General features: G+C 37.0%; 1 non-coding gene across 1 annotated transcript; it reads right to left on the reverse strand.

Annotated features, from left to right (window-relative positions):
* Window positions 1–60,876: 60,876 nt before the first annotated feature.
* Window positions 60,877–60,999, reverse strand: LOC136332429 (small nucleolar RNA SNORA26). The gene has a single exon (XR_010730693.1). It is a non-coding gene; the product is annotated as a small nucleolar RNA SNORA26 (small nucleolar RNA).
* Between the last annotated feature and the right edge of the window lie 83,180 nt (window positions 61,000–144,179).

The raw sequence follows: 144,179 nt of genomic DNA on the forward strand, positions 1-144,179 counted from the left end.
CACTTACCAAACAAACAACAGATGTTTTTAGTGCCTTTTAGTTAGCCTAAATAAATATGAGACGTCAAAGAAAAAAAAGAAAGAAAATTTGAACTCTGGGTATAGGCTACTCACTGATTTCATACTCTTCCAAATATATAGATATTCTGGTGAAAATATTTATTTTTAAAATAGTGAATACAAACAAAGGAAGAAACATACAAGGCTGAGGAAAGTCTAAACTGGCAGGCTCATGGGGTGAGACCAGGACCTGGTATTTTCACCCAGGGCTGAAGCTGACTGAGTCCATAGCACATAGCTCTGGCCAGGCATCCTCAATAGGATCCTGCCTGTGGCTAAGATTTGGGAATACTAAAATTTTCTTGCAAATTTTCCCTGTCACTTCTGTTTCTTGACAGAGCCAGCACCTTGCTCCAGGTTACTGGTCACAGCTGACTTGCCAATGGATATTTAGAATTTGTAGCCAACATTGAAGATAAATTCACTCTGACTATTCTGTAAGAAAACACCAAACTAAGGCACTTACATAGAAACAGGCTCAGACATGGATTGACATAGACACAGAACAGCTTCTCCAAGAAGGCCTATACACCACAGGAAATGTGTCAAATAAAAATCCCAGGAAATCTGAATCCCATGTGAAATTAGCATGTGGATGAGATGACAGAACATCTGAGAAAAATTCTTCAAATTCAAGGAGGTCATTTTACAGAACTCCAAAAGCTGCAATCCATAGCAAAGGAATTAAATTTACTGATAAAATCTGAAATTCATTTTAATGTAAAATCACTTAAAATGGTCAAAGAGATTAAAAAATAATAGACTGCATTAAATCAAGAACAACATTACATGCACATGCATACGAGTATATTGCAGGCTAATTTTGTTCACAGATCTCTGAGTAGCCTAATCCTTCTCATCTGTTGTCTACATATGTTAAATGTATACTTTTTAAGTTATATATAGTTCATTTTTTTCATCTTATAGCATCACCTAAAAATTCTAGAACATAATTTGATGAATATGGATTACTAATTATTGTCTTTTTTTCATTTTAATGAGAATGCTTCCAAGGTTGTATTTGTGATTGTATGAGTGTAATATTGGGCCTTACATTTATTTATCAGAACAATGTTCTTTCTTTAAAAAATATTCTTAGGTTAAAATACATATGTCTATTCCTGATTTAAAAGGATAATTTTAAATAATATTAAAGCTCTTTTTAGCAATAAATTAAATCTTAATTTTAATTGATATTAATTGAGAAATTCTGAATATTAAAGTGTTCTTGTATACATATATACAAGCCAGGATTATGTATATATTCCTTATTAGTGATATATATATATTCTTTATGGTATCTAACATATTTGCAGCTCTAGAAACTTTTTTATTATTAATAATTGATCTGTTATCTTTTTTTTATTTGATGCCTTCTTTAAAGTTGCCAAATGTTTATGTATAAGTTTGTGTTCTTATAAAATCTTTTCGTTTTTGGCCCTGGCCAGTTGGCTCAGCGGTGGAGCGTCGGCCTGGTGTGCGGGGGACCCGGGTTCGATTCCCGGCCAGGGCACATAGGAGAAGCGCCCATTTGCTTCTCCACCCCCTCCCCCTCCTTCCTCTCTGTCTCTCTCTTCCCCTCCTGCAGCCAAGGCTCCATTGGAGCAAGGATGGCCTGGGCGCTGGGGATGGCTCCTTGGCCTCTGCCCCAGGCGCTAGAGTGGCTCTGGTCTCGGCAGAGCGACGCCCCGGAGGGGCAGAGCATCGCCCCCTGGTGGGCAGAGCGTTGCCCCTGGTGGGCGTGCCGGGTGGTTCCCGGTCAGGCGCATGCGGGAGTCTGTCTGACTATCTCTCCCCGTTTCCAGCTTCAGAAAAATACAAAAAAAAAAAAAAAAATTTAAAATCTTTTAGTTTTTAATATTTATTCCATTATCTGTTTCTACTGCATTCTGAAATTACTAAATTTTCTCTAGATATCATGATTCCATGTACCACAGTTTTAACTTTATTTTTTAATTTTCCATATTTGGATTAGAATTTTACTATTGGCTTTTCATTTTTTTGCAATAGTCTTGTCTCATCGTCTTCCACTTTATCTTCAGCTGTCTTGTCTCAAACCATTGCAATTTTATCTCAGATGATTTCTGTTTTAGAATGTGCTTCTTTCTTGCATTTTATTGACCTTTTCCAACAATGTCTGGTAATTTTTTTTCTGACCCTATAATTGGTATTTCTCAAAAGTGTGTTATTCCTCTGAGGCCTACACCTATTATTCCCTTTTCATTTCTTGTTTACATTTTTTAAAAGTCCATAGATTTTATTCTTCATGTTTTTAAATCATTACTCATGACCAATAAGGCAAGATCAAATATTTATTAACAAATAAGAATTAGGACTTAGGGTATCTCAGGTCAATCTCCTCAGATTTTTACTAGATAGGTTCGTTTCTTTTCCATTTTTAAATATTATCAATATTTAACATACTTATATCTGGAGAGATGTGTTAGGTCCTTCTCCTATCCTCACTGCCTGGTTGAGAAATTCTCTGAACCAGTAAATCACTAAAAACTAATCATAATCATAATAATAATACAATTTCAGATTATCTTTCATTCAAAGCTCACCAGCTCATCATTTCAACTCTAGAGCTTTCCACATCAGTAATTTAACTTGTATTAAAAATAATTAAATAAACTTTCAGATGACAAGCTGGCAAATAACCTCAGGGAAACTAAAAACAGATTATTCTATTATGGGACAAGTAGGTTTCAGAAAAGCATATGATATATCAAATGCTAAAAATTAAAAGCTTAGGAAAATAAATATTTGGGAGAAACAGAAATGACAAAGAACATCTGGAATCTTGCATTACTACTAAGATAATGGGTTCAAGAAGGAATTTTTTGTGATAGTATTTGATCAAAAAGCTTTGAGGTTTTTTTTTTTATTTTGAGAATTATGAAAAAAAAAAGGAAAAATCATTCTGTGAGAAATACTAGACCATGAATATTTTCTGTTTCAAATTTACTGTATAATTCCTTTAAAATGGAAAATATGGTTTTTATTAGATAGTAACTTGACTTATCATTAGTGGGGCTAATTAAATCATTGATAAGGAGATATCAAGGATGGATAGATAGATGATAGATAGATAGATAGATAATAGATAGTTATGAATTAACAATAAAGGATAAACAATGTTTCAAGTTCTCTCTCTGGGGACTAGATGCCCTCAAAATTTTCTGATATTTTTTCAGAAAAATTATTTTACATGGCAAATTTCTCTGACAAAATATTTTTTCCATACAAAATAAACAGTGTAGACCCACAATATCCTCCCATAGCCTACACAGCCATGTGATTACCCTTCCCCCAATCTGGCAGAACATAAATTTGCTCTCTGGAGAAAGAAATGGAAGGAGAACTTGAGTCATTTAAGGGCACAGAGTAAGCATTGTCCAAAAGAAAGGGGAATTAAGAAATGTATACTACATACCAAAGACTGAGGACTCTTAGTCATTCCTTTGCTCAACTCACAAATGCTGGCAACCAGGGCCATGACCCTCCATATAATTCTCTCGAGAATTCTTCCATGGGAATCTGGCTAGCACAAGAGAAGACACTTATCTACACTGGCATTGAAGAATACTATATTTCAGCACCCTGCCTTATAGACACAGCAGTATTAAGTTCACCAGTCAGTAATTCACATAGAGAATCTAATCAGTTTTTTAGTGTCTCATCTTAAATATGAAATGAAATTGAAGGATCATCAGATGTTGAGGAAAGCAATGCAATGAAATTAAAAAGTCTAATCAAACCAGAAATAAAACAATCTCAGAGAAAAAAAAAGTACTTAGATGGGAAGAAACTATGCTCTGAAACATAAACACATCCCCAACACACACAGTCTATGATTTGAACAATAATTCTTTACTAGTTCAAATAATTTATTTTGTGTGTGACAGATACAGAGAGAGAGACAGAGAGAAGGACAGATAGGGATAGATAGACAGGAAGGGAGAGAGATGAACAGCATCAATCCTTTGTTGCAGCTCCTTAGTTGTTCATTGATTGCTTTCTCATGTGCCTTGACTGGGGGCTACAGCAGAGTGAGTGACCCCTTATTCAAGCCAGTGACCTTAGGCTCAAGCTAATGACCATGGGGTCATGTAAATGACCCCACGTTCAAGCCAGCGACTCCGTACTTGAGCTGGTGAGCCTGCACTCAAGCTTGCGACCTTGGGGTTTCGAACCTGGGTCCTTCGCATCCCAGTCCGATGCTCTATTTACTGCGCCACCACCTGTTGAGGTTGCTTCATATAATTATTTACTAGAGAGTTAGACAGTTCAAGAGTTAACTTCAAAATCAGATGACCTAGGGGCAAATTTAACGGAGATGAAGCTTTGTACCTTAGTCTATCTCAGTGTTTCAAAAATTTGAACCAGTACCAAAATTTCTTGGAGGCCTTTTTAAAACAGATATTTAGGTACCACTCCAGTTTCTGATCCAAAGTAAATCTGGGGTAGGCCAAAGAATTTGCATTTCTAATATATCCTTAGGTAAGAACCAATTGTATAGTTCCAGTTCCAGCATCCTGATTGTTTTCAGAAAACTATCTTAAAGCAATAACTAGACAAATGCATATGAAGGATTTACCCAAACAATGGTTTTTTTCTAAAAAGCACTTTGAAAATACTATGTGTAACTGAAAGCCACATTTGCTTAGGAAGAAGCTACGTACCCAAATGTTAATTGTGTTTTCTGTCAGTTGTAGAATCGAGGTGGTGTTTTGTGTGTGTGTGTGTGTGTGTGTGTGTGTGAGAGAGAGAGAGAGAGAGAGAGAGAGAGAGAGAATGTATATGTGTGTGTATGTGTGTTATTCTTTTTGTTTTTTGGTGGCTTCAAATGTTCACAATATTGAACCTGTATTACTTATATAAAAAGTATGTGACATTTTTAGGAAATGTTATCCAACTTTTATATATCTTCTACACATATCTGACAATCAAATGTCTTAACTGAGTCCACTATATCCACATACCATCTACCCAGTAAGTGAGTGCACATACATGTATTAATGTACACTCTCTACTTCCTATACATGTTAAAAATGTGGACTTGGATAAAAGTTAAAATAAAATATCCATGGGTTGGGAAGAAAGGATAAAAACCATGTGCCAAAAACGTTTTTTAAAAATTTGGCATTAATTTTTAACATTGTGATTGTCCCATTTTAATCGAATGATACTAGATGGCTAAGAACTGGATCTTGCCTGCTTTATGCCTCACAATTTCATTCTATCTAATCACCTTCTTCTCCACCAAGCTTTGTAAAATAACTCTTTTTCCCTTATACCCTTGTGAAATAGGTTTCTAAATCTAATACATGTAGCTTTCTTACAATCTTTTAAAAAAAAAAAGTATCAAATACTTCAATGCATTGCTTCTCTTATCGTAAAAAGAAGAGATCTGTCAATTAAAAATAAAATTTGACCTATGGAAATCTGTTTGACTACCTACACAAAAAAATAAGTAAGACTTAAAAAGAAATATTAGATCATGCCCTTGGTTTCTTTATTCTTTTAGGACTGAGACAGGAATTATTGCACACATCTGATCACATCTTGAACAGTTAGGAAACATAAACCAAGATAAGGGTGATGTTAGATATCAAATGTTTCTGCTGCAATATAATTTGGATCTAGATCAGTGGTAGTCAACCTGGTCCCTACCGTCACTAGTGGGCATTCCAGCTTTCATGGTGGGCAGTAGCAGAGCAACCGAAGTATAAATAAAAAGGTAGATTTAACTCTAGTAAGTTGTTTTATAAAGATTTATTCTGCCAAACCTAGCAAAAATCTGACATAAAGTACTTGGTAAGTAATTATTATTATATGCTTTAACTTGCTGTAACTCTACTTTTTAAATTTTATAAAGTAATGTTACTTTCCTACTTTATAAATCACAATTACTGTGGAACCGATGGGTGGTTAGAAAATTTTACTACTAACAGAGATACGAAACTGGGTGGTAGTTATAAAAAGATTGACTACCCCTGATCTAGATATTAGTTTCTTATTTCTATTTATAAACTGGTATAAACTAGTAAGAGATAAACAGAATAGTATTTCAGTTTTGTAGAATAATTGTCACAAACTCTCAATCAGACACCTGGGAAGGTTCAAAAATCCAAATGGACTTAAAGCTTTGTCTACAGAATGAATCATGTCTTGTAAGCTCACACACACACACACACACACACATACATGTATACTACTTTTCTTTCAAATTATTAAAGATACCATGTATGAATAAAGTACAAATTATTCTAAAAGCAGTAGTTGCTTTTCATTTATATTGTACTTCTTCACTCACTAAATATTGAAAGTTAAACTTTTGGTAAGTAGTATTTGATTTTTTTTTTTTAGTTGGATGAAGCTATTCTTTTTTTCTTTTAAAACTTAGAGTACTATCAATCTAATTTTTTTACTTTATTCAGTGAGAGATATGGTAAAGGGACTAGAATATGATGTATATAAATATATATCAATATATAAGAAATAAATAACATGGAAAAATGAGACAAGCTTGCCTGAGTTTATATGATCATTTAATCATTTACAAGCTCTCTGATGCTGGGAAAGTTACTGAAATGCTCTGCTCTTTGACTTGCTCTTTTTTGTCAAGTAGGAAAAAGTAATGTACTTCTTAGGATTTTTGTCACAGTAAAATGAGTGCTTATGGGTAACAGCTTAGAATAAGACCCAACACCCAAAATGGAGATTAGATAATAATTAATAGGAAGATTAGATAATAATTGAGCAAAGGTCCTCTCTTCCCCTCACAACATGTAAAGAGTATATGTCTGCCTCATTGATGCTGATCTTGACCATGAGACTTATTTTGTGTTACAATGTCACAAAGTCAGCATGAAACGTGGGTGGAATTGGCATGCTCCTGTGTGGGCTGAGACCTTGAAGCACTGGCTGTTTCTATTTGATATTCTTGTGCCTCTGGTTCTCCCTGTGAAAAAGGTGTGCCCTAGAGTATGGCTGGCCTTTATTCTGGCCTCAGAATGTTTAGCAGAGTCACTTCCATCAACCCACAGACACAGGAGCAAGAAAAAAACATTATTGTAGGACACTGTGTTTTGAGGTATTTGCTACACAGTAATAGCTATCCAACACACACTAAAAATTAGGTGTAACTACAAAACCAATAAAAAAATCTATGATCTTTTTCTGCAAAATTAGAGGTAGTTATTAAGGCTGTCCACAAATGTTTTCCTTTATCTGTTTCAAAGGACATGGTAGATTTATACTTTCTTACCTAAGAATTTATGCATATCCAAGTAATCTGACTATGGTCAACATGAGCAAAATCAATGTGTGTCCAGGTAGAAGCTTCAGGAACCAGTATGTTTTGTCATGATCTTTTTCCCCCATAGTAACCCACAATATTCCATATAGTGTTTATGAATCAATCTGGGTCCAAGAATGAAGATAACAATGAAACAGATCAGAATCCTATGGCAATTCTAAGACCAACATATAGCACAAGTTAGAGCTGCACTGCTGTTATAAGCCTAGGAGAAGCTGCAGTTGACACTACAGTGTAATATCTTCTCATAAACAGTGATACAAAAGTGAGGTTCTACCAAAATATTTTTTAAAACAATAGCCTTATATTTATTTATTTATTTATTTATTTATGTATTTATTTATTTTTACAGACACAGAGAGAGAGAGAGTCAGACAGGAATGGAGAGAGATGAGAAGCATCAATCATTAGTTTTTTGTTGCGACACCTTACTTGTTTATTAATTGCTTTCTCATATGTGCCTTGACCATGGGGCTACAGCAGACTGAGTAACCCCTTGCTCAAGCCAGCAACCGTGGGTCCAAGCTGGTGAGCTTTGCTCAAACCAGATGAGCCCGCGCTCAAGTTGGCGACCTCGGGGTCTTGAATTTGGGTCCTGCATCCCAGTCTGACACTCTATTCACTGCTCTATGCACTGCACCACCCCCTGGTCAGACAACAACAATAACCTTATTGAGGTATACTTCTCAACACATTTTAAAGTGTAACTTTCAGTGGTTTTTGGTATATTCACAGAATTGTGCAACTATCAACACTATCTAATTTTAGAACATTTTCATCATCTCCAAAAAACAATCCCATACCCTTTAGCAGTCACTTTCCATTTCCCTCTTCACTGCCAATCACCATTAATCTACTTTCTGTCTCCATATAGAGATTTAACCATTCTGGACATTTCATATGTAGAGAATCATAAAATGTAATTATTTTTATGCTACATCAATGTTGTAGCATGTATCAGTTTTATTTCTTTTAATTGTTAAATAATATTTTACTTTATTATATACCATATCTTGCTTAATGAACATTTTTTGGTTGTTTTCATTTTATAGTTGTTAAAAATACCTCTACAAACACTACTGTACAGGTTTTTGTGTAAACATCTTTTTAATTCTCTTGCATATAAATAAATCTAGTGGAATTGTTAGGGTTCGTGGTAACTCTATGTTTGTATTTTTGAAGAACTGCCAAACTGTTTACAAGGTGGCTGAATTGATTATTCTGATCATCGGTGTGAGGGTTTAAATATCTCCACATCATTGTCAACACACATAATTATATGCTTTTTAGATTCTAGTTAGCATAGTGGATGGAAGTGGCATCTCATTGAGATTTTGATTAACATTTTTCTAATGACGAATGATAATATCTTTTTTAAATTTTTTTTATTTTTTATTTATTCATTTTTAGAGAGGAGAGAGAGAGAGGTAGAGAGAAGGGGGGAGGAGCTGGAAGCATCGACTCCCATATGTGCCTTGACCAGGCAAGCCCAGGGTTTCGAACTGGCGACCTCAGCATTTCCAGGTTGATGCTTTATCCACTGCACCACCACAGGTCAGGCGATAATATCTTTTGATGTGCTTATTGGTTATTATTTATATTCTTTGGGGAACTATCTATTTAAATTCAATACCCATTTTGAATAGTATTATTTGTCTTTTCATTGTTAAGTATTAAGATGTCTTTATATATTTAGATTTTATTTATTCACTTTAGAGAGAAGAGAGAGAGAGAGAAGGAGGGAGGAGCAGAAAGCATCAACTCCCATATGTGCCTTGACCAGGCAAGCCCAGGGTTTCAAACCAGCAATCTCAGCATTCCAGGTTGATGCTTTAATCAACTGCGCCACCACAGGTCAGGCAAGATGTCTTTATATATTCTGTTATAACTCCCTTATCAGAGATAAAGGATAATAATTCACAAATATTTTCTCCCATGCTGTAAGTTACCTTTCACTTTCTTGATGGTTCTCTTTGAATCGCTAACTTTCAAAGTCAAATTGTTTATTTTTTCCCTTTTCCATTCATACTTTTAGTGTCATATCTAAGAAACTATTGCCTAATTCAAGGTAATAAAGATGCACACCTGTGTTTTATTCTAAAAGTTTTATACTTTGCATTTTTACATTTATGTCTATAATTTATTTTAAGTTAACTTTTATTTGTAATGTAAAGTAGAGGTCCAGTCTCATTCTTTTGCATGTGGATATCCAGTTGTTCCAGCACCATTTGTTAAAAAGACTATTTTTTATCACTGAAATATTTATTTTGGTACCCTACTATAACATTTTTACTAAAATATGAGGCTTTGAATGAGGAATTGGACAGTGAGTAACTAAGAAATTGTTATTGGACTTTGGGTTAGTGGTAATTTTCTTGTGCTATAGTCAAACTGCTAAAATAGCCCTTTTTATAGCTTACAAAGCAGTAATGCACTGAATAAGCTTTTGGCTATTGGTGAAAAAAATTAAAAATCAGAATCCTAGTATAATATATTGGGTACAGTAAACTGCATTTGATAAAATACTGAAAGAAAGATATATATGAGAAGAATTGACCTATACATATGTAGAATTAAAAGGGAACACAGTATAAAAGTATGAAAACTGAAATCAATGAATTTTTACCCTCACTACCAATTCATATGTTGAAACCTTAATTTCCAATATGCCTATATCTGAAGATGGGGACTTTGGGGGTTAGTTGGAGTTAAAAAAGTTTATAAGAGTGGGGCCCTCATGTTGGGATTAGTGTTTTTACAAGAAGAAATACCAGAAAGTTTGTTCACTGCCTCTCTTTCAGCCCTGTGAGGACATAGTGAGAAAGCAGACATCTACAAGCCAGGAAGAGTCCACACCAAGAACCACATTGGCTGGCACCTTGATCTTGAACTTCCAGACTCCAGAACTGTAAGCTAAGTCAAGGACAAACAGAGTTGACAAGGCACATGCTTTTCAGCAGCAAGTAGTGCAAAAAATAAAAAATAAAAATAAAAATTTGTAGTGACAATGAATGATTATAACTTATTAATCAAAAGATACAACTGTCACAATCATTAAAATCTCTAGATGGATTAACAAAGAATACAATAATACAAAAACTCTTCTACGAGTCAAGAAACCAATAATAATGTTAAGATAGAAAAAAAGTCTTGAAAAGAACTGTAAATATGAATTTAGGCCCTTGAAGTTGCTTTAATCTTTAACATTTGTACTAGTTTGAATAATGTCCCCAGCTCTGAAGAGTTACCTATAACATGCAAATATTCACATTTACCTAGAACATGCAAATATAATTTATTTTGATATAAAGTTTTTGCAGATGTTGTGAAGTTAAGATGAAGTCATACTCAATGTATAGAATGGGAGAAAATATTTTTAAATCATACATTCGGAAGGAACTGGTATTTAGAATATGCAAACACACACATACACACAGATAAAAAAAAGATGAAGTCATACTGATTTAGGACACCTGATCCAATTCTTGTAATAGCACCTAATCTAATGACTGCTATCCTTATCCAAAGGAGGCATGGAGACCTAGATATAGACACAAAGAGAACTCTGTGTGAAGACAGAGGCAGAGATTGGAGTGATGCACCAACGAGCCAAGGAATGCCAGCAATAACGAAAAGCTAGAAGGTGTGAAATAGATCTTCTCTCAAAGCCTCCAAAAAGTACCACCCCTGCTAACACCTGATTTCAGACTTCTTACCTGTGAGAGAGTAAGTTTCCAGTCAGTCTGTGGTAATTTGTTATGGCAACTCCAAAAAACTAATCTAATAGTTAGATTGTCCTTTTCATTATTTATTTATTTTTATTTAATTAATTGTATTTACATAGATTCTAGGGTCACCCCAAATGCATCCCCCCTCCCCTGGACTGTCCTCTTTAAATACAGCAAAAAGGATACTGAAATAAGGAGGAACTACTAAAGGATAAAGCCCAAAGCTACCAAAACAAGCTTTAAAAGAAGGAGTCAGAGCCCCATCAGGGCACATTACCTAAGGTCAGAGCTGGCTTCAGGGTTGTATGATCCCTGCAGTTGTTCCAACTTTAGAAGGATCCCATGCTTGGTTTAATGCTTTTGTCAAAAATTTTTGGGAGATGACGTCAGAGTAATGGCGGGGTAGGAAACGATACCGATAAATCTCCCCCAAAACTCAACAAGATCTTCAACCAGAAACAGAAAAACCTATACTTGGAGCCTCCAGATGCTTCGCAATACACCAAAAGGTATGGATGAGTGAAAAATTGGCTAAATATATAACCAAACCCCGAAGGAAATAGGGAGTAAGAAATGCTCCGCCTTTCTCACTAACCGAAACAGGGCGGCTTTCTCTGGTAACTGTGAATATAGAAACTGAGGTGGGCAAAGGGGGTGAATAGATCCAGGCCGCGGCACAAACGGCCAAACCAGGTTGTGGCACGGAGATCCAAGCCGAGGAAAAACAGATCCTATGGCAACCCAGGCAATACAAGTTAACACTCACGCCAAACCCAAACAAAGAAAGACAAGCGGAGTGGCCATTTTACCCAGTCTCCTGGTCGGCGTGCACGCAGTTAGTGGGCGAGAGATTTCTTCCTAGGCCCCGGGAGTGGGTGCCCGTGTTGCCCCACAAAGAGGCAGGGTCAGAGGCCTTTCTGTGGGCTGACGGCAGAGTCTCTGGGCAGCCCCAGCGCCCTGGGAAAGCCACGCACGGGAGGGAGTAAGAACTAATTCCAACGGTGGAGATTTTCCGTGCTGGAGGGTGTTTCACTCAGAGGGAAACACGACCGGCCTCATATCCTGGTGTGCGCGCGCCAATAGTGAATGAGAGATTACTACGAGTGCCTCGGCAGTGCAAGCCCGTGTTATCGCACAGAGGGGCAGAGTCAGGGGCCTTTGTGTGGGCCAAAGCGAATCTCGGGCCGCCCCAGCGCCTTGCAAAAGCCGCACACGGGGACGGAGCGAGACTCAATTCCAACGCTGCAACTTTTCCCTACGGTTGGGGGTTTCACTCAGAGCGTGAGACTGCTGGCCAGATATCCTGGTCACAGACAGTGAGTGAGAGTTTCCTCCAAGCGCCCCGCAAGTGGGCGCCTGCCTGTGTTACCGGACAGAGTGGCAGAGCCAGAGGTCTTTGAGTGGGCGGAAAGCCTGCCTGATTATGCTAGCAGCTCTGACTGACTGAGCCTTACCCAGAGCCCTGTGCTGAGTGGAAATAGAGTGGGGAGTTGCCAGCTCTTTGAGCCTCTTACTATCCAGGCAGAGGCAGCAGCAACCCCATAGCTGGATTATCAGGCTACTAATTGAGGAAGGGAAGACTAGGAGAAAGGCTCCAGGAACACGGACTCTCTCACTGTCGGAGCCTATAAATGCTAATGAGCTTCGACTGCCAACGAGACTAAAGCACAATACATGACATTGCCATAGAGACTTATCAACTGCAAACCTCTACCTGAGCGTGCCAAAGGGGCAGAACCCAGGGTACAGAGTCACCGACCAGGAACAGGGAGAGAAAAGAAAAAGCAAGAAGATAACCTCTCTCCCCTGACCAGGTGGTGGCGCAGTGGATAGAGCGTCGGACTGGGATGCGGAAGGACCCAGGTTCGAGACCCCGAGGTCACCAGCTTGAGCGCGGGCTCATCTGGCTTGAGCAAAGAGCTCACCAGCTTGGACCCAGGGTCGCTGGCTCCAGCAGGGGGTTACTCGGTCTGCTGAAGGCCCACGGTCAGGGCACGTATGAGAGAGCAATCAATGAACAACTAAGAAGTCACAACGCGCACAAAGAGAAACTGATGATTGATGCTTCTCATCTCTCTCCGTTCCTGTCTGTCTGTCCCTGTCTATCTCTGCCTCTGTAAAAAATAAAAATAAAAAAAAAATAAAAATAAAAAAAAAAAAAGAAGATAACCTCTCAAAATCAAGAATAATCTGCAGACTTTATAACCTATCCCATTTGATTATATTTGTTTGTTTGTTTCTCTTATCTTCATTCTTGATATTTCTTTTCCTCCTCCAATTTGGCCGATTAACTCTCTACCGGTCTTACTCTCTCCTCTCCTTGAACTACACTACCCATAAGTGTTACATCTCCCATTATCTTTTCTCTTCTCTTCCTTTCTCTCTATGAGGGTTGCACTCCAAAACCCTTAACTCTCTCTCTCTCTCTCTCCTTTCTTTTTTCTTCTTTTAGTGGTTCCCTCTTTTTTTCTCTCTCTCTCTCTTTCTTTTCTCCCTTTCTCCTTTACATCTCCTCTCATTCAAACCTCAATAACAAACAAATTATCTTATCTGGGACTCAAACTTATGTTTGTGGCATTTTGGGGGGTTTTTACTTCACCTTTTTAACTCACTAGCAGTGCTCCCATCCCTGGCTCTCCATATTATCTAGTTCTTGTTCCACTAAATACAATAGTAATTTTTTAATTTGTCCCCCCATTTTTCCGTTTTCCTCTTATTCCTCTCATCATAACTCTTAGACAACCAACACCTAAAAGCAAATTATTTTATTCTTGACCCAAATTTTTTCCTTATTTGCTTTTTGTGGGTCCATACGCTCTTTTTTATCTTTTTTCTATTTTTTATTTTTTCTTTTTTTTTTCTTTTTTTTTTTTTTGCGCCTTTATTAATTTTCCCCAATTCAGGCCCTCCATCACAGGCATTGTTTGTTATAATTCACAGTTCCCTACAAGATTTTCTCAAGAAAGAGGGGAGAGGAGAGGAGAGGAAAAAAGGAGGGGGGAAATAATTTCCTTTTTTTAAAATTTTTATTTTATTATATTTTTCTTTATTTCATTATTAATTTTTTTAAAAAAAAACAACTCTTTTTGATTTTTTATTTTTTTATTTTTTTAACTTTTTATTCTTTATTAAATCTCATTAATACTATCAAAAAAACCACCCTCAGATGCCATTAAGGAAGAGAAAATCGAATATCATAGATACAAAAGAAAGAGAAGAAACACAGCTAGATGAGGAAAAATCTATGGAGAAAAAAATTTAATATATTGGAAACCTTGGAGCTAAATGACAGAGAATTCAAGATAGAAATCCTAAAAATCCTCCGAGATATACAAGAAAACACAGAAAGGCAATTTAGGGAGCTCAGAAAACAACTCAATGAACACAAAGAATATATGTCCAAGGAAATTGAAACTATAAAAACAAATCAAACAGAGATGAAAACTCAATTCAAGAGCTGAAAAATGAAGTAACAAGCTTAGCTAATAGAACAGGTCAGATAGAAGACAGGATTAGTGAAATAAAGACAAGCAACTTGAGGCACAACAGAGAGAAGAAGAAAGAGACTGAAAAATTAAAAAAAATGAGATAGCACTACAAGAATTATCTGACTCCATCAAAAAGAATAACATAAGAATAATAGGTATACCAGAGGGAGAAGAGAGAGAAAATCGAATGGAGAACATACTCAAACAAATAATAGATGAGAACTTCCCAAGCCTGTGGAAAGAACTAAAGCCTCAAGTTCAAGAAGCAAACAGAACTCCGAGTTTTCTTAACCCCAACAAACCTACTCCAAGGCATATCATAATGAAATTGGCAAAAACCAACAGCAAAGAAAAAATTCTCAAGGCAGCCAGGGAAAAGAAGAATACAACATATAAAGCAAGGTCCATTAGATTATCATCAGATTTCTCAGCAGAAACTCTACAAGCTAGAAAAGAGTGGACCCCAATATTTAAAGTCCTGAAAGAGAGGAACTTTCAGCCATGAATACTATACCCATCAAAGCTATCCTTCAAATATGAGGAGAAATAAAAACATTCACAGATACAGAAAAGATGAGGGAATTTATCACCAGAAAACCCCCACTCCAGGAATTACTAGAGGGGGTTCTCCAATCAGATACAAAGAACAAAAAAAAAACAGAGCCACAAGTAAAAGCTCCAAGAAGAACACAATAAAACCAAATTTAAACTGTGACAACAACAAAAAGAAAGAGGGGGAGAAGATGGAGATTAACAGTAGTAAAGGACGATGGAGTGCAAAAGTACTCACAAAATAGTTCGCTACAATGAACAGGGTAGGGACTTTTCATTACTCAAAGGTAACCACCATTGAAAAAAACACCACAGAAGCACATGAGATAAAAAAGATAGCAACAGAGGAAAGATGTATGGAATACAACCAAATAAAAACAAAAGATAGAAAAACGAAAGAGAAGGATCAAACAAGACACAAAACTAACAGAAAGCAAGATATAAAATGGCAATAGGGAACTCACAAGTATCAATAATTACACTAAATGTAAACAAATTAAACTCACCAATAAAAAGGCACAGAGTAGCAGAATGGATTAAAAAAGAAAATCCAACTGTATGCTGCCTACAGGAAACTCATCTAAGTAACAAGGATAAAAACAAATTCAAAGTGAAAGGCTGGAAAACAATACTCCAAGCAAATAACATCCAGAAAAAAGCAGGTGTAGCAATACTGATATCGGATAATGCTGACTACAAGACAGGAAAAGTACTCAGAGACAAAAATGGCCATTTCATAATGGCTAAGGGGACACTGAATCAAGAAGACATAACAATTCTTAATATATATGCACCAAACCAAGGAGCACCAAAATATATAAGACAGCTACTTATTGATCTTAAAACAAAAACTGACAAAAATACAATCATACTTGGAGACCTCAATACACCGCTGACGGCTCTAGATTGGTCATCCAAACAGAGAATCAACAAAGACATAGTGGCCTTAAACAAAACACTAGAGCACCTGGATATGATAGACATCTACAGGACATTTCATCCCAAAGTGACTGAGTATACATTTTTCTCCAGTGTACATGGATCATTCTCAAGAATTGACCATATGTTGGGCCACAAAAACAACATCAGCAAATTCAGAAAAATCAAAGTTGTACCAAGCATATTTTCTGATCATAAAGCCTTGAAACTAGAATTCAACTTCAAAAAAGAGGAAAAAAATCCCACAAAAATGTGGAAACTAAACAACATACTTTTAAAAAATGAATGGGTCAAAGAAGAAATAAGTGCAGAGATCAAAAGATATATACAGACTAATGAAAATGACAATACGACATATCAGAATCTATGGGATGCAGCAAAAGCAGTGATAAGAGGGAAGTTCATATCACTTCAGGCATATATGAACAAACAAGAGAGAGCCCAAGTGAACCACTTAACTTCCCACCTTAAGGAACTAGAAAAAGAAGAACAAAGACAACCCAAAACCAGCCGAAGAAAGGAGATAATAAAAATCAGAGCAGAAATAAATGAATTAGAGAACAGAAAAACTATAGGAAAAATTAATAGAACAGGGAGCTGGTTCTTTGAAAAGATATACAAAATTGACAAACCCTTGGCAAGACTTACCAAGGAAAAAAGAGAAAAAACTCATAAAAACAAAATCCAACATGAAAGAGGAGAAATCACCACGGACACCGTAGATATACAAAGAATTATTGTAGAATACTATGAAAAACTTTATGCCACTAAATTCAACAACCTAGAAGAAATGGATGAATTTCTTGAAAAATACAACCTTCCTAGACTGAGTCAAGAAGCAGAAAGCCTAAACAGACCTATCAGTAGAGAAGAAATAGAAAAAACCATGAAAAACCTCCCCAAAAATAAAAGTCCAGGCGCTGACAGCTATACCAGCGAATTTTATCAAACATTCAAAGAAGACTTGGTTCCTATTCTACTCAAAGTCTTCCAAAAAATTGAAGAAGAAGCAATACTTCCAAACACATTTTATGAGGCCAACATAACCCTCATACCAAAACCAGGCAAGGATGGCACAAAAAAAGAAAACTACAGACCAATATCTCTAATGAATACAGATGCTAAAATACTAAACAAAATACTAGCAAATCGAATACAACAACATATTAAAAAAATAATACATCATGATCAAGTAGGATTCATCCCAGAATCTCAAGGATGGTTCAACATATGTAAAACAGTTAACGTAATACACCATATTAACAAAACAAAGAACAAAAACCACATGATCTTATCAATAGACGCAGAAAAGGCTTTCGATAAAATACAACACAATTTTATGTTTAAGACTCTCAACAAAATGGGTATAGAAGGAAAATATCTCAACATGATAAAGGCCATATATGATAAACCATCAGCTAACATCATATTAAATGGCACTAAACTGAAGGCTTTCCCCCTTAAATCAGGAACAAAACAGGGTTGTCCACTCTCTCCACTCTTATTTAATGTGGTACTAGAGGTTCTCGCCACAGCAATCAGACAAGACAAAGAAATAAAAGGCATCCATATCGAAAAAGAAGAAGTAAAGGTATCACTTTTTGCAGATGATATGATCCTATACATCGAAAACCCCAAAGAATCCACAAAAAGACTACTAGAAACAATAAGCCAATACAGTAAGGTCGCAGGATACAAAATTAACATACAGAAGTCAATAGCCTTTCTATATGCCAACAATGAAACAACTGAGAAGGAACTCAAAAGAATAATCCCCTTCACGATTGCAACAAAAAAAATAAAATACTTAGGAATAAACATAACAAAGAATGTAAAGGACTTATATAATGAAAACTATAAACCATTGTTAAGGGAAATCGAAAAAGATATAATGAGATGGAAGAATATACCTTGTTCTTGGCTAGGAAGAATAAATATAATCAAAATGGCTATATTACCCAAAGCAATATACAAATTTAATGCAATTCCCATCAAACTTCCAATGATATTTTTTAAAGAAATAGAGCAAAAAATCATCAGATTTATATGGAACTATAAGAAACCCCGAATAGCCAAAGCAATCCTAAAGAAAAAGAATGAAGCTGGGGGCATTACAATACCTGACTTCAAACTATATTATAGGGCCACGACAATCAAAACAGCATGGTATTGGCAGAAAAATAGACACTCAGACCAATGGAACAGAATAGAAAGTCCAGAAATAAAACCACATATATATAGTCAAATAATTTTTGATAAAGGGGCCAACAACACACAATGGAAATAAGAAAGCCTCTTCAATAAATGGTGCTGGGAAAACTGGAAAGCCACATGCAAAAGAATGAAACTGGACTACAATTTCTCCCCCTGTACAAAAATTAACTCAAAATGGATCAAAGATCTAAACATAAGACCTGAAACAATTAAGTACATAGAAGAAGACATAGGTACTCAACTCATAGACCTGGGTTTTAAAGAGCATTTTATGAATTTGACTCCACAGGCAAGAGAAGTGAAGGCAAAAATTAATGAATGGGACTACATCAGACTAAGAAGTTTTTGCTCAGCAAGAGAAACTGATAACAAAATAAACAGAAAGCCAACTAAATGGGAAATGATATTTTCAAACAACAGCTCAGATAAGGGCCTAATATCCAAAATATACAAAGAACTCATAAAACTCAACAACAAACAAACAATCTAATAAAAAAATGGGAAGAGGATATGAATAGACACTTCTCCCAGGAAGAAATACAAATGGCCAACAGATATATGAAAAGATGCTCATCTTCTTTAGCTATTAGAGAAATGTAAATCAAAACTGCAATGAGATACCACCTCACACCTGTTCGATTAGCTGTTATTAGCAAGACAGGTAATAGCAAATGTTGGAGAGGCTGTGGAGAAAAAGGAACCCTCATACACTGTTGGTGGGAATGTAAAGTAGTACAACCATTATGGAAGAAAGTATGGTGGTTCCTCAAAAAACTGAAAATAGAACTACCTTATGACCCAGCAATCCCTCTACTGGGTATATATCCCCAAAACTCAGAAACATTGATACGTAAAAACACATGCAGCCCCATGTTTATTGCAGCATTGTTCACAGTGGCCAGGACATGGAAACAACCAAAAATCCCATCAATAGATAACTGGATAAAGAAGATGTGGCACATATACACTATGGAATACTACTCAGCCATAAGAAATGATGACATCGGAACATTTATAGCAAAATGTTGGGATCTTGATAACATGATACGAAGCGAAATAAGTAAATCAGAAAAAACCAGGAACTGTATTATTCCATACGTAGGTGGGACATAATAATGAAACTAAGAGACATTGATAAGAGTGTGGTGGTTACGGGGGGGGGAGGGGGGAATGGGAGATGGATTGGGGGTGGGAAGGGGCATAAAGAAAACAAGATAGAAGGTGACAGAGGACAATCTGACTTTGGGTGGTGGGTATGCAACATAATTGAATGACAAGATAACCTGGACTTGTTATCTTTGAATATATGTATCCTGATTTATTAATGTCACCCCATTAAAAAAAATAAAATTATTAAAAAAAAATTTTGAACGAGAGATCCTTCATTTTTGTTTTGCACTGGGCCTTGCAAATTATGTATCCAGTGCTAGGTAGAGTCACCTCACAGTGTCTTCACAGTGAGAATTCAGAATTTGTTAACCTTTGAGTGTTTTGTCTCTTGCACTCATTTAACTAGAATATTTATAGGTCTGTTTTGTGTCCATTCCCCCACTGAATATTGAGTCTGTGAAGGGAAGAAAACTTATTTAATGCATGGGTACCTTGAACAAAAGAAACTACCTTTAGAAGATGAAAAGAATACCAGGCTTCACACAGAGAACCTGGACTTGGAGCTTGTTTCTGTGGCTAAAGCCTGGGAGGAGGGACTCTGTTTCCTGTGAAAAGAATAATGTATTTTTTTGTACACAAAGAAGACTGAACAAAATTTTCAGTGATACAAGACATGGGTTGGAGCAGGTGTTTGAGCTTCCCTACCCCTGTTTTGTTCTGGAGGTTTATGCTTCGCGCCGGCATGTGAGTTTCTTTGGTTAAAAAAATTTGACCACAAGTTAAGTGTTTCATTTTTGATCATGAGGTTTTGTGTGAACTTCTCCATGTTGCTTCTTCATTCTGCCATAGTTCCAGATGGCGGTTGCTATAACAGCCAGGACCAGATGTGTAGACAACTGTGATGCGGACCAGAGTGTCAGCTGATTCTCAATGAGATGGTGTTACTGAGAAAAACCATGAGAGTTCAAAGCTACTGCCTTTAAGCTTGCTTCTTATCACTGCACAATTAGTCTATCTTGCTTAATTAGGGACAAACATGCCTAAACCTTCAGTCACCTCAAAGGTAAATGTTGATAATCTTTTTGGAGAATACTCACCAAACTTTATTAGGTACCAAGTCACACGGCTGTACATGCAGATGTGCATCTGGCTGTATAAACCCTTTGTCTGAAGGATTGTAAAAAGATGATTACTCGCATCTGAATGGGATGATATGACTGTGCTTCAACTCTGCCTGAAATTCTGGGATAAGGTTTTGTAAACAGAAGTGTTAGGATATGTTTATACCTTTCTACAATAAAACCATACAGATTGGGCACACACACACACACACACACACACACACACACACACACAAAGAAGAAATTTTGGCAAAGGAAAATCTTGAAATTTAAATGAGCAGTTCTGACATTAGGAATGTTAACCATTTTCTAGTTGGGAATACTACAACCAACAACCCGTTAGTTATATATACAAAAATTAGACAAAGAGCTGTTTTTCAACATTAAGCAGCCTATTTACTATACATTTCTAAGATTATCCAAATGGTAGCCATGGTTATCACTCCATATTCTAACAGCACAGCTGGGAAGGAGTGGTCCAGGATAGTGTGAAATAGAAGCCATCTGCTCCCAGCTGGAAAACTGATTGTTCAGAAAATGCAGTGCTTTCACATTATTTATAGACCCACATTGTGTTTAGCTGCATAGGGACATGAATAAATGGGGCATTCTTTAGGGAACAGGTGTCACCCAGAAGGGTTTGAAAGAGCATAAAATTGATCCAAAACTTCACACTTCTGGAAGATAAGGATGTGCCATTTTTCCCCCTGTGGGAGTTGGTCAATCAGTGGAAGTATGCAAAATAAAATATTATCTGAGAAAGGCTTAAGAGTGACTCCAAAAATTAAGATACTCAATTAAAATGAGTGTGGACCAGAATAACAAGAACTAAACGTCATCATTCTATTCACTTATTTCCTGTAAAGTTCTGGACAAATGATTTAATTTTTCTGGTCTTCGGTTTCCTCTTAAGCCTAACTCGATTATGATATCTTTCCTACCAGACTCATGTTTTAATAGAATTCAAATGGAATAATATAAAAACATTTCCAAGAGATGAGACATAAAATGTCAGGTGTAGTTATTGTGATGAACTCTGATCACCTGCTCAAACACCTTCACTTACCTGAATTGAGTTCATTTCTGGAATTAAGTATTGCCTTATGAAGAGAAAAACATGACAGAGACTGCTGGTAGTCTTTTCTCCTTCCCTAATAAAAAAAGTATCCACTATTTTTTTCTACTTTCCTATTTAAAAAAAGAAGGCTCTGGCAGGTTGGCTCAGTGGATAGAGCATTGGCCTGATATATGGACGTCTCAGGTTTGATTCCTGGTCAGGGCACACAAGAGAAGTGAATATATTTTTCTTTCCTTCCTTTCTCCAACCTCTCCTTTCTCTTCCTTTCTCACAGCCAATTGGTTCGAGCATTGGCCTAGTTACTGAGGATGGCTCCGTTGGTTTGAGTGCATCAGCCTCAGGCACTAAAAATAGCTCTGTTGATTCAAGAATTGGCCCCAGAAGGGGGCTGCTGGATGAATCCCAGTCAGGGTGCATGCAGGAGTCTGTCTATCTCCTTTAAAAAATTAGTCACAATTTTGGTGGTAGTGAAAAAGTATCAAGCTAAAATCCCTATGTCTCAGACTTCTCTGCACATGTGTCTAATGGCACAGTCCTTGCCATTGAGAGATTCAGAGGATATTGACTAGTTAACAGACAAGCCTTTGAAACACAGGCAGACTTAGCTGGCCTTTCCTTTTTGTCCTTGCCCTGAACTCTTCCTTTCATCCTCCTGAAACATGTACAGATTTCATCTTGTGACAAAGGATCAAGATCACAGACTAAGATGGCAGAGTAGAAGGTCAGGTGGTACCTGGGTCCCTGGTCACTGTGGAGTGGCTGCACCAGGCCTGGCCTGACTAACTCTGGACTTCCTGTAAGTGAGAGAAAAATAATACCAGCCAAATTCAATCCCCAAGTGATATAAGAGCTTTGTGCTTAGACAACAGACATTGCATGTTTTTGCTAAGTTTTGCTAAGTTGTCATATATATTGATTTTTATATAAAATTCACTGAGAAAGCTTGCTATTAAACAATGTGTTTTAATGTACAAGAAAGACACTGTGGTGTGTTTAAAATTCTACATACTGAACAACACTCTGAACTGATTTTCCAGGAAGCATAAATAGAAAGTGCCCTTTTCTAATCTAATATAAAATACAATGAATGATCTTTATCTTTGGTAATAATACTAGAATGACTTTGAATTTTGATAACAAGTTTATGTCCTTGGCACAGGAAATAGCTAGAGTTTTAGTAAGATGAAGTTATGAGTTCTGATAACAAGTAGAATCCATACTTACATCCATGAAATTCCTCATACTGGTTTCTCTATTACCCTGTGGAATGGCAGCCTAGGGTGACTGAATCTGTATAACTGGTACAAGGTTATTGAAAGGGATTTGGAGTTAAAAATTAGGAGGCTATCCCAGCAATGCAAAACTATGCACCAGTCAGTGTTGGCTTGGTTGAGAGATACTGATACCATTCATCCAGACTGGATCACTTTACTAGATTACGTGTATCAGTATGATTTAGTCACCAATAAGGACCACTTGGATGCTGGTAACTCTTTGATAATCAACAGGAGAACAACTTCTAAACACACCTGGTCAAGTACGAGGCAAGACAGGTTTAGCATGTAGTTTTCTCTTTAAGACAGAGAAATGACTAAAACTGACAGGTCAAAGAAAAGTGTTTTCATGAAAGCTCTTTAAAATGCTTTATTTTTTTAAAAAAATACATAACCTAAAAGTAATATAAGTGCATCAAAATTCAAATACTTCCCAGTATTACAGAAAAAAAAAAAGGAAAAACTGTCCATTTCAACTGATCTCATTCCACTTTCTAAGAAGAGCCATATACTAATTTTTGGTGGGTATACACTCATCATTCCAAAGAATATATGCTTTTATGCCCATATAAACACACACACACACACACACACACACACACACACACACACACAATTTACTATACATATTTTTAGAGAGTATTTTATTTCTATACTGCCAAAAAATGTTTATAATATGCCTGTTGCTTTGGAACTCAAATTGTTTTAACTTAACATAATATTATAGACATCCTTCATGTCAATATATACAGATCAATATGTTTCAATATTTTTTCTGCTCCAAGCAATAGCAGACAAGCTTGTTCTAGGCTAATCTTTTACTGAGAAAAACTAGAAAACCGAGTTCAGCAATCAATCATTTGATTGATTGATAGATAGATATCAATAGATCATATATACCTACATCTAGAGCTAGGTCTAGGTAGAAAGATGATGGGTGGCATCAGAAAGATTCTGAGTCACTAAAGACTTCCAGGAGTCAAGTATTTGAGGTAAAGCAAGACCAGCAAGATTAGCCTGACATTTGGTATTTACTCTTCACTTCAAAATAATTGATTCAAAATCAAGAGTAATTAAGATACTGCAAAGCTGAGCAGAAAACAGGAGATGAGAGGCTGGGAAGTTAAACAGTGGTTTTGAAAGCTCACAGGACAGACAGAAGCAAAACATTGAGTCCCATTCTAACAAAGAGTAGAGAATTTGCCAAGCTTCAGAGGATTTTATTAGGGATTTCTGAAGAAATAAACTTTAAGAGTTATAAGAACATCTTTCAGATCTCTCTCTCTCTCTCTCTCTCACACACACACACACACACACACTCACTCACAATTAAAGTTCCAGAAGGAAAGATGAGAAAGAATGCAGCAGAAATAATACCTTAAGATACAATAATTCAGAAAAAAATTTAAAACATTAAAGAACACAATGCCATAGATTCAAAAATAACTACAAAACCTAACCAGAATATGAAGAAAACCACCATGAATGCATTATTATAAAGCTGATGAAAAAAGAAAAAAAATTATAAAATCAGCCAGAAACAAAATGATATATTTTCTTCAAGGGAGTAAAAATAATAATAGCAGCAGACTTTCTAACATACCTAATGGAAGCTGAAACAATAGAGTGACAACTTTACAGTGCTGGAAAAAAAACAGATAAAGATTTCTATATTCAGGAAATTAAATATATATTATATTTGTTCAATAGTAAAGAAAAATAAAAACAAGTTTTAGGGTCAAGATGGCAGCATAAGTGAATGCCATACATAGAACCTCCCACAAACACATCAAAACTGCAACTAAACTACAGAACAAAAATCATTCAGAACCACTTCAAATCTAGCTGAACAGCAGTCCTACAATTAAAAATAAAACCAAGAAGGGACATTGTAATGCTGGTGGGTGAGACCAGGCAGGTTCACATTGGATTCAGGCAGATGGTAGAGAAACTGTGAAGCCAGAATGTGTTGGGCCATTCCATTTAATAAAGTCTCACAACAGTGACAAGCACACAGGCAGGGGAAACTGCTTCTCAGTCAAACAAACAGCAAGAATGACCAGTGAGCAGTGGCAGGCAGGCAGGCAATCCACGCATCTGCAATCCCCCTGAGTGAAAGCACCCACAGCCTTACACAGGTCATACACACGTGGCTCTGCCATGTGCTCATGCACTAATCAGGCAAAGGGATTGCAGCTGGTACACCAGCAAGCAAGCCTAACACAGCTGCCCCACATTCCACCCCTTTAGGGTTGTTTGCCTCACAATCTACATGACAAAAAAGAGACTACAGCAACAGCAAAAATTACACAATAATTATAAAGGTGCCCTTTACAATGTCCCCTTGAGAACTTTTCCCAGGGTGTCAACTGGAGGCCCACCTCCAACTCCCTACCCATGGTAGGTGAGAGGGCCTGTATAGTCTAGGGCTGTGTCCATGGAAACTGTAAAGTATCCTTGGTGCCCCTCTCCAACTGGATGAGAACCAGTGCAGGAGGACCTCCACAGGTGCCACAGATGCCCCCATCAGGATCTCGCATAGTACTGTCCATGAGCCATGTGTCCATCCATTGAGGGAGCTGGTGACCCCTCTGGTCACAGTCCAAGAGTCAGTCTCTGAGAGACAGCCCAGCTGTCTGTGCAAATCACCAAGGTAAAGGTCCATTTCAGGCAACTAGCCACACAGCTCTTTATTAATGGACCTCAGCACTTTTCCATAGTGTGCTGTCTGTTGCCACAAGCCCCATTCAAACACCTTAACAAGCTCACAGGGCCTGGCGGGGTCAAACATATTCAAGGTCTGTGTCACCTTAACAGTTCTCTTAACTGCAGCTGCTATAAAAAAACAAAAACAAAAAACCCCCAGCACCTATTACCTTCTAATGCCAGTACAGCTGCACATTAGAAGGGGACCAGTGGATTGCCAATTTCACACGGGGCCTCTCTATCCCTGTCAGACAGGTCCTTTGCCCTTCCCCCCATTCAAACTGGGACAGTGGGTCTTGGTGATCCTGTAACCTGAACACCAGCTATTTTCCTGGCAGATGCCAAGGCCACCTGCTTCCCTCACTTTTTCAGAGACTGGAACCTCTGTTCTGACTCAAGCTGCCGCCAAAGCTTCAAGATTTTATTAATTAGGCTTGCCATCTCATTTCTGTCTATCCACCCTGGCTGCAATCAAATCCACCCACATCTGTGTTCGAGTAACTTTCACAGGCCTGTTTCTCTTGTTAGTCAGTGGGGAGTGGGGAAGCACGAGCAGCAGCCCTCACAGCCTTACGGTCTATCTCTGTTCCAGAGAGAATGATGCCAGCCACTCCTATGTCCCACAGCCACACAAAGCAGGCTGCCAGGGGCTCAGTGAGTTCTCTTTGCTGCTGGATTTTTTCTTTCTTGGAAATCACCTGCCAGGCTCTGAGCCTGTGGATGGCAGTTGTTGCATCCTGAGCCTCCCCCTCAGAAGAGTGGGAAATACCTGCTTCCACCGACTCAGGGCTACTGCACTGGCAGGAATGCAGCTCCATTTTCCATATCTGCCTTGGCTCCTGAGGCTGCTGACTCTCAGCCTGAAGCTGACTCTCGAGCTCCTGAACTCACAATTGTTTCTCCAACAACTGTCACTGCCAATGTTCAGCTCCAGGGAAAACTGCAATTCACAGACCCATTCAGACTCCTTCTCCAGTGTTTGCTCCAGTTCAAGGCATTGCTGCCGCTTGGTCTGCAGCTCACCCTGGAGCTTTCAACCTTGCTCAGCTTCTCACACAGGGCTCTTCTTTTCTTCTCACAAGATTTAAAAAAACATCCAGGTCATGGTCCCCAACTGGAGAGCCACTAGGAGCAGCCACTCCTCCATTCCACCCCTCAAGGGTGTCGGCTGTTCCATACTAATACACTGAATCCTGCCCACTATGGCAGATGAAATACTGGTGGCCAAGGCCAGGCAGGTTCACACTGGATTCAGGCAAATGGTAGAAAAACTGCAGGATTGGAAAACATTGGGCCATTCCATTTAATAAAGTCTCACAACAGCGGACAAGCACACAGGCAGATGAAAACCACTCCTCAGGCAAACAAACAGCAAGAATAGCTCCTCACAGTGGCAGGCAGGCAATCTGGCATCCACACTCTCCTGAGTGCAAGCACCCATAGACTTATATAGGCCATACACATGTGTCACTGCCAGGTGTTCACACATTAATCAGGCAAAGGGATTACAGCCAGTATACCAGTGAGCAGGTCTAACACAGCTGCCCCATAGACATCAAGAATGGTAGGAAGGGGCCCTGGTAGAGTGTTGGCCTGGCGTGCAGGGGACCCGGGTTCGATTCCCAGCCAGGGCACATAGGAGAAGTGCCCATTTGCTTCTCCACTCCTCACCCCCTCCTTCCTCTCTGTCTCTCTCTTCCCCTCCCGCAGCCGAGGCTCCATTGGAGCAAAGATGGCCTGGGTGCTGGGGATGGCTCCTTGGCCTCTGCCCCAGGCGCTAGAGTGGCTCTGGTCACGGCAAAGCGATGCCCTGGAGGGGCAGAGCATTGCCCCCTGGTGGGCAGAGCATCGCCCCTGGTGGGCGTGCCGGGTGGATCCCGGTTGGGCGCATGTGGGAGTCTGTCTGACTGTCTCTCCCCGTTTCCAGCTTCAGAAAAACATAAATAAATAAATAAATAAATAAATAAATAAATAAATAAATAAGAATGGTAGTAAGGGAGTGACATAGAAGGCTGGTCCCATCCCAAAATTGTGGCAGACAAAAAACAAGAGGGATATCTCAGCTGTGGAGGTCTCCCCTGAGAAACAGGGTTCTTCACCCCACACCAGTCCCCTCAGGCCAGAGTTCCCATGCCAGGAAGAGAAGTCCCTATAATTTCTGGCTATAACAACCAGTAGCACCATGACTGAGTAGTTCAGTTGGTTAAAGTGTCATCCTGATGTGCCAGGTTGCAGGTTTGATCTCCAGTCAGGTCGCATAAAAGAATCAACCAATGAATGCATAAATAAGTGGAATAATAAATTGATGTTTCCCTCTCTAAAAACAAAAGAAAAATCAAAAAGGACTGTGGATTGTGGCTGATTTAGAAGGAGGCTACTGGAGTCTCAGGTGTTCCCCATAAAGGGCTCATGCATGGACTGACTCAAACTCACTCTTTCTGAGCTCCAGTACCAGGGCAGCAGCTGAAAATCACCAGGGGTATACAAGGAGAATCTAAATTGTCTGGCAGCAGAGTGAGACCTGGAAGGAGCAATCTTCCAGAAAGAAGTGCTGGCATAGGCCTTTGTGCCTTGCTGAGCCTCACCCCACAAAAATGGCAGACAAATACATAGAAGTGTCCATCAACCTAATTATCATTGTTTCCCTGCCCTGATGATTCCCTGAGACTTTACCCCACCCAAATTGGGGGCCTATGCAAACCCTTTCCACTGGCTTTTTCGTACAAATGGCCTGTCTTGGCTCATGCTCAAACTTAAAAATTATCTAACAAGTAGCATCTGTCCTTGGTGAACCCTGTACTTCTCACTAGTGGCTCCAGGCCCAGCATTAGTGGCAGCCAGCTTGGCCTCTCCAATAAACTTTATTTTTAATTTTTTATTTAATTTGTTGTGTTTACATAGATTCTAGTGTTGCCCTCATTGCATCCCCCCTCCCCCGTATTCCCCTCAACATCTCCCTTACCCCCCTCCCGAAAGCTTCCTACCCCCTTCCCTTCAGGTTTAATTCTGTTCCTCAGTTCACATTGTTTACTGGATTCCTCATATGGGTCATATGATATTTTTCTTTCTCTGCCTGGCTTATTTCACTTAACATAGTAGTTTCCAGGTCCTTCCATGTTGCTGCAAAAGGTAAGATTTTCTTCTTTTTCATGGCCCCATAGTATTCCATAGTATATATGTACCATTGCTTTTTAATCCACTTGTTCACTGACGGACACTTGGGCTGTTTCCAGATCTTCGCTATTGTGAACAATGCTGCCATAAACATGGGGGTGCATTTCTTTTTTTGAGTCAGTGATATGGTGTTCTTGGGATATATTCCTAAAAGTGGGATGGCTGGGTCAAAAGGCAGTTCCATTTCTAATTTTTTGAGGAATCTTCTTACTGTTTTCCACAGTGGCTGTACCAGTCTTCTTTCCCACCAGCAGTGCAGGAGGGTTCCCCTTTCTCCACATCCTCACCAGCACCTATCATGTGTTGCTTTGTTAATGAGCACCATTCTGACTGGTGTGAGGTGGTGTCTCATTGTGGTTTTAATTTGCATTTCTCTAATGATTAGTAATATTGAACATTTTTTCATCTGTCTATTGGCCATCTGTCTGTATGTCCTCTTTGGAGAAGTGTCTATTCATTTCTTTTTCCCATTTTTTATCTTATTTTTATTAATTTTAATGCAGTGACGTTAATAAATCAGGGTACATATGTTCTGAGAAAACATCTCCAGATTATTTTGACATTTAATTATGTTGCATACCCCTCACCCAAAGTCAAATTGTCCTCTGTCACCTTCTATCTGGTTTTCTTTGTGCCCCTCACCTACCCCTACCCCTCCCTCTCCTTCCTCATCCCCACCCCACCCCTCCAACCCACCCCCTGTTACCATCACATTCTTGTCCATGTCTCTGAGTCAAATTTTTAAGTCCCATTTATGTATGGGTTCATATAATTCTTAGTTTTTTCTGATTTACTTATTTCATTCCGTATAATGTTATCAAGGCCCATCCATGTTGTTGTAAATGATCTGATGTCATCATTTCTATGGCTGAGTAGTATTCCATAGTATATATGTACCAAAGCTTTTTAATCCACTCATCCTCTGATGGACACTTGGGCTGTTTCCAGATCTTCGCTATTGTGAACAATGCTGCTATAAACATGGGGATGCATTTCTCCTTCTGGAACCGTTCTATGGTGTCCTTGGGGTATATTCCTAAAAGTGGGATGGCTGGGTCAAAAGGCAGTTTGATTTTCAATTTTTTGAGAAATCTCTATACTGTTTTCCACAGAGGCTGCACCAGTCTGCATTCCCACCAGTAGTGTAGGAGGGTTCCCTTTTCTCCACATCCTCGCCAGCACTTATTCTGTGTTGTTTTGTTGATGAGCGCCATTTTGACCAGTGTGAGGTGATATCTCATTGTGCTAATTTATCTCCTCGCGCAAGTGAAATAAGTACATCCTGAGACTTGCTTACCTTAGAATCTCACCAGCTGGATTTGACCAATCCTTTCTGAGTTAGTCATGATGTCATGAGAGACAGCCAATGCTGAGTTGTGTAGCTAAAACTAATATAATATTGTATGTCAATTGTAATTAAAAAACAAATTATTAAAATAAAAAAAGAAAAACATTTTATTCAAACAAAAATTTGGAGAATTAATCATTAGCAGTTGTTTTCTAAAAAAGAAACATTAAAAACAAGAGGCTGTTTTTAGGAAAAGGAAAAATTACACAGAATAGATTAAAGTAAAGAAGGAATATTTTGTCAACATCTAAATAAATTGTGACAATAAATTTTTTTTTCTCCAGATGGGGCTGGTAGATACTCTGCACAAGAGGGAGTAGATGAAAAGAATGCCGCACAAATTTTATTAAAAATGTTTTGTATGGCTTAAATCCTATGAAAGTTAAACTACAAGACAAAAGTAGCACAATAGACAAGAAGTTGGTGAATGGAATTGAAGTGTCCTAAGTTTTTAAACTCTGTAAGAGAAGTATACTTTATTTTAGATGACAATAAGGCAATTTTGTAATTTTTGTAATCTACTCTGAAATACCTCAAAACAGCAAGAGATTGTGTATAAAAGCACTTTTTTACTCTTTAAGTTTATCATAAATATAAGAAAAAACACATAGAACATGGGACGAAACTGAAAACAAATTGGAAACAGCAGAAATAGACTCAAAGTATATCAGATGTTTCATTAAATACAAATTAAATAATACAGAAAAAACAAAGAATAGTCCAGGAATTATATGAGTAAATAAATCTATTGTAATAATCATAACCTGTATGTCTCTTTCCAAACAACCATATAAACTATAAACCTACTTTTGCCCACTTCACTATATGTATATAAGCCTCTCTCTCTCTCTCTCTCTCAAACTTTGTGGCTTGAAATAAGACTTACATATTAGCTTATAGCCCTCCATGACAGAAATCCATGCATTTTAGACAAGACTCTTTAAAATCTTACAAGGCCGAAATCAGGATGTGAAACAACCTGAATTCTTATCTGTGGGATATATGAAAGACTCTGCCTTCAAGCTCATTTATATTGTTGGTAGGAACACATGTCCTGCCACTGAAGAACTAAAGTCCCTATTTCTTGCTGGATGTCACCTGAGTGTTGTTTTAAGCTAGTGGATGGTCTCAAATCCCTTCCAAGGAGTCCCTTATGTCTTCAGAGCCGCTAAAAAAATACCTCTTTTGTGCTGATGCTTCTCATGTTTTTAGTTTTCCTGTCATCCCATCTGCTACTTACCTGTAAACTCTTTGTTTTTAAAGAAGTCGTGTCATATATTAGACCCACATGACTTTTAGTTAACCCATAGTCAACCAATAGGCAACTCTAATTAAACTTGCAAAATCCCTTTTGCAATATAACATAACACCTCGGAAATTAATATATTATTATACTCAAGCTTTCACTCTCTCTCAAGGGAAGGAGTTTGTACAAAGCAAATGTCAGGTCATTGAAGATCACCTTAGAGTTCTGCTTACCACACCGCTTAAAAGATAGAAACTATTTTATTTTATTTTATTTTATTTTATTTAGAAAATTAAATTTAACAGGGTGACATTGATCAACAAGCATACATAGATTTTATCACTACATCATCTGAATAGTTGATTATGTTGTATATCTATCATACAAAGCCAAATCATTTTCCGTCACCTTATATTTGTCCCTCCTTACACCCTGTCCCCAAGCCCACCCCTTCCCTTCCTTAACATCTCCCTCCCTTTGGTAACCACTGCACTCTTATCTATGTCCATGAGTCTCAGTTTTGTAGCCCACTTATGTGTGAAATCATACAGTTTTTAGCTTTTTCTTATTTACTTATTTCACTCAGTATAATGTTCTCAAGATAGAAACTTTAAATATATAAAAGAAAAAGGGAGGGGAAATAAACCATGCAAATATCACCAAAATAAAACTTGCATATCTATACAAATTTCAAAAAAAATGCTTAATTAATAAATCTTAATAAAAATAAAAATGGCACATCACAAGAACAAAACAATTGATCTACCAAGAAGATACAACAATGAAAAATTGGTGGGCACTAAAAATATAACTATAAAATAAAAATAGAACTAAAAGAGGAATTTATAACTCCACAATCATAGTGAGAGATTTTAATACTTTTCTCAAAAACTATTTAAAAAATGGAAGAAAATTCAGTAAATGTATTGAAAATTTGAGCAATATCATTAACAAAATTGAACACAATCTCAAAACACACCTTTTCAAGTATATGTAAAACATTGATCAAAAATTATCATATGCTGAGTCTTAAAGCAAGTCTCAACAATTTTAAAGGACTAAAATAACAACAAAAAATGATAATGATGTTGATATTAAATATAGAACTTTCACACATATTCATTCATAGTGCAGGTAACTTCTATTCCAATTCATTGTCAAACAAAACTAAAAGACACCTACATAAGTAAAAGAATTTAATAAAAAAATATGGATCAGAAGACTATATATTGTAAGGATATCTATTACTCTACACTGACCTGTAGATATCATGTGATACTAAGTAAAAAAAAATCATAATCATAATTTTTTGTGTGGAAATTGACAAGTTCATTTAAAGTTTTCCTGGAGATACAAAGGACCTAGTATTGCCAAAACAATCCTTCAAGAACAGAGTTAAAGGACTTAAATACCCATATATCAAGAAATATCATAAAGTTATTTATTCTGGTAATAAACTCAATGGCTCTAGATTTTTTATACTTTAAATGCCTGATTTTTGTCAACCTAATGCCTGTTTGAATTAACCTAGAAAAAAAATTGTTTTTCCAGTTAAACTAGGCAATATTTTAGCTGACATTTACTCATTCAACACACACACACACACACACCACATATATATATATATATATATATATATATATATATATATATATGAATATTCATATATTCAATCCAATATATATGCTGGAGGTCAGGCACTATGAAGTTAAATAGTAGACAGACAAATAGACCAAAGATAGACAAATAGACCAAAATTGCAGAATAGTGTGAGTTGTAAGGTACATTGTCCATACATGGTCACTTGGTTTGTGATACTGAAGACAGTAAATATAGAATAATCTCCTTATTAAATAAGTAAATCAGAAAAAACTAAGAACTATATGAATCCATACATTGTTGGGACATAAAAATGAGACTCAGAGACATGGACAAGAATGTGATAGTAACGGTGAGGGGGAGGGGGCGAGGAAGAAGAGAGAGGAGGTGGGGGAGGGGAGGGGCACAAAGAAAACCAGATCCAAGGTAATGGAAGACAATTTGACTTTGGGTGAGGGGTATGCAACATAATCAAATGTCAAAATAATCTGAAGATGTTTTCTCTGAACATATGTACCCTGATTATCAATGTCACTGCATTAAAATTAATTAAAAATGTAAAAAAAATTGTGCTGCATCTACTGGCTATTTGAGTACTGAGAAAAAAGAAAAAGAAAAAAGCTTGACCTCTGTCTCAGATGATAAACATACAACTCAATCTTAGGTGAGATAAACTTTTAAAAGAAAACAAGTTTGAGTTTCTGGAAGACAACAAGAAAATGTATTCATAAATTTTGGATAAGCAAAGAAGTGTCAAGTGGCACTGACCAGTAAAGAAAAGACTGGCCAACAGTAAGACATTACAAACTAAGAACACACTAAGAGTCAGGGGGCAAGGCATCAAGGAGAAGAAAATCTTTGCAGTAAACATAGTTGACAAAGGCCTCAAACCAGAATTTATAAAGAACTCTTAAAATCAGCAATAAAAATAAAAATATAAGGGAGTGACGTCACAGAAATGGCGCCGTGAGAAGCGCGTCCGACAGCTCTCCCCTAAATCACAACAAATTTATCAACTAGAAACAGAAAAATTTATCCTCGGAGCATTCTGGAGTTCCACACAAACTGAAAGCAAAAGGACTGTTATCACTTGAATCTGAGAGACGAGGGTGTGGAGGAAGCTACCGCAGCAGCGACGCTCATTCAAGCCGCGAGGGAGTGCGCCTGCGTGCTATCAATAAGACCACCCTCAGATGCCGATAAGAAAGAGGAAATCAAATATTATGGATACAAAAGAAAGAGAGGTAACACAAATAGATGTGGAAAAATCTATGGAGAAAAGACTTAACATATTGGAAGCCTTGGAGCTAAATGACAGAGAATTTAAAATAGAAATCTTAAAAATACTCAGAGATATACAAGAAAACACAGAAAGGCAATATAGGGAGATCAGAAAACAACTCAATGAACACAAAGAATATATTACCAAGGAAATTGAAATTATAAAAACAAATCAAACAGAAATGAAAAACTCAATTCACGAGCTGAAAAACGAGGTAACAAGCTTAGCTAACAGAACAGCCCAGATTGAAGATAGGATTAGTGAAATAGAAGACAAACAACTTGAGGCACAACAGAGAGAAGAAGAAAGAGACTCAAAAATAATAAAAAATGAGAAAGCCCTACAGGAATTGTCTGACTCCATCAGAAAGAATAACATAAGAATAATAGGTATATCAGAGGGAGAAGAGAAAGAAAATGGAATGGAGAATATACTCAAACAAATAATAGACGAGAACTTCCCAAGCCTGTGGAAGGAACTAAAGCCTCAAATTCAAGAAGCACCAGAACACCAAGTTTTCTTAACCCCAACAAACCCACTCCAAGGCACATCATAATAAAGATGACACAAACCAATGACAAAGAAAAAATTCTCAAGGCAGCCAGGGAAAAGAAGAGTACAACATATAAAGGAAGGCCTATTAGATTATCATCAGATTTCTCAGCAGAAACTCTACAAGCTAGAAGAGAGTGGACCCCAATATTTAAAGCCCTGAAACAGAGGAACTTTCAGCCAAGAATACTATACCCATCAAAGCTATCCTTCAAGTATGAAGGAGATATAAAAACATTCACAAATACAGAAAAGATGAGAGAATTTATCAATAGAAAACCCCCACTCCAGGAAATACTAAAGGGGGTTTTCCAACCAGATTCAAAGAACAAAAGAAAACAACACCACAAGTAACAGCTCCACCAAGAACACAATAAAACCAAACTTAAACTGTGACAACAAAGGAAAAAAAGGGGGGAGAGGATGGAGATTAACAGTAGCAAAGGACGATGAAGTGCAGAAATACTTATAAGATAGGGTACGACAATGAATATGGTAGGTACCCTTTTCATTACTTAATGGTAACCACCCTTGAAAAAACCACCACAAAAACACTTGACTTAAAAAAGGTAGCAACAGAGGAAAGAAGTATGGAACACAAACAAACAAAAACAAATGATAGAAAAACAAAAGAGAAGAATCAAACAAGATACAAAACTAACAGAAAGCAATTTATAAAATGGCAGTAGGGAACCCACAAGTGTCAATAATTACACTAAATGTAAATGGATTAAACTTACCAATAAAAAGACACAGAGTAGCAGAATGGATTAAAACAGAAAATCCAACTATATGCTGCCTACAAGAAACACATCTAAGCAACAAGGATAAAAACAAATTCAAAGTGAAAGGCTGGAAAACAATACTCCAAGCAAACAACACCCAAAAAAAAGCAGGTGTAGCAATACTCATATCTAATAATGCTGACTACAAGACAGAAAAAGTACTCAGAGACAAAAATGGTCATTTCATAATGATTAAGTGGAAGTTGAATCAAGAAGACATAACAATCCTTAATATATATGCACCAAACCAAGGAGCACCAAAATATATAAGACAGCTACTTATTGACCTTAAAACAAAAACTAACAAAAATACAATCATACTTGGAGACCTCAATACACCGCTGACGGCTCTAGATCGGTCATCCAAACAGAGAATCAATAAAGATATAGTGGCCTTAAACGAAATACTAGAACACCTGGATATGATAGACATCTACAGGACACTTCATCCCAAAGCGACAGAGTATACATTTTTCTCTAGTGTACATGGAACATTCTCAAGAATTGACCATATGTTGGGCCACAAAGACAATATCAGCAAATTTAGAAAAATTGAAATTGTACCAAGCATATTTTCTGATCATAAAGCCTTGAAACTAGAATTCAACTGCAAAAAAGGGGAAAAAACCCACAAAAATGTGGAAACTAAACAACATACTTCTAAAAAATGAATGGGTCAAAGAAGAAATAAGCGCAGAGATCAAAAGATATATACAGACAAATGAAAATGAAAATACGACATATCAGAATCTCTGGGATGCAGCAAAAGCAGTAATAAGAGGAAAGTTCATATCACTTCAGGCCTATATGAACAAACAAGAGAGAGCCGAAGTAAACCACTTAACTTCACACCTTAAGGAACTAGAAAAAGAAGAACAAAGACAACCCAAAACCAGCCGAAGAAAGGAGATAATAAAAATCAGAGCAGAAATAAATGAAATAGAGAACAGAAAAACTATAGAAAAAATCAATAAAACAAGGAGCTGGTTCTTTGAAAAGATCAACAAAATTGACAAACCCTTGGCAAGACTCATCAAGGAAAAAAGACACAGGACTCAAATAAATAAAATCCAAAATGAAAGAGGAGAGATCACCACAGACATCATAGATATACAAAGAATTATTGTAGAATACTATGAAAAATTATATGCCACCAAATACAACAATCTAGAAGAAATGGATAAATTCCTAGAACAATACAACCTTCCTAGACTGAGTCATGAAGAAGCAGAAAGCCTAAACAGACCAATCAGCAGGGAGGAAATAGAAAAAATTATTAAAAATCTCCCCAAAAATAAAAGTCCAGGCCCAGACGGTTATACTAGTGAATTCTATCAAACATTCAAAGAAGACTTGGTTCCTATTCTACTGAAAGTCTTCCAAAAAATTGAAGAAGAAGCAATACTTCCAAACACATTTTATGAGGCCAACATAACCCTCATACCAAAACCTGGCAAGGATGGCACAAAGAAAGAAAACTACAGACCAATATCTCTAATGAATACAGATGCTAAAATACTAAACAAAATACTGGCAAACCGAATACAACAACATATTAAAAAAATAATACATCATGATCAAGTGGGATTCATCCCAGAATCTCAAGGATGGTTCAACATACGCAAAACGGTTAACGTAATACACCATATCAACAAAACAAAGAACAAAAACCACATGATCTCATCAATAGATGCAGAAAAGGCTTTTGATAAAATACAACACAATTTTATGTTTAAGACTCTCAAAAAAATGGGTATAGAAGGAAAATATCTCAACATGATAAAGGCCATATATGATAAACCATCAGCCAACATCCTATTAAACGGCATCAAACTGAGGACTTTCTACCTTAAATCAGGAACAAGACAGGGTTGTCCACTCTCTCCACTCTTATTCAACGTGGTGCTAGAAGTTCTGGCCAGAGCAATCAGACATGACAAAGAAATAAAAGGCATCCATATCGGAAAAGAAGAAGTAAAGCTATCACTTTTTGCTGATGATAAGATCCTATACATCGAAAACCCGAAGGACTCCACAAAAAGATTATTAGAAATAAACCAATACAGTAAGGTCGCAGGATACAAAATTAACATACAAAAGTCCATAGCCTTTCTATATGCCAACAATGAAATATTAGAAAACGAACTCAAAAAAATAATCCCCTTCACGATTGCAACAAAAAAAATAAAATACCTAGGAATAAACATAACAAAGAACGTAAAGGACCTATATAATGAAAATTACAAAGCATTGTTAAGGGAAATCGAAAAAGATACAATGAGATGGAAAAATATTCCTTGTTCTTGGATAGGAAGAATAAATATAATCAAAATGGCCATATTACCCAAAGCAATATACAAATTTAATGCAATTCCCATCAAAATCCCTATGAGATTTTTTAAAGAAATGAAACAAAAAATCATCAGATTTATATGGAACTATAAAAAACCCCGAATAGCCAAAACAATCCTAAGGAAAAAGAATGAAGCTGGGGGCATTACAATACCTGACTTCAAACTATATTATAGGGCCACGATAATCAAAAACAGCATGGTATTGGCAGAAAAATAGACACTCAGACCAATGGAACAGAATAGAAAGCCCAGAAATAAAACCACATATATATGGTCAAATAATCTTTGATAAAGGGGCCAGCAACACACAATGGAGAAAAGAAAGCCTCTTCAACAAATGGTGTTGGGAAAACTGGAAAGCCACATGCAAAAGAATGAAACTCGACTACAGCCTGTCCCCGTGTACTAAAATTAATTCAAAATGGATCAAAGACCTAAATATAAGACCTGAAACAATAAAGTACATAGAAGAAGACATAGGTACTAAAATCATGGACCTGGGTTATAAAGAACATTTTATGAACTTGACTCCAATGGCAAGAGAAGTGAAGGCAAAGATAAATGAATGGGACTACATCAGAATTAAAAGTTTTCGCTCAGCAAGAGAAATTGATATCAAAATAAACAGACAGCCAACTATATGGGAACTGATATTTTCAAACAACAGCTCAGATAAGGGCCTAATATCCAAAATTTACAAAGAACTCATAAAACTCAACAACAAACAAACAAACAATCCAATAAAAAAATGGGAAGAGGACATGAACAGACACTTCTCCCAGGAAGAGATACAAATGGCCAACAGATATATGAAAAGATGCTCAGCTTCATTAGTTATTAGAGAAATGCAAATCAAAACTACAATGAGATACCACCTCACTCCTGTTAGATTAGCTATTATCAACAAGACGGGTAATAGCAAATGTTGGAGAGGCTGTGGAGAAAAAGGAACCCTCATTCACTGTTGGTGGGACTGTAAAGTAGTACAACCATTATGGAGGAAAGTATGGTGGTTCCTCAAAAAACTGCAAATAGAACTACCTTATGACCCAGCAATCCCTCTACTGGGTATATACCCCAAAACCTCAGAAACATTGATACGTGAAGACACATGTAGCCCCATGTTCATTGCAGCACTGTTCACAGTGGCCAAGACATGGAAACAACCAAAAAGCCCTTCAATAGAAGACTGGATAAAGAAGATGTGGCACATATACACTATGGAATACTACTCAGCCATAAGAAATGATGACATCAGATCATTTACAGCAAAATGGTGGGATCTTGATAACATTATAAGGAGTGAAATAAGCAAATCAGAAAAAAACAAGAACTACATGATTCCATACATTGGTGGAACATAAAAATGAGACTAAGAGACATGGACAAGAGTGTGGTGGTTACCAAGGGTGGGGGGGGAGGGAGGACATGGGAGGGAGGGAGGGAGAGAGTTAGGGGGAGGGGGAGGGGCACAGAGAACTAGATAGAGGGTGACGGAGGACAATCTGACTTTGGGCGAGGGGTTTGCAACATAATTTGATGACAAAATAACCTAGACATGTTTTCTTTGAATATATGTACCCTGATTTATTAATGTCATCCCATTACCATTAATAAAAATTTATTAAAAAAAAAAAAGATATAATATAACCCTGGAGCTCTCATAATTGCTAATGGGAATGTTTAATGATAACTGGCAGTCATCACTGTGACAAACGGATATTGCCCACTTAAATAGAACATGTACATGACTCAACCATGAAGTTCCACTTGCATGTGTTTTTTAAAAAATGCATATTATACAAAAGACATGCACAATGACAGCCTTAACAGCATTATTTATTACTCATAGTAGCCAAAAACCTGAAAAAAATGTCAGTAGTATATTCAATAAATAATTTCTTATCCACTCCTGCAATGGACTACTCTACAACTAGAAATTAAATACACTATCACTAAATACAACACAGCAGCATTTCACAACGCACAACACGTAGCATGTGAATCTAAAACCCAGTGCTAGTGGAAGAAGCTGGATACACAAGAATGCAGATTGTATGATTCCCATGTAAAGTTCAGAAGCAAAAGTAATCTGTGTGGTGATTAAACATGTGTGTGTACTTTGTAATAATTCCACTAGCTAAACCTTAATTAGTTGTGCTCTCTTGTGTGCCTAGTATATTTTATTAAAATGTTTCATACCACAGAAAAGGAATTAAAAATAATGCTTGGAGTAATATTTCTACATATATATTGAATACGTTTATTAGTATTTTGGTACAACTCCTGGATGAAGAATTGCTGGCCCAAGGGAATAGTATACACTTGAAAGCTCAACTATTTTTTCCACTTTGTTTAAAATAAATATCATCTTCAAAGAAAGAAAGTATATTTTATTCAATTTGTGTTGTTATACAATCCGTGTAATCATCACCCAGTTTTGTGCTTTTATTACATTTTACTGATGAGAAAACTGAGCTGCTAAAAAAGGTTGAATACTGTCTGACCAGGTGGTGGCATAGTGGATAGAGCATCAACTGGGATGCGGAGGACCCAGGTTTGAGACCCCAAGGTCGCCAGCTTGAGTGCAGGCTCATCTGGTTTGAGCAAAGCTCACCAGCTTGGACCCAAAGTCACTGGCTTGAGCAAGGGGTTACTCAGTCTGCTGTAGCCCCACAGTCAAGGCACATATGAGAAAGCAATCAATGAACAAGTAAGGTGTCGCAACGAAAAACTAATGATTGATGTTTCTCATCTCTCTTCGTTCCTGTCTGTCTGTCCCTATCTGTCCCTCTCTCTGACTCTCTCTCTGTCTCTGTAAAAATAAATAAATAAATAAATAAATAAATAAATAAATAAATAAATAAGTTGGATACTTCGCTAAAGGTCTCATACGCTAGAGCAGGAGGTCAAAATCAGCTTGGGCTGAGTCTAAATCCCATTTCTTTCTCTTTGATCAAAACATACAATATGCTGTAGTTAAAACAATGAAATTAGCATGAAACTTTATTGTTTTATGAGTGCTGAATTAAACACACAAATCCCAAGGCTCAGGTCCAGGATTTAGATCATTTCTATACTTTATCTCGGTAACTTCACTAAGAACAAAATATTCTGATATAAACTGAAAAGACATATAGAACTGTTGGAAGAATGGAAAAATTTTTAACTTATTTCCTAAGCTGACAGAGAAGATCAGCAAGCAACCTGAAATATTTTATTGAATCTGGCTTCTAAAGATTTCTAGAGTTTATAAGTTTCCAATAATATAGGCACTTCATTGGCTTTGACTTTTATTTCCATCCTAAATGCCTGACATTTGCACCTAATATTTAATTAAAATAATTCAGCAATTAATTTAGAATAATAAAATAACCCAGCAGACAGCAGAAACATTCCATTTCTTTCCAGGCAGCAATGCTCTGTTGCAGCTGACATGTATATATTACTTCATTCAACACATATAGTTTGAGTGTCCACTATGTGCCAGGTACTGTGATAAGCAACACATATCATATAAAAGAAAGGTTCTGTCTTCAAAAATCGTTCTGATAGAGGAGAAAGGAAATGTGTCACCAAGTATGTGTAAGCCATTCTGGAGCTTCTGTGAGCTTCTTCTCTTCTGAGAACTTCTGTGAAAATATTTATATTAAGTATGGTGTTTAGTGCAGAACAGAAGGGAGTCAGAAAGGTTAAAAAGGAAGTATGAGTAAACAAGAGAGAATATCCAAGTGAAGCAGGTGAAGGCAGTTCAGGAGAGCAATCCCTGGCAGAGAAGGAAGCCTTGGATGTGAAAAGGTAAAATGGTTCACAAAGTGGAACTTCATTTAATAGCATTTGAGTATTTAGTATAGGTAGGGTGTGTGTTAAGAAATAAGTTAGGTGGCTTTGGCTGGTTGGCTCAGTGGACAGTGTTGGTCTGGAATATGGATGTCCTGGGTTCGATTCCCAGTCAGGGAACACAAGAGAAGTGACCATCTGCTTCTCTCATCCTCCCTCTCCTCCTTCCCTTCCTCTTCCTCTTCCATATCCAGTGGCTCAATTGGTTTAAGCATTGGACCTGGGTGCTAAGGATAGCTTGTTGATCTGAGCATATTAGTTTCAGGTGCTAAAAATAGCTTGGTACTTGAGCATCAGCCCAAAATAGGGTTGCCAGGCAGATCCTGGTCAGGCTGCATGTGGAAGTTTGTCTCACTATCTCCTCTTCTCAAAAAAAAAAAAAAGAAAGAAAGAAAGAAAGAAAGAAAGAAAGAAAGAAAGAAAGAAAGAAAGAAAGAAAGAAAGATGAGAGAAAGAAAAAATGAGAGAAAGAAAAAATGAGAGAAAGAAAGAAGTTAGAATAGATCATTAAAAGGTATATTTTAAAAAGTCTTTGGAAACCCTTTTAAGAAATTTGGACTCAACCTGAGGGCAATAAAGCCATTAAAGAATTCTGAATAAAATAAATTTTGGTTTTAAAAAGATGGGTTTGGGTGCAACATTTGTTATGGACAGAAACTAGACAAAATCAGAGTCCAAAAATGTGCTACAAGGCTTTTACAAGTAATCGAGATAAAAGTGGCCTGAATTATGAAGAGACACATGATGAGAACTGTGAAGAACAGGGAGATACCAAGAAGGGACAATGGGCAGAATTTGACTTAGGGTCCAGAGAAAGAGCAGATGACACCCAGCTTTCAGCTTTTTGACTTGAGAAATTGGATATACCATAGGTCACATTTTCCAGCGAGATGGAGACTACAGGAGGAGAAGCACATTTAGGAAGATATTCAGTTTTATATATTGTTGATTTTAAGGTGTCAGTGGAGGTAGTTATAAAGATATTCCAGTAGAAATTAAATACATAGTTCTAGAGCTCAGAACAACATACTTTCTCTCCAATCTTCCCCTGCCCTTTTTTTGTTCCTTCCAATGACGATATGATGACATCCTGTGTCAGAGCAATCAACAGCAATTTTATAAGGGAGTTAAGCCTGACCAGGTGGTGGCACAGTGGATAGAGCCTGAAATGCTGAGGACTCAGGTTTGAAACCCAAGGTCGCCAGCTTGAGTACAGGCTCACCAGCTTGAGCGCAAGGAGGGTTGCTGACTTGAGCATGGGATCATAGACATGACCCCACAGTTGCTGGCTTGAAGCCCACAGTCACTGTCTTGAGCAAGGGGTCACTCACTCTGCTAGAGAACCCCTGTAAAGGCCCATATAAGAAAGCAATCAATGAACAACTAAGATGTCACAACTGTAAGCTGATGCTTCTCATCTCTCTCCCTTCCTGTCTCTCTTCTCTCTCTAAAAAAAAAAAGTGAGGTAAGAAATACAAAGACCCACTTCAGAGAACAAAGCAGGACCCATTTTGCTGACACCTGGGTCCCCTCCGTAATGGATGCTGCCACCAGAGTTTAACAACAACCTCTACCTTCTACCTTCATCTAGAAAAGTCAACAAATGAGTTGTCTTATTTGAATTTATTAGCTCTCTGCTGGCACCAATAGATTGAATTTGTTATGCCAACCAAGATTCATTTCGCACAGGTTTTGCTATTAAAAGTTATCTACTTAATAGTGTCTTATGTTTACAAAGTGCTTCACAGCTTTCATAACACTTTTACAGGTGTTTCACTTGTGTCTCACTGTCTCAGAAGGTCCACCATTATCCTCATTTTATTGACAAGAAAAGAAGGGTGGATGTTTACCATTCATTATTTATCGATGCCTACATCCGGTTTTCTAATGCTAGTTCTATAAAGTCAAGTGAAATATCCTGGCAGGGCTGATAAAAATTTCTAAAATTTGCCACTTCTTACAATTCCTTGTCCACTTTGGCCTGAGTTCACATTTTGTTAGAAGAGAAGCTGTAGTTTGTGACCAAAAGCACATTCAAGATTCCTCCAGACCTGCTTTCCAGTTCCAGCCCTGTCCAGCCCAGTCACTCCTCTGAGGCACAGCTTTCTCATGTTCAGCATGAGATCGGCCCGTCTCACAGGCTTGTGTTGCCATGGGGATGAATAAGATGGTGAATAAGGACTGTGTGGTGTGAACCATGATGAGCCATGCACAGTGGGAGGCAGTGACTCTCACACTTTCACATGCATCAGAATCACCTTGGAGCTTTTAAAAAATGCCCAAGTCTGGTTCCCACCTTAGATATTTTAAATCGTAATTTATGGGAGTGGTTTTAGTATATCTGTATACATTTTAAATACAGTTAAAAAATACAAGTTGAGGTAGCATTGTCTTTACAATTCTATTGAGACTGCAGAGCAAGATTGCTGAGCACAGGATGAGTTCAAACACCTGTGAGCAAAGCCATATCTCTGCCACTCACAAGCTGTGACATCTGAGCAATCATTTCACCTGTGTGATCCTTAGTTACCTATTTAAAATGAACATTGCACAGCACTGTGCTAATTAAAAGCTTATAAAACCTTTATCACAGCAGCTTATACACACACACACACACACACACAGATCTTCAACATGGTCACCATTGTTATAAATATTAATGCAATAAACTTAAGGATCATGGTCCTGGCTCCTGTCTTTAAGGTCTGTCTCTGTCAAGTGCTACTTCCTCAGAGCAGAGACTGGGAATACAGGGAAGCTGCTCCTCAAAGCTAGATTTCTACCATCACAGACTCTGAAACCTCCCCTCTTTCTGAAAACCTATTTAGGTTCCCAGAAAAGTGCAAAAAAAAAAAAAAAAAAAGAGTTGGACTAGGAGCTTAGAGAATTGCTGGAGACAGATCTGCTAAAAATCATGAGATAACTTTTTCAAATTTGTTCTAAAACGTTCTCCAAAGAAAAGGCTTAACTTTTTTTTGTTCTCCTCCATCCTTGCTCCTTTGTGAGACATGAACCAATTTCCCACTGGAGATGGAGCTCCTGAGTTGGAAACGTCCAGTCATAATGCTGCCCATCTATTCAAGGAGTTTGCTCATGGATATTCTGATTCCTCATTCATACCAACTCATGGGGTGGGCGTAGAGACCTCACTTAAAAAGGTAGAACTAGAACTTTGGAGAGTTACAGACTCTGAGCCAAATGCACATAGGGTGGGGCAAAAGTAGGTTTACAGTTATTCATATGAATAACACAATCATTAATAAAAAATAATAAAAGAATAAACTGTGTCTCACGTACTCACAACAGTAAGCCTATTTTTGCGTCACCCTGTTTTTTTGTTTGGTTTTTTTTGTATTTTTCTGAGGCTAGAAACAGGGAGAGACAGTCAGACAGACTCCCACATGCGCCCGACCGACCGGGATCCACCCGGCATGCCCACCAGGGGGCGACGCTCTGCCCACCAGGGGGCGATGCTCTGCCCCTCCGGGGCATTGCTCTGTCGCGACCAGAGCCACTCTAGCGCCTGGGGCAGAGGCTAAGGAGCCATCCCCAGCACCTGGGCCATCTTTGCTCCAATGGAGCCTCGGCTGCGGGAGGAGAAGGGAGAGACAGTGAGGAAGGAGAGGGGGAGGGGTGGAGAAGCAGATGGGCGCTTCTCCTTGTGCCCTGGCTGGGAATCGAACCCGGGACTTCTGCACGCCAGGCCGACGCTCTACCACTGAGCCAACCGGCCAGGGCCCTGCGTCACCCTGTATTTTAAGAAAATTGCTCACCTCAGTGATTTTGCAGGATAATTGAATGTCTCATAGCTTTCCTTCTTTTATATGTGGCAACAAGCTCTATAGTTGAGTTCCTCACTATTCAAAGTGTGTCCAGATACCAGAAGCATTGTCATCACTTAGAAGCTTGTTAGAAATGCAGAATCTCAGGCCCTATTCCACACCAATTGAATGAGAATCTGTAGGTTAGTCAGATTCACAGGTAAATTGAGTGCACATTAAAGTTTAAGAACCACTGATGTGGTGGTTCAACATGCAGATGCCATTGGAGAACCAGACTGTGTTTGCATCCCTGCTGTGTCCTTCTCCAGTGGGAAGACCAGGGATAAGTCACTTAATCTATCCAAGCCTCAGTTTCCTCGCCTGTAACATGGTTGTGAGAATAGTGCTTATCTCAGAGGCCTGTATGTAAAATGTTTGGTCTATAAGAAGCATTATGTGAAAGATTGCTTTTTATCATCTTATGTTACTTCAACACTAGACAAGAGAGCAAACTACTTTCTGGAGACATTTTAATTCAAAAGTTCTCTACCTGGGGCATCAACTTCTCCATCTAGTCAAGTACTTACAACAGTATCAATTTCATATTACTTTTTTACCTCTTGTATAGAAATATTGTATATTCCAGGAAACTTCCTGGCAGAGACATAGATCGTTTTGTCTTCTCCAAAGAAAAGAGTACCTCAATTTAACTCAGCAGGAGAGCTCACATTAGTGTAGTGCGTACAGCACTAGGTAATCAACCTGGGACGTTTATTGCCCACCCACTGGAGAGTTTAGTGTTATTAGCTAATTAAAGAGAGGATCTGTCCTCTTTTATATATTGCACTTAATGAATTAGGTAATCCCAGCATAGTTACCATGGTACACTATTTATAAAGACCTGCCATTTGGTTGTAATTTTTCAACTGATTAGAGCTTAATTTCTCTTGTAAATTGCCTATAAGTAACAAATAGACCAGAGAAGGGTGTTCAGGTTTATGGCAAAGTAAAATTTATCTGTTTAGGTTTCCTAACTCCTAAAGTAAAAGGCAGCACCTGGGCTCGCAATGCCTCCATACCCCGATCCATTGCAGCAAGAAAGACACAGAGGTGCTGATTGTAATTGTAATGAGAATATACAGATATAATGAAAAAGACTGTGGCTTTTCCTTTAAATACATCATGTTCTCTTGTTGCCTTATTTGTGTCTTTTTGGAATGACAAGACATTTCATTTGTGTAAAAATAAAGAGGAGACCTTCTACCTGAGCATATTTGAGTGACTTATTTTTCATCCAAAGTCTTTAAATATACCAGATCATATTATGTTCCTCTCTCTCCCACTGCCTCCACCACCCTCTGTCTTAAATGTATGTACCTCATTACAACAAACGTCACTCATTTTTAGACTCCAATTTGCCACCATCCCACACAGACCTGCTGTTCCATCTCTCCATGTTAATTCCCATAAATAACTGATATCAAAATGCAGAGTCTTGGAGATACACTTCAGAAAACTTCATGCAAGGAGAATCCAGAAATGAGAAGGCTATTTAAGGCTTTGGAAGTTGCTAGAGATTTGTTTAACCCTTCTCTGAGGCTTCAGCAACACATTAATGGCAGAGAGTTAGCATGTCCATCATAAAATTGGAATAATATGTAAAGTATATCAAATGTACCTTAAAAAAAGTTAGAGCAATTTTCAAGTAATCCATATGTTCATAGGCAACTTATATAGATACAGGATAATTTAAATACTAAACATATATGTGATTTATAAGACATATTTGGGAGCATACAATGTTTAAAATTTTTTTGAGATCTTCACTGTATATATGACTTGAGGAGTGGCTACATTATACACTCAAGTTATCCCACTATTTGAAAGGAACACACCACAATGCACATTTGCTGAAGTGTTCTGAAAACTTGACCTAACTTCTAAAACCCATGAAATATGAATTAACAAGCAGTCAGTTTACCTTTATTCTCCTTAGAAGGGGCCTTTCAGAAAGAAATTTAAGATTTAGTGCACAGTGAAAAAATAAGACTCAAAGAGTAAAATGATCTGCCCAAGGTGAAGCCAGGAGTAGGCATATTCAGGATTAGTGGCCCTGTCTGCCAAACCTTTATGGCATTGATAGCTATACCCAAAAGGTACTGAATTTTCACTACAATCTTAAAGATCACTGTATGTTCTTATTATGAGTATTTTTATTCATTTCTCTAAAGCTTTTCTGTAATGTTGCTCATGACACCCATATCTTGGCATCTTGTACTAGTGAGAACCATTGAATTTTCTAAATGCCTCAATGGTATTTGAGAGGATCACACTTATTTTGAATTCTTATTTTTATATAATTCTATAGGTTTTGAACTGTGCTGCTCAGAACCCTGGAGAATTCATAGATATGGATCAAGACCACTAAGAAGAGTAGGAGTTGCCTAACACCGGGGGGCTCTTGTCTCTTGTCTCTTCTACAACCAGAGCATCTCCATCCCATGAGCTTTATGTAAGGGGTTTCTATACCAGACTTCATTTCAAGGAAGGACTTTGCTAATAATAATAATTCTGAGTACTGTTATTCTAATATATTAGAGCAATCATAGGTGGCAAAGGAACTAGATAATTCTAAGAAATATATGACATCAGGTCTGATGACCAAATATCCCTCTTTATAAATTGCTGAAGTAATGATTATATAGGAAGACATATTTAACTGGCTTTATGACAACTGTCTATTCCAGAAATCAGCAAACTATGTTAGCTTATATCTGTGGTCCCTTTTGAAAGAATCCTAGTTGATTTTATAAATTATGTAGTCACTCTACATAGTTCATATATAGCATTAGTAATGAATTTTCTCTTTCATAGACCACTTTTAACTAATAGGCCTAATGTTTAGAAGTTGACAGAATCAGTAATGTAACATTCAAATCAGTACAGAAGAGAAAAACTTAAGCTTCCTTCTAACAAAATTCATTCTGGGAGCACACCCTGGAGATAATACAGTCTCCTAAATAAACTAATTTTGACTGACCAATTGAAAATATGTTCACTTAACATCTTCTTATAATAGTCTACTAAATAGAATAGATCATTTTACTTTTTCTGTGAAGTGTAAATAATAAATCTTTTAGAGTTTGTGGGCAACCTGGTCTTTGTCACAACTACTAAACTCTACCATTATAACAGAAAAGCAGCCACAGAAATACATAAGTGAATGAGTATAGCAGTGTTCCGATAAAACTTTATTTGCAAAACAAGCAATAGGCCACATTGGACCGTAGGCTCATCTGCTGGTAGCCTATGTGGCCAGTTGTCAGTCCCTAGAATATAGACAGGAGTCCTGTTAAATGTCTCTCCTCGCTACAATCAATGCTTTAATAGTTTAACAGTAAAGATGTAAAAAATAATAATACTACCTTAAAAAGTCCAAAGATAAATGATAGATTATCATCACCACCAACAACAAAATTCCTCCATTAAAGTGTAAACCGTTATCCAAATCTTCTGCTGAGTTGTAATTAAGATGACTGATTAATACTAGATTTAAAAGAATCTATTGTCCTAGGTATTCAAAATTCACATTATGGCCATTCAGATAAATTACATGCTAGACATATTCTGTATGGAAAATCTTGACATAGTAAATGGTCCAACCAAGACGCTAATAAACCTAATTAAGCATTAACAGCATGGAGACATGAACACTCGTAGTTAAACTAATATTTCTTTCTTGAAGAGTCATGAAAAAAATGTAGATTTACAAAAGCATCTGAACCATGAAAAATATATTTATTTACTTACTGAATGGCAGAATAGTCATGGGTATTCTTCTACCAAATGAAATAGTTTCTATTTAAGAACTATATACAAAAAAAAAAAAAAAGAACTATATACAGCACACACCTGTGTAAAAGTAAAATATCCTGAATGCTACCCAGAAGCTTGTCTGAGCAGAGTCACACAAGTATGTAGAAACCATATATAAAAATTAATGTCTTCTCTAATGACAAAATGTGACAGCAGACCTCCAATGCTTGAAAGACAGTTACAAAGTTCATAGTCATGAAATCTGTTTGCCAATGCTCACAGCCTCTCAAAGCTTCACTTTATAAAAGTCACTTCACTCTCTAAATCTAATTTTTTCCACATGTGAACTGAGGGATTTGATTAAATAAAATGGAAGCTTCACCCTACAAATGAGGCAATTCAACTAAGAAAAGAAAGCCTAACATTTATTCTTTGCTCCATCAGTGTGGTGACCATCAACAATTTTTGTAAAGTAGACCTGATTCTGAAGGGATAAGTACCTATTCTGAAGGGATAAGCTAATGTACACAAAACTTTTAGCTTTATATGTGTGGCATAGAGTAAATACTAATTGCTTTTGATATCTGGCAGACAAAAGTTCCAGTAAAGAGGGTGAAAGCAGCCACCCTTTAAAGGCTGCAAACCCCAAAATTGGATACATAAAACTGGATCTCAGCATAAACTTCTACTGAAAAAGATAGAATGATAGGTAAATAGACAGACAGACAGAGAAATAAATATGCTGTGCTCTTCTTTGTGGACTTACAAATGACATTTGTCAAGTAACAGTTAATTTTTTAAAAATCTTTCAGAGGGAAAGTGAGAAAATAAAAAATAAAAAAACCACTCACCCTAAGAGTGTGGAAACCTATTACCTGGTTAAAAAGGTGTCTACTTATTTATCTTTTAAAATAATTGGATTTCCCAGAGAAGAGGTTTTTAAAAAAAATTATACAAATAATATATTAAAAAATGATGAATAAAGGATTCTTGAGATTAAAGATGTTAATGAACAACAATGTCCTTACCAAGTCAGGTGCAGCAGCCAGAAGCAAGAGAAGGATCAGGAAGAAGGCTGAGACTGAGGAAAGGCAATCTTTGGATGGCTGATCCAAATGAATCAACTGGAGCAACCAGAAAAAATTTCCGGAGTCCACACGACAGAATCAATCTGGATCATTGGTTGAAAAACTGTTTTCTGTAAAGGGCCAAATAGTACCTACTTATGGCTTTATGCACCATGTGACCTCTATCACAAAGAGTCAAGTCTGATATTTTTAATAAGAAAACAGTCATAGGTAATATATACACTGAGTATAGTTGGATTCCAACAAAATTTTCTTTACAAAACCAACTGAAGTCAAATTGAGCCCACTGGATGTCAATTGTCACCTCCTGTTTGAAGCACGTCTGCCATATCTGAATCCCTTATCTTTATTAATTTTTTTAGTCAGATAGAAAATATCTTTTAGTAATAGCTTTAGAAAGCTCCAATGTTTCTATTTTGAGAGTTTTGCCCATATGAGACAGTTTTGCGACCTTAACAGAAATATTATAGCTTGGCTAATTCCAGGTTAACTGGTTTCTGTCCCACCTCTCCACTGTCTCTGGTAGTATATAAAATGGCTACAGAGCCATTTCTATTTACCTTCTTAGTTGTCTCAAGACCATAAGTTTTCCCACAATAGAACTTAACTAGCATAGAATTTATTACCAAATGATTTTCAGAGTTGTGTCCATTACCAGTAAAAGACAGGTAGAAAAGCAATTAATACAAGTCTAAAAATGTCTGAGCTGCACAACCCCAAAGGGCAGTTAACTTTGAATAGATGGACAAGCAGTGTTTCCCAACATGTTCTTCTTATTTTTTGATATAGACTGAAAAAGCAAAAGCAAAAAAACTTTAAGTTCTTTTTATTTCTCTCAGATTTTAACATCAGATACATTAACTTCTTAGATCTCTGAGAATTTGAAAAAAAAAATCTAAAACATTGTGTAGTTTCTTACAATTAACCTGTCTCACATGGGACATTTCTTAAATCAGGTACCTGTTTGATCTACAGAAACATTTCATGCATTTAATTAGTTTATTTTTTACTTATTTAGTAGGAATAGTAGCTCAATTTTATGGGCACAAAAACTCATTTATACTAAAAGTTTTAGTCTTATGTCAATTATATTAGATTTCATCCATCATGGAGGGAACAGGGATATGTCCCCATGGGATATGGATTTGTCCTGCTTGCTGACAATGTTTTTGCCAGCACCACCACTTATGGTCTAATAGAAGTCAGCTTCACCGTAGATATTTCTATCAACATGGCCTCTAAGCAAGGAACTCATTTTATGATGAAAGATGTGCTACAATGAGCTTAGCTCCCAGAATTCACTGGTCTTACCACACACTGCACCACCTAGAAGTAACTGACCTGATAGAAGAATGAATGGGCTTCCTGAAGGTCACTTTCTATATCAATAATCTATTGCTGTATAACAATCACCCCAGTGCTTTAGATTAAAACAACAATAATGTATTGTTTCTCACAATTCCGAGTTGTGAAATGTTCAATGTGGATTGAATGGGCAGTTCTACTACTGGCTTTGCTTGGCTCACTTGTTTGGCTTCAGTCAGCTGGATACTCAGTGATGACTAGATGGTTCAGTTTGACACCACACAAATGTCCAGAGTTTTGGCCGATTTGGATAGAATGAGTGGAATGGCTAGAGCTCTTTCTCATTCCAACATTCCAAAAGAGCAAGGTATAAAATCCAAGTACTAGCCCTGGCCGGTTGGCTCAGCGGTAGAGCGTCGGCCTAGCGTGCGGAGGACCCGGGTTCGATTCCCGGCCAGGGCACACAGGAGAAGCACCCATTTGCTTCTCCACCCCTCCACGGCGCTTTCCTCTCTGTCTCTCTCTTCCCCTCCTGCAGCCAAGGCTCCATTGGAGCAAAGATGGCCCGGGCGCTGGGGATGGCTCTGTGGCCTCTGCCTCAGGCGCTAGAGTGGCTCTGGTCGCAACATGGCGACGCCCATGATGGGCAGAGCATCGCCCCCTGGTGGGCAGAGCATTGCCCCTGGTGGGCGTGCCGGGTGGATCCCGGTCGGGCACATGCGGGAGTCTGTCTGACTGTCTCTCCCTGTTTCCAGCTTCAGAAAAATGAAGAAAAAAAAAATCCAAGTACTTGTCAAGACTCTGTATCAATGTATACTGATATCCTCTTGTTACTAGACTAAAAGGGTTCATTTGCCTGCATGCATCAAAGCCCAATAAGACACTAACAGGAGCTTGCAGCAAAGAAAGTAAGAATTTATTAGTTGAGGAAATGGTATCATGCCCAGAGTCATAGGTGAACACTACTCAAAGACCTAGCTCCTTGATGACTTCGAGGAGACAGGTTATATAGGGGAAATATTATTTTCATGGTGACTAAGGAAATTCGGGTCATGGTCAAGATCATGGTCTCTAACGGCTGGCTGGTGCTAGGATAGGGGTACCTATATCATTATATCTGGTCCTGATGTCAGCCACTGTGTAGCTTCATCTGGTTTTACCACTATTCTGAGCCTGGAGCTAAAATACAACTGAGGCCTAGATGTTATCTTTTGTTTGATTGAAAGTCTATCTCTGTGGTTAAGAGAGATAGCTCAAAGGCTTTGGTCTTAAGATTGTTTAATGCTGATCAGGTCTCATCACCCTGAGGGCTTAAGTAATAATTAATGTGCACTGGAGAAGAAGGCAAGTGAGTCAGGGTACTGCATGGGTCAGTTTGAATGAAAAGGAAAGGAGGGAATCGCATTAAAGAAATAAAAACTTCTGCACAGTTAACACCACTGGGAAAAGCAGTCACATGGCTAAAGCCATAGCCACAGAGAGAAAGGAACATTGAAGAGATAATTACCACAGTTCACCACACCGGAGCTTTTTGAGCCCATGGCTAAAACACAAACAGCATTGCCATGACAAGTTTTATTAGGCATGCATATCAGGGGATAATTATTTATTTTTTTCTAACTGTTCCATTGCTAGAGAGGGAGAGGAGTTTGGAAGGGAAGAGGGAGAAAAAGAGGAAGGGAGAGCAAGAATGGAGAGAAAAAGAGAGAGAGAGAGAGAGAAAAGCATCAACTTTTCCTCTAGTTATTCCATTTAGTTGCATCTTCATTGCTTCTCCTACATGCCCTGACTGAAGATTGAACCCACAGCCTCAGTGGCCTAGTACAAGGCTTTATCCACTGAGCCTCCTAGCCAGAGCTGGTATAGTTACTTTTACATAGCTAAGCAGATGCCCATAAAATAAGATATAAAAAAAATGAGGGCAGAGAATTTAATGATGAATTTTGACTTTGTTTGAAAAGTAAAAGTGAAAATTGCCTTTCAAACGTATGTTATATAATGGATAGCCTTATCTTTGCAGGCTTTTGAAATTGGATTTTAGCTTTTTCTTATTTTTATTTTATCATAAATCTGTAGTTGATAGTATTTTGAAGTTCTTGAAATTTCAGAAAACAAGCTTACATGAAGGATTTCTTTGAATGATGTGAATTTCATCTTTTTGTCCTCATTTTGGAGCTATTTGAAGATGACTTTGTAAATTACTCATATTTACTGCATGATAGAGAAAGAGTAAATGTTACCTGAAAAGTTATCAAGATTTATTAGAAATTTTTATAGTGAATCCTTAGAATGAAAATAACTGTTACATGTGTTTTCGATAAATGTAATCATTTCTCCTGATAATAATAATTATGGCTATAATTCACCATTTATTACCTGTCACTATCCAGCAAATAGCAAAGAAGAAATTAACCTTTGAACAGAATTAAATGAACATAAAAAACTAAATGCTATAGGAGCAAAAATATTTATACAAATGCTAATTAAGTATTTGGCATTTAAATTATAAGGCATAAAATAATGTTTTTCAGGCAAGCATGGGAAAATACCATGAAAGCCATACTTACAATTTTTATGTAGGCTAAACCTTGCAGGGGTCTTCAAACTTTTTATAAAAACCGCCCACTTTTGCAGTGCTGGTCAACCTGGTCCCTCCCGCGCAACCAAACAGCGCTGCAATTGGCCCACCATGAAAGCTGGACTGCCCACTAGTGAGCGGTAGGGACCAGGTTGACCAGCACTGCAAAAGTGGGCGGTTTTTATAAAAAGTTTGACGAGAGCCTTTGTAAAAGATTTTTATTAAGCTTGCAGCTATAAATGAAGTTCCTATCTCAGTACCTGCATTTATATGGGACTACAGAGACAAACTAATTTTATAATATTGGCTGTCAATAATGCTTAATAATATGCTCATCTAAAATATTCAAATTACTACTCTTGAGGTATATTTGAGTAATACCAAAATAACTCTGAGTCATTTTTTAAATAACAATATAATGCTTGAAACAAAACACTAAGTTAAAAAATGCGTTTTCGGCCCTGGCCAGTTGGCTCAGTGGTAGAGCGTCGGCCTGGCATGCAGAAGTCCCAGGTTTGATTCCCGGCCAGGGCACACAGGAGAGGAGCCCATCTGCTTCTCCACCCCTCCCCCTCTCCTTCCTCTCTGTCTCTCTCTTCCCCTCCCGCAGTGAGGCTCCATTGGAGCAAAGATGGCCCGGGTGCTGGGGATGGCTCCTTGGCCTCTGCCCCAGGCACTGGAGTGGCTCTGGTAGCGACAGAGCGACGTCCCGAGGGGCAGAGCATCGCCTCCTGGTGGGCGTGCTGGGTGGATCCCGGTCCGGTGCATGCGGGAGTCTGTCTGACTGTCTCTCCCCATTTCCAGCTTCAGGAAAAAAAAATAAAAAATAAAAAATAAAAAAAAATGTGTTTTCAATCATTTGTATTAGCAGTCTATAGAGATTTCTAAACTAAAAATGGTGTTCATATCCCTGGAAATACAAATAAAATGTTTTAATTCATTTGTGAACAAAGTAATATTAGTTCAGCTTCCTAAACCCTCTTGATGTAGATAGATGATTTACATATAAACACATCTGTCCTGAGGTTGTAATCTTTGGAGGAAAGGCTGAGCGTGGGCATCAGTTAGAGTCAGGCCCAACTCCAAGTAATAGAGATCCAAAAATGTTGGCTAAAATATAATAAGGTCATTTTTCTTTCACGACCAAATCCAAGTATAGGCAGTTCATGGCAGACATGCTGGATCTGCATACCTCTGAACACCATCTACTTCCAGATTTGTTTCCTTCTCCTTAGAGTGTGGCCTTCATCCTCCAGGTCTAAGATAGAGATCTAGACATCATGTTACAATCCAAGCTTCTGTTTAGATAAATATGGGAGGGAGAAAGGAGCAAGGGGTACCGTCAACTTTTCTTATAAAAACGTTTCTGTAATTCTGTCATCCATCAGTTTAGTGTACTTCCACTTTGACCAGAACATAATCAAAGAGCCACACTTAGCTGCAAAGGAGCCTGAGAAATGTAATCTTTATTTACATATGCTCAGCTCAAAATTCTAGTACTATGAAAGAATGGAAAACAGCTGTTTTTGGATAATTTGCTGTCTAGGCCACAGATTCTCTTCCTACTCTCTTTTTGGTCCTCATGTTCCCTCTGCCTTTTCCAGCACTTAACAAAATAGATAGGTGTTCACTAACTCCTTTTGAATAAAATAATAAATAGAAGAATGAATAGCTAGAATAAAGTAATGCACACAAGTTTCTATATCTAGAGTCACTTCTAAAGTTTTAAGGAAATACATTTCAATTGAGTGTTAACTAATGTAGTTGAAGCTTCCAAAAGAACATCATCCTAATTAATTTTACAGGTCTTTTTAGAAAATATATCTAAAATTTTTAAATGATAAATCTAAAATAAATATTCAGAATTTATCTATAATAATTATGAAAAAACTATGGCTAAATAAACTCTCCAATAAACAATAAATGAATTAAATGTCATATCCTAGCTATCAAAAATAGTACTTTGAACAATGAATTGATCCTTTTTTTGAGGGCTAACCACCTGGAACCCTGTGGAATACCCTACAAACACCACCTCATTTGATCTTCAAAAGTATTCCCGACTATGGGCAAAACTACCCCAGAGCTGAGAAGCTGAGGAGCTGAAAACCACAGAAGTTAGGTAAATTTATTATGGTCATAGAAAGTAATAAGCAGAATTCCAACTCGTATCTGGCTTCCTCCCAAAGGCTTCTTCACTATGAAAATGTCATGTTCAAAATTAGAAAATGAGACTAGATTGGCAGCCCAGATTCAATATTATGGATAGCCTTCAGTTCAAGCTAGATAAATTCTGTTTTATCAAACACAATTTGGAAATTGTTTTAAATATTGGAGAATGTGATCAATATGAGGTCTTAGGGATATTATCCTTAAATTTATACAGGATGTAGTAGGAGAGGCAGAGCAAAGAGGCTGATTCAGCACTCACAGTTATCCAGGAGTAAATTGATGTCTACACTAGAACTGTAGCTCCAGGATTTAAAACATAGACAGACATAGACACATTTCTCCAGAATTTAAAACATGGGTCTAGACATAGATACATCTCAAAGAAAGAAAAAAAAAAGATAAATTTGGAGGACAAAGTATATATTACAGTTCTACAAGACTCCCAGGTTTCAAGTGAGGATTACGAGGCTGACAAACTGCAGTCAGAATACTGTTCTCCCTCCTTAGTTTCCCTCAGCCCCACCTGCCGTAGGCTCAGCCTCACCCTTGTTGGTCATGTATATAAGAAAGAAGGAGGTAGATACATACATTAGACCAACATCCCGACCAAAAACTTTCTGGTTCTTGGAACCTACACTCCTCCCACTTACACAATATCAGTACTTAATGAAGTTTTCAAAGATTAACTATTAAAACATAGCCATAATCTGTCCAGAAGTAGAGAATGCATCACAGCTAAAATATAACAATTTCAAACATCATACTGACTGAATGCAAATTCCTTTTACTAATGCTTCCTTGCTAACTACCCTCATTGTTATCATTCTTTGACCTCACCCTATTGACAAATCCAATGGCCACATTTCCTTCATTTTTTTTATAATACATACTGTATTTCCCCATGTATAAGATGCACCCTTTTTTTGAAAAAATTGAGGTCTAAAAATGGTGCATCTTATACAGCGGTTGTAGTTTTTTAGATGCATTTTCCGCTTTTTTGCATGGATGAGGGGTTGTATAAATTTTATGATGAATAAAATGTGAGTTGAATAACTTCACATAATACATTTATTTTCAAATTTTGGGACCCCAAATTAAGGTGTGTCTTATATATAAGAGCTTCTTTTTTTTTTTTTTTTTTTTCATTTTTCTGAAGCTGGAAACAGGGAGAGACAGTCAGACAGACTCCCGCATGCATCCCGACCGGGATCCACCCGGCACGCCCACGAGGGGCGACGCTCTGCCCACCAGGGAGCAATGCTCTGCCCATCCTGGGCATCGCCATGTTACGACCAGAGCCACTCTAGCGCCTGAGGCAGAGACCACAGAACAATCCCCAGCGCCCAGGCCATCTTTGCTCCAATGGAGCCTTGGCTGCGGGAGGGGAAGAGAGAGACAGAGAGGAAAGCGCGGCGGAGGGGTGGAGAAGCAAATGGGTGCTTCTCCTGTGTGCCCTGGCCGGGAATCGAACCCGGGTCCCCCGCACGCTAGGCCAACGCTCTACCGCTGAGCCAACCGGCCAGGGCCAAGAGCTTCTTATACATGGGGAAATACGGTAAGAAGTCTTTAAAACAATTGACTGTTTTCTCCTCTTTGAAATGCTTTTATTCTCTCAGTTTCTAGAACCCTCCCCCAAGTGCATTTTTTATTTCATTTGCTGCTCCTTCCAAGTTTTTTTTTGCTCTTGCTTTTCCACTACTGTGCCTCTAAACATTGGCAATTTTCAGGACTCACTTCTTGTTCCTCTTTCTCTTTTTTTCTTGAGTGATTCCATTTATCCCAGTGATTTACATTCCAGACCAGTGTTAATGTCTCAGGTATTTATATATTGCTCTCACCTGCACCTTCTTTAAGAAGTCATACAGCACATTAAATAATTGCCTAGTTTTGAAACTTAGTGCCATCTTTTTCTAACTAAGGGACTTGTTCACACTAATTATGTTCTCAGAGCCTCACTTTCCCCAATTACAAAATGATAGTAATTAAAGTACCTACCTCATAATATTATTGTGAAAATTTAAATAGCTCCCTGCCAGATGACTCCATGAATAGTGTCTTCTCAGCATGCTAAAGTAATATACTGCTCACAAAAATTAGGGGATATTTCAAAATGAATATGAAGTGATAAAAAAAACATTTGATTTTTTTAAAGATAAGAACATTAGAAAAGCAAACAAGTCAAAGAAAGTTGTTCAGTTATGATGCAAATAAAATGCAAACACAATTATAGTGGTTGAGTAAGTGACATATTGGGGGGGTGAACAGAAGCATGTCTAACTGGACAAGAGTGCCACACATTGACTGTTCAGTAGGGTGTATGGTCACCCAAGACTGCCAAAACACACGGACAGTGATGGGGCAGGACAGGATCAGACTGTCCAGCAGTTCTTGTGGGATCCTCTGCCACTCTTGCTCCAGGGCAACCTCCAGCTCAAGAAGTGTTGTGGGAGGCATTGGATGGTTTGTCGGACGTCTTCCCAGTGCATCCCAAGCATGTTCAATGGGATTCAGGTCTGGAGAACATGAAGGTCTGGAGAATTGAACCCATGTGTTCAATTCCTGCCTCCTGAAGCATGTTGTTGACGAGATGCACACGGTGGGGCCTTACATTATCGTCCAAGAAAAGAAAGTTGTTTCCAACTGCTCCAGCATAGGGTACCACTGTAGGGTGGACCTCATCTCAATATCTGACAGCAGTCAGCGATTCATTTCTGATTACATGGGGGTCAGTACAACCACTAATGCTGATGCCAGCCCATACCATGATTCTACCACCACTGAAGAAGTCCCTTTCTAGCATGAAATGAGGATTCTCCTGTGTTCCTTGTTCACACCAGATCAGGACACAATGACTGTCAGGCTGCAGACTGAACTATGACTCAGCAGAGAAGAGGAGAGCTGATGACTCATCATGGGTCCAATGATGATGCTCATCAGCCCACCTTCTACGGGTTCTACAGTGTTCAGCAGATAATAGAATGCACACCATTGGTCACCGGACATGCAGTCCAACATGATGGAGCCAATTTCATATGGTCTGGATGCATATGCATCATCTAATGGCAGCAAGAAACTGTACCCGCAGCTCTGTTGCATTGCTGTGCCTGTTCCTTCTTGCCAATAAAGTCAGGTAGCAGTTATCTCTTGCTGTTGTGGCAGATGGATGACCTTGCCCTCATTTTCTTCATACTGTGCCAGTCTCTTGAAAGTGATGCCACAGTCTGCTAATCACGCTTTGGGATGTTCCAAGTGCTGTTGCCACTGTTGTCTGTGTTTGACCAGCTTCAACACGTCCTATGGCTCTCCAGGTTTTGCATTCAGGCAAATGATGTTGCATTGCAAGGGCTGGGAAATCACAGGCTATGCACTTTCAAAATCAGGGAACATACAGATACTCCAGTACAGTACTTTCAGCCTTTTGTATAGTGCATTTCCACCAATGAAATAAAAGTTGGTTTTTCTGGTTTAAATATTTTTGTTACACCAGGACAACAAGCCAAAAAGTTACATATAAGCCTTTTTGTTTAGGGCTACACATAAGTGATAGGATCTCTAGCCACTACTTTGTCTGTTGCTTCACCTGTAAAATGAGAGACTAGCATAAACTTCATGGAGTAGTGAGGATTAAAGGAAAAGGTGAAAATGAAGCACCTGTTCCACTGCTCTCACCACCAATATTGTGCTGCTGCTCTAACTCCTGTACCAGTGCACAGATACATTCTACAAGCAATATAAGAACGTCTGACCTCATCAAATAGAAGCACTGCATATTGTAAACTGCAGCATAAAAATTGGTTAAGTCAGTTAAAATGCCAGCATCACCACTTTCCAGCGTCAATGGCTTGTAACTGTAGTTTTCAACCTCTATTAAAAAAAGGGGGGTGGCCTGACCAGGCAGTGGCACAGTGGATGGAGCGTCTGACTGGGATGTGGAGGACCCAGGTTCGAAACCCCAAGGTAGCCAGCTTGAACCCAAGGTCGCTGGCTTGAGCAAGGGGTTACTTGGTCTGCTATAGCCCCACGGTCAAGGCACATATGAGAAAGCAATCAATGAACAACTAAGGTGTCGCAATGAAAAACTAATGATTGATGCTTCTCATCTCATTCCATTCCTGTCTGTCTATCCCTCTCTCTGACTCTCTCTCTCTGTCTCTATTAAAAGAAAAAAGAAAAAGGTTCTGAATACCATTTAAACATAAAGAAACCTTTGAGGTATATTCTTCTTAGTTATCTCAAATGATATAAAAAAAAAAGCCTTGTGTACAGGTGTTTTAAAAGCAGGCAGGAAGGTATCAAACGTAAGGTTATTTTATCATTTTGCTATTAACTGTGTACGACTATTGCAAAATTGCTCAAACTGAAAGGAATTTTACTTCTGTTTCATCCATGACTCCAAACAGGATCGAAAGAGGAGTTTTACCATCCCTTCTTTGGGTTTTATGGAGACTTGCTTTATCCCTCTGTGTTCAGCCTCCTAACACACTGTGTCAACCTTACAAGGGCTTAGGAAAGGGCAACTTGGAATTTTTTACAAGTTTCTCTTTGTGGTTTCCTGCTCTTCTCTTTTATCAATATTCCGTTGATCTCAGCGGCTTCTTTAAAAAAATAAATAAATAAACCATTAGAAGCAGCTATTCTGCTCGGGAATGTAAACTTCCTTTACGTTAAAGAAGCCAGATTCTGGCCTTTGCACCAGAAACCCCAAGCCGCCATTTGCCATGTGCTCTGGGCTCAAATCATTTTATGTCAAGGACGAGACATACATACCGGCACTCAGAACTCAGGCTGCTGCACCCCCACAGATGTTGGAGACAAACTCTCTGGGCCGGAGGCCACTCTGGACAGGCTCTTGTCCTCACAAGAGACATAGGACCGGAACCCGAACCCGCTATAAATAAGCGAGGTTGCACCCTGGAGAAGCAGGGCACAGGCTGGAGGGCTGCTCTACCCCTCCGTTATGCTTGGAGCATCACAGTGTTGGAGGGGACAGAGCTTGAGGGGACGCAGGCGAACCCAGCCCCACTCCAGCCCACACACCCGCAGGCTCACCTGGCAACTTCCCTACCCCAAGGGCCCAGACACCAGTCAGGCACAGACCCAGACCAGGAAACTACTTAAGAGGCCGGTTCCAGCGCTCCGAGGGCAGAGGCTCTGCCACAGACTCCTTCTGGCTCTTTCCAAGGCGGTAGAAAGAGCTGAGCCTGGGCGCAGGATCCTTGTGGGAACCTCTGAGAGTTACAGGCCCTCCCTAGGCCTTGGCCCTGGTGGATCTGGGTTTTTAAGGCCAATGTGCCTTTCTTGGGACTCTCCTGTGGAGGCCCTAGTGCAGGTGTGGTCAACAGTCCATGTCCCGTGTTCGTACATGTCCCGTGTTCGTACGTGCCCCCCCACCAGATTAGAAAGAAAACTTTTTTCACGGGCTGGATGAAATATTAAAATTAAAAATGTTAAATACAAAACCAATTCATTTAGATAAACAAAATTTTATTATGTAATTTGTTTATGAATAAATGTGAGTGAAAAAAATTTTAATATACAATATTATTTTAATAAAAATATATTTAATAAAAATATAATTATATATGGTATAAATATCCAAACTGTATGGCAATCAATCAAAACATTATTTAATTAATAGAATGAGCTTGAAGGGGTATATCACAAATAAAACAATTATTTAGTTTTACAAATAGCCTGGACACGTTTTCAGTTATCAACTGCAGCTATTGTCTATGCTACAATGCCACTTGATTCAGCACACTTGACCAAAAAAATAACGAATTGTTTGACCTTGGGTGCACACTGGCAAACTCCGCCTAAAAGAATGTGGGTTTCACATCACTGCTAAATGTCAAACAGTTTATATCAAGTACGGAAGAGTATAAAAGTTGTAAATCTTTTTTTATTGTTAATTTTAATGGGGTTACATTGATAAATCAGGGTACATATGTTCAGAGAAAACACCTCTAGGTTATTTTGACATTTGATTATGCTGCATTCCCATTACCCAAAGTCCAATTGTCTTCCGTCACCTTCTAACTGGTTTTCTTTGTGCCCCTCCCCTCCCCCAACCTCCTCCCTCTCCCCCCTCAACCACCACATTCTTGTCCATATCTCTGATAATGGAATTTTTAAAAAAATAAAGAAGTATCGTGAATCCTTTCGACCAATTATTGGAAGTTAACCCTAGATTAGTCACATGTGGAATTATTTTCTCTGTATCACTATCTTCTTAAATATCTCAATTTCCAATAATCAAAGACGCTTCTGCTTCTGAGTAGCTGAGATTTTAAGGTAGCGGAGAATATTAAAAATTTAATCGCGGGCCGCATGAACTCATTATGCTGGCCAGATCCAGCCCACGGGCTGTATGTTGGCCATGCCTGCCCTAGCGGTTACCCGCAGGGCTGGACCACGACCTAGAGATTTTTTCCCCCCTACAACTACACTGTGATTAGAGTCTGCCCTTCGAAAATACAATATAAACTTAAGAAGCGGAGCCCACTTCTCTTTCAGCAAGCACAGCCCCGAGGCCCCTCCGGGGAGGACCAGCCTCCTTTCCTGATACTCGTTTACAGTGTCGATAAGTAGACTCTAATCAACCATGAGTGGACCATTGTAAGCCTTTTCCTAGGTGACAGACTCAAGCATGTCAACAAGCAAGTGGAATAAAGTTGGAGTATATGCCAAAAGGAAATGTTCTATTAGTTTCAAGCATTTACCACCAGTTAACAATTTTATCCTCAAAATACCTTTTCTCATCTCTACATTACAGGTGGGAAAAATGAGGTATGTTGAATAACTTTCCAAGGTCACAGAGCAGAAAGCAAGTAGTGAGTCTGGGATTTGAAACCAAACAGTGAAAAGTTCGCCCCTAAAAACACCGTATTTACTACACTACCTTTCACCAGGCATGTGTGAGAGAGGAGGGTGGTGACGCAGAAGAGAAACAAAGGGTTCACCTTTTATTGATTGATCAAGATTGGCTATTCTTGTGGGATTGGGGTCTACAGATACAAAGACTAGCTTTTGGTAGAGCCTGGATGGAGAACTGGAAAGCACTTGACAGGATTAAGGACCTAGAACTGGAAATGGAACTTAGGGAGGTAGGAGCAGAGTGGCCTGAAAAGAGAGTAGCTGGGGCTAGACCACACAGGAGACCCTGATAATTTGTGTTTTCTGCTAAGGACAATGGAAAGCTGTTGAAATGTTTTTTAACAGTAAATTATAAGACTTGATGTAGGGTTTGGTTAAAGATGTGATTAAGATAATTTGGGGCCTGACCAGCTGGTAGCGCAATGCATAAAGCATTGATCTGGGACACAGAGGTCCCAGGATCAAAACTCCGAGGTTGCTGGCTTGAGTGTGGACTCATCTGGGCTGAGCAAGGCTCACCAGCTTGAGCCCTAGGTCTCTGGCTTGAGCAAGGGGTCACTCGGTCTGCTGTAGCCCCCCAGGAAAGACAAGCAATCAATGAACAACTAAGGTGCCCCAATGAAGAATTGATGCTTCCTTCCTGTCTGTCCCTATCTGTCTCTGTCATACACACAAAAAAAGAAGATGATTTTGGTGGAGAAGAAATGAAATAAAGTTTATCCGTAAATCCTAACACCCAGCCACTACTTTTGTAAATATTCAGAAAATCACAATAACATGGGTTAATGGGTTAAGGTGCCAGAAGGAACACCAATTTGCTGTCCCTTCACTTTTCTTATCTCGGTATCCTCTAAACATGTAGCAGATAGTAGAGCCTAGGTCACCAAGCTGAGATTCGATGACATAATCCTGGCTGTAGGATGAGATTTGTAAGAGCAGGGAGGACTATAAGTGACCCTATAAGGTCAGGAGGACATACATCTAGTTACCAGACAGAATTGGGCAGAAGGTCTCAGCCAAATCCTGGCAATATGTATTGGAGAAGCCTGGTTCTGAACCCCAAAAATCTCCCCTACATAAATGAGATTGGTTTTAGAAACTCAGAAATGATAGGTCAACCTGCAGAAAAGTTTCCCAATGTCCACAAATTTAAACATAACAATGGCCAATTTCCTGAACTCTCTGAGCAGCTACCAAGCTGCCTGGACAAAAAAGACTGCTGGGAACAGATGAACACTGCTTTCCTCTACCCCTTTGGGATGAACATACAACATGTGGTCCTGTTCTTTTATACTGTCTTGCATAGAAACTCATTAGTCTCAGTGTCTCCCTTAGATTTTCTTTTAATCCACTGTTTCTCCAGTGTAAGAAAGTCCTAATAAAAAACTTGCAGTCTTTCCTTGTATCTCTTCATTCCATCTGTGTGGTAAAACCAAGCCTGTTCATGGTTGACAAATGTCAGAACAGAGCTAAACATCCATGTACAAAGGAAGAAGGGAGTAGTACATTCTAGAAGTAAAATGGAGTTAACCAAGAACTAGAAAACTAATATATTTGTTTGTCATAGCTCCCATAGGAGGCTGGGGTAAGGGGGTGGGTGTATTTTGTTCCCCAAATCTTCTAACTTTTGGTGGCTACCAGCATTACTCAGCTTGAAGTCGCATCACTCCAATCTTCGTAGCCAATACTGTACATGGAGTCTCCTGCCTCCTTCTTATAAAGTAATTTGTGATTTGATTTATGGCCCACAGAGATTATTTAAAATGATATCCCCATCTCAAGATCCTTAACCTAATCGCATCTGCAAAGACCCTTTTTCAAATAAGGTAGCATTTACAGGTTTTAAGATTAGGACTTTGGCTCAGCGGTAGAGTGTCGGCCTAGTGTGCGGAGGACCCGGGTTCGATTCCCGGCCAGGGCACACAGGAGAAGCGCCCATTTGCTTCTCCACCCCTCCGCCGCGCTTTCCTCTCTGTCTCTCTCTTCCCCTCCCGCAGCCAAGGCTCCATTGGAGCAAAGATGGCCCGGGCGCTGGGGATGGCTCTGTGGCCTCTGCCTCAGGCGCTAGAGTGGCTCTGGTCTCAACATGGCGACGCCCCAGAGGGGCAGAACATCGCCCCCTGGTGGGCAGAGCATCGCCCCTGGTGGGCGTGCCGGGTGGATCCCGGTTGGGCGCATGCGGGAGTCTGTCTGACTGTCTCTCCCTGTTTCCAGCTTCAGAAAAATGAAAAAAAAAAAAAAAAAGAAAGAAAAAGAAAAAAAAAAAGATTAGGACTTGAAATCTTTGAGAGGCATTATTCAGCCTACTACACCACCTCTAGATTTTGACAGATTTTTCTTCAGTTAAACAAGGTGGCTGCAGCACATAATCTCTACAACAATACTGCCAATAAAACCTTGCTGCAGCAATGGAGTCTATCATTTACTGTCCAGTGCAGTAGCCATTAGCCACAGATGGCTATTGAGCACCTGAAATGTAGCTAATGCAATTGAGGAGCTGAATTTTTATTTAGTTTTGATTTAGATAGCCACATGTGACCAATGGCTGTCATATTGAACAGTACAGTTCTAGTATCTCTATAATTCTAAATTCTTCACTCTGTGAAGCACCTTTAAAAAATAAGTTACTTGTCCCCCCCCCCACAATATTTCACCTCACCTCATAAAATTATTCACAACTTTTACATGCTATTGTTTAGTCTAGTGGACTTTGGGCAGCATTCTTTTAACCAAAAAAAATTATTTGGAAAACCAAAGTGGAAACCAGGCTGACCTAATGAAGTTGGATAGTGGGAGAGGCAGGAGGATCTGTGGCAGATCCAGGGTCTCCACCTGTTCACTAAACCCAAGTAGCTCCCCAAGGAGCAAAGAACTGCCACTAACACTCAGTGGAGGGGAGGCATTTGTGAAACCAGTGGTTATTCTTGGAAATTTTCTAGAGTCAAGTCAGACTTTAACACACATAGTTTACATCTTTTATCTTGGCAGTAGCTAGAAAACATTGTCATTTTCTTGGTCCTTTTTGCCTTCACTGGACCACTGTTCATTGGCATTTTATGCTTCCCTTGGTCTGCCAGAAATTTCTGTTTGTAGCCTGTTAAGTTTTCGGACTGTTTTCTCTCAATTTTGCCTTCCCTTTATCTATTTAGCATTTAAAGTCACCTCATAAAGACCTTCTGTCCTGCCCATGCCCTCTTCTCCCACATTGCTGACTAGTTACAGCACTCAGGTAGGAAACTCCACAGTTGTCTACCTTAAAGGCCTCTATTGGATCAATTGCAACCATAACCATTCATTTTCATCCACTGTGTTGCAAGTAAGCCCTGGCTGGGTAGTTCAATTGCCAAGTTTGTGGGTTCAATCCCCAGTCAGGGCACATACAAGACTCAACCAGTGAATGCATAAATAAATGAAACAATAAATCAATGATTCTCTCTCTAAAATCAATCAATTATTTTAAAAAAAATAAAGGTAGACTTGCCCCATGTTAGTTCCTAGTTTTGAGCTAACAGTTTGCTAGTTTCATCCTAATAAACTTCTAGCTCCATGTTCTCTACTTTGTCACACTCATCTCTACAGGTTGCTCTCTGTTTAAATCATGTTCCCACAAAGCCAGTGAAAAATGTTTGAAGAAATTCAGCGCACTTTAGATTCAGCCTGTAGTTTCTCCAAGACCAATAACACAAAACTGTAGGACTGTATCCTGACTAGATACCCAAGTGGCAGATTCCTCTGCAGCTCTATTTTGGTTTGGTCTCTACAGACTCATCAACTATAACAGCAGAAGATTCAATCTTGCTAGAAAATTTCTTCTTGTGCAAATTTTATTTCAGAATGAGTCTGACTGTTCCTTTATCTAAATTTAAGTTTTCAGCATTTTCCTTACAGTTAACTGGCTATTTGAGCAAACCAAAATTCTGATCTTCTCAACATTTTCGTGTGTCCTGTGGGTGGCTGAATAGCTACTTTGAGCATCATCATGGGTATCATCTCTACCTTTTTCAAACCTTTTGTGCCAGTCAAAACCTCTTGCTCTTGATATTACTTCTTCAACATAATCTACTTTTAACATTTCAAAAGTTTCACTTGCAGATTTATTTAACATTACACAGTTTAATCTAAATTCCTTGCTCTACAAATGGCCACTCATTTTTATGATGGGAAAAAGTAATAATTCTATTCACATCTACTCACACTGTTGGTTGGCAATCTTGAAAGCATGGTTATGGCCAGTTGAAACAAGTATATGCCCAGCAACAATCACTCCTCTGATTTCATAAACTGCACGTAAAAAATTAGTCAAAATTATAATGGAAGACTGCAAATGATCTCTAGAGGAGTTGATGAAGCTCTCAGCCTTATACTGTCTCAGCTTGACTGTATTCTATTTTCCTATCTATAAAAAGGGGGGGGAACCAGCATTTTCTCACTTGTTAATGGATGGAAAATTGATATTTGAAATAAGTAACTAGATGCAGAGAGCACTGATTTCCCCACAGACACACACACACACACAAAAAAAAAACCCCTAGGATTAAAAAAATGCAAGCCCTGGCCAGGTGGCTAAATGGATACAGCATAGTCCTGGCACACCAAGGTCATAGGTTTGATCCCGACGAGGGCACATTCTGAGAACCAATCAATGAATATACACTAAAGAAATAGCTAAGTGAAAAAACAAATTGATGCTTCTCTCTTTTTCTCCCTTCACCTTTTTCTCAAATCAATGGGAAAATTTTTTAAATAGTAGGTTTGATCCCAGGTCAGGGCACATGCAAGAAGCAACTAATGAGTGTACAACTAAGTAAAACAAGTTGATGCTTCTCTCTCTCTCTCTCTCTCTCTCTCTCTCTCTCTCTCTTTCTCTCATTCTCTTGAATTATTAAAAAAATTAAACAGCTATTATGCCTGAAGTTATTAGAATTCTGACTGGGACACAGTAAATTGTCAAAAGAAGCTAACCATTATTAGAGCCTTTTTATCATTATTGTTACTCAATAAAAAGAAGTGAAATTAATCAGTTAAAGCAGAGGTGATGCCACAAAAAGAGGTAATGCCATAGACAGATGCTGAGGCATTCAAAAGAAGAGTAATGCATGTAAACTTGGGAAAGCCAGGCAGGCCATCAGGGATTCTGTTAAGAAGGCATCCCAGCTGCTGTCTGCATCCCAGCTGTGCAGAGGGTCTTCCTGGCTTTTTTGCTTCCACATGTTTACAACAGCCCTATCTCCTTATATAACCTGAATTTATCTCCTCCTTGCCATCTAAAAAACCCTAACATTGTTTATAGAATTTTAATCTGTTAAATTATGTGATTGGATTATATTCCCTGGAGTATAATTATATGTGATTGGATTATATTCCCTGGAGTATAATTGCTGGGTCAATAAGAATAAACACTTTTATCTTTTTGACAAAATATTTATATATGTTTTCTATAAGAACTAAACCAATTCACACTGCTTCCAGCAAAGTGTGTACATCTGCAAATTTATCCACATCAAATATTAGCAAAGATAAAATATTTATTATTTGTGTACCATGTCTTACTAGAGGACTATAAACTGTGGTTGTTATTGTGAAGACTTAGTAAAAGGAAGTACTCTGTCTCAGGTCCTAGGCTTGTCCTGCTCGGAACCTGCCAGACCTTACATAGCGTCTCATAGGAAGGATTTAGAAAATCAATTTAATTCAAAGGTCCTAAATTTTAATGGTGTAGATAAACATGCATGATTAAATAATTATGTTCACTAACCTTTAGTGGTATAAATATTTTCCATATGTGGCAACCCTTGTTCTGAATTTACAGACTTTCCCCCAAATGATATTAGGGATTTTATTTTAAATATACCCTAATGCTTTAATAGAAAGACCATGGCCTTAACTTCAGACATACTCCAAATGAGGATTCATCATATTTCCAGTAGATTGAACAAATCTGTAACCCTAAAAGTAGAATAATAAATTTTATTTCTACAATATAATGTGATAATTATATAAAATAATACATATGCAAGTGTTTAATACATTCTTGTTCACTGATGGCTTTTGGAAGTTTTTTGTCTTGATACACTTCCAAAAACTATTGTTAGTCATTTGCTTATTTGCATAGCCTGCCTTGTTTCTGGGCATGTGAGAAAATAAATATCACAAACTTTTCTTATTTCAAATTGGTAAAGCAAAATGCTGTCCTTATATTTGCATATAGAATAATGTAAGCTATGCAATTTTTAGAAAACTTCCTATGATTTAGTATCTCAGATTAAGAGTATTTATTCAACTGAAACAGATTTATAGGCCATGAACTATCCATCAATGATAATTTTTTTTCAGATGAGGGAAAATAAAAAGTATATGTCTTAAGAATAATACTTCAGAGACAATCTTAGGTTAAAATAGAAAAACTATAAATCATTAAATGTGTCTTCCTCCCTTAGTCATTCAATAGAATCTAGTCCATCTCCATCTCAGATAACATCAATTTTATAATGTGTTTCTTGACCTTCCAATGACTAATAATATCTTTCTCCTTTGAATATTCCCATTCTTCTTACATGTATCATTAAAAAATGTTCTGAGCCTGACCAGGCAGTGGTGCAGTGGATAGAGTGTCGGACTGGGATGTGGAGGACCCAGGTTCGAGACTCTGAGGTCACCAGCTTGACTAGCACAGGCTCATCTGGCTTGAGCAAAAAGCTCACCATCTTGGACCCAAGGTCGCTGGCTGGAGCAAAGGGTTACTCAGTCTGCTGAAGGCCTGCGGTCAAGGCACATATGAGAAAGCAATCAATGAACAACTAAGGTGCTGCAATGAAAAACTGATGATTGATGCTTCTCATTTCTATTCCTGTCTGTCTGTCCCTATCTATTCCTCTCTCTGACTCTCTCTCTGTCCCTGTAAAAAAAAAAAAAAGTTCTAATGAAGCCCTAGTCATTATGCCCAGTGGTTGAGCGTCGACCCAACATGTGGAAAATCCACGTTCAATTATGGTCAGGGCACACAAGAGAAGTGACCATCTGCTTCTCTATTCCTCCTCCTTTCTCTTCTCTCTTCCTCTCCTCCTGTCATGGCTGATTGGTTCCAGCAAGTTGGGCTGGGATTATGGAGCCTCCACCTCAGGCACTAAAAAGAGCTCGGTTACTAGGGGCCCCAGATGGGCAAAGAATCAGTCCCAGATGGGTGTTGCCAGGTAGATCCCAATCAGGGTGCATGCCAGAGTCTGTCCCTCTGTCTCCCCTCTTCTCACTTAAAAAAAAAAATGTCCTTATGTAAAGCTATTCTCTACTATTTTTCTAATCAATGTTTTATTCCAAATATATTATCTGAAAGACAGGTATCATTTTATGTATTTTAAATATGTCTTCCTCCCTTAATGTATAATCTAATCTGATCTATCTCAGATCATATCATCTTCATAAAGTTTTTTCTCCTCTTCCAAAGACATCTTTTGCTTTTTGGAATATCCCCATTCTTGTTATATATACCAGTCAGGAAATTCTGATGAAAAGCTAGTTTATATTCTTTTCCAATTGATGTTTTATTTCTCCAAATATGTTGTTTGGAAGACAAGGATTACTTTATATGTTTTGTATCTCCTGCAGCAACTAACACAGTGACCTACGCACATAGTCAATGTGGAAGTTGTATTGATCATCATGACTATAATTCAAACCTCATATTTCATGAACATTTCTTATAATTGGAGAATGTTAATGCTGTAATTATTTTTAATACTGAACTTTAGAGTCTAAGAGCTCAATATTGAAGAAATAGTTAATTCATGGCTTATCTATTAATGCAACATAATTGAGGTATCAAAAACAATGTTTATAAAATTTATAACATGAAAAAGTTTGTGACATAAGGACAGAATATTTAAATTTATATTGAATATTCTCCTCATCATTTCAGATGTTCTATGTTCAAAAACAGAAGAAAATAAAGTTTTCTTGTAGAAATGAAATCTATTAAAAATATTTAGAAGAAAAACTAAACACACACAAAAACCCTTCAAATTAAGAACTCAATAGCTGTATTTAACCACAGGTAAGAGCAAGAAAAAAAGACTCAGGGCCTGACCTGTGGTGGTGCAATGGATAAAGTGTCGACCTGGAATGCTGAGGTGGCTGGTTTAAAACCCAAGTCTTGCCTGGTCAAGGCACATATGAGAATTGATGCTTCCTGCTTTTTTCTCTCTTTCACTGTCTCTCTCTTTCTCCTTTCTCTAAAACTGAATAAATAAAGCCTAAAAAAAATTCAGAAACTGGAATCTAGGTTAGAAAATAATTGCTTGGTAGAAGAATGTAAGCTAAAAAATTATGGATAATTTTTTATTATTTAAACAATTAAATTTAACATGGTGACATTGCTCAACCAGAGTACATAAATTTAGACAAAACATCTCCACATCATTTGGACAATCGATTATGCTGTATACTCGTCACCCAAAGTCAAATCATCCTTTGTCACCCTATATTTTGTTTCTCTTTAAGTCCCTCCCCTTCACCCCACCCCCACCCTCTCAACTCTTCCCCACCGCCTGGTAACCATTGTACTTTTATCTATGTCCATGAGTCATGAGTCTCAACTTTGTGTCCCACCTTTGTATGAAATCATACAGTTCTTAGCTTTTTCTGATTTACTTATTTCACTCAGTATGATGTCATTATGATCCATCATGTTGTTGTAAATGATACTATGTCATCATTTCTTATGGCTAAGTAGTATTCCATTGTATATATGTATCACATCTTCTTTATCCAATCCTCTACTGAAGGGCTTTTTGGCTGTTTTCATGTCTTGGCCACGGTGAACAATGCTGCAATGAACATGGGGGTGCATGTGTCTTTACATACCCATATTTTCAAGTTTTGGAGACATATACCCAGTAGAGGGATTGCTGAGTCATATGGTAGTTTTATTCTTAATTTTTTGAGGAACCACCATATTTTCTTCCATAATGGTTGTAGTAATTTACATTCTCATCAACAGTGAATGAGGGTTCCTATTTCTCCACAGTCTCTCCAATACTTGTTATTACCTGTCTTGTTGGTAATAGCTAATCTAACAGGTGTGAGGAAGTATCTCATTGTAGTTTTGATATGCATTTCTCTAATAGCTGGTGAAGATGAGCATTTTTTCATATATCTATTGGCCATTTGCATTTCTTCTTGGGAGAAATATATTTTCTGTTCATGTCCTCTTCCCATTTTTATTCAATTGTTTGCTTGTTTGTTGCTGAGTTTTGTGAGTTCTTTATATATTTTGGATATTAGGTCCTTATCTGAGATGTTGTTTAAAAATATCATCTCCCATTTAGTTGGCTATTTGTTTTGTTGTCAGTTTCTTTTGCTGTGCACAAGCTTCTTAGTTTGATGTAGTTCCATTCATTTATTTTTGCCTTTACTCCCCTTGCCTTTGGGGTCAAATTTATAGAAACATTCTCTACTGCCAAGTTGCATGAGTTTATTACCTATATTTTCTTCTATGTAATTTATTGTTTCATATCTTATATTTAGGTCTTTGATCCATTTTGAATTAATTTTTGTGAAAGGAGACAAACTGTAGTTGAGTTTCATTCTTTTGCATGTGGCTTTCCCATTTTCCCAGCACCATTTATTGAAGAGATTTCTTTTTCTCCATTGTTTGTTTTTGGCTCCTTTATCAAAGATGATTTGACCATATATATGTGGTTTTATTTCTGGACTCTTTATTCTGTCCATTGGTCTGTGTGTCTATTTTTCAGCCACTACTATGCTGTTTTGATTATCATGGCTCTGTAGTATAGTTTGAAGTCAGGTATTGTAATCCCTCCAGCTTCATTTTTTTTTCCTTAAGATTACTTTTGTAATTTAAGGGTTTTTATGGTTTCATGTAAACCTGATGATTTTTTGTTCCATTTCTTTAAAAAATGACATTAGAATTTTCATGGGAATTGCATTAAATTTGTATATATTACTTTAGGTAACATGGCTATTTTAAGTATATCTATTTGTATTCACAAATAAGGAATATTTTTGCATTTTATTGTGTCCTTTTGAATTTTCTTTAATAATGCATTGTAGTTTTCAGTATAGAGATCCTTTACATTCCTTGTTATGTTTGTTCCTAAGTTTTTTATTTTTTGTTGTTGTAGCAACTGCAAAAGAAATTTTTTTTTGAGTTTTATTCCTAAAGTTTCATTGTTGCATATAAGAAAGCAATAGACTTCTATATATTAATTTTGTATCCTGTGACCTTACTGAACTGCATTATTGTTTCTAATAGCCTTTCTGTGGAGTCTCTGGGGTTTTCTATATACAGGATCATATCATCTGCAAAAAGTGAAAGCTTTACTTCTTTCCCAATATGAATGCCTTTTATTTCTTTCTCTTGTCTGAATGCTGTGGCTTGAACTTTCAGCACTATGTTGGATATTATTATTTGCTTGGAGAATCGTTTTCCAACCTTTCACTTGGAATCTATTTTTATCCTTGTAGCTTAGATGTGTCTCTTGAAGGCAGCATACTGTTGGATTTTGCTTCTTGATCCAATCAACTACTCTGTGCCTCTTTATTGGTGAGTTCACCCCATTTACATTTAGTGTAATTATTGACACTTGAGGATTTCCTATTGCCATTTTATCTACTGCTTTCTGATAGCTCTGTGACTTGTTTGGTTTTTCTTTTTTGTATTTCTGCCATTTGTTTTTCTTTGATGATATTCTATATTTCTATCTTCTGTTTCTTCTTTTTCTAAGCTAAGTGATTCAGTAGTGGCATTTTCACTGATAGTTACCATTAGGTTATTAAAAGAAAAATTATTATATTTAATAGAGTCCATTAATTCATGAGTATTTCTGCACTCCACCCTCTATTGCTGCTGATGATTTTTATCTTCTCTTTTATGTTATTGTTCTCACAGATTATCCTTGTTTTTATTGTGGTTTTCTTAAAATTTTTACTTGTAATTTTGTTTTGTTTTGTTCTTGTATCTGGTCAGATAACCCCCTTTTAGTATTTCCACTAGTGGGGGTTTTCTGGTGATAAATTCCCTCAGCTTCTGTATGTCTGTAAATGTTTTATTTCCCTTTCATATTTGAAGGATAGCTTTGATGGATATAGTGTTCTTGGCCCATAGTTCCTATCTCTCACTACTTTAAATGTTGAATCTACTCTTTTTTGGCTTGTAGAGTTTCTGCTGGGAAATCTGATGATAGCCTAATGGGTCTTCCTTTATATGTTATATTCTTCTTCTCCCTAGCTGCTTTGAGAATTCATTCTTTGTCATTGATTTGTGATAATTTCTTTAAGCTATGTCTTGGAATAGGTCTGTTTGGGTTGAGGTAACATGACATTCTGTTTGCTTCTTGGATTCGAGGTTCTAACTCTTTCCACAGGCTTGGGAAGCTCTCACCAATTATTCATTTAAATAAGTTTTCCATTCTTTTTTTCCTCTCTTCTTCTTCTGATCTACCCATTATTCTTATATCGTTCTTTCTGATGGAGTCAAATAATTCTTGCAGGGCTTTCTCATTTTTTTAAAATTCTTGTGTCTCTCTCTTCTTCTCTCTGTAATATCTCTAGTTGCCTGTCTTCAATGTCACTGATTCTCTCCTCTATCTGGCTTGTTCTATTACTAAGGTTGTTACCTCTTTTTTCAGTTCATGTATTGAATTTTTCATCTCTGTCTGGTTCTTTTATATAGTTTCAATTTCCTTGGTAAAGTACTATTTTTGTTTATTAAGTTGTTTTTTGAGCTCAAAAATTGCCTTTCAGTGTTTTTTCTGTATCTTATTGAGAATTTTTAGAACTTCAATTTTGAATCCTCTGTCATTAAGCTCCAAGGTTTTCATGTAAGTGAGATTTTATCCTGGAGATTTTTCATCATTTATCATAGCTACGTTTCTGTCTTGTATATCCATATTTGATTTCTTTTTTCTTGGTGGCATTTGTGATTGGTATTGTTAATAACTCTAATAAGAGATAATTATTTCATTTTCTAGTAGGAGGTGCTGAACTACAAAATTTGCCTCTGCAAAATTCTTGGTTGGAGTCACTGTTTTAATGATGCAGGCAAGGACGTTGTGTTGAGAGGAGGGGTTTGTTATTGGGGCTTTGCAGTTTTATAGCCCTAGCAATGACCATAGGGGTATAGGGTTTCTCTGGAGCCTTCCCCCATTTCCCAACAGAGCAGGGGATCAAACATCTGGGCACTCCTGCCTCTCACAAAAGAGAGCAACCTGGAGACCCAACTGGGAAGAGTCCACCACCATCACTATTCACATAACAATGAGAGCAATGCGGGATTGGAAAGCTGGATGACACAGTTCAGTATCTCCTCCAATACCACTCTAAATACTCAAAGTGCAGCCCTGAGCAGGGCAAGGGTAGTGTGCCATGAGCTGGTGTCTGAGCTTCAGGAGCAGTTGTGGCAGAGATCGCAGATCAAGCATGTTCAGTGCCCCAAAGCTAAAATCTACTGGTCACACGGGCAGATCAAGCATGCCCCAGTGTCCTGTGGGCCAATCTCCACAAGCTATTCACACACAGTTCTTGAGAATGCACCATGGGCTTTGTGTGTGTCCAACACCTGCAATCACAGGTGCAGCAGATGCCTGGAAATGGCCCTGCTCCCCATTCTTGTTCGTCCCTGTCTCAGCTCCTTCCCCCCAGATTCTTCTCTTCTCCCAGCTCTGGCTCTGAGACAAAGCCTGCACCTAACAACAGTGCCTCCATCCCTCAGGTCCTTGAGGGAAGAGAAAGACTCAGTCCTCTGGCTTTTTTTTCTTCTGTGAGTAGATTCTATCTTTGTCCCACCTTCTTGTGCAATCTATCTGGTGTGTGTATATTTCAGGTTTATCTGGGATTTTTTCTCCACTTATAGTTATAGGATTAGTTAAAATTTTAAGGAGAGAGATCAGGAGTATCTCTCACATTGCCATTTCTCTAATTTAAAAAATATATATAATAGCTATATGAGGTAGATGAAAAAGTTTAGCCTGTATTCAATAACCCTTTGAGTAGTGAGTTATTTTCATGCTTGCTTACCACCAGGATAGAGTTCTTCTCAAAACATAAAATTAGTTCCAGTTCCAGTTTTATTAACTTAAAATCATGTTTGTTTGCTAACCAATTTATGGAAACAAGAATAATATACATTTGCCTTTTTTTAATGTTGCCATACACATGTACTATCATACTCTGGATGGTCAGGAGGCACAAGGACGTACATGAACATTTTATACTACTCAAAGGGTTAACTAGAGTTCCTGGACAAAAGAAGAAAGAGGATAGACAAATATTACTTTCAAGAATTTGATGATACTGTACAAATTTACACCTTCACCATCAGAACAGTAGAGTTTCAGTTGCTTCACGTTCTTGCCAACATTTGGTATCTGTTGGTGTTTTTCATCTTAGCTATTCTGATGGATGCATAGTGATAGCTTGTTCTGGCTATAATTCACATATCCAGTACCTTAAACATAAATTCATATAATTTAACACCACTCTTGTCTTAACCTAGCACAAGAATTTATCTCAATAAAACAGCCTATGTTATATTTAACTATTAAAAATTGACTAGAGAACACATAAAAGTCAACACCTAAAAAAATACTACCATTTAGGATATAATAGAAAAGAAACTAGAGCAAAACAGACTTTTAAAGAATAGTACATAAAGTAGAAAGAACACACTTAGTTGGGGGATTCTACTAGAATTTAAGAGAAAAGAGCACTTTAAGAAGCAGAAAATTACCAAATGTTTTAAATGATTCTGAGAGATCATATAAGATAAATAAAGAAATATGTCCTTAAATATCTCAACAGGATAATCACTAATAATTAGAATATTGTCAATGTAGTGGAGAAAGCAGGCATAGTGTAGAAGAAACTTGTATGGTCTTATTTTTAAATATGAAAGTATAGAATGAAAATTAACTGCAAAAATCTTAAGGAAGAAAATTAAAAACACTTAGATAATAAGACATATAAACAACAATACTTAAAAGTATGGAATTGGCACAAGGACAGTAAAAATATACAATGTACTAGGATAGAAAATGAAAATGTATTATTAATGAAAGAAATATCATACTATACACAACATTTATTTCCATATAAATTTAAGATCTAAATTTAAAGGAAAAACAGTATTTCTAGATAAAAGTATTTAAGAATGTCTATTTTATCCTAGAGTAGATAAAATACCTTACAAAGAACACAGAAGACACTATCCATAAAGGAAACAAAATTATGAATTTACTCTATTAAAATCAATAACTTTTATCTAGCAATAGGTACTGTTAAGAGATTAAAAGATAAAGCCACAGAATGGGAGAAGGTATTTGCCCTACATATGTCCAACAAAGAATTTTTATTCAGAATACAAAGTTCAGAAAAAAATGACATAATAATTAGTACAGTAGAAAAGTGAGCTAAATTTTGAACAGAAACTTTACAAAAAGAGGATATCCAGTTGGACAAAAGATGTAGCAAAAAGTGCTCAACAGTAGTAGACATATAAGTTAAATACAAACTAAAACACTGCCATATATTTCCCAATGGGTAGATAAAAAGATCTGCCATATGCCACATGTCAAGGATGTGGAGCAATCACAGCTCTACTACCCTGTAGGTGGAAGTGTAAGTTAACACACCATTTTAAAAAACTAGCTGGAAGAATTTCCTAAAGTTAAATCTATGTATACTACCTGGCCCAGAAATTTCACTTTTGTGTGTGTGCTCCCCCCAAAAAACACTAATGGGTATTGGAATGAATGTACAAGATAATTTATGACAGTATCATTCATAACAACTAAAAGTAATAATTTTTTTAAAAACTCACCAAACACAGAGAATTTAAAAGATAATATATCACTTCAATGGAATACTATACAGACATGAAAATTATCAAATACTTCTATGCACAGTAACATTAACATGGATGTTACTGTTAACATCTTTGACCCCTCAAAGAAGTCAACATCTTTGACCCCTCAGTAACCATGACCTAAATTACAGTACAGAGAATATTGTCAATAATATTGTGATTACTATGTTTGGTGCCAGATGGGTACTGGAAATATCAAGGGAAACACTTTGAAATGTATCTGATTGTAACCACTATGCTGTACACTTGAAACCAATATAAAATAATATTGAAAGTAAACTATAATGGAAAAATAAAAATTTAAGTTTAAAAAGAAAATGAAATGTTGAGTGAAAGATGTTGGACACCAAGTGATGCACTTAAATAAAAATTGCATTTATACAACATTGATAAATAGGCAAACTCTAATCTATGCTATTAAAAGTCAGGTTAACAATCACTGTAATAGCCTGACCTGTGGTGGCGCAGTGGATAAAGCGTCGACCTGGAAATGCTGAGGTCGCCGGTTCAAAACCCTGGGCTTGCCTGGTCAAGGCACATATGGGAGTTGATGCTTCCTGCTCCTCCCCCTTCTCTCTCTCTGTCTCTCTCTTCTCTCCCTCTCTCTCTCCTTTCTAAAATGAATAAATAAAATAAATAAATAAATAAATAAAACAATCACTGTAATAAAAATAATACCCCCTAAATATAATCTACATTATAATTCTCAGAACTGTGAATATGATTTTTTGTTACAGGGGAACCAGGAAACCTTAAATCTTATCTTCTTGAGAAAAAAATTCAATCAAGAGGCAAAATGCAACAAGTACAGGGATAATTTATTGGCTATGCAAAGTGAAAGAGAAAAGGGGGTTAACCTGAGACAAACTGCCACTGTACATTGATCCTCTGTTTGCAAGTCTCCTGGGGTCCTTTAAGCTTAGGAAAAAGAAAGAGGCAAGGAAAACATGTCAGGGAGAAGAAGAGAAGGAGGAAGGGGAAGGGAGTGTTCTGGGATCCCAGTTCTAAGGGATTTGAAGCGTAAAGATTTTAGGCAAGGTCTTAGAAGAGGACCTCAATAAAATATTCATCAGCTTCCCAGGTGTGTCTTTTAGGGTTGTGTTCTTCACAGTTATTTATCAGCACCAAAGCAAGGGATCATTGGTCAATGTGGCTGATCTTGAGGACAGCCAATGCTTTTCCTTGTCTGGTTTTACTGCTTTTCTGGATCTGGAGCTGAAACACAATGGATGCCTAGATGTTATCTTTAGGAGTTGATGCTTAAGTTCAATTTTTCAGCTTCTTGTTTATTCCTCCACTAGCTATACCCAGCCACACATTGCTGTGGCTCAGTCTGGTTAAATGAAAAAGAAAAGAGAAAGTTCATGTTTCTAATATGTTTAATTTTACAATGCTTGTGGGTATACAATATTTTTGTTGTTCCATTGTCTGTGCAGATATAGAGATTGTCTGGTTTGCTGAGTCTAGAACATGCAATATGTAATTGTCCATGTGAGAAGCAATCCATATGTAGATCTAAAGCACACAATGCAATGGTGATTGCAAATGCCAATTGAATTGGGAATTGCAATCTCTTAAATTGAAATTGCATATCTGTTGGAATCATAGGAATGCAAGGAATGAGGACATCTTTACCTTTAAAAGGTCCTGTCAAGATTGTTGTTTCTACATTGCTTATTAATTTTTTACAGCGCACAGACCCAAACACTTCATGTTTTACTGTGAAATCCATCAGTGATTTCAGCTTCTGTCTGAAAACACGTGCTGTGATGTCATGCCTATCCAACGGCGATTGGCCAGGAAGTAAGAGCTGTTGTATGTCATCCCAAGCTGGATTGCATGTGAATGTAATGAATAGGTCCAGACTCCCCTAGTGACGAACATATGCAATTGCATCTTGAGCATACTCATGCATATGATGTGGACTGCCTGTATATGAAGATGGCAAAATCATTAGTCTTCCAACGTTAGTTGTATTACCATCACTTACAACTGCAAATGAATGGATTCTTCAGAGCGAAGCTTAGTCTGATTCAAACGGATGAATATCAGACGTTCTGTTTCGATTTTTGCTTACATATCTACGATGTATTGGTGAAACAATTAATGGCATTTCAAAATGTGATTGTCTTTATTCTCTCAAATCATTAATCGGTATGAATAATAGTTCATTGCACTGCATTTCATATTTGTTTCTTTGCCACTGACTGGCTTTATCATCTTAACGTTGAACTGATATCCATTGACACCATCCCAAAATATGATTGACTATTGCAAGGCATTGTAGCATTGATGAGTTTCTACAACTTTTGTCAATTGATTGTTTCTTCGATGAAGAACAATATTTCTAGGTTGGAATTGATCTCCAACTATAACAATTGCCACTTCGTCTATAGTTGGAGCATTGAATCTTCACACATGTTCTCCAGCAGCCATTTTGTCAACATGAATAACAATCTTGTGTGTATCAGATGGCATCATGTCAATTGCTGTTTTGAACAAACACACTAAGTTGTTCTTTTTCAAGAAGAAGCTTTTGCAGTTGGGAAACAATAGACTTTTTATGCCTGTAGAAATTGTGCAGTGTGCATTCAATTCATCACTGACATCACCGATGAAATGCATTTATAGGAATTTATGTTGACCATCTGAGAAGGAAAGCAGGGAGCTGGCTTTATGATAAATTTGTCCTTTCACTTTGAAAGTTGGCATGAATTGAGCTGTTATGATTTCTGCACCGAACAACATCATTTGGAATCATGAGTTCTATTTCCTGATGTTAGATAGGAAATGCTTTGATTCAGCAGTATATCCAGCAAGCAAAATTCTTAATGGCTCTGGTGGTTCTCCAATTTGAGGCAGTTTAATTTTTCCAGTGGCACAACACATTCCTTTCATTTCTCCATTAAATTTCAGAGCCTTGCAATAAGAACACACTTAGTAATAGTGTCGATGAGAACATGCTGGCTCAAACTATAATCATCAGCTGGGTTGTACCGGAATGCAAGGCGATTGTAATCGCGTGATTGCTGAGCACAGAGTTGTGTTTGATGCTGATTTTCTGTTTTTCATTGACGTCTTTCAGCCACTCTCAGCTTGTCATGTTCATTTTCTTGAGAATAAAGCAGATCTGAAGCTGCAGAATGCGATTGCCATGCTCGCAACCATGCATCCTCAAGTAGGGCTGCATGTAAATAAACCATAAACTGGAAACATTGAATTGGAATCATAAAATATTTAGGATAGCATGTATTACTTTTACATCCAACAGATGGTACTGTTTTTTTAAAAAAGCATGTTTTTACCTGTCACAGGTGTGACATCTATAGCTATACAAAAGTAGATGTATATAAAAAAGAGCATTCAAATGCAATGTTGTGTCAAAATTTCAAAGCAATTGGCGAAGAACTTTCAGAGATTTAAGATTTTGAATAAATGAACATTTACATTTTTATTTATATAGATTTAAGGGAGTCTAAAACCACATGACTAGTGACATGCCAGAGAGGAAAGGTCAGGGGAGGGTCTGAATTCCATGACCAGTGATATGAAATCAAGTTGTCTAAACTGCATGACCAGCTAAGGGAGAAAATGTCACCCTAGAGGTGAGGTCCTTGTTTTCTAGTTTTGCCCATTGCTAGGCTCCTGTGGCTCTTCACCCTGGTGGGTTTTTCTGCCTGGCCTATAGTCCTTTCTCTGCTCATGTCTGTCTATATGCCTATCACACTTACATGACAAAAGGAACTTTGCTTGATATGATAAAAACTTTGAGATGAAGAGATTATCTTGCGTTATCTGGATGGATCCATTATAAATTATCAAAAGGGCCTTTTTCAAAAGAAAAACAGGAGAAATCAAATTTAGAAAGAGATATGAATATGGAACCACAGGTTGTGGTGATGATTTTTGAAGTGGGAATTAGGAATGATAATTAAGTAAAGAAGGTGGATTCTAGAAGCTAGAAAAAGGAAGGAATTATCTTCTTTCCCAAAGCCTTCAGAAGCAACATATTTCTGACAAATCTTTTATGTTAGATTTTTGAAATCTAGAGCTATAAAAGGAAAAATAGTATTGTCTTTAATCTAATAAGTTTGTAGTACTTTTTTACAGTAGTAATAATACAATAAAAGTAATGCATTTAGCTTTGCAGAGGAGAGTGGGGTAGAGACTGGGAGAAACAATGAAAGGATTTTGTGATTGTTCAACTCTTGACCTGCAAGACTGCTACACAAGGATGTTCTCTTTGTGTAAATTCATCAATCTGTGCACTTTTGAAATTATATTTGATATATACATGTAAACCGTACACTTTTAATTGATGCAGCACTCTCTTCAATAAAATATTTTAATTTTTTTATTGAATAAAATTCTAAAGTTCAGATGTATGATTCTATAATATACTGCTCACAAAAATAAGAGGATATTTCAAAATAAATGTAAAGTGATAAAATATTGCCTAACCTGTGGTGGCGCAGTGGATAAAGTGTCGACCTGGAAATGCTGAGGTCGCTGGTTCGAAACCCTGGCCTTGCCTGGTCAAGGCACATATGGGAGTTGATGCTTCTAGCTCCTCCCCACCTTCTCTGTCTGTCTCTCTCTCCTCTCTCTCTCTTCCTTTCTCTCTCCTCTCTAAAATGAATAAATAAAATAAAAAAAATAAGATAAAATATCCCCTAATTTTTGTTAGCAGTAATATACAGTAATACAGATGATTTTATATGTATAAAATCTCAAGTCTCTTTCCATCACCATTTATCTCGCCCTTTACACTCCTCTCCTTCCCCATCTCCTTTCCCTCCTGCAATCTCCACACTGCTGTCTGTGTCTATAAGGTGTTTTTGTTTTTTTGCTTAATCCCTTTACATTTTTTATTCACCTTCTCAAACCCCATCCTCTCTGATAGTTGTAACACTTAAAGTGATTATGCAAAATAATTGGTTGATTGTCTCTGATTTACCATATTTCCCCATGTATAAGATGTACTCTTTCTCAAAAAAAGTTAATGTCTAAAAACTAGGTGCATCTTATACAGTGGTTGTAGATATTTTACTTGCATTTCCTGCTTTTTTGTGCTTGTTTTTATACTCATTGTTGTAGATTTTTTAATTTGCTTTTCCTGCTTTTTCACACTTGTTGTCTTTGCGTTCATTGTTTCACATTTGTTATTGGTACATTACGGTAGGTTAGGTTTTGCCACGTTCTGCCAAGAAATGGCTCAGAAAATATTTTCATACAGTGCTGAATTCAAGTTAAAAGTGATCTAGTTTGCAAAAGTAAGTGGAAATCATGCTGCTGAATGTAAGTTTGGTCTTCCTCCAACTGAGAAGTCAACCCATGATTGCTACAGGAAGAAGAAACCCTACTGAAAATGCCATGGCAGAAGGCCATGAGAGGCAAGTCAGCAAAATGGCCTGATTTAGAGAGGGAATTGAAGATATATATTGAAAAGTAAAGGGCAATTGGAATTCCTGTGTCCACAAGATGGTTCAGCATGAGGCAAGAATTGCTGATGAAAAAGAAGTTATTGATTTCAAAGAAGGACACAATTGTTGCATCAGGTCTATGAAATGGAATGGACTAAGCATGCATACATGCACCAGACTTACCCAAAAGATGCCTGAAAGTTATGAGAAGAAGATCCTTAAATTTCATTGTTTTGTCATTTAATATCAGAAGACACATCAGTTTGAGTTGGGACAGATTGCAAATATGGATGAAGTCCCCTTCAATTTGATGTCCCAAGTAACAGAACTGTTGATAAAAAGGGGGTGAAAACTGTAACTGTGAAGACAATTAGACATGAAAAGAGCCATTATACAGTTGTTCTAGCTTGTTGTGTCAATGAAATAAAGCTGCCTTATGCTGATTTTCAAATGCAAAACAATGCCAAAAGAAAACATTCCTCAAGGAGTAATTGTCCATATTCATGACAAGGATTAGATAAATCACGATGAGATGAAGATCTGGTTTTAGTAAGTTTGGAAAAGGAGATCAGGTGGGCTGTTACACAAACTTGCCCTATTGATCCTTGATCAGTTCAGGACACACAAAACAAAAATCACAAAGAAGATTGCTGCAGAGCAGAAAACAAAACTTGCCATCATACCTCGAGGCCTGACAAACTCAGCTCCAACTACTTGATGCCAGCATTAACAAACCCTTCAAAGCTGCCATGAGAGATAAATGGAACCAAAAAATAAAGTCTTCTGGGGACAATTTGACACCAGCAGGAAGAGTGAAGAAACCAACTATTGAAGAAGTTTATACCTGGGTGAAAAGATCCTGGGATAGTATCAAGATTGAGATCATTGTCAAGTCATTTAAGAAGTGTGGCATTTCAAATGCCATAGATGGAACTGAGGATAAGGCAATATATGTAGGCAGTAATTCATCATCAGACACAGATGAGGACAAGCTAATGGATGGGAATATTGATAGTAATAAAGAGTTGTATAAATTTTATGATAGGCCCTGGCCAGTTAGCTCAGTGATAGAGCGTCGGTCTGGCGTGCAGAAGTCCCGGGTTCGATTCCCAGCCAGGGCACACAGGAGAAGCGCCCATCTGCTTCTCCATCCCTCCCCCTCTCCTTCTTCTCTGTCTCTCTCTTCCCCTCCTGCAGCCGAGGTTCCATTGGAGCAAAGATGGCCCGGGCGCTGGGGATGGCTCCTTGGCCTCTTCCCCAGGTGCTAGAGTGGCTCTGGTCACAACAGAACGATGCCCCAGAGGGGCAAAGCATTACCCCCTGGTGGGCAGAGCATCGCCCCCTGGTGGGCGTGCCGGGTGGATCCCGGTCGGGTGCATGTGGGAGTCTGTCTGACTGTCTCTCCCCGTTTCTAGCTTCAGAAGAATACAAAAAAAAAAATTATGATAAATAAAACTTGAGTTCAATATCTTTATGTAATACATTTTTTTTTCAAATTTCAGGCCCCCAAATTAAGATGTGTCTTAATGGGAGTGTCTTATACATGAGGAAATATGGTATATTGTGTATGGTGGTCATCTATTTTCTTGACGAACTAGCAAAAAAACAGAAGCTTTAAAATATACTTAAGTAAGAGTCACTTACATAAGTCCTCTCACAGGAGAGTGGGAAATTTACAGATAAAATTACATATCTCAAATCCCCTTAAGATCAGAAACAAGGGAGGGGTGCCCTCTTTCACCACTCTTATTCAATGTAGTCCTGGAAGTCCTTGCTATAGCAATCAGACAAGAAGAAAAAAATAAAAGGCATCCAAATTGGAAAAGAAGAAGTAAAACTATCATTATTTGCAGATAATATGATATTATATATAGAAAACCCTAAAGTCTCAGTCAAAAAAACTACTGGACTTGATAAATGAATTCAGCAAGGTGGCAGGATATAAAATTAATCCTCAGAAATGAGAGGTATTTTAATACACCAACAATAAACTGTCAGAAAGAGAAACTAAGGAAACAATCCCCTTCACTATTACAACCAAAAAAATAAAGTACCTAGGAATAAATTTAACCAAGGAGATTAGAGACTTGTACTCACAAAGTTATAAAACATTGATAAAAGAAATCCAGGAAGATACAAACAAGTGGAAGCATATACCATGCTCATGGTTAGAAAGAATAAACATCATTAAAATGTCTATATTACCCAAAGCAATTTATAAATTCAATGCAATACCAATTAAAATACCAATGAAGTACTTCAAAGAGATAGAACACATATTCCAAAAATTTATATGGAACCAAAAAAAAAACCAAAAAAACAAAAACACAAATAGCCTCAGGAATCTTGAAAAGGAAGAATAAAGCGAGAGGTATCACATTTTCAGATATCAAGTTATACTACAAGGCCATTATACTCAAAACAGCCTGGTACTGGCAAAAGAATAGGTATATAGATCAAGGGAACAGAACAAAGAACCCAGAAATAAACCCACAGCTCTACGGACAACTGATATTTGACAAAGGAGGTAAGAGCATACAATGAAGTAAAGACAGTCTCTTTAACAAACGGTGTTGGGAAAATTAGACATCTACCTGCAAAAAAATGAAACTAGACCACCAACTTACACAATTCACAAAAATAAACTCAAAATGGATAAAAGACTTAAAAGTAAGCTGTGAAACCATAAGCATCTTAGAAGAAAACATAGGCAGTAAGCTCTCCAACATCTCTCACAGCAATATATTTGCTGATTTATCTCCACGGGCAAGTGAAATAAAAGACAGGATAAACAAATGGGACTATATCGAGCTAAAAAGCTTTTGCACAGCTAAAGGCAATAAGAACAGAATAAAAAGACAAACTACACAATAGGAGAACATATTTGATAATATGTCTGATAAGGGGTTAATAACCAAAATTTATAAAGAACTTGTAAATCTCAACACAGGAAGACAAACAATCCAATCAAAAAAATGGGAAAAAGAAATGAATAGACATTTCTCCAAAGAGGATATACAGATGGCCAATAGGCATATGAAAAAATGCTCAACATCACTAATCATTAGAGAAATGCATATTAAAACCACAATGAGGTATCACCTCACACCAGTCAGAAAGGTGCTCATCAACAAAACAACACAGAATAAGTGCTGGCGAAGATGTGGAGAAAAGGGAACCCTCCTGCACTGCTGGTGGGAATGCAGACTGGTGCAGCCACTGTGGAACACAGTATGGAGATTCCTCAAAAAATTAAAAAATTGAACTTCCTTTTAACCCAGCTATCCCAATTTTAGGAATATACCCTAATAACACCATAGCACTATTCCAAAAGGAAAAATGCACCCTCATGTTTATGGCAGCATTGTTTACATTAGTGAAGATCTGGAAACAGCCCAAGTGTCCATCAGAGGACGAGTGGATTAAAAAGCAACGGTACATATATACTATGGAATACTACTCAGCCATAAGAAATGATGACATCAGATCATATACACATGAATGGACCTTGATAACATTATACTGAGCGAAATAAGTAAATCAGAAAAAATTAAGAACTATATGATTCCATATATAGATGGGACATAAAAATGAGACTCAGGCCTGACCAAGCGGTGGCGCAGTGGATAGAGTGTTGGACTGGGATGTGGAAGGACCCAGGTTCGAGACCCCGAGGTCGCCAGCTTGAGCGCTCCAGCAAGGGGTTACTCAGTCTGCTGAAGGCCTGCAGTCAAGGCACATATGAGAAAGCAATCAATGAACAACTAAGAAGTCGCAACGTGCAACGAAAAACTGATGATTGATGCTTCTCATCTCTCTGTTCCTGTCTGTCTGTCTCTGTCTATCCCTCTTTCTGACTCTCTCTCTGTCTCTGTTTAAAAAACAAACAAAAAAAACAAAAACAAACAAACAAAATGAGACTCAGACACATGGACAAGAATGTGATGGTAACGGGGGAGGGAGGGAGAGGAGGAAGGAGAGGGAGGGGGTGGGAGGAGGGGAGGGGCCCAAGGAAAACTAGATAGAAGGTGACAGAAGACAATTTGACTTTGGGTATGCAAATAATCAAATGTCAAAATAATCTGGACATGTTTTCTCTGAACATATGTACCCTGATTTATCAATGTCATCCCATTAAAATTAATTAATAATTCTCAAATTTATTTGTTCTACAAAGAGAATAGATATAAGTGTAAACAAATTTTATTTTTTATAATTAAATGTGAGTGATACAGACTAAAAAAGAAACAGGGAAAAGATCATTTGCCCATTTTTGATTGGATTGTTTGTTTTATTTATGTTGAGCTGTATGAGTTCTTTATATATTTTAGATATTAACCCTTTATCTGATTTGCAATTATTTTCTCCCTTCAGTAGGCTGACTTTTTATTTTATTAATGGTTTTCTTAATTGAGAGACAGGGAGAGAGGAAGGCAGAGAGACAGACTCCCACATGTGCCCAGAATGGGGAACCACTTGCCAAACCCCTTATAGGGTGAGGGTCTGCCCATCTGGGGCAGCTGCTCAATTGCTTGGCAACCAATCTATTTCAGCATCTGAGGTGAGGCCATGAGGCCATCCTCATTGCCCAAAGCAAAATTGCTTAAACCATTTGAGTCCTGACTGCAGGAGGGGAAAAGAGAGAGAGAAAAAGAGAAGAGGTGGGGGGTGAAGAAGTAGATGGTCACTTCTACTGTGTGCCCTTACTGGGAATTGAACCTGGGATTTCCACATACTGAGCCAACACTCTACTGCTGAGCTAACTGGCCAGGACCAGCTTTTTTTTTTTTTTTGGATTTTTCTGAAGTTTTCTGAAACGAGGAGGCAGTCAGAGAGACTCCCACATGCACCCGACCGGTATCCACCCAGCATGCCCACCAGGGGGAGATGCTCTGCCCATCTGGGGCGTTGCTCTGTTGCCACCAGAGCCATTCTAGAGCCTGAGGCAGAGGCCATGGAGCCATCCTCAGTGCCGGGGCCAACTTTGCTCCAATGGAGCCTCGGCTGTGGGAGGGGAAAAGAGAGACAGAGAGGAAGGAGAGGGGGAGGAGTGGAGAAGCAGATGGGCGCTTCTCCTGTGTGCCCTGGCCTGGAATCAAACCTGGGACTCCTGCACGCCAGGCCAACACTCTACTACTGAGCCAACCAGCCAGGGCCAGTACCAGCTTTTTAATTTGATGTTACCCCATTTGTTTTTATATGCTTTTGTTTCCCTTACCAGAAACATTACTTAGCCTAATGTCAGAAAGTTTACTGCCTATGTTTTCTTCTAAGAGTTGTATGGTTTCAGATCTTATATTTAAGTATTTAAGAATTTTGAGTTTATTTTTGTATGTGGTGTAAAACAGTGATCCAGATTCTATATTTTTAAATTACATATTTAGTTTTCCAACACCATTTACCAAAGAGACTGTATATTCTCCATTATATATTATTGTTTCCATTGTCAAAGTTAGATTGACCATATAACTGTGGGTTTATTTCTGGGTTCTTTATTCTGTTCCATTGATCCATGTGTCTGTCTTTAGGCTAGTACCATACTGTTTTGATTACTATAGCTCTGTAATGTAGTTTGAAATTGGGGAGCATGATTCCTCCAACTTTGTTCATCTTTCTCAAGATTTCTTTGGCATTTAGAGTCATTTATGGTTCCATATAAATTTTCTGCTTATTTGTTCTAGCTCTGCAAAATTGTAATTGGTTTTTTGATAGGGATTGGATTGAAGCTGTAGATTTCTTTTGCTAGTATGGACATTTTAACAATATTAATTTGTATAATCCATGAGCACAGTATCTCTTTCTATGTATTTGTATCTTCTTAAATTTCTTGCATCAGTGTCTTCTCGTTTTCAGAGTACAGGTTTTTTGGTGCCTTGATTAAATTTCCCTAAATACTTTATCCTTTTGATGCAATTATAAATGGAATTATTTTCTTAATTTCTCTTTTTGATAGTTTGTTATTAGTATATAGAAATGCAATTCCTTTTTTAATATCAATTTTGTATCCTGTACCGTTACTGAATTCACTTTTTAGTTCAAATAGCTTTTTTAATGAAATCTTTAGAGCTTTATATAATCATGTCTTCTGCAAACAGGGACTGTTTTACATCTTCCTTTGCAATATAAATGTCTTTTACTTTTCTTGCCTAAATGTTGTGGTTAGTATTTCTAAACTATGTTAAATAAAAGTGGTGAGGCCCTGGCTGGTTGGCTCAGTGGTAGAGTGTCGGCCTGGCGTGCAGAGGTCCCGGGTTCGATTCCCGGCCAGGGCACACAGGAGAAGCGCCCATCTGCTTCTCCGCCCCTCCCCCTCTCCTTTCTCTCTCTCTCTTCCCCTCCCCCAGCAAGGCTCCATTGGAGCAAGGATGGCCCAGGCCCTGGGGATGGCTCCTTGGCCTCTGCCCCAGGCGCTAGAGTGGCTCTGGTGGCAACATAGAGATGCCCTGGAGGGGCAGAGTATCGCCTCCTGGTGGGCAGAGCATCGCCTTCTGGCGGACGTGCCAGGTGGATCCCGGTTGGGTGCATGCGGGAGTCTGTCTGACTGTCTCTCCCCGTTTCCATCTTCAGAAAAATACAAAAAAATAATAATAATAAAAAATAAAAAAATAAAAGTGGTGAGACTGAACATTCTTGACTTATTTCTGATCTTACAGGAAAATCTTTCAGCTTTTTACCATGGAGTATGATATTCATTATGGGATTGTCATATACAGACTTTATTATGTTGAGGGATTTCTCTCTGTATACCTACTTTGTTGGGAGTTTTTTTTATCAGAAATGACAGTTGAGTTATGTCAAATGGTTTTTCTGCATTATTATGATGATCATATAATTTTCATTCTTTGTTTTGTGACTGAGGTGTATCACATTGATTGATTTGCAGATACTGCACCATCCTTGCATCTCTGTAATATCACTTGATCATGGTATTTAATCCTTTAATTTATTATCTTCAATATCCTAACTTGCTCATATTTACATCTATATTCATCAGGAATGTTGTCTTGTGATTGTCATTTCTTGCTTGTTTGTTTCTTTGAGGTTGGCATTGGATTAATGACTTTTGAATCTTTCCTTTCTCTTGACTTTATTGGAACAGTTTGAGAAGACTGTATTAATTCTTCTTTAAATGTTTGGTAAACGTCACCAGCTGTCTATTCCTGGTGTTTTGTTCTATGGGAGTTTTTTTATTAGTGATTCAACTGTTCTGTTCAAATTTTCTGTTTCTTCATGTTTAAGTCTTGGAAGGTTGTATGCCTCCAGTAATTAGTCCATTTCTTCTAGGTTGTCCAATTGGTTGGCATACATATAATTGTTCATAGTATTCTTTTAAGTATTTCTGTAGCATCAGTTGTAACTTGTCTTTCTGATTTTATTTATTTGGGCCTTTTTTTCTTTATTGATGATCCTGTCTTAAAGTTTACCAATTTTGTTTATATTTTTGAAGAACCAGCTCTTTGTTTTATTTTGTATTTTATTTTGTCTCTATATTCTTTATTTTTATCTTGCTCTATTTCCTTCTTTTTACTGACTTTGGGTTTTATTTATTCTTCCTCTAGTTTCTTTTGATAAAAGGTTAAATTGTTTATTTAGATTTTTTTGTTTACTTGAGATAGGCCTGTATCCCTAATAACTTTTCTCTTAAAGTACTTTTGCTGCATCCCATGGATATTGAAGCATGTGTTTCCATTAGAGTTTTTTCAAGGTATCTTTTAATTTTCTTTTTAATTTTTCTTTGACCCACTTATTGTTTAGTAGCACAATATTATTTCAACATGTTTGTGTTTTTTTCCAGTTTTCTTCTTGTAATGGATTTTTAGTTTCATAATGTTATGATAGAAAAAGATGCTTGATATGATTTCAGTTCTTTTAATTTATTGAGACTTTTTTGTAGCTTAACATGTGATCTATTCTGGAGAATGTTTATGTCCACTTGAAAAGAATGCATATTCTTCAGTTTGGGAATAAAATGTTTTCATTATATTGTGTATCAGTTCTAATATAACATCTAATATAATCATTGAAAGTTAATGCTTCCTTATTAACTTTATGTCTGCATGTTCTAGCCATTAATGTAAGTAGGGTATTAAATTCCTTACTATTATTGTACACTGTCAATTTTTTTCTTTGTGCTTGTTAATATTCTTCTTTAATTACTTAAGTTATCCTATATTGGGTATGTAAATATTTAGAAATGATCTAGCCTTTTCTTGTAGTAGCATTTTTATCATTATGTAATGCCTTTCTTTGCCATTTTTAAAATCTTTGTTTTAAAGTCTATTTTATTTGATATGAGTATTGCTATCCTAGCCTTCTCGTGATTTTTATTTGTATGGAATATCTTTTTCTATCCCTTCACTTTCAGTTTGTGTGTGTCTTTCAATCTGAGTGAGTCTCGTATAGCCAGCATATAGATGGATCTTGCTTTTTATTTATTCATTCATCGTATGCTATTTGATTGGAGCATTTAACCCACTTACTTTTAAAGGAATTATTGACAGATATGTACACATTACCATTTTGTTAAAAAAAAATCTTTTTGTCTCTTTTTGTAGTTCTACTCTGTTGCTCTTTTCTTTTGGCTTTTTCTCATGTTATTTGATGGTTTCCTTTAGTCTTATGTTTAGGTTCCTTTCTCTACATTTTTAAAATATCTTTTGGAAGTTTTTGTTTGTGGTTACCATGAGGTTCATATATATTGACATTTCGTACCAGTACATGAAAGAGTTAACCACCTTGATTATAGAGTCTATTATCTTCTAACAATGTCAGAGTAGTTAACTCTTTTCTGGACTGGTATGAAATTTCTGGTGGTTGAAAACCACTGCTCTAGTATATTTCTCATTTTAGGAATGAGAAATGTATCATTCAGCTATGATTGGTGATTATGTTTTCTCATTTTTTATTGGTGTTCTTACTGAGTTATTCTATTATTGTCTGAAGTTTGGTGAGCATGCTTATGACCATTACTTTGAATGTTTTATCAAGCAAATTACTTATTTTTGTTTTCCATTAGAGTTTCATTAGGGTATTTTGTTGGGGGGGGGTTTTCTTATGCCTTTCTTAATTTGGAACATATTCCTTTGCTTACTCAAATTTTTAAACTTCTATTTGTTTATATAAATTAGACAAGACAGCTACCTCTCCCCAGAATGAAGGAATGAACTTGTGCATGATTGACTTCTGTGTAGACTGCATGTATTGGGTGGTTTTACCAGGTCAGCTGGAACCAAAGCCAGCTCATACAGTGCCTGGGGTACTCTGGGTGGCTGATTGACTGAACTATAGCAGGTGCTCATCACAGTGACCCCAGGAAAAACTGTGAAGAGCTTGCAAGCCAGTCAGAGAGCTTGGGCCAAACTCTTGCCCAAGCAATCTAGGTAGAGGAGGGATGAAAACAATGTTGCTCACTGGCATCTCTGATCCCAAAGAGTTTTCACAGTTATCCCATTTGGCAGACACCTCGCGGTTATTAAATGGATGTTTTTCACATATAGTTTAGGTGACTTTCAAATCCCTATTTTTTATTTGTGCCCCAAAGCAGATGAGAATGCTGGTAGAATGTACTCAATAATATCTCTCCATATTGTAGGTCACCTCCATCTGATTAAGGTAGCAGCAATTACTGCATTTCTATCTTTCCTGCTTTTCTCTATGTGGTTCCTCTCTCATTTATCATGCAGAAGCACTTTAGTCAGCTTTGAGTTGTTCTTAATGAGAAATTTTTTAATACGTATGTGTATATTCAGTGTATTTGAGAGAGAAAGGGAGTTTAAAGTCTTCCTACACCATCATCAGGGACTTATCAAATTGTGTTTATTTTTAGATACTGCTACAAAAAAGAGGTAATTATTTAGTGAATTATTGTTTGTTAATACTTACTTAGAGTAAATATGTATATTAGTTCTGAGTCAAAAAGAAATGAATAAAAAGTAATATGAAAACAAATAATAATGATGATAATGATAATGCTATGCTCAAGATAGTGAGTGCAGAGCTTTCAGGTTGTGTCAGCCATACACTGACTTTATAAACTAACTCCATAAATCAGACCAGGAAACAACTTGATAAAAAGATATTGTGTCATGTGGAATAATGCACTCAGAATACTATCATTCTCTTTTGGCTCTAAAATAAGAAATGTGCAGCAATCATATATTTACTGAGGAGAAAAATTATATCCTTGGATTTTAAAATGACTCTTCTTAGGCTAGCAGAGCATTGTTAAAATAGAGAAGCCTCCCAAGACTCATTTTCATGAGCATAAAAGGGGCATCAGGTGTGAGAATCTCCATCCCCTGTGGCTCTGTGCCATGCAAGCCATGAACAAGCTGTCTTCACAATGAAATTTATAAATACTTACTACAGGCATTTCTAAGTGAGTAACAAAGCAAGAAAAAATGCTATTATGAAGCTATTCTCATTTCTTTTGCAGGCTGGTCAAGAGACTGAATGGAACATATTCTCACTGATGCATTTTTGCACTCTTTCCAATTGATTTGTCACTATTACTGACATCTCTTTTTATGATTAAGACATGAAAAATGAGCTGATACAAAGAATTCCTAATAGCACAAATTAACCTTGCCTTTGTTAATTTACTTGATAAAACTTCTCTTCATTGAAGTGAATCCTTATTCCCAAGCTTTGAGATTTATCACACTGTGCCGATATACTAAACTCACCAACTTTCATCTCTTTCCAACCCATGTACACTCCATCCCAGGCTCTACCTAGAGTACTTTTATTCTTTAAGACATAAGACAAAATATCAACCTCTTTGTGTAATTGTGTTTGTTCCTTCAAAACATCAGTTTCTCTCTCCAGAGCACTCTCATATTTTAGTGCATATCACATATATTATATTAATGGAATTGTTTCTTTCTCTTGTGAATTTATTGCAAGCTATAACATTCTTATTTGAATACTTGTTGCCTGCAAAGAGTTCAATAGATAGTTCTTAGTTAAATGAAGGAATAAAAAAATGATATGCTATCCCAGAAGGTGCTAAATCTCAAAATGCTAACCCTGTATCTTGGTTCTCTTTGTTTTTCCAAATAAAGTGTCTATACCAAAACTTAAGTACTATCATATTCTAGGAGGCTTTCTACCTAAAGCACTAAAAATTACTTTGTCCCTGGGCAAAATTCCTAAGGAGCTACAAGGTTAAGAAAGTGACACCCACAGTCTCCTTTAAGGCATGTTATTCTTCACCCTACCCCTTGGTAGTAGCAAGAGGGAATAATTTTTCTTATCCCAAATCAGTATTAAATTAATTTTTAACTTTCTCAATTAATTTCAATTGATTAAATAATTGATTAGTTAACACTGAGAACCTATTGTAAACTTTATCCTAATCTAATCAAAGGCAACTAAGAACACAAATAAGAAATAATTATAAAAGCTAGAGTAGAGTAGATTTGGTTGTAACCAAAGGGCCAACAAACTATGAACAGAAACTCCAGATTAAAAATACCTAAAGTACACAAACTCACAAATAAAGGTAAATCTTGAGGCTTCTGATATGAAATTAAAGTTAAGGAAAAACTGAAGGTGTGGCTACACACAGGATTCTGTTAGATTTAGACCTTGTGGGTTAAGGATTAGAGTTCTGCCATTCTTAAAGTTTGGAGATTTTACTGAAGCTTAAATGAAGAGGAAAACCCCCTTCATAAAGTACTGCACTCAAATTTCTACTCATTAACTTAAACAGAAAAACTGTATTCATTTCCTTGGTGAAATGAATACAAGTAGCAAAAAATGTTTGTCATCTCACAAAGCTTTTTTAGATGGAAAAAAAAGTCCCTTTAAATAAATCAAAATCCTATGCCCTCACCAACTATAGATATGTGTTCAAATTTATAATATCAGCCTGGAATGAAAACTATAAGCTGAGAACCTAACATCAAAGTAATTCCAGGATTGCTGATACTCATAAGACCTCAACAAATATAAATATAGAACTGCTCTACAGGAATACTTTCACAGGAAACAATATCTTGACTGTAGAAGAACTGGTAGTATCCTGGAGAACTGGAGGAACTTTGGTGAGAAAAGACTTTAGGAGGGTAAAACTGGCAGCAGAAGAGGTGGGGGTGGATAGTACTAATCTAGAAGAAATATGATACAGCAGTGGTCAATGGTGATTATGGTGAAAAATGGTAGAATTTAGTACATGATATGAAGTTTGATCAGAAAAGATTTGCTGATAGATAAGATATGCTATATGAGAGGGAGGAGTTAGTGATTAAAGAACAAATAACTGGGAATAAATAACTATACTGAAATTAATACCCAATAACAAAGCATCCAACTACTTATAACCTAAGTTGAGAGAACTAGGATGAGAAATGAACAAACCTACAATAATAGTGAGTCATTTAATCACATATCTCTATTAGAAATTTATAGAATTTGCAGGACAAAGTAATTAAAGCTAATATTAGACAAAAATATAATAAGTAAAGCTGACATAATAAGTATATACTGAATTCCACATCCAATAAATATACAAAGTATTTTTAGCCATTCTTAAAACATAAACAAAGCTAGATACCGTAAGGCAAGTCTCAATTGATTACATTTTCTGACCACAGTGCAATTAATTTTTAAATCAGTCACAAAAATATGGTTAAAATACTAATAATGTGTTTATATATTTTCCTACTTTGTTTTCCTGGTCACCAGAATAATAATGTTAATTTAGTTAAGATCTTATACTTCACTATAGATTTTAAGCAACATATTTTTATGTCACTTTTATTGTTGTCCCTTTAAAAGACCTCAAATAAAAAATTAATGTGTGTCAATTCCTTCAAAAAATAATAAAAACTTAATGATAATTTCTAAGGAAAACAAACTTATGATATATTTTAAAATGCTAGATATGTACTTAGCCCTCTTCTTTACTTGTGTTTAAACTCTGTTGTCCAATTAATAAATAAATTCCAAACTTACTCCTCATCACACTTTTTTTTCTCTCAGAAATTTTTGTGTACTTACTAATAGTGTATATAGCACTGAACCATTTGCTGCTTTGAAAAATGCAATACAGAATGGATTGTTTATACCCAAGACTTAAGATGAGGGTGACCTTATGACAGTTTGAAAAATATAACTGCTTTTATAGATTTTTATTTTGATGGATGAAAGTGTTTTTCTTTAAATTTCCACAAAGTGACAGACAGAGCACAAGAGTCTTAGGTGTTGAAAATGTTAGGATCCTTTTGTGGGACAGTTGGCCCTGCGCCCGTTGAGCCTTCTGACTTTTGATGCCCCATAGGTATCAGAGCTGACTTCTCTTCTCTTCCTGTGTCCCTTTTGCCTCATTTAAAAATACTTTTAGATAAGTTGTTTATATCTTCAATATATCTGAAGAATTTTCCTCTTTTCACTTTATTCAATTTTTGTGTAGAATGGTCCACAAGAGACCAGTTAAGAATAACCTTTTTAACAGCAAAAAGATATTTTTCCTGTAATGGGAGAAATGATTCTCACTCATAATAACCTTTTAACCAGAAACAAAAGATAAGAGCAGGTGGATTTGAAAACATCTTTTTAGTGACTTTAAATGGATCTTCAAGTTTAAAACATTTTAAATTATAATTATTTAGGGAATACAAGGGGTCCTCAGGTTACGGTTACGACAGTCTTGACATATAATGTTTCAAGTTTACGATGCTCCTATAAAAACTTTAAAAAATTGAGACATGAGTGTTTCTGCTTACACTGTTAGCGTTGTACTTATGGACTACATGGGTGAACTACTTTGGCTGCACACAGAAGAATATGCAGTACAGTGTACAGTATAGTATATTTGTGTCCTTTTCCTTTTTCTGTGGCTTAGTTGTGTTTTTATGTTCTAGATTATGATTTTACAACTGTGTTAGGATAGGTAAGTGACTTAGGCTAAGGTGCATTTTGACGTACAGCAAAATTCGGGTTACGTCACTGTCATAGGAACAGAATGGTATTGTAACCTGAGAACCCCCTGTATTGAAAAAATTACTAAATTTGCAGTAGTTTTTAACAATAATACAATTTTCTATTCTGAGTAATTTTAAACTATTAAAGTGTTTAAAATATGTTTTACAAAAATGTTACATTATAGAAACTAAATGACTGAGACATTTCTCTGTTAGAAATGTATCATATTACATGGCCCTGGCCAATTAGCTCAGTTGGTAGAGCATCGTTGTGGGTTGATCTCTGGTCAGGGCACACACAGGAAAAAAATCAGTGAATGCACAACTAAGTGGGACAACAAGTGAATGCTTCCCTTTCCTCTCCTCTCTCTCTTCTTTCTCTTTCTGTTTCTCTAAAAAAATCAATCATTAAAAAAATTAATCCTTGGTTGAATACTCAGTGGAGCGTCATCCAGAAGTGCAGAAGTTACTAGTACAATTCCCGGTCAGGGCATATACAGGAACAGCTCGATGTTTCTGTCTCTGTTTCTCTTTCCCAGATTCTAAACAAACAAACAAACAAACAAACAAATGCATTATGTGAAATCATAACAATTCTAATTCAACTTTTAACTATTATAGAAAGAGCAGAAGAGCAGATTTGGTGCAAAAGGCTTCTAGGGTAATGCTTTTCGGAGTTGTTTTGTCTCAATATTTTCATGAGGTTGTATAGATATAATTGGTTCTGATTTGAATTTGGAAAGCTGTCTCAATTATAATAGCAATGGCTGACTTAGGTGACATAAAATTTTTAAATAATTTAAAAACAGTTAACCTGTAATAATTCCAATTATTTTTTTAATTCTTAATATTTAATTTAAGTAATTTTTTTACCCATTGTATGAATTAGAATTTAGGGGAAAAAAACAAATAAACATGGGTAAACTTAAAAGCACCATTAAAATATAATATAATGAAAGGGCAATTTCTGGAAATAAGTCCCCTAATAATGGACTACTAGGGGATGGTGAGTCATTACCACCCAGTGTGTTGAAACAGAGGGGGGGGGCTGAGGGATGTCTCAGCCTGAAGGGGAGTGAACAGTGCTATCAGAGACCAGACACAGCAGTAACCATGAAGGACAGAGCTGACCTATGGATCTGTTGTCTAAGAGCCCTGGTTTTCATATAGATGCTTCTGGATCTTAATTACCATTACATTCCCTGAGGATTTATGAGTACTGCACATGCTTGGGCACATCTACCCAATCAAAAACTCTTCGGGTGGGACTCAGAAACTTAGGTTTAAATAAACCCTCCAGTTTATTCTAATGCATGCTCAAGTTTGAGAATCGCTATTAAGAAGAGCAACAGTGAAACAAGTAATTAGGAGAATTGAAATTTTTCCCTTCCAGACATCCAGTCATCTGCTAGTACAGCACAGTGACCAAACTACTGAAAGCCACAGGCAAGGGAGTCCAAGTGATATATTTGCTAGATGTCAGCTTCCCAAGGCAGAGAAAGGAAGACCATGGAAGGCAATGGGGAGATGTGTCTAGAGAATAATCAGTAGACTCATTATTCAACAGAAGCTTGCCTTTTAGATTACTGTATTACTTTTATGTGTCAATATTAGTATTTTCATTAGCAGTCTAAGATAGTCAGATTTTATGTTCTTTAATAATATTATCAAAAGTATATTTACCCACATATAAACTATTACAACAAATCTTATTTGTCTATAATCTAGTACATTATCTATACCAGAAGTTTTATCATTACTAAATCTGAGTTAATATGTATAAAAGTCATTTAAGAGTCCGATTTTAAAGATAAAGAAACTAAGATTCAGATAGATCAAATAACTTGTCTGAAATCCCTTAGCTAGTGACAGAGTTGGGATTCAAATCTAGATCTTTTTTATACCAAAAGACATTTCTCTTTTCATGACATAGTATCACTAATGCAAAAATAGCCACCTTCGTTATGCTTAATCCATTTATAGATTGTGCCCCAAAACTTAATTGCCTTTTTTTCATATGGAGGATGACATTATTAATTATTATTATTATTGTTGTTTTAAATAAACTTATTGAAGTTAGTCATATAATAAACTAAACCTATTTAAAGTGTATATTTGAAAAGTTTTGACATGTGAGTATACCCTAGAAAGTACCACCACAGTCAAGGTAGTAAACTTATCTATCACTACTAAAGTTTGTGTATGCTTTTGGGAAACGCCTCACTTCCACCAATGTTCCACCTCTCTCTCCAGAAGCAACCATTTATCTGCCTTCTGCCAAAACAGATTAGTTTACATTTTCTAGCCTGTTATACAAATGCAGTCGTGCAATACATATTATTTTTGTCTGACTTCTTTCTGTCAACATAATTATTTTGAGGCTTACCCAGCTTGTTGTTTGTATCAATATTTTGTTCCTTTTAATGCAGAGTAGTATTTTATTAATTAACATTCCTCAATTTGCTTATCTATTTACCTGTTGGGCATTTCAGTTGTATACATTGTTTGACTATTACAGGTAAAACTGCTATGAATATTAATGTACAAGTCTATGTATGAATGTGTGTTTTTGTTTCTCATGGCTGCATCGTATAGTACGTATATGTTTACCTTTTCAAGAAACTACTAAAGTGTTTTCCAAAATGGTAATGCTGTTTTACATTTCTACCAACAATTTTGAAAATTCCAGTTGTCCTATATTCTCATTGACATTCAATATGGCTAGTTTGAATTGTTTTCTTTTCTTAAATGTGACCATTTTAATATGTTTGTACCAGTATCTGTGGTATTAATTTGCACTTGCCTAGTGAGTAATGGCAACAATCATCTTTTTATTTGTTTATTTGTCATCAGTCTATTTCCTTTGGTGAAGAGACAGTTTGAAACTTTGCTCATTTTTATAAAACTTTTGATTTTAAAATAATTTTAGATTTACAGAAGAGTTGTAAAGACAGTACAGAGAGTTCTGTATACCCTTCACTCAGCTTTCCCTGTTGTTAACATCTTATAAAACCATAACACATTTATCAAAACTAAAAATTTAACACTGATACTATACGATTAAGCAAACTTCTGACTTTATTCAGATTTCACTAGTTCTTCCACTAATGTCCTTTTGTTTTTCCAGAACCTAATCCAAAATACCATATTACATTTAGTCTCTTTTAGTTTCAGTCTTTTAGGCATCACTTAGTCTCTTTCAATCAGTAGCTGTTTCTAAATCTTTTCTAGTTTTCAGTGACTGTGACACTTTTGAAGAGCACAAGTCATATATTTTGTACAATGTTCCTTGATTTGGGTTGATCTGATAATTTTCTATGAGTAGATTGGTGTCATGAGTTTTGGGGGAAAAAGGTAGAGATAGATGCAAGTGCTCTTTCCAGCTTGACCAGGTGGTGGCACAATGGATAGAGCATCAATCTGGGATGCTAAGGACCCAAGTTTGAACCCCGAGGTTGCTGACTTGATCATGGGGTCTCTGGCTTTAACGTGGGATCATAGACATGACCTCATGGTCGCTGGCTTTAGGCCAAAGGTCACTGCCTTGAAACCCAAGGTTGCTGGCTTGAGCAAGGGGTCACTGGCTTGGTTAGAGCCCCCCAGCCAAGGCACACATGAGAAAGCAATCAAGGAACAACTAAGATGCCACAACGAAGAACTGAGGCTTCTCATCTCTCTCCCTTCCTGTCTCTCTGTCCCTATCTGTACCTCTCTCTAACTCTATCTATCTCTGTCAAATAAGTAAATAAATAAAAAGAAATACAAACAAGACACCAATCTCAAAAGGCATTGACTTCCTGAAAAATGTTCAAGGGGGAAATCTTACATGTTCTAGACCTAAGACCACATCCTGGTAAGTTTGCAGAAATTTAAAATGGCATTGTCTAAAAATAAATAAATAAGTTTAAAAATATATATTTTTTAAAACCCTCGTCATTATTTCTTAGGCTAGAACATTTATTACTATTCCCTGGAGCAGACAATCCATGCGGATGGTATACAGCTTATATAATTAAAAGTCCTTCTGCTTGGAGGTGCTCCATGATTAATGCCTCAGGTAGGCATTTTGATTTTTCCAGTAATAGAACCTGACTGGCTCTGAAACCCTGGTGTTGTTCAAGTACCTCAGGAGTAATAAGAGGTTGCTCTTGGCTTATTGCACAATTCCTTGAGTCATTAATTATAGCTGTCCAAAGTGGAAAGTTTATAATTAAACATATAATTTACTCTTCTACTTTTGGATGAAGTAAATTAAAGCAATTAGATTTCTTTTGATTAAGCATATGGAGCCATTTACAAAGTTCACAGGTGTGTCCAAGCAGTAGGTGGGCTACAGAAACATCTATGTTTCAAGTGTGTTTTGTCACTTTCTTGTCAATCCTTGGCTGAAGTGATTATGTTAATCCATTTGAAGTAGATTTATTTAGTTTTTCTGGCTGGCTGAAGCTTTGTTTACTCCTTTGCTTCCTTAGGTGCTTAAATAGCAGCAAATAATAATCGGGTGTAAGTACCAGTTAATCACAAAAGTAATTTTGGCTAGGAATATCTACACAATATCATTTTGGTGAATCTTGTCTGTGCCATTCAACCCCTGTATAAGTCCCATGATACATTGGACATTTAAAAAACAACAATTCAAAAACACACGTTTCTTTCATTTTTCTTGCATTGTCCTATTTCAGTGTTTGCAATCTTTCAAGAAAATTATATTTATCTTCTCCATTGTTTGTGTTATATTATGTATATTATAGTTGAAGCACAAAGTATTTTATTTTTTCTTCAGCATTTATCTTTCTAGAAAGAAGTTTCTCTGCTTCTCACTAGGGAAATGGCTTTCATGTTGAAGACAATCAAGAATCAACAGAATTATAAAAAATATTCTCTACAAATTCATAAATATTTCAACCACAGTTTGTAAGATTAATAACACTGCCTCTTACATGAATTTGCCACTATTTTTCAAATGTATGTCCATTTTGCTATAAATAATAAGATAAAACATCTAGTAAAAAAAAAACTAGTGACTTTATGATGTCTTTATGTCCTTATGTAGTTTCTCAATTAATAGCTAATGGTTGCATTATTACATTCTGCTCACAAAAATTAGGAGATATTTTACTGTTTCACATTCGTTTTTTTTTTAAGCCACATTTTTTTTAATTTATTCATTTTAGAGAGGAGAGGGAGAGACAGAGAGAGAGAAGGGGGGGAGGAGCTAGAAGCATCAACTCCCATATGTGCCTTGACCAGGCAAGCCCAGGGTTTCGAACCGGCAACCTCAGCATTTTCAGGTCGACGCTTTATCCACTGCTCCACCACAGGTCAGGCCTTCACATTCATTTTGAAATATGTATTCCCTAAATCTGCTCACAAAAAGTAGGAGATATTTTATTGCTTCATATTCATTTTAAAGTATTTCCTACTCTTTGTGAGCAGCATATTTAGTCTACATGTTTTTTAGTATTTTAATTGTCAAATAAAATTAAAGAAACATCTCCCTTTTCCATGAGCCTCACCCTTAGTCTTTCTCTCTTCATGTGGCTCAACTAGATATAGCCAGTGACAGCACTACATAAAAAGAAAACTACTCATTGTAGACAGGCCCTAAGGAGGTCCCCATGATCTCTGTCTCTTGGTATTCACAGTTTGTCCTTTACTTGAATGTGGGCGAGACCTGTGACTTATTTTTAACCAATAGAATATGGCAAAAGTGATAGGATGTCACTTTCATGAATAAATTACATAAGTTTGTGAGATAGACAGATATACATATATAATGCATATGAGTATGTTTTATATAGTATAAACAATGGCAACAATGACTGTCATGGCAACAATGACTACTCAGAGTAGCAAACCTGCCATTTGGTTCTCATTCCTCACATGAGGCACCACTTGTCATGATGACAAAAAACTAATCAAAGACCAGATGAAATGCTCTGAAGGGCCAAGGGGAAGCCATAACCCCAGTCAGCAGATTAAAGCCCGAACCCCAGCCTTACTCAGATATTTATTAGCCAGTACAAATAACTCAAGGAAGCAAAAGAAGAAGTTTTCAGGGGGTGAAGTAAAGTACAAGGAACATGCTGACTTCTAATCTCTTTACTGAGAACCTAAACATTTTTTGTTTCTAAATCTTATTCTGCTGCTTTGCAGTTTCCAGCCTGCACTGTTTCCAGTACAGGTCAGAGAGGCCCCTGGACTCTCGTCCACTCAGGGCTTTTACCCTAAGGTACCTTGCTGTCTCTGTTGTTTTCACAGCATATTCATACAACATACTATAATGAGTACTGTCTATACAAGATGACATTATTATATATTGTCATATATTCTTGAAAATTACAGGTATATCTATATAGAGATGGTAAAAATATTAGTGGTTGCCAAAAGTTCAAGAAAAGTTGGGGTAAAGTTGAATAAGTGACACAAAGAAGAATTTAAGGTTGTTAAACTATTCTCTACAATACTTTAATTGTGAATATATAACTCTGTACTTTGCCAAGCCAATAGATATGTATGCACACACAAAAACAAACCTTAATATGTGTAAATTTAATAAAAAACCATTTAGGTGGTCACAGAAATCTCAAGATAGAGTGCAGAATGTGACAAAGCAGTATAGTTATATTACAAATCCTATATATGAAGCCATCTCACTGAAGGGGGTCAGGAAAAGTTGCTAACTTCAATAACTTTGTAAATGAGTCTGTAAAACTAAAAGCAAAATAAATGACCATAAACACTGCACTTTATCTGATTAATTCCCATGAAGATATAGTTAAAAATTATTATATGCTTTGCATGTACATCAGAATTAAACAAGTAAATGAATGACAAATAGTAAGAGCTATGGTTGGTGGGGAAATTTACAGATTAGGCAAGGTTAAGATAGCACATGTGATAATGAATTAGAGTTAGAGATATCAGTATGAATTTTTGTTTAGTTTTAAATGAACAGGTGGTTGCATATTAGAAATATTTATAGATGACGTCAGAGTAATGGTGGGGTAGGAAGTGATACCGATAAATCTCCCCCAAAACTCAACAAGATCTTCAACCAGAAACAGAAAAACCTATACTTGGAGCTTCCAGATGCTTCGCAATACACCCAAAGGTATGATTGAGTGAAAAATTGGCTAAATATATAACCAAACCCCGAAGGAAATAGGGAGTAAGAAATGCTCTGCCTTCATCACTAACCTAAACAGGGCGGCTTTCTCTGGTAACTGTGAATATAGAAACTGAGGTGGGCAAAGGGGGTGAATAGATACAGGCCGCCGCGGCACAAATGGCCGAACCAGGCTGTGGCACGGAGATCCAAGCCGAGGAAAATCTGATCCTGTGGCAACCTGGGCAATACAAGCTAACACTCGCACCAAACCCAAACAAAGAAAGACAAGCAGAGCGGCCATTTTACCCGGTCTCCTGGTCGGCGTGCGCGCAGTTAGTGGGCGAGAATTTCTTCCTAGGCCCCGAGAGTGGGTGCTCGTGTTGCCCCACGTAGAGGCAGGGTCAGAGGCCTTTCTGTGGGCCAAGGGCAGAGTCTCTGGGCAGCCCCAGCACCCTGGGAAAGCCACGCACGGGAGGGAGTGAGAACTAATTCCAACGGTGGAGATTTTCCGTGCTAGAGGGTGTTTCACTCAGAGGGAAATGCAGCCGGCCTCATATCCTGGTGTGCGCGCGCAGATAAGGAGTGAGCAATTCCTCCGAGTGCCTCAGCAGTGCATGCCCGTGTTATCGCACAGAGGGGCAGAGTCAGGAGGCTTTGTGTGGGCCAAAGCGGAATCTTGAGCCGCCCCAGCACCTTGCAAAAGCCGCGCACGGGGACGGAGCGAGACTCAATTCCAACGCTGCAACTTTTCCCTGCGGTTGGGGGTTCACTCAGAGCGTGAGACTGCTGGCCGGATATCCTGGTCGCAGACAGTGAGTGAGAGTTTCCTCCAAGCGCCCCGCAAGTGGGCGCCCGCTTGTGTTACCGGACAGAGTGGCAGAGCCAGAGGTCTTTGAGTGGGCGGAAACCCCGCCTGATTATGCTAGCAGCTCTGACTGACCGAGCCTTACCCAGAGCCCTGTGCTGAGTGGAAGTTGCCAGCTCTTTGAGCCTCTTACTATCCAGGCAGAGGCAGCAGCAACACCATAGCTGGATTATCAGGCTACTAATTGAGGAAGGAAAGACTAGGAGAAAGGCTCCAGGAACTCGGACTCTCTCACTGTCGGAGCCTATAAATGCTAATGAGCTTCGACTGCCAACGAGACTAAAGCACAATACATGACATTGCCATAGAGACTTATCAACTGCAAACCTCTACCTGAGCGTGCCAAAGGGGCAGAACCCGGGGTACAGAGTCACCGACCAGGAACAGGGAGAGAAAAGAAAAAGCAAGAAGATAACCTCTCAAAATCAAGAATAATCTGCAGACTTTATAACCTATCCCATTTGATTATATTTGTTTGTTTGTTTCTCTTATCTTCATTCTTGATACTTTTTTTTCCTCCTCCAATTTGGCCGATTAACTCTCTACCGGTCTTACTCTCTCCTCTGCTTGAACTACACTACCCATAAGTGTTACATCTCCCATTATCTTTTTTCTCCTCTTCCTTTCTCTCTATGAGGGTTGCACTCCAAAACCCTTAACTCTCTCTCTCTCTCTCTCTCCTTTCTTTTTTCTTCTTTTAGTGGTTCCCTCTTTTTTTCTCTCTCTCTCTTTCTTTTCTCCCTCTATATTAGTTTCTTCCTTTCTCCTTTACATCTCCTCTCATTCAAACCTCAAAAAAAAACAAATTATCTTATCTGGGACTCAAACCTATGTTTGTGGCATTTTGGGGGGTTTTTACTTCACCTTTTTAACTCACTAGCAGTGCTCCCATCCCTGGCTCTCCATATTATCTAGTTCTTGTTCCACTAAATACAATAGTAATTTTTTAATTTGTCCCCCCATTTTTCCGTTTTCCTCTTATTCCTCTCATCATAACTCTTAGACAACCAACACCTAAAAGCAAATCATTTTATTCTTGACCCAAATTTTTTCCTTATTTGCTTTTTGTGGGTCCATACGCTCTTTTCTTTCTTTTTTCTTTTTTTTTTTCTCCTTTTTTTTTTTCTTTTTTTGCCACTTTATTACTTTTCCCCAATTCAGGCCCTCCATCACAGGCATTGTTTGTTATAATTCACAGTCCACCACAAGATTTTCTCAAGAAAGAGGAGAGAGGAGAGGAGAGGAAAAAGGAAGGGGGGGAATAATTTCCTTTTTTTAAAATTTTTATTTTATTTTATTTTTTTTATTGAATTATTAATTTTTTTTAAAAAAACAACTCTTTTTGATTTTTAATTTTTTTAATTTTATTTTTTTAACTTTTTAATCTTTATTAAATCTCATTAATACTATCAACAAAACCACCCTCAGATGCCATTAAGAAAGAGAAAATTGAATATCATGGATACAAAAGAAAGAGAGGTAACACAGCTAGACGAGGAAAAATCTATGAAGAAAAAATTTAATATATTGGAAACCTTGGAGCTAAATGACAGAGAATTCAAGATAAAAATCCTAAAAGTCCTCCGAGATATACAAGAAAACACAGAAAGGCAATTTAGGGAATTCAGAAAACAACTCAATGAACACAAAGAATATATGTCCAAGGAAATTGAAACTATAAAAACAAATCAAACAGAGATGAAAAACTCAATTCACGAGCTGAAAAACGAAGTAACAAGCTTAGCTAATAGAACAGGTCAGATAGAAGAGAGGATTAGTGAAATAGAAGACAAGCAACTTGAGGCACAACAGAGAGAAGAAGAAAGAGACTCAAAAATTAAAAAAAATGAGATAGCCCTACAAGAATTATCTGACTCCATCAAAAAGAATAACATAAGAATAATAGGTATATCAGAGGGAGAAGAGAGAGAAAATGGAATGGAGAACATACTCAAACAAATAATAGATGAGAACTTCCCAAGCCTGTGGAAAGAACTAAAGCCTCAAGTTCAAGAAGCAAACAGAACTCCAAGTTTTCTTAACCCAAACAAACCTACTCCAAGGCATATCATAATGAAATTGACACAAACCAACAGCAAAGAAAAAATTCTCAAGGCAGCCAGGGAAAAGAAGAATACAACATATAAAGGAAGGCCCATTAGATTATCAGCAGATTTCTCAGCAGAAACTCTACAAGCTAGAAGAGAGTGGACCCCAATATTTAAAGTCCTGAAAGAGAGGAACTTTCAGCCACGAATACTATACCCATCATAGCTATCCTTCAAATACGAAGGAAAAATAAAAACATTCACAGATACAGAAAAGATGAGGGAATTTATCATCAGAAAACCCCCACTCCAGGAATTACTAAAGGGGGTTCTCCAATCAGATACAAAGAACAAAAAAAAAACAGAGCCACAAGTAAAAGCTCCAAGAAGAACACAATAAAACCAAATTTAAACTGTGACAACAACAAAAAGAAAGAGGGGGAGAAGATGGAGATTAACAGTAGCAAAGGATGATGGAGTGCAAAAGTACTCACAAAATAGTTTGCTACAATGAACAGGGTAGGGACCCTTTTCATTACTCAAAGGTAACCACCATTGAAAAAACCACCACAGAAGCACATGAGATAAAAAAGATAGCAACAGAGGAAAGATGTATGGAATACAACCAAATAAAAACAAAAGATAGAAAAACGAAAGAGAAGGATCAAACAAGACACAAAACTAACAGAAAGCAAGATATAAAATGGCAATAGGGAACTCACAAGTATCAATAATTACACTAAATGTAAATGGATTAATCTCACCAATAAAAAGGCACAGAGTAGCAGAATGGATTAAAAAAGAAAATCCAACTGTATGCTGCCTACAGGAAACTCATCTAAGTAACAAGGATAAAAACAAATTCAAAGTAAAAGGCTGGAAAACAATACTCCAAGCAAATAACATCCAAAAAAAAGCAGGTGTAGCAATACTCATATCTGATAATGCTGACTACAAGACAGGAAAAGTACTCAGAGACAAAAATGGCCATTTCATAATGGCTAAGGGGACACTGAATCAAGAAGACATAACAATTTTTAATATATATGCACCAAACCAAGGAGCACCAAAATATATAAGACAGCTACTTATTGATCTTAAAACAAAACTGACAAAAATACCATCATACTTGGAGACCTCAATACACCGCTGACGGCTCTAGATCAGTCATCCAAACAGAGAATCAACAAAGACATAGTGGCCTTAAACAAAACACTAGAGCACCTGGATATGATAGACATCTACAGGACATTTCATCCCAAAGTGACTGAGTATACATTTTTCTCCAGTGTACATGGATCATTCTCAAGAATTGACCATATGTTGGGCCACAAAAACAACATCAGCAAATTCAGAAAAATTGAAGTTGTACCAAGCATATTTTCTGATCATAAAGCCTTGAAACTAGAATTCAACTGCAAAAAAGAGGGGGAAAAACCCACAAAAATGTGGAAACTAAACAACATACTTTTAAAAAATGAATGGGTCAAAGAAGAAATAAGTGCAGAGATCAAAAGATATATACAGACTAATGAAAATGACAATACGACATATCAGAATCTATGGGATGCAGCAAAAGCAGTGATAAGAGGGAAGTTCATATCGCTTCAGGCATATATGAACAAACAAGAGAGAGCCCAAGTGAACCACTTAACTTCCCACCTTAAGGAACTAGAAAAAGAAGAACAAAGAAAACCCAAACCAGCCGAAGAAAGGAGATAATAAAAATCAGAGCAGAAATAAATGAATTAGAGAACAGAAAAACTATAGAAAAAATTAATAGAACAAGGAGCTGGTTCTTTGAAAAGATCAACAAAATTGACAAACCCTTGGCAAGACTTACCAAGGAAAAAAGAGAAAGAACTCATATAAACAAAATCCAAAATGAAAGAGGAGAAATCACCACGGACACCGTATATATACAAAGAATTATTGTAGAATACTATGAAAAACTTTATGCCACTAAATTCAACAACCTAGAAGAAATGGATAAATTTCTAGAAAAATACAACCTTCCTAGACTGAGTCAAGAAGAAGCAGAAAGCCTAAACAGACCTATCAGTAGAGAAGAAATAGAAAAAACCATTAAAAACCTCCCCAAAAATTAAAGTCCAGGCCCTGACGGCTAAAGCAGCGAATTTTATCAAACATTCAAAGAAGACTTGGTTTCTATTCTACTCAAAGTCTTCCAAAAAATTGAAGAAGAAGCAATACTTCCAAACACATTTTATGAGGCCAACATAACCCTCATACCAATACCAGGCAAGGATGGCACAAAAAAAGAAAACTACAGACCAATATCTCTAATGAATACAGATGCTAAAATACTAAACAAAATACTAGCAAATCGAATACAACAACATATTAAAAAAATAATACATCATGATCAAGTGGGATTCATCCCAGAATCTCAAGGATGGTTCAACATACGTAAAACGGTTCATGTAATACACCATATCAACAAAACAAAGAACAAAAACCACATGATCTTATCAATAGACGCAGAAAAGGCTTTCGATAAAATACAACACAATTTTATGTTTAAGACTCTCAACAAAATGGGTATAGAAGGAAAATATCTCAACATGACAAAGGCCATATATGATAAACCATCAGCTAACATCATATTAAATGGCACTAAACTGAAGGCTTTCCCCCTTAAATCAGGAACAAGACAGGGTTGTCCACTCTCTCCACTCTTATTTAATGTGGTACTAGAGGTTCTAGCCAGAGCAATCAGACAAGACAAAGAAATAAAAGGCATCCATATCGGAAAAGAAGAAGTAAAGGTATCACTTTTTGCAGATGATATAATCCTATACATTGAAAACTCCAAAGAATCCACAAAAAGACTACTAGAAACAATAAGCCAATACAGTAAGGTCGCAGGATACAAAATTAACATTCAGAAGTCAATAGCCTTTCTATATGCCAACAATGAAACAACTGAGAAGGAACTCAAAAGAATAATCCCCTTCACGATTGCAACAAAAAAAATAAAATACTTAGGAATACACATAACAAAGAATGTAAAGGACTTATATAATGAAAACTATAAAGCATTGTTAAGGGAAATCGAAAAAGATATAATGAGATGGAAGAATATACCTTGTTCCTGGCTAGGAAGAATAAATATAATCAAGATGGCTATATTACCCAAAGCAATATACAAATTTAATGCAATTCCCATCAAACTTCCAATGACATTTTTTAAAGAAATAGAGCAAAAAATCATCAGATTTATATGGAACTATAAGAAACCCCGAATAGCCAAAGCAATCCTAAAGAAAAAGAATGAAGCTGGGGGCATTACAATACCTGACTTCAAACTATATTATAGGGCCACGACAATCAAAACAGCATGGTATTGGCAGAAAAATAGACACTCAGACCAATGGAACAGAATAGAAAGTCCAGAAATAAAACCACATATATATAGTCAAATAATTTTTGATAAAGAGGCCAACAATACACAATGGAGAAAAGAAAGCCTCTTCAATAAATGGTGCTGGGAAAACTGGAAAGCCACATGCAAAAGAATGAAACTGGACTACAGTTTGTCCCCCTGTACTAAAATTAACTCAAAATGGATCAAAGATCTAAACATAAGACCTGAAACAATTAAGTACATAGAAGAAGACATAGGTACTCAACTCATGGACCTGGGTTTTAAAGAGCATTTTATGAATTTGACTCCACAGGCAAGAGAAGTGAAGGCAAAAATTAATGAATGGGACTACATCAGACTAAGAAGTTTTTGCTCAGCAAGAGAAACTGATAACAAAATAAACAGAAAGCCAACTAAATGGGAAATGATATTTTCAAACAACAGCTCAGATAAGGGCCTAATATCCAAAATATACAAAGAACTCATAAAACTCAACAACAAACAAACAAGCAATCCAATAAAAAAATGGGAAGAGGATATGAATAGACACTTCTCCCAGGAAGAAATACAAATGGCCAACAGATATATGAAAAGATGCTCATCTTCTTTAGCTATTAGAGAAATGCAAATCAAAATGGCAATGAGATACCACCTCACACCTGTTCGATTAGCTGTTATTAGCAAGTCAGGTAATAGCAAATGTTGGAGAGGCTGTGGAGAAAAAGGAACCCTCATACACTGTTGGTGAGAATGTAAAGTAGTACAACCATTATGGAAGAAAGTATGGTGGTTCCTCAAAAAACTGAAAATAGAACTACTTTATGACCCAGCAATCCCTCTACTGGGTATATATCCCCAAAACTCAGAAACATTGATACATAAAGACACATGCAGCCCCATGTTTATTGCAGCATTGTTCACAGTGGCCAGGACATGGAAACAACCAAAAAGCCCATCAATAGATGACTGGATAAAGAAGATGTGGCACATATACACTATGGAATACTACTCAGCCATAAGAAATGATGACATCGGAACATTTACAGCAAAATGGTGGTATCTTGATAACATGATAGGAAGCGAAATATGTAAATCAGAAAAAACAGGAACTGTATTATTCCATACGTAGGTGGGACATAATAGTGAAACTAAGAGACATTGATAAGAGTGTGGTGGTTACGGTGGGGAGGGGCACAAAGAAAACAAGATAGAAAGTGACAGAGGACAATCTGACTTTGGGTAGTGGGTATGCAACATAATTGAACGACAAGATAACCTGGACTTGTTATCTTTGAATATATGTATCCTGATTTATTGATGTCACCCCATTAAAAAAATAAAATTATTAAAAAATAAATAAATAAATAAATAAAGATTAAAAAAAAGAAATATTTATAGATACATGTATAAGGGCTAGAATACACTCATACAGAGGTGGCAAAAGTAGGTTTACAGTTGTTCGTATGGGAAAAAGACATATAGGTTATGATTATAATAATACAAGAATACACTCTGTGGTGTACTCACAACTATAAACCTATTTTTGCCCACCATTGTATATATCCTTGTCCTGTCATCTGAAACAACCTAAAAACAATCACACTCAGTAGCAATGAGCATGCTTAGAGTCCAGATCTTCTTTCCAATATCATTGTCCCATTAAAAAAAGACCAGTTCTCTTTAGAGAAATGGTAGATTTTAGGACAGGGGTAGAAAATATACAACAAGAGTCTAGAGAAAGGAGAGTGCTTGAAAAACCCACAATGATGAGTTATGTCAAAGGGACACAAGTGTCCATTTAAAGAGTACTAGTTGAAACAAAAAAAATGAAGTAGAAAAAGATCATAATCCAAATTATAGCATAAAAATTAATGAGGCTATACTCATCTAAACAAATTGGGGAGAACAGACAAAACTTTTATGCAGAAGAACTCAAATTAAAACAGATATTTAGTCTTCAAAAAGATGGAGCATAACTGCTTGCTTCTCAGTATAGGTTTGTGTATATTGTCTTTTTCCTAAAGATCATAGGATGAAAAGGAGGGGAAATGAGAGTACAATGGAGAAACTTGAGAAGCACTGCTTTGGCTGTTGATCAAGATCAACATGAATAGCTGACGTTATTGGGTCCAAATAAGTGATGTTGTTATTACACACTTGGTAGAATGTGATGAAAATGGCACTTTACCTCTGTGGTCATCACCCCAGCCCCATAATCTTTATCATGAGAGAAACATCAGATAAACCTCAAAAGAGGAACATTCTACCAATCACCTGACTACTACTCCACAAAACTGTCAAGAGCAATAAAAACAAGAAAAGCCTAAGAAACTATCACAGTCAAGAAGAATCAATAATGGTTTATTAATTACAACAAATATAACACGCTAATGTAAGATGTAAATAATACAGATAACTCACTACAGGGCATATGGAAATTATTTGTGTTATATTTGTCATTTTGATGTAAATCTGAAACTGTTCTACTAAATAAAATTTATTTTTAAAAATTTAAGCATAATTGCTTTATTCTAACTAAAATAGCAACTTTACTTAACTCCATAATTTTTGGCAGTGTCTGAAAGTGGAAGTACAAGTTTGCCTTAAAAAAAAGGCAGGGCTTAATATTCTCTGAAAGGCCTCATATTCAGGATAGAAAAGATAACTTATCTATCCTCTTCATTCCAGTTTTGACCTCAAATCCATCTAACAAGGAAAGGGGGGAGAAATGAGTAAGGAGAAAGAAGCTCATAGCATTAGCTGAGCAAGAGAGACTTAAATATCATTTCTCTCCTTTCATCCTTTCTTTGTCCCTCCATTGCAGAACTCTTCATATTGTCTCTTTGTACGCAACCTACAAGAGAGAAAAATCCTAGATTTGAACTTGTAACATGCCAGGTTCTTTACCTGCAGACTCTACTTACAGGTATAAAACCCAGATCGAACAGACTAGTGCCATCTTGAAGGATAATTGAGTCATGAAATATACACCTTTGACTCCCAGTATCTAATTCTTCCTCTTCCTATCAAATCTTTATTTTATTCAGGGCAGTCATATGCCTTGTCTAAACTAATTATTTGGCCTCTCTTGGAAGCTAATGGGAAGCCCTGGCCAGATAGCTCAGTTGATTGTAGCATTGTACCCAAAGCACAAAGAAGCTAATGGTTGTCTCATGGCATATTCACAATTCTATCCAATGAAATGTAAACAATAATGGAAAAGTTTTTTAAAAGGGAATCAAATTGAGTTGGGATGGGTCATTTTCCTCACATCATGTCCCCTTTCTCCTACCTGGCTTTTGGAGCCAACTAGGGGGAGAGCAGAGCAGGAGTGGAGAAGAATGTGGTTCTTGGGACCATGAGGCAGTAGCTATATGCAACAGTGGTTGAATAGAAGCAAAGATCTTGTCCTAATGACATTGTGGAATTGCACACAGAACTGATAACTCCAACATCTCACTGCATAGAAAAATAGATTTCCAACCTGTTGAAGTCACCATTTTAGGTCTCATTTATTCATAGCTAAGCACAGTTCCCAATAGAGTAAGCAATGTCTTTCTTTTTCTGATGTTTTCCGATGTCTGGGAGAGGGATTTCAAACCTCATGATGTCTAGAGAGGACAGATGCTGCTTCTGCTCTCTTTCTCCTTGTGTAATTAAAGCACCTTTTCTAGTGACTTCCAGCAAAATCACATAGGCATGCCAACAGCATTTAGCTATATTTTGGAATTGGTGCTTTATTTTCTGTTAATCCATTTTCTTTCTGAATGGCTGGAAGAATCAGGGTAAATATTGATTTCCTAAAACAGCGCTAATGGCATTGTTTCTTCTCAGAATCAACCTTGGCAGAAAAATGATAAAATCTCCTCTCGTAATGAGCTTTCTAAGCTGCATCCATTTAAAAAAAATTTTTTTCACTCTCCAAAACTTCACTTCTCTTTATTTTTATAACAACAAAAAAAAATACCAGTGACCAAAGGCTTATTGTAACAGCTTCGCAAGGGTACATGTATGGGCCTTCAAGGATATTCAAGTTTTTTAATAAAAATCACATAGAGAGAAAGGACTTTTGTTTGCTTACCCCCAAAGAACTAATAGCTGATAGAATTTTTTGTGTCTTAATAGAACTTGAGTATCATAATTAATGACAAGGTAAATGAAAAAGTTGAACATAGGTCTTCCACATTGGCTCTGAATTCCCCACTCTCTGGTATTAGGTAATTGATCAAATCAGTGTTATTTGAGAGGAAACAAATTATTGGCCAAAGTGGTGGAGTAATGGTGTGGTTATTATTTACTTCATACCCAACAAAGGAGGATGAAGGTTACTACGAGGAATAAATGTTAGTTTAATACATAGTTTATCTGTTCTGAGTTAAAGATAATATAAATAGTTCATTTATATGTTCCCTAAAATATTAGAAAGATAATTAACAGCTAGGTCATTTGTCATATATTAAGGCAAATATTGCCCTGGCCGGTGTGCTCAGCGGTAGAGCGTCGGCCTAGCGTGTGGAGGACCCGGGTTCGATTCCCGGCCAGGGCACACAGGAGAAGCGCCCATTTGCTTCTCCACCCCTCCGCCGCGCTTTCCTCTCTGTCTCTCTCTTCCCCTCCCGCAGCCAAGGCTCCATTGGAGCAAAGATGGCCTGGGTGCTGGGGATGGCTCTGTGGCCTCTGCCTCAGGCGCTAGAGTGGCTCTGGTTGCAATATGGCGACGCCCAGGATGGGCAGAGCATCGCCCACTGGTGAGCAGAGCGTCGCCCCTGGTGGGTGTGCCAGGTGAATCCCGGTCGGGCGCATGCGGGAGTCTGTCTGATTGTCTCTCCCCGTTTCCAGCTTCAGAAAAATACAAAAAAAAAAAAAAAAGGCAAATATTTCATCTGTATAACTAAATTAAAGTCTGACAAAATCTAACAAACTCTTAAACCCTTCTGATATTTACTCCATTCATTTTGTACCCCCAAAATTATCTCATTATTAATGCCAGTATCAAGATATAGCTAGAGTCATATATTATAGAACTCACTGTATTTATAAATGGCATAATTTAACCCATAATTTTATAATATTAGAGGCATAGTAGACTTTCTTAGATAATATTCATAATCTCTAGAATTTGCCAGTAATGCCTATTTTTATAACTGAAAAAGTTTCAAAACCTTGATTCTGTTTTCTTGAAACCATTTGTAAATGTTGACCATTTTATTTTTATATTTAAGTGACAGAGAATCAAAGGACAACTAACTAGACAAGCTGGATGACAGACTGGAGGTCATCAAGGGTATGAACAGGCATTTATTTCCCTTGTTACCTTGTTCAAAGTATGAGTCTCGCAACTTCACTTCTGCCTTTTTTTTTTAATCATGAAGTAATTGACTGTTCTTATGTCAGTTACAATGCTTGTGACTGTATCTTATTGATGGCTTTCTGTCACTATCTTACAATAAAAAAAATTCAATATTTCCAGAATCTCAGTAGGTATTTTTTTAAAGGTAATCTGTTACCTCAAAGTCAATATGTATAGAGCGTCGGCCCGGCATGTGGAAATCCCAGGTTCGATGCTCACCTAGGGTGCACAGGAGAAGTGCCCATTTGCTTCTCCACTCTTCCCCTCTTCTTTCTCTCTGTTTCTTTCTTGCCCTCCCACAGCCAAGGCTCCATTGAAGCAAAGTTGGCCCGGGACATTCAGGATGGCTTCATGGCCTCCACCACAGGCGCTTGGATGGCTTCAGTTGCCGCAGATCAATGCCCTCAATGGGCCAAGCATCGCCCCCTGGTGGGCATGCCAGGTGGATCCCGGTCAGGCGCAAGCGGGTGTCTGTCTGTCTGCCTCCCCCTCTCCCATTTCTCACTTCGGAAAAAATACAAAAAGAAAAATTCAGTTTGTAAAAGATTGAGCTCTCCTAAACTGGCTCTCTCTCCATCACCTTGTGTCTGCCAAATGATATCACAATTTTCAGTTACCCAGGCTTGAAAACCTCAAGTGACTTTGAAGTAAATTGTAAGTATCTTAACTTCCATCAAACACCATAACCTACAAATCTAAATCTAAATGCAGATTTTTGTTTCTTTTCTTTTTTTTTGTGAGCTATTTCCTCACAAACTCTTTCATATTAATTGCTTTTCTCTTCAACCCCACTAGTACCTTTTTACACTAAAACAGATATCAACAACTTTTTTCAGAGGAAATATCTTCATCTTTGCAGGCTATTTGGTCTCTGTTATAATACTCAAACCGACATTGTAGCACAAAAACAGTTACAAAAAATGTAAATGAATGGTTATGCTGTGTGCAATAAAAGTTTACTTACAAAACAGGTGGCTGGCAGGGTTTGACTCACAAGCAATAGATTGCCAACTCCTGCGCTATCCTTGCCAACACACAATTGGATCATGAGATATCTTCTCACTGCCTTGCCTGAAAATGTCCTCCCTCGTGCATATCTATTTACGAACAGCTATTTGATTGGTATTCCTTATGGATCGTTTGTTTCCATTATGTTGTTCATTTACTAAATTTTTTCAAGTGGTCCTCAGACAGAGACTGGTATAAACCTGGGGCACGGAGGATGAGGTAGCACAATAATGGACATAAAAACACAGTGAATGTTCCCTGAATGATATTTTTATTCAACGGTTTGGGAAAAGTCAATATTCTTTCACTAAAACTAGCACACATAAATTCTAGGGTAGAATGCAAGTATCACATAAAATGTAACGGAAAACAGAAGATCATGGACATTTGGGACTTACCTTTATTTCTCTAGATTTTGTCCTGGGACTACAGCAACTGGCTGCTTTTTCTGTCACTAGAAATGCTTCACAGAAATAGGTAAAGAACCATTATCAACATGTCAGATGTCAAATCCTAGTTTTTCAGGCCTTCCATTCCTGCACCCTTTTTAGCCCACCAGACATACTATTAAATCCTCTCAGCTCTGGGAAGCATTCATGCTCCATTGTCTTGTAAGAGTATCATTCCTTACACCCACTCCCATCCTCTGCCATTTCTTTCTCCCCAGTTTCACTCCATTTATTGCCCAGTTTAATACCCATTTTTTCGCCATGAAAACTTCTCTATCAAACTGATTCATTCTTTGACTCAACAGTAGTTGATTCTCAATTTTGTGCTCAACACTGCACATGGTTACAAAGAAAAAAACAAAATAGTTCTTGCCCTAATGTTAAGTGACTAGCCCAAGTACAAACATCACCTTAGTGTTAGGCTTCCTTTCTCCCACTTCAGTTTTCTTTCAACTCTAATACATTGCCTAATCAACTTTTCCTTTAAATACTCAAAGTTTATGTGCTGTATTGTAGAATATCACATATGAATGCACATATTAATATGCATATAAATATTGAATATTCAAATGCATTATCTTATATATTCATTAGCACATATATTATTGCTTTGTGGATTTGTTATTATTTTACGTGAAATACTGGTTCTGCCTAAGTATACTCTAGATGATTTCTAGAGTATAAGTAACTGAGCCATAATATTTCCTATGAAAACTAAGGTTATATGAGTGCACATAGCTTAACTAGCAGAGCTTAGAACTCTGAGACCACCTGTGTCAAGATGATTTTTCTATTTGTTCCAAAAACATTTTAGTCTGAGAAAATAAGACTTTAAACTAATAACTTCACTCTTTGTTTCAGGTTGTTCAAAATACTAATGTGTCCAAATAAACAGTTTCCTCCTCTAGACAAAGAGGCCCCTATACTTTTGTTTTATTTTTACTTGTTTTATGTTTTTAAATGTTAGCTTGACACAGTATTGAATCCATGGCTCTAGTCAGATAGTTTCCCTTCTTGGGAAGCTGATTAAGCCTACACTCACCACTCCTAGCCCTCACACTCCTTGCCACCATGCACCTGCCAAAATTACCCAAGGCTAGGTACTAGAACTCTAGAGACAGTACCTTTTCCCTGGATACCAGACAATTACTCAAAGCAGCCAATCCATAGGGATCCCACAATGCCTAACTCTCTTCTTCCTGCTGGCCAAAGCGAGGCTGCACCTTCCAGCTCCAGCCAGCTTGCTGCTCCCCTGTTGTCAGGTGTGTGTGTGGCCTTCCCCAGCAGACTCCTCTCAGTTGTAAGTAATGAAAAGTTATGTCTTTCATTTAAATGAGTATATTCTGTTATGTCCTGCCAGCAAAAGAATCCTTAAATTTTATAAAACACCTCAGATTAGATCCCACTAAAACTTTACCATTGAGGTGTTCTTCCTTACTACAACAGGCTTAATGAACTTAACCTTGCTGACCAACTGGTATTTAAATGGCTTTTCCAGGAGCTTTTAGGCAACATCTCTGTCTTCCAGATTGTTGGGTAAATGAGTTTGTAAAATATTTTAGTTTGCTCACTTTTATTGTTAAAAATGGTGCTGCCCAGGTATGTGATATTGCTAATTACCTTCCAGCCTGGGAAAAGCCATTGTTATGCTAATGTTGCTGGAGGAGAGGGGGTTCTCACACCAAAAAGTTTTAAGAGAAAGGAAAAGAAAGAAGAAGGAAGCCATTTTAGCAAAAAAGGAAGCCAAGATGGCTGGGTGCTGAAGGAGAAGTCAGTTTGTGCAGAGAGGAGAGCAGAGAGAAGGAGATGGGGAACAGAAGTGAATAAGGCTGGTAGGGCCTTTGATTCTAGGAAAACACGGATGAGTCAGTGGCTTTGGGAACCCTGAATGGAAAGGGAAGTGTTTTCCCACTGTGTGTTTACTCGCCACCCAGTTGCAAGGCTAGAATAAAGAAATGCACCACCATTTTTGGCTCCACTGTTTATTACCACCTGCCCAAATCTCATGGGAGTCTGAACATGCATGTGCATGGCGATGACGGCCGCGGCTACTGTCCACACACAGATCATGTGCCCAAAGCTGGAGAATCTGTTCATTGCTTGATGGTAGATTGTATTTTTTCTGAGCTTCTTTATTCTTCTATTCTACAGTTGCAATTTTCTCCCCATAGACCAGGTATATTCTGAATTTCTGACCCACTTGATTTCTAATTTAATTTACCACAGAATGTAGACCATTAATGACAAACCTATTTCTTTAGAACATACTGTTTTATTATATTTTAGGTAGTTAAAATTTTTCATAAATGTATAAATGTAAAACCCATGCACCAAAGCACTATGGAAACATTAATGTGTTAATCTGTAGAGGAAGAAAAGAGGGCAAAAAAGTTTCATGTAGTATCTGTGGTGAACCAGACTCCATGTGAGGCATTTGCATGGGCTCTATTGATTTAATTACCACCACAACCAGAGAATAGGGTCATTATACCCAACTCACAGATGAGGAAATGAATCTCAGTGAAGGTTTTGTGGCTGTTTACTTGTCTGAGCAGGTTTTAACTGCTCTCATTAACATCCAAAATTCTTCCCTTTTATCAAGTGCCTGCTCTGTATCAGTACTGGGATCAGCACTTTACACAAGATATTTTTATCTCTTGTTTACAATGGAAGAAAAAACTTTCCAGGTAAGTAAAGCGAAGGGCCTTTAGAGCTAGCTGATGGATTCTAACGTTTTCCTAGATCTGCTCTCCCTGCCATTCTTGGAACAACAATTTTTTTAGATTAAATATTTCTATTTACTTATTTAAAATTGAATGTTTAATAGCAGGTTTCAGATGCAAGATTCTACAACATATCCCTGTATACCATACTATGTGTTCACCTCCCCAGTTCTTGTCCATAATTATTTATCCCCACTTAGTTACCAAAACAGCATAGCACTGGCATAAAAACAGACATATAGATCTATGGAATAACATTTGAAAGCATCTTCTTTCAAGCTCATGCTGTTTGAATGAAAAAGCAGAACATCTCACATGTTGTGACCATCTATGGTCCATGAGCTCAAGAAGTTCTGCTAATCCAGCATCCATTTCCAGGTTACAGCAGTCCCCCCATCCACAATGTATGCTTTCCAAGACTCCCAGTGAAATTCCAGGTAGTACTAAACCCTATATGTTACTAGTTCTTTCTTATACACACATACCTATGATACAGTTTAATTTATAAATTAAAAATATTAAGGATTTAATTATAATTAGTAATAAAATAGAACAATAACAGAACATATTAAAAATAATGTGAATATGATCTTTCTCTCTCTGATAACCAATCTGATAATTGAAAAGGTTTACTAAATGACTAATAGGTGGGAAGTGTATACATGATGGACACCCTGGACAAAGGGAGGCTACATGTCCAGGGCAAGACAGAGCAGGACAGCACAAGATTTCATCACATTGCTTGGAACGACCCACTGTTAATAACTTATGAATTATTTCTGGAATTTTTCCATTGAATATTTTCAGAGCATGTTCAACTGTAAGTAGCTGAAAATATGCAAGGTGAAACTGCAGGTTAGGGAGGATTACTGTATAACTCAAGAGTTCTTTTGTTTTGTTTGCAACCCTTAATTTTTCTTTTTTTCTTTTTTTGTGTTTTTTTTGTTGTTGTTGTTTTTACAGAGACAGAGAGTGAGTCAGAGAGAGGGATAGACAGGGACAGACAGACAGGAACGGAGAGAGATGAGAAGCATCAATCATTAGTTTTTCATTGTGCGTTGCAACACCTTAGTTGTTCATTGATTGTTTTCTCATATGTGCCTTGACCGCGGGCCTTCAGCAGACCAAGTAGCCCCTTGCTGGAGCCAGTGACGTTGGGTTCAAGCTGGTGGGCTTTTGCTCAAACCAGATGAGCCCATGCTCAAGCTGGCGACCTCGGGGTCTCGAACCTGGGTCCTCTGCATCCCAGTCCGACACTCTATCCACTGCGCCACCGCCTGGTCAGGCAATTTTTCTTTTTTTCTTAAAGAGCTATATCTGTTTCCCATCCTTCAGAGTTAACTTCTGCTTTGCTCCGTTACCCATATACTAAATAGAAGGTAATGATCATGCATTAACTTAGTCACTTAGAGAAATGATTTTACATTTTCAAAAATTAGCGTATCTTGAAATAACACATCTTGTTTATTAGGAGCAGCAACAATTAAGAGCAAAAAAGAGATACAAAAAGAAAGCTCATGACAGCAGTTGCTTCAATGCCTTTAGTCCCTGACCATCTAAAACTCACCTTCATCTGTGATCATAATATAAGAACATTGTATTGGCGGAACCATCAGTAATTGAAATTCACACATGTGTGATGATAATACTTTCAGAAGATTCGGGAGTTCTTGTACAAACATTGACTATGTCCTCATTAAAATGTGACTAATACTTACGAAGGAATGAGGTCATTTTTGAATACTGAGCAAGATACACTCAGTCAAAGGAGCACATTTCTACACTTAAGGAAAAATAAATACAAAAAATATAAATCAATAAAACACACTGACATCTTTATATTAAAGAAGAAATAACATTTTCAGAAACTTCCACATCAGAGAACATCTCATTTTAAACAAAGCATTGTTGATGAGTGACTTCTGTCTCTTTATCGCCACTACATTCTGCAAATTTTAAAGATCTGTTCAACTCAATTCATTAGTATGAGACTAGGGATCATTTAATGCATTTTAATTGAGCTTTACCAGAGCAATTCAAGCCATGGTGTACTGTCTCTTCTTGAAACCCACAGTTTTATTATCTGCATGATTTATTTGACTATCAACTATCATGGGACACCTAGTGCATCATTATCTTGTCTTTTTTTTTACCTTTCCCAAGTGTATATTCTCTCACCTACCAACAAAAATTCTTTGATATCCTTGAGATAATACCTTTAATGTGCAGTAAAAAGATATTTTTTATTTTTATAATTGTTAATATTGAAATTCAATTATATACATTTACAAATTTAAAAACACATTTTACCTTAACCTGTAAAGTACACCTAAAAAAATCTTATTCTAAAAAAAAAAAAAAAAAAAAAAATCTTATTCTTTTCATAAATCTACTAAATTTTGAAAATCATTTCTAGACAGCTTTAAAATTAGATGTTTCTTTAAATATTTTAAATTAAACGTATAATTTTTTTGTATTTCAATTATCTACCTAACAAAACCTCTCCATACTTAAATAATTCTTACAACTCTCACCAACTAAACTTATAGATATAATAATTTTCATTTTTTAGCATGTCAACATTTTTTGCATTAGTAAAAGTGCCCATACCTTTCTCTTTAAAATCAGTAATCTAAGTCAGCTACTCAAGTACACATTTTAGATTGGTGTCAAAGTTAACTTTTCAAGTAGGCTGATAAACAAAAATATTTTCAATCATTACATTTTAAGCACTGATATATACCAATTGTGCCTAAAGTTAAGAGAAAATATTACTACTAAATTTTCTTTTATTACTGTTACTATTTCTGTGCTTAACTATAGTAATTTCAATACTAAGAAGCATTTACCCACTTACCAATCATACCTAGTAACCTAAGGTGACCTCAATGCTTCAAGTCTATAAACCTGAACAACAATTTTTTCCTGAGCCCCAGAGAGGATTTCTCAGCACTTTGTGTAGCTGTTTTGACTCAAAGACCCCATGCAGCCACATGCATTCATGTATTTTTCCATTTACTCAGAGCATATCAATACAAAACCAACAAATACAAAGTAAGACAGCAAGAACTACAAAACCAGTGGAAAACAACTGCCAAACTAACAATAGTATATCCTTGCTATCAATAATTACTTTAAAGGTAAAAAAATTAAATTCCTCAATCAAAAGACATCACCAATTATCAGGAAAATGCAAGTGAAACCACAAGATATTACTTCACACCTATTAGAATTGTTCTTTTCAAATGACAAGAAATAAGTGATGACAAGATGTGGAGAAATTGGAAGCATTTGACACTATTTGTGGGCATGAAAATGGTCTGGTCACTATGAAAACAGTATGAAGATTATAAAAATTAAAAATAGCACTCTCACTTCCAGGTATACATCAAAAAGAAATGACATCAGGGCCCTGGCTGGTTGGGTCAGTGGCAGAGAGTCGGCCTGGCGTGTGGAAGTCCCAGGTTCAATTCCCGGCCAAGGCACACAGGAGAAGCTCCCATTTGCTTCTCCACCCTTCCTCTTCTCCTTCCTCTGTCTCTCTCTTCCCTTCCTGCAGCCAAGGCTCCATTAGAGCAAAGTTGGCCCAGGTGTTGAGGATGGCTCCATGGCCTCTGCCTCAGGTGCTATAATGGCTCCAGCAGCAACAGAGTGATGCCCCAGATGGACAGAACATTGCCCCTTGGTGGGCATGCTGGGTGGATACCAGTCGAGCACATGCGGAAGTCTGTCTGTCCCCGCTTCTAACTTCAGAAAAAAAAAAGAGAGAATTGACATCAGGACCTTGAATAGATACTGTACTAGCATTCCCATGTTTATTGCAGCACTATTAAAATTATATGAGTTGTGGAAACATCAATGTCCATCATAAAATGAATGGATTGAGAAAATGTGGCATGTACATACACTGGAATACCATTTGGACTTAAAAAAGAAGAAAATTCTGCAATTAGCAACAACATGGATGAACATTGAAAACGCCATACTAAGTGAAATAATGTACTCACAAAAAGACTAAAACAACATAATACCACTTATATGAGTTATCTAAAATATTCAAATTCATAAAATCAAAGAGTAGAATTTAGCTGGACCTGTGGTGGCAATAGTGGATAAAGAATTGACCTGGAATGCTGAAGTCATCAGTTTGAAACCCTGGGCTTGTCCAGTCAAGGCACATATGAGAATCGATGCTTCCTGCTCCTCCCCCACTTCTCTCTCTCTCTGCTCTCTAAAATAAATAAATAAATAAATAAATAAATAAATAAATAAATAAATAATAGTGGAATAGAGGTTGGCAGGGGCTGGTAAAAAACTGAAATAAGAAGATACTGAAAAATAGGCATACACTTTTAGTTAAGTGAGATAAATAAGCTCTCAGGATGTGCTGTACAACATTGTACCTATCATTAATAATGTGTTGTACGCTTACAATTATGCAAAGTGAGATCGCATATTAAGTGTTCTTACCACAATAAAATGACATTTAAAAAATTAGATGGAATGACAGATGTATGGCTTCTTTTTTTTTTATTTTGCTGTCTTTTTTTATTTTTTTTATTTTTATTTTTTTTATTTTTTATTTTTTAATAAATTTTTATTAATGGTAATGGGATGACATTAATAAATCAGGGTACATATATTCAAAGAAAACATGTCTAGGTTATTTTGTCATTAAATTATGTTGCGTACCCCTCGCCCAAAGTCAGATTGTCCTACGCCACCCTCTATCTAGTTCTCTGTGCCTCTCCCCCTCCCCCTAACTCTCTCCCTCCCTCCCTCCCATGTCCTCCCTCCCGCCACCCCTGGTAACCACCACACTCTTGTCCATGTCTCTTAGTCTCATTTTTATGTTCCACCAATGTATGGAATCATGTAGTTCTTGTTTTTTTCTGATTTACTTATTTCACTCCTTATAATGTTATCAAGATCCCACCATTTTGCTGTAAATGATCTGATGTCATCATTTCTTATGGCTGAGTAGTATTCCATAGTGTATATGTGCCACATCTTCTTTATCCAGTCTTCTATTGAAGGGCTTTTTGGTTGTTTCCATGTCTTGGCCACTGTGAACAGTGCTGCAATGAACATGGGGCTACATGTGTCTTCACGTATCAATGTTTCTGAGGTTTTGGGGTATATACCCAGTAGAGGGATTGCTGGGTCATAAGGTAGTTCTATTTGCAGTTTTTTGAGGAACCACCATACTTTCCTCCATAATGGTTGTACTACTTTACAGTTACACCAACAGTGAATGAGGGTTCCTTTTTCTCCACAGCCTCTCCAACATTTGCTATTACCCGTCTTGTTGATAATAGCTAATCGAACAAGGGTGAGGTGGTATCTCATTGCCGTTTTGATTTGCATTTCTCTAATAACTAATGAAGCTGAGCGTCTTTTCATATATCTGTTGGCCATTTGTATCTCTTCCTGGGAGAAGTGTCTGTTCATGTCCTCTTCCCATTTTTTTATGGGATTGTTTGTTTGTTTGTTGTTGAGTTTTATGAGTTCTTTGTAAATTTTGGATATTAGGCCCTTATCTGAGCTGTTGTTTGTAAATATCATTTCCCATTTAGTTGGCTGTCTCTTTATTTTTATATCAGTTTCTTTTGCTGAGCAAAAACTTTTTATTCTGATGTAGTCCCACTCATTTATCTTTGCCTTCACTTCTCTTGCCATTGGAGTCAAGTTCATAAAATGTTCTTTAAAACCCAGGTCCATGATTTTAGTACCTATGTCTTCTTCTATGTACTTTATTGTTTCAGGTCTTATATTTAGGTCTTTGATCCATTTTAAATTAATTTTACTACACGGGGACAGGCTATAGTCAAGTTTCATTCTTTTGCATGTGGCTTTCCAGTTTTCCCAACACCATTTGTTGAAAAGGCTTTCTTTTCTCCATTGTATGTTGTTGGCCCCTTTATCAAAGATTATTTGACCATATATATGTGGTTTTATTTCTGGGCTTTCTATTCTGTTCCATTGGTCTGAGTGTCTATTTTTCTGCCAATACCATGCTGTTTTGATTATCGTGGCCCTATAATATAGTTTAAAGTCAGGTATTGTAATGCCCCCAGCTTCATTCTTTTTCCTTAGGATTGTTTTGGCTATTTGGGGTTTTTTATAGTTCCATATAAATCTGATGATTTTTTGTTCCATTTCTTTAAAAAATCTCATAGGGATTTTGATGGGAATTGCATTAAATTTGTATATTGCTTTGGGTAATATGGCCATTTTGATTATATTTATTCTTCCTATCCAAGAACAAGAAATATTTTTCCATCGCATTGTATCTTTTTCGATTTCCCTTAACAATGCTTTGTAATTTTCATTATATAGGTCCTTTACATTCTTCGTTATGTTTATTCCTACGTATTTTATTTTTTTTTGTTGCAATCGTGAAGGGGATTATTTTTTTGAGTTCGTTTTCTAATATTTCATTGTTGGCATATAGAAAGGCTATGGACTTTTGTATGTTAATTTTGTATCCTGCGATGTTACTGTATTGGTTTATTGTTTCTAATAATCTTTTTGTGGAGTCCTTCGGGTTTTCGATGTATAGGATCATATCATCAGCAAAAAGTGATAGCTTTACTTCTTCTTTTCCGATATGGATGCCTTTTATTTCTTTGTCTTGTCTGATTGCTCTGGCCAGAACTTCTAGCACCACGTTAAATAAGAGTGGAGAGAGTGGACAACCCTGTCTTGTTCCTGATTTAAGGTAGAAAGTCCTCAGTTTTATGCCGTTTAATATGATGTTGGCTGATGGTTTATGATATATGGCCTTTATCATGTTGAGATATTTTCCTTCTATACCCATTTTGTTGAGAGTCTTAAACATAAAATTGTGTTGTATTTTATCAAAAGCCTTTTCTGCATCTATTGATAAGATCATGTGGTTTTTGTTCTTTGTTTTGTTGATATGGTGTATTACGTTAACCGTTTTATGTATGTTGAACCATCCTTGAGATTCTGGGATGAATCCCACTTGATCATGATGTATTATTTTTTTAATATGTTGTTGTATTCGGTTTGCCAGTATTTTGTTTAGTATTTTAGCATCTGTATTCATTAGAGATATTGGTCTGTAGTTTTCTTTTTTTGTGCCATCCTTGCCAGGTTTTGGTATGAGGGTTATGTTGGCCTCATAAAATGTGTTTGGAAGTATTGCTTCTTCTTCAATTTTTTGGAAGACTTTCAGTAGAATAGGAACCAAGTCTTTGAATGTTTGATAGAATTCACTAGTATAACCGTCTGGGCCTGGACTTTTATTTTGGGGGAGGTTTTTAATAGTTTTTTCTATTTCCTCCCTGCTGATTGGTCTGTTTAGGCTTTCTGCTCCTTCATGACTCAGTCTAGGAAGGTTGTATTGTTCTAGGAATTTATCCATTTCTTCTAGATTGTTGTATTTGGTGGCATATAATTTTTCATAGTATTCTACAATAATTCTTTGTATATCTATGATGTCTGTGGTGATCTCTCCTCTTTCATTTTGGATTTTATTTATTTGAGTCCTGTGCCTTTTTTCCTTGGTGAGTCTTGCCAAGGGTTTGTCAATTTTGTTGATCTTTTCAAAGAACCAGCTCCTTGTTTTATTGATTTTTTCTATAGTTTTTCTGTTCTCTATTTCCTTTATTTCTGCTCTGATTTTTATTATCTCCTTTCTTCGGCTGGTTTTGGGTTGTCTTTGTTCTTCTTTTTCTAGTTCCTTAAGGTGTGAAGTTAAGTGGTTTACTTCGACTCTCTCTTGTTTGTTCATATAGGCCTGAAGTGATATGAACTTTCCTCTTATTACTGCTTTTGCTGCATCCCAGATATTCTGATATGTCGTATTTTCATTTTCATTTGTCTGTATATATCTTTTGATCTCTGCGCTTATTTCTTTTTTGACCCATTCATTTTTTAGAAGTATGTTGTTTAGTTTCCACATTTTTGTGGGTTTTTCCCCCTCTTTTTTGCAGTTGAATTCTAGTTTCAAGGCTTTATGATCAGAAAATATGCTTGGTACAATTTCAATTTTTCTAAATTTGCTGATATTGTCTTTGTGGCCCAACATATGGTCAATTCTTGAGAATGTTCCATGTACACTAGAGAAAAATGTATACTCTGTCGCTTTGGGATGAAGTGTCCTGTAGATGTCTATCATATCCAGGTGTTCTAGTATTTCGTTTAAGGCCACTATATCTTTATTGATTCTCTGTTTGGATGACCGATCTAGAGCCGTCAGCGGTGTATTGAGGTCTCCAAGTATGATTGTATTTTTGTTAGTTTTTGTTTTAAGGTCAATAAGTAGCTGTCTTATATATTTTGGTGCTCCTTGGTTCGGTGCATATATATTAAGGATTGTTATGTCTTCTTGATTCAACTTCCCCTTAATCATTATGAAATGACCATTTTTGTTTCTGAGTACTTTTTCTGTCTTGTAGTCAGCATTATTAGATATGAGTATTGCTACGCCTGCTTTTTTTTGGGTGTTGTTTGCTTGGAGTATTGTTTTCCAGCCTTTCACTTTGAATTTGTTTTTATCCTTGTTCCTTAGATGTGTTTCTTGTAGGCAGCATATAGTTGGATTTTCTTTTTTAATCCATTCTGCTATTCTGTGTCTTTTTATTGGTAAGTTTAATCCATTTACATTTAGTGTAATTATTGACACTTGTGGGTTCCCTACTGCCATTTTATAAATTGCTTTCTGTTAGTTTTGTATCTTGTTTGATTCTTCTCTTTTGTTTTTCTATCATTTGTTTTTGTTTGTTTGTGTTCCATACTTCTTTCCTCTGTTGCTACCTTTTTTAAGTCAAGTGTTTTTGTGGTGGTTTTTTCAAGGGTGGTTACCATTAAGTAATGAAAAGGGTACCTACCATATTCATTGTCGTACCCTATCTTATAAGTATTTCTGCACTTCATCGTCCTTTGCTACTGTTAATCTCCATCCTCTCCCCCCTTTTTTTCCTTTGTTGTCACAGTTTAAGTTTGGTTTTATTGTGTTCTTGGTGGAGCTGTTACTTGTGGTGTTGTTTTCTTTTGTTCTTTGAATCTGGTTGGAAAACCCCCTTTAGTATTTCCTGGAGTGGGGGCTTTCTGTTGATAAATTCTCTCATCTTTTCTGTATTTGTGAATGTTTTTATATCTCCTTCATACTTGAAGGATAGCTTTGATGGGTATAGTATTCTTGGCTGAAAGTTCCTCTGTTTCAGGGCTTTAAATATTGGGGTCCACTCTCTTCTAGCTTGTAGAGTTTCTGCTGAGAAATCTGATGATAATCTAATAGGCCTTCCTTTATATGTTGTACTCTTCTTTTCCCTGGCTGCCTTGAGAATTTTTTCTTTGTCATTGGTTTGTGTCATCTTTATTATGATGTGCCTTGGAGTGGGTTTGTTGGGGTTAATAAAACTCGGTGTTCTGTTTGCTTCTTGAATTTGCGGCTTTAGTTCTTTCCACAGGCTTGGGAAGTTCTTGTCTATTATTTGTTTGAGTATATTCTCCATTCCATTTTTTTTCTCTTTTCCCTCTGATATACCTATTATTCTTATGTTATTCTTTCTGATGGAGTCAGACAATTCCTGTAGGGCTTTCTCGTTTTTTATTATTTTTGAGTCTCTTTCTTCTTCTCTCTGTTGTGCCTCAAGTTGTTTGTCTTCTATTTCACTAATCCTATCCTCAATCTGGGCTGTTCTGTTAGCTAAGCTTGTTACTTCGTTTTTCAGCTCGTGGATTGAGTTTTTCATTTGTTTGATTTGTTTTTATAGTTTCAATTTCCTTGGTAATATATTCTTTGTGTTCATTGAGTTGTTTTCTGATCTCCCTATATTGCCTTTCTGTGTTTTCTTGTATATCTCTGAGTATTTTTAAGATTTCTATTTTAAATTCTCTGTCATTTAGCTCCAAGGCTTCCAATATGTTGTCTTTTCTCCATAGATTTTTCCACATCTATTTGTGTTACCTCTCTTTCTTTTGTATCCATAATATTCGATTTCCTCTTTCTTATTGGCATCTGAGGGTGGTCTTGTTGATAGCACTAATTAGAATTAATAAAGAGTAAAAAGTAAAAAAAAAAAAAAAAAGGTAAAACACCCCACCAAAAAAAACAGTAATAATTTATTATTTCCCCCTTTTTTTCTTTCTTCTCTTTCCCTCCTCTCCCCTCCTCAGGGAAATATCGTGCCTATAATGGAGGGCCTGATTTGGGATGAAGAGTTCAAGGGGCAAAAAAAGGGAGTAGGGACCTACTAAATGCAAAAAAAAAAAAAAAAAAGGAAGAAAATTTTAGACAAGCATAAGATGATTTGCTTGTAAGTGATGGTCAACTAAGAGATATAATGAGAGGGATAAGAGGGAACCAGAAAAAAGGACCAAAAAAAGAATAATAAAGAAGAAAAAAATAAAAATAATAAGTAAAAATCTGTTGTATTAAGTGGAGCGAAGACTTGGAGACCTTGGGTTGGGAGGACCCAAAATGCCACAAAAATAAACAAACAAGAAAAAAACAAAAACAAAAGCAAAAAAGAAAAATAAAGCCAAAAAAAGTCTTGAGTCCCAAATTAACTAATTTGTTCGTGATTGAGGATTAAATGGGAGGAAAGTAAAACGAGAAAAGAAAAAACGAATAGAAAGGAAAAAATAAGAAAAAGAGAAAAACAAAGGAAGAAATAAAAAAGGAAGAGAAAAAAACAAAATAAAGCAAATCAAAATAAAAAAAAAACAAAAGAGGAGAGAGTGAGAGTTAAGTGTTTTGGAGTATAACCTTAAAGGAGGGTGAGGATGAAGAAGAGAAATAAAATGTAACAGTTATGGGTAGTGTAGTTCAAGAAAAGGGAAGCATAAGATGGGCAGAGAATAGAAGGACCGAGGTGGAGGAATAAAGGCAATAAGATAGAAGAAACAAACAACAACAACAACAAAATTAGTGGAACAAGTTGTAAAGTCTGTGGATTTTTCTTGATTTTGAGAGGTTAACTTCTTCCTTTTTCTTTTCTTTCCCTCTTCCTGGTCGGTGACTCTGTACCCCAGGCTCTGCCCCTGTGTCACACTTAGGTAGGGATTTGCAGTTGATGGGATTCTATGGCAATGTCATATAATTGGCTTTAGTCTTGCTGGTAGTCAAGGCTTGTTGGCGATTGCAGGGTCCAACGATGAGAGAGTTTGCTTTCCTGGATTCTCTCTCCTAGTCCCCCCTTCCTGAATTAGCAGCCTGGTGATCCAGCTATAAGGCTGCAACTGCTTCTGCCTGGGGAGTAAGAAGCTCAAAGAGCTGGGAAATCCCCATTCTATCCCCACTCAGTGCAAGGCTTTGGGAAAGACTCTGGCAGTCAGGGCCTCCAGTGTAATCAGGCAGGGGTGGGAGTCAATTGTTGTCAAGGTGACTGTTCAGTGCCTGGCATTCAGTTGGACCTCTCAACCCAGGCTTTCCACACTTTGTAGCCTGTTTTGGCTGGGAAGAAGAGGCACTAGTCTCTGCTTGCGACTAGTGTAGTATAGATCTTATTATCTGCCAAGTCCCTCTTGTTAGCGTTTATCCCTGAGTATGGAGGCTCTATCAATCAGAAGTTGCCCCCGCCCCTTTAGCGAGAGGCACTAAAAAATATCACGCCTCTTGTCTTGGGTCGCTGAACTGAGAGAGATCTTATCAATTAGAACCGAGGGTGCGCAGATTTCATGGGTTAAGCTAATTTCAGTGATTGGGTCGCAGCTGTGCTCCCGAAGGTATTTTAGGCTGCCTGCGCACGCCCCTCCCCCAACGCTTGATTGTTAGCTTGAATGGCTGGGTGAGGTGCCCCGCCCACAGAGAGAATCTCCCAAGTAGAAGACCACCCTGGTGCCTCTCCCGCTCGCCCTGCCGCTGGCGGCCTAATCGCACCAGGCGCAGGATAATGGGGCACCCTGGGTGTGCAGGCCAGTAAGGCGCTCTGGGTGTGTGGAATGCCCAGGGCATGCACGCTAATGCGGTGCTTCGGGCACCGGTGGCTGGCGACTCTCGACTCTCACTCGCAGTGCGCGGGCCACTGGGAACGTTAGCGGTGCTCGCTCTGCAACCGGACCGGCGCGCGCTGGCGGCTGCTCGCCAATCCGGAGTGTGGGCGGTGCTCGCTCTGCAACCGGACCAGGCGTGCGCCCCGGCTGCTCGCGGCTCCCGAGTGTGGGCGGTGCTCGCTCTGCAACCATACCAGGCGCGCGCCCGCGGCTGCTCGCGGCTCCCGAGTGTGGGCTGACTCACCACAGGCGCACTCCCTCCCGGCTTGAATGAACGTCGCTGCAGTAGCTTCCTCCTCACCCTCGTCTCTCAGATTCAAGTGATAACAGTCCTTTCGCTTTCAGTTTGTGTGGAACTCCGGAATGCTCTGAGGATAAATTTTTCTGTTTCTAGTTGATAAATTTGTTGTGATTTAGGTGAGATCTGTCGGACGCGCTGCTCACGGTGCCATTTCCGTGACGTCACTCTGGCTTCTTAATATTTTGCATATTTGTTAAGATTTAGAGGTGGGCCTGGGAACAATCTTCCCCAGCTCTTCATGGTGACTTTATCAATTTTAAGAAATTAAATTTTTATTTATAGAATTTTAAAATTACTCTTCTAAAGGAAATAATTTATATGAATCCTACCTAGGTAATAAAATATTTTCAAAGCTTTTCAAAATTAGTTTGTTTTTCCGAATTTATTTTCTAATTGATTTTTAGTCATATGAGCCTGCTCTGCTACTTTAACTACATATCTGTGATCACATAATATACACAATGCTTTCTCTGATGACATGATTTTCCTGAAGGCAAATTGGCAAAAATAATTCAAACCATTATCTTACTTATTGATTTTCTTAGGCATTTTAAATTGATTTTGCAACTTATTAAGCATTTTCTTAAATCAGTTTTTCCAACATCTTATTTTTCATAAGAAAAGAATTAAATTAATTATATTTTAGTGATGGTTATTTTACCTTTACAAAAATATACCTTAAAGTTTCAAAGTAAGTGTTAAACAGGTCTTCCCCAAATTCTTCAAACATTTCCTGGTTTAATTTAGAAAGGACCCTTCAGTAATCTACTGAGGGGCAAATTCTTTTTGGGTCTATCTCCTATCAAGAATATTACATTTTTGGAACCTCCAAAATTAAGATATTCTAATACAGATTTCTTATGTCTCACATTTTCAAAATTTCTGAAATGTCAACAGGACACCTAAGTATATCTTTCCCATATCTTCAAAATCTTTTTAAACACATGAAAATGTCCCCCTGTCAAATTAAAATGGCTAAAGAAAATGGTAGTCTGTCCTACCATTAGAAATTATTCCCTATCTTGGCCTCTACCAATCCCTAGTTACTTCACAAGAGGTGTTTTCAACTAAAATTGCATTTTCATTTGCAGTTCAAAGTTCAGAATAGACCTCTCCTAGTTCTTATAATAAATCCAAACCCCAACTAATATCAGATTCCATCTGCCTCAACCACAATTTGAGAGCTATGCCACCTTGTAGAATTTTGGCACACATAAGCACAGAAGTTGTTGAGTGAGCTGGACCTGTCTATGGAAAGGAAACCTATCTCCATTAATATCATATCCTTCTGACAAAATAGGACCTACTTAAGCAGGCCTACAGTTTCACTTGTAGTTGGAATATAACTGCCAGAGGCTTGTCCTGTCACCTGAGTCCTGCTATCTCCATCCTTTCAGTTCCCCAGGATGTACATGCGTATCCAAATCTTGCCATACCAAATATATCAAATTTAGCTCTTTCCCAAGTAGAAGGAAACTTAAAAATGGTTAGAACTTGAAAATTCAAACTCCACTCTACCCCAATCATCCTCTGTGAGGTTCCCAAGTTCATTCTGGAAAGTTATATATATTCAAGGCCAACAAATAGCTCTATCTGCTCCAAATGCTAATGTGATGTCCTGGTTAATGTGATCATATGCTCTAAGTTGCCTGGGGCTGTCCCTATCTTGAGGAATTAGTAAACCTTTTAGCTCTCAGAAGTACCAAAAATTTAATTCTGTATTACATAACCCCTCTACTGTTCATAGGTTGTATTGTGCCACATTGAGATGCCATGTTAATTTGGCCTGGTGCAGAAGCCTACTGGTCACAGATGAATACTCTACACTTTCCTCTTGATCACATTCTCCCTAGGCCACATTCAAAGAGCAGTTAATATTTCCAATGTGTAGGCATGACCCTCCTACTTAAAATTTGCTCAGTACATCAGCCAGTTAATTCACCAGATTTGTCTGCGTAATTGGCTAAAGTAAAAAAAATGAACAAACCGTTCATATACAAATTTCCCTCCTAAATTTCTTACTGTTCTATAACAACTTTAGTATTTCTCCTGGATCAATCATAATAAGACTATTAATCTTTTCTAGTAACTAGCCACATAGCTTGCTTAGTTAGAGGTAGCACTTTGCTATTGTCTTTTTCTGGAAAGTAAACTGTAAGCTTAGTAAATGAGAAGCTGGCCCTGGACTGAGAACTTTATGGTCATTCTTCTCTTGATAGCAAGTGAAATGGCGTCCAAAGTTCTGTAAAAAAAAAAAATTGTATAAATTAGAACTAAATTCCAGACTAATTCTTTGCTACTCTATCACAGGTGCCAGTACTCAATTAGCTAAAAAACTAAGCAGCCAATCTTCCACCATCTAGCGAATCATTTGTATTTTTCTGCAATAAGACCTCGTTGTGATTATTATATTTTACCTTGATTTAAGATGACAACTTCTGCATTCCCTAAACATTAATTATGGCTGGATTTTTCTCTTATCTGCAATAGCAAATAGGTAATTAGATGATCCATTCCAGCGTCCTTCACTTATCCCATTGGAGACATTTAAAATAATTAGCTCATATATTTGTTCCCTTTAAAGAATACCAAGCATGGCTCCCTGTGCCTGTTGGAGGAATCACCACTTAAAGTGCCAAATGTAGGAAATAAAGAGCAGTGTAGCACATAATGGGTCCCTATTCACAAGCCAACAAAATATTAGATTTCAGGGTATCCCCAAATGGGTCCAAACACTTTATCCAAAATCTCCCTCAACAAGTGCAGGATTCAGGGAGATTGAAGAGATAGAGAATAACACAATTAAACTTCTTCAATAGTTTTTGCCATTGATACTCTTTGTTTAGCATTTAAGGTTACAATTTTTTACTATAGTGTCTTGGCAATAAAATGAAACATGAGCATTAGGGTTGAAAAAATAAAAATTTTTGTAATTGAATCAAAACATAAAAACAAAACTTAAAAAAAAATGCAAGATTGAGGAGAAGGATTCTATAATGGCACCACAGGAAGACCCTGTACTTACTTCTTTCCATGAACACACCGAATATGCACTCACACATGTAGCAATGTTTTCTGAAGAAGAACCAAAGGCTGATTGAACAGCTTCTGCACAACAAACAACAGAGGGAACACATAGAGAAAGGTAGGGGAGATGTGGACACAGTAACAATAAGAACCCAACCAGAAGGCAGCAAGTTGCAGTAGAAAAGACTATCGATGAAGAGTCACATGCAGATTCACCTACTTGAAGCACAGCAATAGAAGAGCAGTTTAAAGGGCATCTAAATTATACCTGAAGGAAATTCACTAAATAACACTAAAATGTTTGCCAAACAAGCAGAGAACTGCAGAAGCTCTGAAGTGAAACACTGTAGAAATTGCTGTTTTCTGTGTTCTCACTCCACTCCCACAGCATGGGCAGGAGCACGGAGCAGGCACCTAGCTAGCCATTCTGATAAAACAGTATGGAAGTTCCTCAAAAATATTAAGAATGGAATGAATGTATGATCCAACAATTCTATCCTGGTGTTTATCTAAAAGAAAATACAAACAATTTGAAGATATATATTTGATCCTATGTTCACTGCAACATTATTTACAATAACCATGATATGGAAGTAAAGTAAGTGTTCATCAACAGATGAATGAGTAAAGAATATATGATACACACACACACACACACACACACACACACTCTGGAATACCACTCAGCCATTAAAAGAGAATATCATCTTGCCATTTAGGATAACATGGATTGACCTAGAGGGTACTATGCTAAGTGAAATAAATCAAACAGAAAAAAATATGCTGTATGATTTCAATTAGTGGACTCTCAAAAACAAAACAAATAATAAAATGAAGCAGACTCATAGACACAGGAAAAAGGCTGATGATTACCAGAGGAGAGGGGTTGGGAAGCAGGCAATATAAGTGGAAGGATATAAGAGGTTTAAACTTTCAATTATAAAAAAGGATGTCATTGAAATGTAATGTACAGCATAAAAAATATAATCTATAATATTGTAATAGCTTTGCTTGATAACAGATGGCATCTAAACTTGTGGTGATCATTTTTATAACGTATATAAATATCAAATCAAATCACTGGGTATACACTTGAAACTAATAAGATATTATATGTCAACTATATATCAATAAAAATATTAAAGAATCTGTCTTCATCCCATTCATATTGATTCTAAACAAAGATTGATAGATAATTTAGTCACTCAAAAAGAAGAAATCATTGATAATGAGGAAAAAGATTCTGGGTTAAGGTTTAAATATTTTAAAATTTTGTTTTTGTTGCCTCAATTTTATATAAGCTGAACTGTTTGCAAAGAATTTTAAGGTGTAGAATTTTATTAAATACATGTGGAAAGCAAGTAACTTCTGTTTTAAAAATGTCTGTCTTTGACCATCCTTTAAATTTTAAGGGACTTATATAGCAATTGTCTATCTTGAAAAATCTTTTGTTTTCCCTACTTTCATTGATGTAGAAGTTAAAAGCTTTTACCTCCTCTCCTGGGTCAATACATCAATTGAAAATACCTTTAAACAGGATGTAGACACACAGCAATTCATTTTTTAAAGTTGTAGAAAGGATGAGCTTTGGGGAAAAAGCACACACATGAGGTTTAAATGGTGTTTAAGAGTGGGGGGAAAATGTCTTGTGTACAGTCTAAGAACTGAGTCAAGGTGTGTTTACCCTATTAATGGCTCCACAATGTGATTTCAGGAATTCTGAGACTATTTCCATGTGATAAAATATTTTTTCCTGGGAAGCCAGGACCTCTATATTGGGCTCCTCTTTTGAAGTTTTGAATGATAGGAGTTTAGTTATTTTGTAAAGTAAAACCTACTGTATTATTAAGAATATAACATCCAAACTCTTGGTTAGTTTTTATCTTAACAGTTACCAGAGAGAAAAAATTCTTGTGAGTAATTGAAATGTAAGATTGGATGGAAAAAATAAAATGTTCAGAAGAAAAGTAAGAAATCTAATAAACACAATAAACTGAAGAACAAAATAGAAACAGAGAGAGTGGCACAAGGAACTGATGAACAGCTATCAAAGGGCAGGGGAAAGGAGATGGGAGCAGGTTCAAAGAAAATGAAGGGATCAGACAAAATTATATATACATAACAGAAATATACAGACAGGGTAGCAATGGCCAGGGGAAAAGGGCAGATGAAGATAGGGGAGGGAGGCAAAAGGGGAGAAATCAGGTTGGCAAAAGACTGCATGAGGCATAGAGGGGCACAATGTGGTGTGTAGAAGGTGTTATATTGAGTGGGACAGTTGAAACTATGTCAACACAATAAATTAAAAATATTTTTTAAAAGAAGAAGAAGAAAAAAAGTAAGAACCTAAACCAATTTGGGGCCACTTCCTGGTTTTATCTCTTCAAGAACAATGTTAACATCCTGCTTTTCCCCATGCATCATTTTTTGTAATGAACCCTAATTAAAACACAGGAGTATCCCACATCTGCCATCAATTATATAACTCGGGTATGGCAAAAGAATGAGGTGAGGTGAACAGAACAGGCTTCAGTGTCAAGCTGACTAGGTTGGAATCTCTGCTTTGAATTTTCTATCTGTTTGCCTCAAATAAAATAGTTTTATTATGTAATTTGTACATAATTATTGTATGATAATTAATAATTTGACAACTGTGTGCAAAGTTCTTAGCACATAGAAAATGTTCAAGAAATGGTAATTAATAGGAGTAGTAAGCAACAGTAGGCTGATAGAAAATAATTTTAGAAAAACATCCCTCTCTTAAGTATTTGGGAGTAAAACTGTAATCTTATTTTTCCTATCAATTGAAGGTCTCAGACTCAGAGTTAGTTTTTAAGCTAACTGAGATGGATAAATTCTTTGAAATAAAGATATTTCTGGAGAATCACTTTATTCAAAACTTTTACTGAAAACTACCAGTTTAATGGCGAATGGAAAACAAAATGTGCCTTGGGAACATCAAATGAATAGGATAATTAGATATTAAATGTGTTCCTGTGCTAAATTTAGGATGTTTCCTCATAACTGTGTTTTTCAAGTTGTCCATCTTGCTGATTTTAATTTCTAGACTCTATTGGTCTATTCTAGACCCAAGTACTAACTAATGCATCTATCAGTATTTTATGATTTTCCCACTTAGTCCTTATCTTCTTTTTATTGTTAATTGTCCAGTGGCAGATCTCCCTATTTTATCCTTCATTTAATTTATAAAAATTGTATAATTTGATAATATTTTTAAATATTGCTCTGTTATCAGCACCTAGTCTACTCCTTTCTGAAAATTTCTGTTACTCTGCTAGAAATACTTTCCAGCCAGGATCTTGTTCCCCTGTAATCTGCAAACCTCAATTTCAGATCTCACTAACATCAACATCTTCCAGGGAAACCTTTTCATTTCTTGACCATCCCCAATCCAATCCAACTTAAAAATCAATGACATTCTTTATATATTAAAGCAGATAATAAAACAGAATTTTCTTTCCCGCTATGTCACTGAGTCAGCTTTCTCTGACCTTCAGTGAATTCTATTTATAGGAGCCCAACCATGTCCTATCTATAATTTTTAATACCAATAAGAATTTATTATTTCAATTATCTTTCCATAGATTATTTTATTTTTTTCTCATGATTATTTCTCCATTCTCTTATTTTTCTCCATAGCAAGCATTTATAAAATGGTGTTAATTTGTGGCTCTGACCCATTGGCTCAGTGGTAGAGCATCGGCCAGTGTGTGGAAGTTCTGGGTTCCATTCCTGGCCAGGGCACACAGGAGAAGCGCCCATATACTTCTCCATTCTTCCCACTCTCTTTTCTCTCTGTCTCTCTCTTCCCTTCCCACAGCCAAGGCTCCACTGCAGCAAAGTTGGCACGAGTGCTGAGGATGGCTCTGTGGCCTCTGCCTCAGGCACTAGAATGGCTCTGGCTGCAGTGGAGCAATGCCCCAGATGGGCAGAGTATCACCCACTGGTGGGCATACCAAGTGGATCCCGGTCAGGAGCATGCAGGAGTCTGTCTCTCTACCTCCCGCTTCCAACTTTGAAAAAATACGAAAAAATGATATTATTTTGTTATTAATACCTAATATTTAAATGAGATGAATTAAATATAACTACTATATATTTTTATGTTTTTCTATATCAACCTATGGAGTTCTTTAAGCAAGTCTATTTTTCAGTAAGCAAATAAACTCTTAGAGTCATAAAATAGTAGTCTTAAAATTTATTAGAATTATAGACTACTACAAATTCAAAAGATTATCTAAAAATAGTTCCAAAGAGTAAATTGAAAGCCACTAGTTTTCAACTCAACTCCTCTAAAAACCTTGATTAGTTTCTGGCATTGTTTTATCCTAATGTGACTATGCTTATACTTCTGATTTTGGGATAAATATAGAATTTAGTTATTCTTTAAATAAATTCCAGTTAATTCTCACTAGTTTCTCACCAGCAGCAATGTCAAGTTAGTCATTTGGAGATAGCCAGATTTTTTGGCAGGGAATAGTGGAAGTGATTTGAATAGAACTGAATTATTCATCAGAGTTTGGGACTTGAGACCCACTCAGTTTTCAACCATGACTGAACAGAAAGTGTGACCGAAAAAAGGGCAAATGTTTAAATTACACTACAAATAAGAGACTCTCTAACATAACTTCCCCAACTCACTTAGTCAAATCTGATTGCATATTAAATTTGTAAAGTGCCTTTAAGAAACAGGCTTATAAATATCATATGGATAAGCCTTTCTTTCTGTGAGACAAGTTCTTTCTAGTCACCTTCAATTTGAGGTAACTAATTGTAAAATGTATACCTATTATAGGATCATAATATTGGGAAAATACTCAGATTTCATATACTTAGCTCCATTTATTAAAAATAAGAGAACACTGAGTCCCATAGAGCATTAGTGATTTTTTTCAAGGTCACAAATGTCATTAATGACAGATGACAGATCTATAACAAGAATCCAGGCTTTCTGACAACACACTCTCTATACTCACTCTCTGTTCAATATGGAATCATTTGCCTTTCTTCTGTTGTTATTATATGACCAAAAGATCTATTAGATCTCTGTTGATATTGAATGGACCACTAACTACAGCTATTTAAAAGAAGTATTTCCAAAAGTTGTAGGTTCCTATTCTTATCTAAAAGGTTATTTGAAATTTTGACAATGAATTTCATTATTTTTTTCTATATGTAAGACTAGGCTCTGATCTGTCTAGATAACAGAAGTGTGTGTGTGTGTGTGTGTGTGTGTGTGTGTGTGTGTGTATATATATATTTGGTATAGCATAATGTGTATATTTTGTCACTGATTTCCAACCAGTGGTTGGAACATGCAGATGATCAGGAAACCATCCTCTTTCTTTTTAATTTAGCCAATTTCAACTCCACTCTCCCTTTGCCTATAATCATCATATATATAATGAGGCACCACTTACACTAGTTTCAAAGGAATATACTGACTCTCGTCAATCTGCTTGGAAACAGGCTGGGTTGCTTCTCCCTCATCCCCTTTAAGAGCTTATCTTCCCAGAACTCCTCTGAATCTCAAGTATTTTCATAGTCATAAAAAAATGGTCTTAATAAGAGTGAAACATTTTAACAAGTGCCTGTCCACCAAGTCCCAAAGTACAGATTCAATTGCTTTCACATCTTCAATTTCACCGACTTATTTTTTGAACATTAATTTTTCAATGTGATATTGGCCACAAGGCTGAGAACAGCAGGGTTAATGCAGCACATGGTAGAGTTATCCCATCTGTTCAGGTTTCTATCCAACCATGTCATTTTATGAGCTCTCTCTAGGAGATTTTTGGTTATCCAATTTGTAGTATCCTCTAATATAAACAGCCTGGTATCACTTGAGAAGCTCAGTGAGCCAAGCCAAATGAGATGAAATTGTTTGCAGCAAGTACATTGAAATTAAAAATGCTTTAAAATGTAAGTATTATATATAATTTTATCTTTCTTTTACATCTGGGACACAGATAATACATGTTTATATAAACAAAATTTGAAAATACAATTAAATAAAAGAAAGATAAGCATAAAAATCTTCCAGTGAAAAGTACTATTAACTTCTCAGTTTGTTTTCTCCCAGATTTTAGCAATACATGAATAAGAATATATAAAAATAGACTTATAGGAACCTTCTGCATAAGTTTTTAAAATAATTTATATTTTTGTTTTCATCACAAGGCAAATATTTTCTCCTGTAAATATGACTATATGTTATTTATTCTTTTAAAATTAATAAACAAATTTAAGTTACTAGTTACTTTTATTAATTCACGCAGGTTACCACTACTCATTTCAGATGAATATTTTTCTAAAACATTTAAATATAAAGATCTTTTAAAAACTTAAATGTAAAAAGTTCTTTCATAGACTCTAACTCTGATGATTAAAGTAGTTTGGAATTTATGTTTTTAGCTGATTTTAAAAATGAATGTAATTATTTGGCATAACTGGTTAGACCAGAGATTGATTCTACAGCTTTTTTAACTTTGTCTATCTTGGCACACGATGAAGAGTATAAACATACCTAACCACAGGAGGAGGTTTTCAGAGTGGGTATATTATAAAGGAAGCACATTTTGGATAAAACAGATTGTGTGGGGGAAGCAAAAAATACAAGTCATATTAGGTTATAAATACATAGGCAGATTCTGTCCTTTAAATTATGGTTCATTAAAGGTGTCCTTACTTATTGTCACAAGATCCTAACTAAAACAACAACAAGACAGAAGACTCCACAGAACCATATTTTCCATCTCGTCTTCAGCAAACCTCTTATGCCCAGACCAAACAGTCATGACATTAATTCTTAAAAAAAGTAATAAGAATATTAAAAAATATAAATATGGAATTAAATACAAAGAGAAAGAGCTGTTAAGTTGAAAATGTTTATGTCTTAGGTGATGAACTCAGGAGTTTCTAGGTAGGCATATGCTGTTTGTTGCTCTAATTTGTCCTCTTTAATTTTTTAATAGACTTGTATTTTATCATAATAAGACATAAAAAATAAAAGGCAAAAGTGACATGATTTTTAAAGTGTAATCTTAAATTCTTCCCTTTATCCCAGTACAATTTACATGTAATGGGGAATTACTTTGAGACAATCAGGATTGAGTGTCCAGAAAAAAAGAACTCAACTAAATAGTCTGGCCTCAATCTCTTAATTAAGTCAGTTCCTAGGGGCAGCAAAAACAGACTGATTGAGGAGTCAACTAACAAATCTACTAAAATCTAACAGGGGCTAGACTTAACATGTTTTTCTCTTCTTTCTCTATTCCACCTCCTCTTTCTCTTACGTATGTATTTCTTTTTTTTTTTTTTTTTTTTTTGCCACTAAGACCAAGTCTGGTATTAAGCATCTTTGCTGCAGACCTCTTTGCTGCAAGCATTTTTGCCATAAGCTAATTAATTGACCAAAGTGAATTTTGCCGTAAAAGAAAAAGATAAAATAACTGATTGACCTCTTTTTCCTCTTCTGTATTGCATCTATCTGTGCCACTATGACTCAGCTTATCACCCTCAAGACATTCTTAACCTTTTCTCTTGAATACACTATACCTCAGGGGTTGGGAATCTTTTTGCCTGAGAGAGCCATGAACGCCACATATTTTAAAATGTAATTTTGTGAGAGCCATACAACAACCTGTGTATGTTACACATTATCCAATAAAAATTTAGTGTTGTCCTGGAGGAGAGCTGTGATTGGCTCCAGGCACCTGCAACCATGAACATGAACAGTAGGAAATGAATGGATTGTAATACATGAGAATGTTTTATATTTTTAACGTTATTATTTTTTTATTAAAGATTTGTCTGCAAGCCAGATGCAGCCATCTAAAGAGTCACATCTGGCTCGCGAGCCATAGGTTCTCGACCCCTGCTATACCTGCATTTTAAACTATTTCTATTCTGAACTCACATTCAGTACTATTCCTGTTGGCATCTCTGTGTTCTTCCTTGCTCTCCCTATCCTGTATTAGTAGATTCAAAGTTATTATTTCTATTTTTTATAACCAAAAGGACCTATTATCAAACTTTCTGTACTTTTATATTCCTTTTCTTTAACTGCCTACATCTATTTACCATTTATAGTCACATTCTAGGATTGCAAGATACTTTGCCTCATAAAAAAGGTCAATCCTGAATTCTGGTTAGAACCAACTAATTGTCGAGAAAGGTCTTTTTTTTTTTTTCTGAAGCTGGAAACAGGGAGAGACAGTCAGACAGACTCCCGCATGCGCCCGACCGGGATCCACCCGGCACGCCCACCATGGGGCCACGCTCTGCCCACCAGGGGGTGATGCTCTGCCCATCCTGGGCGTCGCCATA

Source organism: Saccopteryx bilineata, chromosome 3 (genome assembly GCF_036850765.1).
Source record: "Saccopteryx bilineata isolate mSacBil1 chromosome 3, mSacBil1_pri_phased_curated, whole genome shotgun sequence".
NCBI lineage: Eukaryota > Metazoa > Chordata > Mammalia > Chiroptera > Emballonuridae > Saccopteryx > Saccopteryx bilineata.